General features: G+C 33.5%; 7 protein-coding genes and 2 long non-coding RNA genes across 12 annotated transcripts; 2 read left to right on the top strand and 7 right to left on the bottom strand.

The window, feature by feature from the left end:
• Positions 1 to 1,046: 1,046 nt before the first annotated feature.
• Positions 1,047 to 16,139, top strand: LOC148622870 (uncharacterized). Its single transcript, XM_088573150.1, has 9 exons — positions 1,047 to 1,419; positions 3,479 to 3,608; positions 6,534 to 6,634; positions 6,910 to 7,067; positions 7,728 to 7,854; positions 9,250 to 9,425; positions 10,163 to 10,355; positions 13,145 to 13,258; positions 13,603 to 16,139. Exons 1-9 carry the CDS (start codon positions 1,263 to 1,265, stop codon positions 15,378 to 15,380), a joined length of 2,934 nt encoding a protein of 977 aa, XP_088429276.1. The 5' UTR covers positions 1,047 to 1,262; the 3' UTR covers positions 15,381 to 16,139.
• Positions 16,140 to 21,755: 5,616 nt separating this feature from the next.
• On the bottom strand, positions 21,756 to 26,830 carry LOC148622871 (uncharacterized). Its single transcript, XM_088573151.1, has 2 exons — positions 26,782 to 26,830; positions 21,756 to 25,204 (listed from the first exon to the last, which is right to left on the bottom strand). Exon 2 carries the CDS (start codon positions 25,184 to 25,186, stop codon positions 23,135 to 23,137), a length of 2,052 nt encoding a protein of 683 aa, XP_088429277.1. The 5' UTR covers positions 25,187 to 25,204; positions 26,782 to 26,830; the 3' UTR covers positions 21,756 to 23,134.
• Positions 26,831 to 32,274: 5,444 nt separating this feature from the next.
• On the bottom strand, positions 32,275 to 36,825 carry LOC148622872 (small ribosomal subunit protein bS16m-like). 3 transcript variants are annotated; one of them, XM_088573154.1, is made up of 3 exons: positions 36,770 to 36,825; positions 34,449 to 34,704; positions 32,275 to 32,455 (listed from the first exon to the last, which is right to left on the bottom strand). In XM_088573154.1, the coding sequence occupies exons 2-3, from the start codon at positions 34,702 to 34,704 to the stop codon at positions 32,277 to 32,279; spliced, it is 435 nt and encodes a 144-aa protein (XP_088429280.1). In that variant the 5' UTR covers positions 36,770 to 36,825; the 3' UTR covers positions 32,275 to 32,276. The 3 variants fall into 3 exon arrangements, with proteins under 3 accessions (XP_088429280.1, XP_088429281.1, XP_088429282.1); XM_088573155.1 differs by having other exon boundaries at positions 36,726 to 36,812; XM_088573156.1 differs by lacking the exon at positions 36,770 to 36,825 and adding an exon at positions 35,941 to 35,994.
• Positions 36,826 to 37,588: 763 nt separating this feature from the next.
• Positions 37,589 to 39,782, top strand: LOC148622873 (uncharacterized). 2 transcript variants are annotated; one of them, XM_088573153.1, is made up of 2 exons: positions 37,589 to 37,863; positions 39,421 to 39,782. In XM_088573153.1, the coding sequence occupies exons 1-2, from the start codon at positions 37,819 to 37,821 to the stop codon at positions 39,763 to 39,765; spliced, it is 390 nt and encodes a 129-aa protein (XP_088429279.1). In that variant the 5' UTR covers positions 37,589 to 37,818; the 3' UTR covers positions 39,766 to 39,782. The 2 variants fall into 2 exon arrangements, with proteins under 2 accessions (XP_088429279.1, XP_088429278.1); XM_088573152.1 differs by lacking the exon at positions 37,589 to 37,863 and adding an exon at positions 38,715 to 39,004.
• A 328-nt stretch (positions 39,783 to 40,110) lies between these two features.
• Positions 40,111 to 41,746, bottom strand: LOC148622874 (uncharacterized). Its single transcript, XR_015920716.1, has 2 exons — positions 40,989 to 41,746; positions 40,111 to 40,212 (listed from the first exon to the last, which is right to left on the bottom strand). It is a non-coding gene; the product is annotated as an uncharacterized LOC148622874 (long non-coding RNA).
• Positions 41,747 to 46,660: 4,914 nt separating this feature from the next.
• LOC148622875 (uncharacterized) lies at positions 46,661 to 48,583 on the bottom strand. Its single transcript, XR_015920883.1, has 2 exons — positions 48,475 to 48,583; positions 46,661 to 47,421 (listed from the first exon to the last, which is right to left on the bottom strand). It is a non-coding gene; the product is annotated as an uncharacterized LOC148622875 (long non-coding RNA).
• A 14,341-nt stretch (positions 48,584 to 62,924) lies between these two features.
• LOC148622876 (uncharacterized) lies at positions 62,925 to 68,618 on the bottom strand. The gene has a single exon (XM_088573157.1). It carries the CDS (start codon positions 68,517 to 68,519, stop codon positions 66,048 to 66,050), a length of 2,472 nt encoding a protein of 823 aa, XP_088429283.1. The 5' UTR covers positions 68,520 to 68,618; the 3' UTR covers positions 62,925 to 66,047.
• A 27,244-nt stretch (positions 68,619 to 95,862) lies between these two features.
• On the bottom strand, positions 95,863 to 98,701 carry LOC148622877 (uncharacterized). The gene is made up of 2 exons (XM_088573158.1): positions 97,524 to 98,701; positions 95,863 to 96,950 (listed from the first exon to the last, which is right to left on the bottom strand). The coding sequence occupies exons 1-2, from the start codon at positions 98,582 to 98,584 to the stop codon at positions 96,569 to 96,571; spliced, it is 1,443 nt and encodes a 480-aa protein (XP_088429284.1). The 5' UTR covers positions 98,585 to 98,701; the 3' UTR covers positions 95,863 to 96,568.
• Positions 98,702 to 132,736: 34,035 nt separating this feature from the next.
• On the bottom strand, positions 132,737 to 134,016 carry LOC148622878 (forkhead box protein B1-like). Its single transcript, XM_088573159.1, has one exon. It carries the CDS (start codon positions 133,769 to 133,771, stop codon positions 132,872 to 132,874), a length of 900 nt encoding a protein of 299 aa, XP_088429285.1. The 5' UTR covers positions 133,772 to 134,016; the 3' UTR covers positions 132,737 to 132,871.
• Positions 134,017 to 135,400: the final 1,384 nt, after the last annotated feature.

Here is a 135,400-nt window from a genome sequence, read left to right on the forward strand (position 1 = left end):
CAGGTGATTATTCAAATTGCAAACTTTATTACGAAGTTGACAGTGTATAATATTCAACTTACGAGAACCAACCGAATACTGACTGGGGGGTTTCGTCAAATCACTTTTTAGTTTATTTTTGAAAGAAGACAGGGACGTCATATTTTGTGTGCCCCGATCCAAGTTGTTCCACAGCTCAAAGGCAGTAGGAAAGAAGCTATGCTTATATGCCTGAGTATTACATTTAGGAATATTAAAGAATCTCGGGTTCCTGAGAGGATAGTTCACATCAGTATTGACGAAAGATGTAACATAATCTGATAAGTAACCCGAAAGGTACCCATCAGTGGATTGGTACAAAAAAAACTAGACAAAGGGATGCCCCCGCACTCCATTTTAACACAGCTACCGCATAATGTTTGGTTGTCAGAACTGAATTCATTTATGAGAAGATTTTTGTGTCTGAGAGACAGATTTGATGCCCCCGCATGTATTTTCTGACATATATAAAAGTCAATTTATACTTACAAACTTTAATTCTTTAGAATGGCAAATTCCATGAAAATGTCAAATATTGAAAGAAATCAAAACCCTGATAATATGCACATCTTCAATTCATTTATAATCATTCTATTGGTGACATGTTTCTAGTTTTACTTGAAGCAGTTCAATATATGGTTACCATGTTGGTTTGCTTTTAAAAGAACATTTATTTTGGATAAAGAACGAAAAGTATTAAAGCCAGGTTCAATTTTGTTATTTTCATTAATTAAAGTTGTCTTTCTTGTTCATAATGATTGCGTAAAATGAAGCAAGAAATGTTCTTCATTTTCAATTCGCCCTGAGTGTACTTCCAGTTGACAGCAAGAAGAAGCAAGTTGCCCCCATAATTTACTTTTCGGGATTCTCCAGACTATTCCTTGGGTTTCTTTATGTTGCCTTTTTTTTGGTCTAAATATAAAAATAAAAATAATAAACCCATGCCATGAGAGTTTTGTGTGTCTAGAGTTCATGTTCTTCATTTTTTTTACTTATATACAAAACGATATTAATAACCATGTGAACTCACGGAAAGACGTGACCTCCCAAAATGGCCGACAAACACTGAAATGTGGTCGCCGAATTAGTTTTCAAAATGAGACATGTTTTGCACTTTTAATTGCATTGTGAATTGACAAAAACTGTTTAAATTTGTTTGATGTTTGGAAAAAACTCTTATTGGGTAGCTTGTTTTTGAACAATTTGGTCTATCAAAGCGTATATTGCATTCTGAAGAAGCGAACATGGCGTCTCCGAACATCAACGTCGAAAATATCGAAAGGAAAATGCGAGGAGTTTCTAACACCCAGGACAGCATTCAAAGCCTTTCGCTGTGGGCAATACATCACAAATCAGATGCAAAGCAAATAGTTGATATCTGGTTGAAAATCTTGAAGAAAGGTAATACTGGCTGTACTTGTATTCCTCGGCAGTGGCAGTGCACAGCCAAAAAACAAATATATTATGCCTACGAAAATAATAACAGGCATCTTATGTACATAGTTTAATTAATCAATAAGCGAGAAAAGTGTTTAAATGTATAGAAATTCATCTTTTTTTTTCTTATTGACTACTTGAGAAACTTTTGTCAATGCAAAATGCAACATCTCTATCTGTAGTCCAAATATCCTCTTATCCAGCAATTTTCCTCTTTTTTATTTGGATATTGTTGTGTCAGAATGTTGTGCCATACTTTTTTTTAATGTGAAGTCGCATGAGAGGAGAGTAAGCGGGGTTTGTTACTTCTAGTAAGGAACGGTAGCAGACACAATTTTGAAAATAGAAATCTAATAGAATATTTCATAATTCGAGTGGAAAATTACCATTTTGAAAACCCACAGAGAAAGGTACACATCGGAATCAGTTGTGGGTTTCGGACAATAGTTGGTACCAATTTTTGTGGTTTTCATGGGTAAACCAAACCTAGAATTCTGGTTTGCAACGAAAAAAAAGGAGATTCCTGTTGATGTGTTCATAGAAAATCTCAAAACCACAAATTCATGAATCAACAAACTTGTGCTTCTTCCCTACTCTATGAAAATTGGTATCCACTAATTAAAGAAATTTTACAGTATATAATTAATAGAAAAAAACAGTTGTTAATGATGCACTTACACATGTATACTTTGTACATGTTATAAACTTACTCTTCACCTCTCTCTGACCATTCCCACTTCTCCCAGATGTCTCCCTGAAAGAGAAGTCCTATCTAGCTAGTTAGCTGAAGTTGCTTGAGTTCGGTGTTCCACCAAATTTTTAAGGGAAGTTTTCCTCCAGGAAGTAATTTTCAAAATAAAAGTGTCCAATAGGATTTACTTTGGCACATTAAAACTGCTAAACATGTACATAGTGTGAGTAACTCCATGAAATGATTATCTGCATTTATTTTTTTCTTCCACTGAGACAATACGGAATTGCAAGGTAATTTTTGTCTACCACAAGAGTACATGCACTTCATGTACAAAATGTACATGCAACTTATAAATTGCTAATGCATTTGTCATATTCACATGTGCCCTGTGCAGGTCTGTATGTCAAAAGAAAAGGCCTTCAGCAGCACTAAGCTTGTGGTAAAAGGCATCTAAAATAGTGCTCGGAACCCTGGCCAGGGGCTAGGGCACTCTGCCAACAAAGCCATTGGGTTGTGTGCCTCAGGTTGTGGAATAAGGTACCCCTGGCATGCTACATGCTGGGGTCGTCAGGCCATAATACAGAAAATCTGGCCGCAAACCATGTGGTGCAACATGTTGGGAAAGATGCCACGTTCCTTGCACATTAAAGAACCCTTCTGTGGTATGCTATCCGAGTAGGAACCACTGGGCTCCACCAGTCAGACCCTACCCACCTCTCCCTATTTCCAGTGGCAATCAAAATTTGCAGACCCCATTATCCTTGTGTACTATCCCATTTTTCATTTCATCATCATTTCATGCTCTTTTTATCATCCATTTCATGGTCAGTGCCTGAATATAGCTGAAATATTGCTGCTCAGGTATTAATCCCACAACAATCAATCAATCATATTCACATGTTCATTGTATAATGTATATAGAAATTTCACAGTGCAGGGATTGAATGTAAGAAAATTTCAAATTGCTAATTTTACCAAGTATCAAAATATTCCACTTGCTATAATCTAAATTCCTTCAATATGTCCAGTTATTTCTTTCTTATACTTGTAAATTTTGCATTGGCATTTAGCAAGTATTTCCCCTTAAATTTGATAACTGCAGTAAAATTTGTATGTATAAATAACACCTAAAAGTACATGTACAATGTGTTTCAAATCCAGCAGATCAGGGGTTAAAATTTTTCAGACTTACAGAATAGGACATACAAAATGTACATATTAGTCTGTGGTCACTGATGTTATAAAGTGTTTAAATCAAATAATAACTGACTAATATACCTGGAAGTTCATGCTGACAGACAACATCTAATTTTTTTTATTTCTTTGTAGCTCAAACCAAACAGAGGCTTGCTTTATTCAATCTTTGTAATGACATAGTACAAAATGGAAAGAGAAAGAAAGCTACAATTTATATGGAAGTATTTAAAGGTGTCTTAAGGGAAGCTATAATTCTAGTTAGGTAAGTGCTTTTTCCACTCATTACATGTTACATTTAATTCACACCAATTTGAAGTAGTGAAGCTTTTTGTCACATAGGTCCAAACCATCTGTAGAGATATTCATTGTAGAAATTACAGGGATGGGATTTTTTTGTAGATTTGCTGGCTTGTAAATAATTTTTATTGGCCCACCACAGTGTGGGAAATCATTTTTTTTCACAACTTGCCATACTGGCTAGTGGAATATTGATCTTGCTAGCCAAATAGAAATTCAACTAGCCAATTTTTTTTTTTGTTTTTTGTCTGTACTATTATCTGTTTTCTACCTTTCTTTTTCTTTCTTCAACTATCTTTTCATTTGTTTCTAAATTTATCAAAAACTTTTCCATTTCCGAATATATTCCCTTCCGTTGAAGTTTTTCAAGTACTTAAAGTACTCCATTCCTGAACTCATATTTTAAAAATGAAATTACATTTCAACAGATTCATCATTATGAAACAAGAAAATGTTTATCATTTGCTTCTTGTTCAATTTTATTTTGACAATAAACAACTAATTTGCAAGGTAACATTTCATAAATTACCAAGATAATTTCATTTGACTACTAATAAGAGATCTGGACAGTCGCGTAGGTTTTGGCGCATCCGGTTTACCGGAAATTAAAATGGCAGATCGTAAACAATGCTTTACAAGTCAACAAAATTGTGCAAAATTCACTTGACATTTTCAAATTAAACTTCTTAATATGTAGGGAACATATTTTTAGCTCACCTAGCCAAAGGCCATGTGAGCTTATGCCATCACTTGGCGTCCGTCGTCATTGTGGACAAATTGTTAAAAATTATCTTCTCTGAAACTACAGGACTGACAGGGTTTAAACTTAGCATGATTGTTCCTTAGGGTGTTCTGCACAAAATGGCCGTTGGGATTTTTGACCCATGAAAAAACATGGCCACTGTTACTAAAAATAGAACATAGGGGTCAGATTGCAGTATTTTGCGAATAACTCAAAAACTGTTGCCTTTAGCAAATTGGCATGGGGTAATATTGTTCAGCATCATGAGATGGACCTAGGCCAAAATTTTCAAAATGATTGGTCAACTGATGTAGGAGTTGCGACCCCTGAAACAGTTTTTTGGCAATTTTCGCATGTGCAACTTTGAAAATCTTCTCAAAATCCATTGCACAGAATTCAATGAATGTTGGCATATATGTTCTGTTCCGCTAAGGTCTTAGCAGAAAGTTAACCACAATGAGATGTCATATAGTGTGTTGTAAAATAAAGTCAATCTCTTGTAACATGGTTTATTAGCATAATATATGTTGGTGAGACTTGACAGGTTTACATGGTCATAACGATCTAACTATAGTACCTCTCATCTTGTTGGTAAAAAGCTACAATAAATAACAAAATATTGTTTTACTTTTACTGACTGATAACCTTTAAGAATCATATATATATGCACATAATATCAATAATAATAATACGGTTGTCTCCAGTACATACTCCTGTATGTCAAAATATAGGACGTTTCAAAAATATGTAAACAATGGATATAAACAAAAAAGGCAATATGTAAGACGTACCTCGTAACCAACAGTAATACCCAATGACATATTTAACACAATTACACACAATAACGGTAAGTAAATGCTATGAAGATCTTCAAAAATAGCGATGTTCATGTGAAAATCACGTGTGTGAGATTGTTGTCTCAAAGACTACTAAAATACGCTTTGGTCACAAAAATATTAATGCATCATGAAAATATAAATATCATACATCAAAAATCTACTCACACTTTGGTTTACCAACGATCGATGCATGTAGAAAAGGTGGATATAATCTAATCTAGCAATCAAAACAAACTGACAGTTTTGACCGGAAACTCAAAAGTGAAACTGAAAGTAGGTTCAGTAGGTATAAAAGATAAATTTATCAGTGAAACGAATTTGGCACTGGTAAGTATGAAAACGTTACCAAAATATTTAAAATATATCAAAACATTAAGAAAAAATGATAAATCAGATACACAAAAATGAGAGCCGACATAAGGTTCCTTAGGGTATCCCACACAAATTGACCGTTGGGATTGTTGATTCATGAAAAAACATGGCCGCCATTACTAAAAATGGAACATAGGGGTCAGATGGCAGTTTTTTGCAAATAACTCAAAAACCGTTGCCTTTACCAAATTTGTGGCATGGGTAAAATTGTTAAGCATCATGAGAAGGACCTATGTTGAAATTTTCAAAACCATTCATTGACTAATGTAGGAGTTACGACCTCTGAAACAGTCTTTTTGTTGTTTTCTTTCACATGTACAACTTTGAAAATCTTCTCTAAAACCATTTAAGATCATTGAATGAAAGTAAGCATAATAGTTCTTTAGTGCATTGTGCTCAAAATGACTGTTGTGATTTTTAATCCATGAATAGATATGGCTGCCTATACTAAAAATGGAACTTAGGGGTCATAAGACAGGTTTAAAAAAAAATCGGAAATTGTTGCCTTTAGCAAAACTCTGGTTCAGGTCGTGAAAATGCTATGAAAAGCATTTCCTGCATTTGAAAATTTAGTTGATTTTAACTTAGCATGTCTCATTCCTCAAGTTTTTCAAATAAGCTAATGGTTAACCAGGTGAGCGATTCAGGCTCTCTTGAGCCTCTAGTTAATGTATAATGTTAAAGGATGTTTTAACTAAATAAGCTGTTGACTGGTGAACTGGTGACGGTTGCCAAATTGATGAGTGTAAGCTAATGAGAATGTGCCAAATTACACATCTACTCGTATTTGGCGAGCGGTGGTTTCCTACACTGCCACCAGCATTTTTACCAGCCTAGGGTTTCAGACTACTGGTTCATCATGGTTTACTGATATTAACTTGTTTAGGAATGTTAATGTGTTTTAATGAAGCTAATGCATTGCTATTTTTTCTTGCAGGGATGATACAATATCAAAGAATATAAGTAGGATTCTAAAGATTTGGAAAGAAAGACATGTTTTTCCCAAAGATTTTATTGCAGAAATAACAGATTTGTATGGTTTGTTTCAACTGCTAAGCATTAATCTAACTTTGTTTTAATAATTGAAATTTACAGTTATATTCAGATATTCAAAGCAGTATTCATGTATTGGTAAGAGGTTAAACCAGAAAACCATAAAACTCTTTGTGTACAATGTATATGTCAAAAGAAAAGAAGAAAGAATTTTGTGTTTTTATCAACATCTTATGTGTGGTACAAAAATGTATATATTGTTGGTGCAGTTTTGTAAGTTATTTTTAAGTTTTATGTAATTCAAGAGGCTTTTTTTTCAGAGAGTAAGGACACTTCTACACACAGTACACCAACATCAGTTGCCAACAACAGTTCATCTAGCACTCCTACAACCACTGCCACTTCTCAGTTAACCCCTAAAGCAGCCATTGTACAGTATCCTGTTAATATTGATCCAGAACTAATAGAAAACTTTAAGGTATAACAATTCAGGCTGATATGCAATTTAAAAGAAAACTTAAAGGTATAACAATCCAGGTAGGTAGGCAAACAAATAGAAAACTTTTAAGGTATTATGATCTAGCCAAATAGTAAATCTTGTACAAAACAATATGTAATAACTAATCAAAGAGCTTGTCATACTTTCCATGAAATATTTAAATGGTAAAAAAAATGGAGACAATGAACCATTACAAAAAGCATAACAAAATAAAGCTATCCACCTTTCAATGCAGAACAAAACTAGCATTGGAACTTTTACCGCTACTGGCCCTATTTGTAAAAAAGAAACAAAACTGTACAAGACTTCCAATCAGTCGTCTAAATAAAATGAAGGTAAAACTAAATACAAAATACATGTATATCACTGAAATGAGCAGTTACAACAGATGCATTTTGATTCACAATCCTCCGAAGAATGAATTAAATAAACCGATAAACATAAAAAAGACATTCCAAACAGTTCACTATTTCTAGTAACTATACACTAAAATTATCCCAAGGTAAGAAAACACTTTCTATGGTATTTTTTTTTTAAAGACAATCTACATGTACTTCTTGAAAAAACTTCAAGATCAAACAACTGTTCTGTATTTTAAGGTATAAAGGTATAATTGGTTTGAATATTTTCTTTTTACAGCCACAAACACTGATAGATAAAATCAACAACTACAAAAGATATGAAGCTGAAGTTGAATTGAAAAGAAAGCAGTTATCAAATATGAAGCTTGATGCATCAAGTACAGAGGCAATTAAACAGTTAAAAGGTGAGATGATTTCACGGTGGACCAACAATGAATAAAATATACAATACCTTTTTCAATGCAATTTGATAACATGTATGATAAGGTATTGTTTGTAAATTGCATGCAATAGCTAATATATTAGACAAATTAAACTGGCACTTTTGACTTACTTCACAGTAGTTAATTGAAAAGATTTTTTATCTCAAATTATTTACTAAAAATCTTACTTTACACATTACCAGGTAAGTAATTGGTAATTGAATAAAGAAAGTTTGTTATACTATGGTTTCATTTTAATTTGTGTGATACCAATGTTCATAGCTTTTGTGGGTAGTGTGGAACCACAAGGTCTAGAATCCAAGGAACAATAATCTTCATAGATGGATGTTTAAGTTCAGATTGACTTAGATATTCAATTTTATTGTCATTCAAGTGACACAGAGTTTAACAGCCATCTCGAGCAGTTGATATCCCTTCCCCTCATAATTGTTTAAATAGACACCAAGTTAATCGTTTATTAGCCCTAAATAGCCTTGGGACGTATGTCACTGTTGTTAAACCATATGTGTAGCAATGTGTATTTTCAGTCTTTTATGTCTTCAGTATCATGTTACTTCCATTCATAATTGTAGTTACTTATGTATGAAGGAATTGCAGTTTAAAGGCCTGTTGAGAAACACATATCCGTGCACAAAAAAATTCAATGCTTATAAAATTTCATTTTAATTCTTCAACGCATAAATTTCAGACAAAAACTGTCAAAAGTGTTTCAATATTTTAATGAGCCATGAACCATGAATTTTAGTACCCAATCTTTTTTTTTCCTCTGACCATGAAAACTGGTACCCAGGAAAGTAAACCAATCCACAGTAAATGTACATAACTGAAGTTCATATGAGTGGGATTAAAGTCTTATTATAAATTTTTAATTACAACTATTATTTGTGTCCCCCTCCCCTACAAAGTGGTCAGGGCATGTAGTCCAGTCATTTTGTCATTCCACGACAACCAGTTTCTGACATTTTTTTAAACACTTCGAGATATTGAACTGATTTTTTTGTATGTATATTGATGAAATACAGATCAAGTTTTGGTCCAGTTAGTTGATTTTTTGATGGAGTTGAACATAGAAAACTTCCTGTTTATGTTTGTTTTCCAAACTTTTTCTAAATGCTTTGAAATAATGAACTGATATTTAGTATGCGGGTTTACATTGATGAGTTGCACACAAACATTGAGTCCTGTTCAGGATTTTTGATGAAGTAATGCCCTTGAACTTTTTTGAAAATTTGAACTGCATGTATGTCATGCCAACACATCTTGTTTTATTAAGTATCACATTTCTGATGCATCAAATTAAAATCATTTTCAGACAAGGACAGTATAATGTTAGGTTTTTATTATTTTTACTTTCAGATAAAGCTCATGGTAACCAGTTCTCCAAACAATTTGAAGAGTCTTGTAGTAAATTGGAGGACTATGTGTCCAGTGCAAATAAAGACATCATAGAAAAGATGGCACTGATTGAAATGTTAGAAACTAGTCAATTATTCTATGAAGAACAATACAAAGAAGCTAAAATTGTAGCAAATGTAAGTACACAAATTGAGGTGTGAAAAAGAGGACATTTATTTCCATATTGATACTTCTGGCAAATCCAATTAAAGAAAAGTCAATGGTGTGAAGAAATTTTTACCTCTTTGAATAAAGAATATCAAAAAAGATAAAGTTTTCTTAAAAAATCTCAAATTGAGATATTCCTCAAATCTCCTGAGTTTTTTCCTCAAATGTCATCTAATTAATATGCTTGATATTAAAGATTTGAAGAATATCTGAATTGGAGGTTTTTATTATGAAATCGATGCAGAATTTGCAAGAACCATTTTATTGTAAGGAAATTTCATGTTAAAAGATATGCTTTAATACTACACACAAAGATGCAGGTGTAATGTATTTTGCACCTATCCATCATTGTCATAGCATGTTGCTTCATGGATAGCGCCAAATTTTTTGATAGATTTCCATCAAACTTGAATGGTTTAGTAGCAATAAAAGCTGGGATGGGATTTATTTGCACGTAATTTTACAAGGGGGGAGACTTGGTAAATCTGTTTTTCAACTCACGAATTTCCTCTAAATATTTAACATTATTTTTTGCATACTAATAATGATTAGAAAGAATGGTGGTTAGTAGTAGGCAGCTGGGTGTCATGTAGATATTTAAAACTAATTGGAGGCATTTCATGACTTTTTAACCAGTGTCATATATAGACATTTGGTTTCTCCATCTCATAGAGTGTTTTATTTATTAATTGTGAATACTTCACAGGCATATAAAAACTTTGGCACAAGAATCAACAATCTTCGGAAAAGACTGGAAGATTTAGTGAAGTCATTACCTAGTCCAGTTCCCTCTCCTTCCAGGGATGCCCCTTCTCCTGGAAATACCCCCCCTGAAGAGACATTAGATAACATAGAGTCTGTAGATATGGACATTGATGATGAATCATCCAGCATAGTTCGTAAGTTGACAAAGTTTTCAAAATACTGTTATTGATATAATAAAGCAGGTACATGTATGACCTTAAAGAGAACCAAACTAAATATTGCAGTCCATAATACAGTGAAACTTGTGTGAACCAAACTGAAGAATTTAGATGGCTTAGACGTATGTTTAATTCATTTAGCATATTCAAAATACATTACAACTAATTTAAAGTAAATGGAGACACTTCAAAAAGTGTTTGGTTTAGCCAGGATTAGACCGGTTTCACTGTACTTTTTTTGGTCATTTATCAAGGTTTATTTATATCCTACCTAGTAGTTACAATAAAACAATTTTTGAAGAGGCTGAATGCTGAAAAACAGTGGCTATACATCTTCATACTATGTGTACTAGTTTTCATAGCGGAGATTCTCTCCTTTTTTTTTGTGGAAATTTAGTGCTCATCATTTTGGCCAGTGACAGATAATGTTCATAAATGATACTAAATTGCCTATTTTATTTTTCAAAAAAAGTAAACTACTAAGCCTCACTAATTAACATTTGCCACATATCGAAGGTAGTTTTGACATTGACTGCAGAGAGGGATTTATTCGATTTTATTACTAATTAAACACCCCTTCAAAAATTTCAGTGAGAATGTCAATTAATCTATTATCAGATGTAAATATTTATCGAGTGAATTGAAATTGACAGGGGTCATCAGTAACTCTACCCTGCCATATGCATGTGGCTGAATGCAATGTTTAACACTTGACATATTATCCGGGATGATGATTTTTCCATTTTTTAGTAGAATTCTGCTATTTCAAATCCAGATTTTACTGTTACGATTTACCTTATAAAAAATTTTTTTTCCTATTCCCCAAACAATTTTATTTCCATCAGATACTGTTGATTTGTTGATACCAATTTTCGTGGATCAGGGAAGAAACAAAAGTTCATGGATTCTTGAATTCATGGTTTTGAAGTTTTCAGTATACACATCAATGGGAACCTACTTTTCTTTGGGAACCAGATTCCATGGTTTGGCTACTCACAAAAACCACAAAAATTGGTACCCCACGACCAATAGGACTTTCACAGTAGTGTCTAAAACACCTTGAAGTGCTTGAATTGACACCATAAAGGGTTTTTGTTAACACTTATCTAATTGCCATGTGACTCCAGGTGGAAAAATTTGTAAATAAATAGGAAATTTCTCTAGTCTAAAAATAGCACACATGGTAAGGAAATAAACTTGATGGAAAAAAAAAATTATAATTACTGATTGGCTCTCGTGATACATGCTTGATCTAAATAAATCCTTTTTCCTGATATCAAGCAGGGAGTTCGAAATAGAAATCTTAATTTTCCTCTCAAGGAACCTCACAGGCTGCACTTTTCAACAATTATTACAATTTTATGAATTATAGTGAATTGATGGAGAACAATGAGAAGCAATACTACACAATATATTTAATTTGGCTTTTAATTCCTTCAATGAATTTTTATCATAATAAAAAAAGTTTTTCAACATTAAATATTTTAGTTTTAGGCTCTTTTTTCTTCAGATTTTGTCAGTTTCTGCTTTGTTTGATTGGTCTCATCAAAGATTAAAGGAACATTATTTTTATTTATGGTGCAATCCTTGAGCTAATATGATTTTTGTGCCCCTACACTACACAGATAGGGACATGGAAATATTGGTGTCAGTGTGTCTGGTTGTGCCATACCCCAAAGGAAGGTTGGGATTTATTCTGACAAATGTCTAATTGCTGTATTATTTGAATGGTGCATCCATACTTGACCCAACTATTTATGGAAAGACCTCTGTGGACATATCAAACTTTGTACTGTGAAGTACTATTTATACACCTGTAAAAAATGGGACGTATTATGGCATAGCATTGTCCGTCTGTCCGTCGTCAACACTTTCGACAATAACTCGAAAACACTTTCACCAACTTTTATGAAACTTTGGTAATTGTTCATATCTATTGATGTAAGCTCCCTTTCGATTTTGATAAATTAAAGATTTTTCCTTTCCGTGTTATGAATTTTTATACTTAAAAAGGGGGATTTTCAAGTTTTTGGACAATAACTCGAAAGCACTTTCACCAACTTTTATGGAACTTTGGTGAATTGTTCATATCTATTTATGTAAGCTTCCTTTTGATTTTTATTAATTTCAGATGTAACATTTCTGTGTCATGAATTTTTATACTTAAAAAGGAGGGATTTTTAAGTTTTCGAACAATACCTTAAAAACACTTTCACTAATTTTTATAAAACTTGTTCATATCTATTGAAGTAATCTCCCTTCTGATTTGTATAAATGTCAAATTTTACATTTCTGTAATGTAAAGTTTTACTCTTTTAAAAAAGTCGGAAACGGCCAAGGAAATTCGTTGAAAAATTTTTGAAAACAGACCATTTGTTACAATAGTGCCAAATTTTTTTGTACATTAATTTACCCTTTATTTGGGGGGAATGGGGGGGGAGGGGGTGACAGGGCTCACAGCATTTCTATTTTCATTTTCATATTAATACATTGAAAGCATAAGGACAAGTTAAAAGGGCAACTACTGTATCATGTGCTTAATGCACAGCTCTTTATTCTGTAAAATGGTTTTGTGTGACTTTTATTATTCATAAATTTGTAACTGGAAATGAAACATTTAAAAAAATAATTGAGTAGAAGAAATTTTGTTTTCTTCTTTAAGTCAAGATAGAATTAAAGAAATTTTTAAAAATTGAAAACATGACATTTTAATAATTGTGTCTGATAGACCTTAATAATGTCCTTGTTTTTTACATTACTTTCAGCCAAATCAGCTGTTGAAACTTCAGCAGTAGTTATGGATGGAGCTGAAGACAGCTATGAACCTGGGTCAGATCCATTCCTACCTTCGCAGACACAGTTTTCACAACCCTTTAATGGTTTGTTCTTGTATTTTTGTATGATTTTATGTTAAGTTTTTGGGGATACAAGTTGTAAATTTTTGGAATAACCACAGTATGAAGTAATGCAGATAATTTTCATGTATTTTGACTTGGAATTGATGTGAGGATAATGAGTCAAAGACTATATATAACATATTACAGTCACCTACAAAATATAGAGGTGTTTAGATACCCCATTAGCCACATAGATGGCTGCCATTTAAATCTTATGAACTGACATCTACTGTTGGAAAGTAATTTGATAGTTCTGATATTATATATGGTTTCAAACATGAAAGTAGTGATTTTATACTTAAACGATATCTTTCTGTTTACACTAGATGGAAATGCTCTGCAGAATATATCAACGCTGATGTCAGGTCAACAGAATATGACTTCTGTCAATCAAGGCAACTCATACAATGGTCAAGATCCACGGAAACCTGTCAGTGGTGAAATTCCAGTGTATAATCCTCCCCCAAAGATTAATGCTCTTAAAGTTTTATCCAAATCAGAGGAAGGGGGAAGCACCCCTGTGAAAGATGAAGGCAGCTCAACACCCGTCATGGATGAGAAACAAGACTCGCCACCACCTTCTAAGCATCAAAATCCCATTGACTTTCTTACACAGATATTGGCAAATACAGCAAAAACTACTGCTTCTGGTTCTAATTTTTTGGCGAGTCTGTCTTTGTTAACAAACACTGTGAAAACACAATTTCAACAGAAAAAAGAAGACACAACTATGACAAACAGTCAACCAATTATGTCAGAGCAAGCTGCTGGATCCTGGGCAGAATGGAAATCACAGAATCAACCAACACCAGTGGCACCTCCCACTCCAGTAGGGCCACCACCTGGTCCTGTTCCTCCCGTTATACCACCTCCAATGTTCCAACAAATGCCGCCACTATCACAGCCACCACCTATTGGGACACAACCATCAATGTCTGCTACTCATATAACAGCTTCTTCATCTCAGAACCATTTACCGACATCTCCCCCTATCTTGTCTACATCTGTAAATCAGCATCCTTATGCACCAGTATCAGCACCACCATTTAGGCCTATGAACCCGCCACCACGCCCGGCAGAACCTTGGAGACCTCCAACACTACCCCCTGTACAAAGACCCCCAACATTCCCTGGGTATGGGGGAATTGGAGTAGGAGACCATCTCTCGTCACCACCATGGCGACAGCCACCCCCAATATCTCAGACTCCTCCATCACAGCAACATGAGGAACAACTGCCATGGGATGATTATCAAGGACAGGATAGTAATCTTCCTTCACCTACTGCACCAATAGCTCCCCCAGTTCAACCTAAAGGCATTTTGAGAAACAGAAGTTCCAGCTTACGGGAAGTTCCTTTAATAAATGACAATATGGCAATAAACCCAGAGCCTCCTGCTGAACCCCCAAGTCCTGTTGAAGGACGTAACAAATTTATGAGACAATTTTCAGACTCTGCTGGAGGAGGACAAGTTCAGGATGATCACAGGGAGTTTTTAGAAAAACTGAAGCGTAAAACAACAGGGGGTCCAAACTTAGTTTCTCCTCCGGTTGTTGAGGATTCACATAACAATAAAGCAAGAATGTTTGCTACTAACAGATCTCGACCAAATCTGACCACAATAACACCTGTAGATTTTGGTGATCAACAAATGAATAATAATATGATTCCAGAAAATGAAACTGAAAATGGTGCACTAGAGGAAATAAACAATGACTCATTGAATGCTTTGTCAGCATACACAGAGCAGGAAGGTGAGGGAGTACCAGAAGAGGGAATGGAAGGGGTTGGTGAGGAGCAGGAGGAATATCAGGAAGAGGTGCAGGATTATGAACACACTGTTGAAGAGGAAGAACAATATGATGAGAGACCTTTCAATCATCGATTGACTCCTAGGGACTATAGACCCCCATTCCATCGTCATCCTCGACCTCCTCCACCTCATGATCCTTACTTTAGACCAAGATTTCCTCCCCGTTTTGAGCCCCCATTCAGAAGAGAACCATATCCTGATCCCTACAGGGAACCTTACGGTCCTCCTAAAAGACCTTATAATGATTATCCTCCACATTTTAGGAGACCACCTCCTTTTCATCGGTACTAATGATAGATATTTTGTTGTTATGACAAGAGGATAAATATGCAGAGAAATATATCTAGGGTATTACTATCAAACTTTAATGTATGTAAGTATTATTTTTCTTTTTTTCTTAATTTTCCATAATGATAAATTTCAACTTTTTAAAATCATGATTTATAGTTTGTTTCATACTCTTACTCCTTGATTGTAGCTTGTGATGATGTTTGTAAATTTCTCTGCATAATTACCTTCTGATCAATTGTTATGACATTATATGTCATTGGTTTGTTGGTAGTATGAAACTGTTGTTAATGATGTTGGTGAGATTTATTGTCATTTCACGAATTGTGTTCATAGGGCATGCATGGTTTAGATAAACATTGATCAAAGGGAGACAATTGTGTCCTGTTACTGTACAGAATTTGAAACATGTTAAAATTATGAATTAGGAACATTTGAAAAGATTCATAGAGTAAAATATTCTTTGAAAGGAAGTTTGTTAAGTAAACATTTTAGGTTCAATGCCCTAGCCATTTTTTGGCTTGGTTTCTTCTTTTAAGTTACCTAACCTTATTTTCTTAATTGCAGTAAATGCAGTTCAGAATTTTTTATTATCTGTTATGCAGCTTATGTATGCAAGAGGTATTTTGTGGTGATTGTTTGATAGTGCTTATAAAATCCAGGTCTGAGAATGATAATATGTCTTATGTGTAATTGGTAATGTTAATGTGAGTTCTTTTAATGTGCAACATGATAGAGGTTGAACATAAAATTTTTACAGAATTTTATTTTCTTTATGACTACACCTCTTATTATGTCAGTACCTGGGCCTGTGTTCAGAAATATCTATGTGAATAAATTTCCCTTAAATCTTTTATTTCCAGTAATTAAACTGGATTTACAGATTTCATTATGAATTGATGATGCCAGGGGAAATGCTTGATTTGAGAGTTTTAAGATAAAAATGGGCCCACAAACTGGAAGTATGGTGACTCATTAGCATTCTTGTTCATGTGTTTGTGGAATTGTACTAGTATCCACTTCGATGCTCTAAGTGTATTTTTTTTTTAAATGATCCCAACACACACACAGACACATAATTCTTTATAAGATATTAAGGTTATTGCATGAAAATCGACCTTAGACATTTGGTTTTTGTGCAAAAAACTTTAATATTAGGCAGCAACCATTTTATTTTCTGGAAAGGTGGGATGAGATGACAAAGAAAGATAGTTTTCATTAGAAAAATTTTGTTTTTGGTTGACCCTATAAAAATTACCAGTTAGTTTAGCTCAAGGTAAGAAAAAGTTTGTCTCCATAAAAAAAATTCATAGCCCCCCCCACCTGAAAAATGAAATGATTGCTGTGTTAGTTGATTGATCTGTATAAAATGTTATAGCAAGGTTCCAACCCACAAATGGAATGGTGGTATTGAGGATATTGAGTTGGGGTATTGCCCCAACCGTTTTGGAATTGGGGGCCTGAAAGGGGTAGAAACATGCATTTCCTAGAGGTAAACTGTACGACTTTAGTAAATCTTTTCGAATGTCTTATTTTTGTGTATTTTATGTCACAAAGGTCTGACTGGGATTTATCATAGAGCAAAGATTTAAATGGTTCACTAATGAAACCAAAAAAAAAAAAGAATTAGCATTTTCCTGATGTCTGGACAATAAATTGACAATCTAAAAAACGGATTTCTTTGAAATTATACCACAAGGTGGCATATCATCAAGAAGACCAAGACGAATTCTTGGTATAATTACGGACCACAACTAAGCATTTTCCTGATTATTCTTATGGACAATATTTTGTGTACAAGTAAATGAATCATTTTTAAATATTGTACCCACGAAAGGAAGACTGGGATTTATTTTGGTGGTTGTGACATAAGACATCTAAGAATGAATGAGGGCAACAAGTGACCAGAAACAACAACTTTCATGATTTCTAGATTGTAAATTAATCTCTTTAAAATTGTACCACTTAGTGCCATACCCCAAAATGTAGGCATGGGTGAATCGGTAGGTCGTTACTGGAACCATTTAAAATTAGTAACCCCAAAGGACCAACTTGGATTCTTACCCTGTGCTAAATGTCTAATCAGAATCAAAATTCAAAGCTGTATCAAATTATAATGGTGTGTCCATACTTGACCTAACTCAGTCGACCTCTGATCGTTCATAGTTGCGCTCTGCGAAGCATTTTATTTTACTTACCGTAAGATTTAGATAGAATTATAAAATTTTGTAAGCAAAAAATGAATGTAGATCAATGACAACTGCCCCAAAATACAAAAAAAAAAAAAGAATTCATTCCTATTGGAGTGCCAATCTTGAATTGGTGCCATGGTAGTCTCAACAAAGCTCATCCTATGGAAACTACTGAACCAAAATGTGCATTAGACTTGGACCAACTTTCCCCAGTATTTTGTTTACTGAAAATAACTCACGAGTTGATGCTGTAATTAGGCCAATTAAATCAAATTTTTGTTCAAAGATTAATTCCTGACAATATGCACATCCCGATATGGAAATTTAAAATCCCATTAAATCCATTAAGTTTCATAACAATCCTACAAGTCGTTGAGGAAGAGTTGCGAACTACGCATTAGACCAAGTTTTGCTGAAAAAACGCTCGAGTTTAACAGCCGTCGTTTATACCATTTTTGTCCAAACATAAATCCATGCCAGTATGCACATCTCCATCTGGTTTTGTTACATCCTACAAAGTTTCGTAACAATGCTACAAATTGCTTAGAAAATAGTTTGGATAGTGTAATTATCAGGAATAAGTCATATTCTGTTGTGTTGTCAACAAAAGAATAGATGTGTTTGGTGTTTTAGAAATGGCAGCAAATTGTTTCAAAAATGCATAGTCTGTCCACCATAAAAGTTGCGTCCAGTACGAATCATATGTCTACATTGGTCCCTGAACAGGCTGCGGGGTTATTGGATCCGTTAGGGGCAACAGTCTAATAAATCTTGTTGTCGGGGCCTTTCAGACCTTACTTCAAGGTGTGTGTACACTTGCTGAAGACCTTTTGGTGATCTCGAAGTATTTACTATTTTTATTAAGGTTATATAATGATGCATTTGTTCGTTTTGTTCTTTTCTCCTGTTTCAATAGCTTTGGGATGAGCACTCATTCTAAGTTTTGATCAATTCGGACGTAATTTTTATGTCCCCGCAAAAGATTTTTTTGGGGTGGGGGTAAATAGGTTTCGCCTTGTCCGAACTGTTTTCTAAGCAACTTGCAGCATTGTTATGAAACTTTGTGGGATGTAATATAACCACTTGGAGATATGAGATATGCATACTGTCAGGAATTTATGTTTGGACAAAAACTGTAGAAATGATGGGTGCTTAACTTGGGCGTTTTTCAGCAGACCTTGGTATCCTGCGTTGTCCGGCACTCCTCAACGACTTGCAAGATCGTTATGAAATTTGATGGGGTGTTAACATATCCTTTTAGGATGTGCATATTGTCAGGAATTAACGTTTGAACACACATTGTAGTAATGACGACCGTTGGTACATCTACATAGGCATTTTTCAGCATAAGTTGGTCTGCGTTGTCTGCTCCTTAATGACATGCAGGATTGTTGTGATACTTCATGGGATGTTAAATTACAATATTGAGATGTGCATATTGTCAGGAATTTGTGTTTGAATAAAACCTGGAGAAATGATGACCGTCGGAACTCAGGCATTTTCCAGCAAAACTTGGTCTGATGCGTTGTCCACAACCCCCTTACGATTTTCAGGATTGTTATGAAACTCAATAGAGTGTCTGTGTCGCATATGACCATGAATTTGTCATATTCTGTTATTGTGTTGTCAACAAAAAGTGGTACAGATTGCTGTTTGAAGTTGGGTGTTTTAGAAAGGGCAGCAAATTGTGTGTTGAACGTGCTTAGTCTATCCACTATAAAATTGTGTTCAAAATGTCCACATTGGTCCCCAAATGTACAGGCTTCAATAGGGTGTGGGGTATTAGTCTTGTTAGGGGCAATGTCTGGTTTATCTAAGTCGAACACGAGGTATACTTTTGTAATTCAAATCCGAGATAATCGGAGTTTTCCAGGTGCAGTTTCCCTTACATGAGATAACTGTGTAATAATTTTATTCGAATAGAAAGACTGAATTTTGTCTATAAATTCTGGGGATGTAATATCAAGTGGTTGATTTCAATATTTCCATTGATCAACCATTTTGATCCATGAAGGGAGATTTGAATTAAATACGTCAGGATCAATTAAATTTGGGAAACACCGATATAAAAGGTGTTATAGCATATAATCTCAAACAATACGAACTGTCTTTTGACAAAATAAGACCAACTAAACAAAACAAATAAAAAAACAAAAACACGCACACGAAAGATGAAAATAAGTCAAGGTAAAGCTCGAACTAAAAACCTTTCTTTTATAATGAAAAACTACATATCAACGGTGTCTTAAAAAGCTACATAAGATTAAATTTTTCTTTGTTTTATTTTTAACCAAGAAGTTACATGTTCACCTAAAAGCTCCTTGCCAACCATTTTATTCTTTTAGGTGATGAGGTGTTTTTTTTTTCAAATCACTACGTAAAGGTTACAGACCACCAATTCAACCAATGAGCATTTGGAACGTACGCAAAAATAGTCATACGCAGAAATTACCCCTGTTCCTCATAGTGCTGTGAAAAAAGTTCTCATCTTATTTAAAAAATTTAAACAGTTTCTGAAAGGAAAAACATTTCTGTACATTTTATAGGTGCATTTTGCTTCTTGTGATGTGAAGCCTAATCTCCATAATGATTTCTAAATATACCCCTATCTTGTGAAAAGACTGGGATTTCCCATGCTATTTATAGACCCTTCACTTCCGGTGACCAGTACTGCACTGCAAGTCTGCTAACCCCACATGCCATTCTAAGGATTGTGAGCTGACATATGTAGAATCATGCTGATGTATAGTCCTCTGCAGGTTAAAGTTAAGGTAAAGTCCAGAGAAGCCATTGAATATTGTGAAATTAGCATAGAAGCCTATGGGAAGTAGAATTAGTGGTTTCTAGCCTAAAAAAACCCAACATTCTGTATAAAAATCATACATTAGAACATTTTTTTAAATGGCCCAATTTATGGTCAGAATCCTGTGGGGGAATGGTCCAGGCCCTTTCCAACTTACAATGCACATATTATTTAGGTAGTCTTGTGAGCTAATTGCAACCATCCAACATAATGGAAAATACTACCGCAGCCACTCACTTTCTGTACTAAATACAGAATGAGTGAATATTTTTAAGTTAAGACAATGTATCTTTAAAATCTTGCGGACGTATTATGGTATGCTGTCGTCGTTCGTAGAAATTAACTGCCCGGACGATACCTTGATTTCAAGTGTTAACACAAATGTCATTTCAGGACTAGTGTATGGTCGTGGATAATAAAATGTAAAAAAATAGTTTAAAGAACATTTCAGGACATTTAATGGATTTAACTTATGACCTCAAGTCTCTGTGATTTAGATATAGATTTGAAAAAACAAAAAACAAAAAACAAAAAAAAAGATGCACTTGTTAAGAAATTTATAGGAAGCCTATATTTCACAGCCAATAAGTCTTATACTGGATCACTTCAAAACGTAAAATTTTATCTCACAAACAAGGTGTCTAATGTGGTTCAGATCGTTCTGTCGTTTTTGATTTTATACGACCGCCTAAAAAAATTACAGTCGTATAATGGTATGGCTCTGTCGTCTGCATCATCGTCATCCGTAGACGTTTTGTTTTCGTGCGATGACTTAAAGCTGCATTAGCTGCCAAATTTGTTCCGTTTGATTCTACTGAATTTTGCTGATTCAATGAAATAAGTTAGTAGTAATACAATTAAAGCAATAAATATTGATAATACTTACAGAATATTGTGAAAACAACTTTTTTTTTAAATCAGAGAAGATCGATAATTCTGATCTAATTATTTTTTGCCATTACTTCCGAAGATCGCCGACAGGACATTCACCTAGGTCAAAAATACTTTAACCTTTGTAAAAAAAAAATAACAATTATAAGGAATACACAGGTAAGCACGTGTCTTGTTTTCATTTCATTTCATCTACTTCTTGATTAGTTTTCAAATAAATAATGACCATATTTGAGCAACATTTTGTCGAAATAGGTAAATTTCAAAAGGATCCTTGCGTTATATTCGAATTTTTTTCTTTTATTGTTTGAGGCCGTCGGTCTTCCTTACCGTTGAATAACCACTTTCGCTTTGCAATCAGATTTGTTATTAAAGACGCGACCCTTACAGCACATGTGCGGATTAAGGTCACAAGAAGTCACATGCATACGGATTTATCTAGGTCGATTTTTTTGTCTTGCAAGACACTAAATATATAGACACCTATTTCATGTATTTAATGCATTTTATTTGTGGATATCAAATGAAGTTATACAGGAAAAGTACAATTCAAAGTTAAGGTATATTTCAACAGAAACCAAAATTTGCGAAAATGACAGCTAATGCAGCTTTAAATATTAGTTGTTTGATTAAGGTTCCAAACCACAAAAGGAAGGTTGGTATTGATTTTCGGGGTTATGACCCCAACCGTTTTTACAGAGCCAATTAAAAGCTTCGCCTAGTGCAGCATGATACGACCGCAACCAGTTGACCACTGTAATAGTTTTTGACACACTTTAATAGGGACTTGACAGTTCATTATGGACACAACTGGTTTGGATACAATATTGCACAATATATTGAAATTCAGTTCTGCTTTCATGGATCATTTTGCATCCCATTATCTCAAAAACAATAAATGATAGAGTAATTTTGCAATCAAACTTCTTAAAGCCCTTATAATGAGAAATAACTTACATAAAGTCAAACAAATAAGATGAAACATTTTTAAAAATTATGTTTTTTTGTGTCTTGTTACTTCAAAACGGCGAAAAATATAAAAATACTGATTGAAACATGCAGAAAAGGACTTCCAAAAGGAATCAAAGGAAATAGTAATCAAGGGAACCAAGGTTATAGCGGTAATCAAAAGAACGTAATCCAGGGACAAGGACCAGACATGGAAAACAGACATACACAACAAAGAACATAAAGTAACTAAAATTATACATACAAAGTAACAAAAGTAAAATCGGACCAGACATTAAACAGTTGAAATGTGGCCCTTTGACCCATTATAACTCGAAAAACGTAATAGATATCAGAAATGCAAGCAAGAATTTTCGTAAAGAATCCAATAGAAAAGAGTTTTTCAAAATCGAATCTTTAGGTTGTGACCCTATAGACTAAATTTACAAAATGCTATGCAATATCTGTTAAATATTCGTAACACAGAATTTCAAAAGAATTGTTTAAACTGAATGAGAAATATAGCTCCTACGTAAATTTTGAATAAACATAATTTATTTTATCTCTTTTTGTAGGGGCCATTAACCCCATTTTAAATAGCAGGCTTCCTCTAACAGCAAGTAACACTTTATCAGTTTACAGTTTTTACAGTTGTGGCACGGAAAACGAAAAAATATCGACGACAGAATCATAACATGCAAAGAAATAACTCGAGACTTCTTTTGAAGGACAGTCATGTTTATCATTAGTTAATCGGAACATATCGTTTTTTAAGATGTTAAATGGTTTTTAAAACATGATTAAGATTCACGTAAAAGAAAAATATCAGTTTTTAGGCCACTATTTAGTTTGTGTACTAGTATTATATTCATGTGTTCCCGATTTTTTTCTTAACTTTAGACTGTAAAGATAGTGATATATATTTAGTTATCACATGCAGCTATTATTTTGTCGAAGTTTTCAAGTGATGATAGAGTTATAAGTTCATTATATTCTTCTATATAACCATATTCACTAACAACACGCATTGTCCTTCCATGTTTCGCCAAATCACGTATACATAAGCCATCGATCGTTCTCTGTTGCATATCTGCTCCATTCTTCTTAAGGAATTCAAAAATATTCCACCTACCACAAATTGCAGCGCAACTTACTAGACTCCAACCATTAACATTTGATGCTGATATCATAGATGGCATTTTATTCAACAACTCTTGAAACTTTTTCAAAACTCCACTCAAAGCTGAGAAATGTAGAGTTGTGTTTTTATTTCTGTCAACAAAGTCATCCTTAAACCCATGAGTTTTGGCAAATTCAATTACCTCCGTCACTCCACTGATGTATGCCTTGTGTAGAATGTTACAGCCTTGGTTGTCTACGTCATTTGCGTCACTTCCTACGTACATCAGTCTCTCTGCTAATCGGTACATTCCTTTAGCGCATGCACGAATAAGTGCAGTTGCTCCTCTGTAATCCCGCTCATTTGGGTCAGCTCCTCTCCTTAGAAAATTTTCGGCAAGATCTTCATGATAATAATCTATAGCCAGGTACATTGGTATTTCGTTTCGATTTGATCTAGTTCCTAAATCTACGCCTCTCTGAAGCAACATGTCCACCATGTCAGAGTTACCAACTTCAGCTGCTGCATGAATTGCCTTCCTACCGTCATAAACGTCAGCTTCAATATCCAAGCCATCCCGTAGAATGTCTTCAAATAAGCTTATGTTTTTGCCCATTATACTTTCGTATACAGTGACACTATCTGCGACAGCCCCAACTTGTTTAAGGTGGAGGTAATCTTCAAATTTTCCCGACATTGCAACCCATTGCATAGCTTTATTGAGTTGTTCTTGATCCCAAGTCTGATGACACAAGACTCGATCGAGGAGAATTGAGTCGCCACCCATGATGGCAGACCGGATAAATGAAAATGATAATGTTTTCACTTTGGGTGCCAACAGTAAGTATATGTCGATGAGAGCATTTCTACAGCAATACTCCATGGTTATTAAATATTGAATGTGCATGAATTCGGCCGTACAGTGCTTCATCATTGCAGTCAAAAAAGGCTCTAAAATATGTACCCTCGGAGGATTTTGAGCGACTAGACAGTATAAAAGCGATTTTGGTCGGTCGCCGGTGGATTTAGTATCAATAGCTGTGAACATTTTCTCAATTTTATTTTCATCATTTAACTCCAGTTCATCGTCTTTTAGATGCTTCATAAAAGTCCTACAAAACCTGTCTTCGGTCCACATGCGGCTAGCTAGGGTATCGTAGACTTTCCCTTTGCATAATTCATTAATAAACATTCTGAACACTAAAATTTCGTCTGAATTGTGGATAGACACAATTGTCCGCTGGAAATCGTAAGATTCATTATTTAGCTCCATATACTGGAGACTAGTATAGCAGTATCGATAAACAAAAACAGGCGTAGAAAGAGACAGTCCACGATACTGTTTCCGGTTACAGTAAGATATGTTAGCTGCTATATGAACCACTTCGTTACTGAAGCTGTATTTATCACCTTCAGCCTTGGTGAAAAATGGCCCTCGGCCTTCTTTGTCAACTTCGGAAAGAGAATTTGCAGTTTCCTTTATTTTATCATGTTTCAGAAAGGCCAGATCTAAGTCCAGTGTTTCAGCAATATACTGGTATGATTTGACCCAATCATCTTCCTCTAGTTTTGGTAAATCCCTATAACGAAATGATTTGGGAACCATATCCATGGAAAACGTTCCACCATTAGATAATGCATACATTATAGTACAATAGAGCGGTCTGTCCTCCCTAGCAAAGTATACAGAATCAATTTGTTTGATCCAATCAGCAAGAGTTGATCCATTATATGATGTTGGCGCTGGGGGGATATCTGAGAACGGCATATCATCTTGAGGATCATTAATGATTCTTTGAAGTACTGATGGTGGTCGAGGGTCTTTCAAGAAATCAATGTCCTTTACGTCTTCCATTCTCAAAATCAAGTCGTTCTACAAAAGACACATTTATACTATAGGGAGTCTGGTCATTTTGTTTAATCATTATCCAAACACCAGCTGTTGAACAAAATCAATTAACAATAAATATAAACAGCCAAAATCATTTCTCAATCAAGTCCTAAAACCAATATTAGTTAAAATCTATAGGTCTTGAATACAGTGCCGTGATCCCATTTATTTTTTTTCCATTCATAAAATAACAGAAACAAAGAATCAAGTAACACTTTTATGAATACGAGTGATAACAAACGGTTCTGTCTGAAGTATTTAAACTACTAGCACATAGGGATAAAATATGGTTTATTTGTATATGAATCATATTTTCCCTATAAATTGCTTCAAACAGTAGGGCTAGTTACCATTAGCCATAAACCAAATATTATATGACTCTATTAATTTGCCGGCGGTACACACAAGGGAGTACAATTATCCTTGGATAAGAAAACACCGGGAATATATATAAAAAAAATAACACCTGAAAATTTTCCCCGAGTTAATTTTCCTCGGTAAAGAGTATGACAGACGTGCAACAGTTCACAAATTTTGTATGTTAGTGACTTTACCATGCATGGCTTTTTTTCCAAGAAAATGTTAGTGGTTAAACTTATTTACATAGAAAGTTTTGCAGATTTCAGTAGTAGTCATTTACGATTAAAACTATGTACAGGGGCTAGGGCAACATCACGTGAAAGCTGTTTTCTACCAAGATTGGATGGGCAACTGCAAAAAGTTAAAGGTTCCATTGAGTGATAGTGTATGGGGAAAATGAAAACCTGTAAGGACGTTTGTCAGTGTAGATAGGTCTAAAAGTAAGAGAGTGATCTTTTCTGGTTTTTGAGTCTGATGGAAAGAAAATTGTGCTGAATGGTATAGCAACAGTTGATGTGTGCTTCTACATCATGACATTACGAGTGTGCAATGTATGTTCTTGTAATATTCGGACAGTTTAGTGTGTTCAGCATTGCAGATACACTGATCTAAGTATTTTTTTTTATTTCACCAAGTATGGACCCACATTGTATTGCATTGCCATCCAGGACAGTCACTACCGTTTGAGTGCATCAGATAAGAATGATGAGATCCAGTTTAACGTATTGCAAGAGATTCCATAATAATTTTGTAGATGAGATGCTGGTGAGAAACTTGTCGGAAACTTTGGCAAAATCCATGATGATTAAATCTTTTTGTGTATTTGTGGTGTTTGAGTTTTGGGAGTTCTTGGACAAATTAAAGAAATTGAGTTTTGCATGAACAAGAGTAACGAAAACCATGTTCAAAGTCAAAAAGAATATTATTTGACTCTAGATTTTTAATGATGTGTGACGTGACAATGTGTTCCAATAACTTGTAGCAGATGCGATTTAATGAACTTGGCCTGTAATTTCATTATTTATTTGTTTACATTTTTCTTGTAGACAGGCGCGACATTTGCATGTTTCCAGTCGCTAGTCGGGTGTATGTGATTTTGACAGAGAATATGTGCGATTTTTTCTTGCATTTAAAGCGATAGAGAATCGAAGAAAGTAGCTATGTCTATAGTATTGTGGGCTTCACATCATAAAATTTACCTTTCTCCGGCGTTTGAAGCTAAAATTAAAAATAGAACAAAAAATTCCAAAATTATAAATATCACCGAAGACGGTTTAAACATGAGCATATTCCGAACGTTCTTGTGTAGCAAATAAAATAAAACTTCTTTTTTTAATTTAAATTTACTCTACGAAGAACGTTACTTATCACTGCAAATAAAAAATTAATTTGTAGTCATTATGAAAATCCGTCACTTTTAATCTGGTCGTAAGAAATAGAATATTTTTCAATAAGATACATGGAAATCTGAAATAAAGCTTTTTTATGCAGCGTAGGAGATTTGTTTTCTTATCATAGTCTTGCATGGTCCAAAAGCCAAGATTTTGAAGGAACTATGGTTCATATCCGATAAGGGAAACAGATCGGCTTGGAGAGTAGCACAATTAGCACCCATTTTAATATCCCTCCAAGAGTGACAAATATGTTGTTGAGGAGAAACTCCATCATACTGATAACCTGTTGCTCGGTGTAGCAAGGCATGGCATCTTTTTGTTTTGTAGTGGTAAATATGTAGAATCATAGCATAAAACAACAAATTTGTGAGAATTACCATTTTTGCAATTAAATGCATTGTGGGTGATTTCTTTTAGACGGGATTTCAGTTTATCGTGGGGCAAGGTTATATACATTATTGAAAAGTCAAAAGTTTTAATAGAGTTAACTGTAGCGAAGGAGGGAGATTTACGATTATCAAATGACTTTAAGAGTTTTTTTTTTAGAATCCATATATGACGCGAGTAAACAGTTTCGCAGCATTGTTGTCCTTCCTTCCCTCCATGTCGACAAAATCTTGGTGAACAGTACAGACAGCTCTTTTGTTTAACAAGTAGATGATCCTGCTATGTACATTTGCTTGCAAGCATGTCTATATAATTTTGGAATCCAATACAAATAAGGTAAGTCCACAGTCTTCTCACGTGAAGGAATATTCAATGAGATATAACGGACTTGTCGATCATTCATGTAGCGTTTATTACCAAAACCTACCTGACTGCTTTCATCCAAACTGACGGCGAGTAGAGTAAATTCTGGTTCTTGTTCCTTCTCTTTCCATGTTCCTGCATTATCTTCAACTGCGTCCATTATCATTTTAAAATTATGGTACCAGTTTACTTGTTGCGGTTCTCTTAACTTCTGGGCGTAACACACAACTTTTCAACTTTTCCGAGATTCTCACATTGAATTATGTTCAGATCCTATAAATTCGATCCTGCAAGTTGTTGCTCAACGAAAGCGTTTGGTACCAAGCATTCGATAAATAATTTTATTACAATTTCGTATTTTATAGTTTTATTGTTTAAACAATTTGTTTCTGACACACCCATATATAGTGATATTACATATGGTGTAACAGTCTTCTTTGTTTATTGGTTATTGTGATCACGTGGTGCAAAGGATATTCCACGTACATGAAGCCTTATTTCTATCCTATATACATGTATATTCCGATTGGTAATTTCTACGATCTCGCACGACCGCCCATATTACGTGGATTGTGTTAGCAAATATCTGTTAGTAGTTGGAGGTAGCGGAGCCCAGCCTTCGGGACACCCGACCGAAGAACTCAGTCAGAGTAGGTCCTACTTGAGGTATCACCCCCCCTTTTTCCGACCTGGGATTTTGGTCATTTTTAGAGTGTACTTTAGACTTAGGCACACAAGTCCATGGACTTAACATTTCAAAACAGCCATATTTTGTACTTCAAATTTCATGGAATTTGGACTTAACCAAAATGTAAAATTTGGGACTTCACCCAAAACATGGAGTGTACTTTGGACTTAATGGGGAGGGGTGATACCCCCTACTAGCGACTGGGCTGCTCTGTTGACGCTCTAGTCTACTCCCAGACCCCACGTGGCTCTGAGAGCGTTTCCGCACTCTAACTGTTTGGGAGTATGTCAGCGTGTAAACTTCTACATTTAAATCCGGATATAAACCGTTCCGTTCCGCAGACAAGTCCATATCCAAAATACAAATATTTATTCGTTCAAACACATTTACGATAAATGGTTATGAAACAATACACAAATCTTAACATACAAAAATAACAGTTCTAATGATAACCGTATTGAAAATCTGGAGCGGACGTGCCTTAAACTAATACTTTTTTTAACTGAAAAGGCTAAACATTTATTTATGTATTCAATTATGGCTTTTAGAATAATCAAACAGTTACTGTTTAATATTGAAGATGTATTATCTTCTTTTATTGAAAAGAAAAACTTTTGTCTTTGTTTTTTATCTTGTTGATGAGAACTATAGGCTGGACAGTGTATGGAAAAATACACTTCATCTTCAATTTGTGAAGTACGGCATAAAGTGCAGATACGGTTACTTTTGGGAATATTTTGGTAGCGCCCCTTCTCAATTGCAAGAGAGTAAGCACTAATTCTAAATATAGAAATTGTGAATCTGTCAGATTCAAATTTGCATACATTGATGTAAGCAGGTCTGCAATTTGATTTGTATAAACTTGATCAAAGTTTAGTTTATTATTTTCTCCTAAGCAGCTATATTGATTTTGAATAGCTTGATCAAGTATTAGTATTCTTTGTTTTGTATTTGATGTATTTCGTTTGATATCATGGGTATTTAACAAAAGGAAGCTAAATCCGATATATATATATATATATGTCAGTTTATTTCATTTTGTTGAAAGAAGATTTACGAAAAATAAAAAAAACGTTAACATTGGATTTTTGCCTCAACGAAATATAAAAAGTAGCGAAAAAAATACAAAATTGCTTCAGTTTACTTTTAGCCGACAAAAGATTCATTAATGAGAGGTATAATGGTATCCGAAAATCATATTTAGGTTGATGAGTAGGGGTGCTTGGGCATTATCTCAGCCCACGTACTACAGTTAAATATTGCAATTGTAGATTTCATTCATATACTTAAGATTTGCGAATCTATCCCCTAAAAAGTCCCTTGGGCATATTTCAGGTCGAGGAATGCAACCTGTCGGATATAGAAGACTATGCATCGTATTATAGAAAATGAACTTCGTATAATAATGTCTTTAATAATGAACAGAAATAGTAACACATGCTTATAGAACCCAAACCACATATTCACATTTAAATTGTCATAGAAAAAAATTAAGACACTTTTATGAGTAGTGAAAATAAACAATATAGCCAAGGTTATGATGAAAATAAATAATCTAACTTTCACCAGGCTGGAAATAAAATTACTGACCTGAAAATATTTGCCAGAACCCCCTAAAAATCTAATGGTCGTCCCCTTATGTGATACAGTTTCTTTAGCTTTCATTTGAGCCAAAGAAATAAATATTTGAACTATTCCAAGTCATTGCTACCCTACCCCTGAAAAAATTACCTCAACATGAACTAAAATTCTTATTTTTAGCATATAAACGTTGTAAAAAAGAAAAGTTGAACACTATAGTTTTAGATATCGATGTATCCAACATGTCCCTTCATTTCAGGCACTTAGTTCTCAGTTTTAGGTGACAATAGTGACCTAATATCTTAAAACAGGAATTTTCGGAATTTCAGATTTTCTTCCATTTCACCCGTAACTGGCATAAGGAGTATCAATTGAAATAGTTCTAAACAGAAAATACCAAAGAAGCCATTTTTACTGAAGCATAAATAGCAGTTTTGATATGGGAGAATATGTCAATTTAAGCGATTTGTCGGTGGGGTAGGGGTACATATATTGCATATAACTATATAACCGTAAGGGTTACCGCAACTTTCGTGGTACCATATTGGAAAGCTGAGACATTGAATTGCCCGATGATACCTATATGTGTGTATTTACTTTTTTCTGCAGGAAGAAAGTTGAAGAATGAAAAAAAAATGGATTTCTGCTTCATCGAGGTATAGAAAGTGGCAAAAAATACAAAAATGTTTCATATTTTTTTTGCTACAAATCATATTGGAATTGATGAGTGGGGTGCATGGGGTAATCTCAGCTCACCAACTACTGGGTCAAGTGAAGAAACAGTATTAGTTCTTGGCAGTTTTAAACATAAGGACTTGCAGTCCATTGTGGACACAACTGGTTTGGATACAATATTGCACAATATTTTGAAATTCATTTTAAGTACACAGATTTGCATTCAGGGTGCTTTCATATAACACTTTGTACACCATTATCTCAAAAAGGATTAATGGTAGAGAAAATTTTGTTAGCACATTCATTTCTTAAAGCCCCCCCCCCCCCAAAAAAAAAAAAAACAAAACAAAACAAAACAAAACCAAAAAAAAAAAAAAGAAGCCCTGCTTGCCACAGGACCCTCGTCATTATTTAGTACCAATAGTGCTTTTTTTTTAGTAAATCAAATCTGTCTATAAGACACTAATGATGGCCCCGCTCGCTAGATTTTCCAAATTACGAACATCTTTATTTTTGTATGAAGACATGGTTTGCACATTCAGAAATCCTTCCAAGACCACAGGCACTTGGGACCAGGATTTTTTTTTTAATTTTTAATTCTCAAAACAAGGTTAGAGAAGTATATAGATGAAAACTAGGCATAGTATGAACAGCAATAAATAGCAAGCGGACATGTCAGAGAACGCGCATAATAACTCAAATATGGAAACAAAATGATTTAATGATATTTTTGAGGAAAATTAAAAATAATCCTGGTCCCTAGTGCCTGCGGAAAATCAAAATCCTTTGGTCCTGCACATCTTCATCATGTATAGAAATATCCTGTCAAAAATTTTAGAAGTAGTTCAAAAACTGTACTAGGATATAGGACAAGCCATGATCCATATATTTCTAAGTAAAATGACAAAGTGTAACTATCACCAATTTCTGTAATATTTCATGAAACTCAAAATCATTTGGCCCTGCACACCATGATCTTGTGTAATCCGGACGGTTAGTGGTAAATTAATATACCCCTGACAGTTTGTCGCGGGGCATAAAAAAGAAAAGAAAAAGAAAAAAGGATAGTATTAAAATCAGTAGGAAATAATTTAAAATAACGGTACATTACTTCAGTATTTCAAAAATGACGTGTTTTTTTTTGCCCTTGTGAACCCTTGTTTCTCAAAAACAATGACTAATATTCCAATACTGATTGAGAAATACAGGTAGTGATTTCCATGAGCCATTGAGGAATCTAATGAAAAACAAATTTCAAAATCGAACCAGAAATAAAAATAAACCACTTTAAGGGTTTTCCTGACTAGTAAGTTGTTTACTGCTTGATGTTTTCTGAGTATCATTTTCAAGTTGCTGTGATGGAATGTATTTTTAAAAACTGAAACTATTTCTTTTATTGAACAAAGCAAATTACTGACACTATTACTTTACTTGGTCAAGAAATGTTGATTATCTTCTAAGAGCAGGCAGATTTGAGTGAGTAATTACACATATCATATCATATTTGATTCACAATATTTTTTACTTTTTTCACCACCCAGGGCACAAACAAGTAAATCATTACCAAAAATGTCATGCATAACTAAGGAAAATCAACATGCAAATATTATGCATCATTTTTATTAGCATCTATCATGGAAGATTGGAGTTTCTGTTCATCAAAATATTCAAAAACATTTGCTTTCCATTTCCTGGTAATAGTCTCATGAGTATCCTCCAGACCTTTCCGGATATTAGCAGCATCAACATAGATTGATGGGTGGATTGGAAGTAGACCACTAAATCCTGAAGTTAAAAATGAAAAAAAATTGATCATGTTGTGGTTTAAAATAAATCATTGCTCATTTTACTTTTGTGTGGATATTTGTTGAGTATTTTTTTCTCTAAATTACTAGTATCATGTATTTCAAAGATTAATAACATACTATTACATTGAATTGTTGAAGTAATCACACACCCCAAAAATATAGTGTAATAAAGTAACATTTGTATACTGATAAATATCATTACACTGTCACCAATGCTTTGTTAATGCATTAAGAAATCATGCCTGATATATGACGACAAGGTTTGAAAAAAACAATGATAGCAATATCATATCAAAGGACTTTTAATCAGCTCTTAATAAGTAGTCTAATCATGGTCATTGATGACAGTATGATGACCTGTAGACGTTTAGTTGTTAGGTTTTAATAAGTAGTCTAATCATGGTCAGTGAAGACCGTGTGGCGACCTGTAAGGGTTAAGTTGTTAGTTACTTGGTGGATGACTGTCTCATTGGCAATCACATCACTTCTCTTATTTTTAAACTTATAAGTAGTTCTATGATATTTTAGAAACTTATTAGTGCTATCAATTTGAAACAACCTAACTATAAAGTGTATACATATATATATTTTTAATAAATAATGCTTTTGGTCCCTTACCAGTCTGAATTTATAAATATGGAAGCAGAATGTTACCAAGCTGGATATATAATAAGGACCAACATGTATGTAGTATAGTAATATTACAATATTGGAATGTATTTAGTTTTTGTTGAATAATGACAAGTCAAATATAGTTTAAACCTCAAAACTTTTGCAAAAAAAGCTAAAAATTGGAATTTGCAATGTCTGTGCCAACATAAAATGTTTTGCAGGGTGCAACATTATAAGACCACAGAGGTCAAGTATGGACACACCATTCAAATTTGACACAGCTTTGAATTTTGATTACGATTAGACATTTGACAAAAGATAAAAAAATTTCCACAGCCAAAAAAAAAAGGTCACTTATTGGCCCTTATTCCTAAATGATTCCAGTCAAAACCTGCAAATTCAATCACAAACTTCCTGTGTGGATGTGGCACCTTGTGGTAGTTTCAATATGATTCATTTGCCTTCACTCAAGATATCATAAAAAAAGACAGAAAAAAAACTTGTTTCTGGCCCCTTTGTGGCCCTTTATCCTTACTTGGCTCAAGTCACAACCCCCTAAAAACATCCTAATCCTACTTTTATGTATGGCACCTTGTAGTAAAACATATATGAGATCCATTCAGTTTTACTCAAGTTATTACAGACATAAGGGAAATGTTTGTTACAGGTCCCTTTTCAGCCCCTAATTCCTACAAGATTCAGGTCTTAACCCTCAAAATCAATCCAAGTCTTTCTTTGGAAAAATGGCATCTTGTTATACAACAAAGACACATATGGTGACAGTGCCATGACCTTTGTACAACCACATTTTTTTTGCAATCCTATAAAAAGCCCATTAAATCTTCATGACTTCATGAATTATGATAAAATAAATAAAATTCCTCGCCTTGTTTTGTTTCCACTTTTAGTTTACCTATATGTTGTTGGAGTCTACAGGGGCATTTTTTTTGCTGTACCAACATATGTTGTTTTTGGCCCATCTGCACCCTACCATGTGGTGTGAGGGTTTCCTCGTCATTTATTGAGGACCTAGGGGTGGCCTTCATCCCGGTGGGGTTGCCTCTTTTTTTACATATTCACAATATCCATTCTCTTTGTATTAGAATACAAGATATCACATAGAGTTACATTGGCCCAAATACTTGTGGTCGCATTTCGTGCTAAATGATTTTCTAAAATTTATTAATACAACTTCCACCCATTACCAAAATTATTATTACTCAACTGTTCAGTATAGATAATTTGTAAATTTACAGTACAGAAAGAGACATACTGTATATGATCACTGACATTTTAGCACGCTGCTCTGTAAAAGCAAAGAAGTATAATCTACATTTTGTAGTTTTTATTCAATTTACCTATTAGCTTTTCAAATGATTTTGTCATCTGTGCACCTTTGGCTAAGTGATAGTTGAACCTGTCAAAATCTAATGCTACATGTTTCTCTCCATATTTGTTAGCTATAGGATCAAAAACTCCTAATTTTTCTATGACTGGACCATTTCTGGGATGTCTATTCCGACAAACAATTATGTGGTAAAATGGTCTATTTGTACATCCATGTAATGCAAATCTTATTATGTTGTACTTGCTTCTGTCTGGTATACGAGGCATCTGTAAAAATGAGAAAACACAACTAACTTGTCAGATGCTAAGCTACAATCCTGCATATTCAAAATAGTTCACCAAATTCATTTGAAGACTTTAATTTGAGAAAACAACATTGCATGTCAATCGGTGGGTCATATAGTATAAGAAAGCAAAACTGGCTCCTAAATGAATACAAATTTGTCCAAAATGTATTGCATTGACCACTTGAGAAAGTTTCGTCAAAGCAGAATGCTACATCTCTATCAATTGAAGCTTTGAAAAGCTGTCAAAAACTGTAGACAAAAGATTTCAAAGACATATATGTTATATGATCGGAACTTCTCAGACTTTCCCAATTAACCAACTTCCGGTTGTGGTAAAACAAGACATTCTTGACCAATCCTGGACCTGTTTTACCAGTAAAATAGCAAATATTTTGCCAGTCCCACAGATGAAAATATCCTAAATCCAACTAAGCAAAAGTGGTAAATGATGTGAAATCAACTTTGTTTAAAAGGTAACCTACTAAATAGTTCGCTCACATTTAAGACTAATGCCTTCCTAAATGGCAGTGGTTCCTTGTCCATGCATTCATGGACAGGGAGCCTCTTCAGGCTAATTGTCCACACATCCAGTTTGCATCAACAGCATACAGGATCGTGACAGAAACCTTATTCATTACAGAAGTATTGTCTAACTTATCCGCAAATGTATGACTATTAATGACTTCCCCAGTTTTTAGTGGAGTCCGAGTTGCTCATTTGTTTTTGTTACTTCGTATGTATGATTTAAGTTACTTTATGTTCTTTTTTTTGTGAATGTATGTTTTCTATGTCTGGTCTTTGTCCCTGGATTACATTCTTTTGATTTTTGCTATAACCTTGATTCCCTTGATTACTCTTTTGTGAACTTCATTCACATTTAACAAGTCGCAGAAGTTATGATGACTGGTGCCCAAGTCAAAATTTTAATTTCTGCAAAGAAGGACCAGTGTGAAGGACATGTTTCACATGTAAGGAGAAACTGTCTGACCAAGACTCACTACATGTAGCTTGCAATTGCTGTCTGGAATTGCAGCATGTAAAATGTGTCGGGCTGAATCATGTGCCAAAACAATCTTTCTGGATGCAGAAGCTTTACTTTTAAAATAATCTTTCAAGTTTGTTACATCAGAGACCTATAATTAACAAGATAAGAAACTTGTTTATTAGCCAGTTTATCAATAAAATTATTGCGTGAAAGAGAATGACATTTCCTTACCTTTCCACTTATTTATTAAACTCCTTTTTCCCCTTTTGGTGAAATGATCTGAAATAAGTTGTAGCAGATGCCCAGAAGACATAAAAAATGGGAAACTGAAGGTTTTATTTAATTATCTTTATAAACTAAAAAGTTGTAATAGATTAATGTGAAAATAATGAATTTAATTTTGAATTATTTTCATTTTCATAAATATCCGGGTGCAGGTAACTTGTTTTCAATACTTTTTTTTGTTTTTGTTTTGGTAGAAAGAAAAATTTGGTATAAATAAATATTGTGAAATAGGAAACTGAAGGTTTTATCTCAATATTTACAATACATTTTTAGTTATGATCATTTAAAGTCAATTTGTTATTGTTGATTAAGTAAGTACCAGACCTCGTTCCCTACTGCATATTAACATGAAATATCAGTTCGTTGCAAATCTTTTTAATTACAGGTCTATGGTTAAATGTGAATTTTTTTCTTGATTCAGAATGATTTATAATCCATATTTGTTACATCAATGATCAAGATATGATTTTATACCTTTAATTGTATTTATATCATATGTATTTTCACAATAAAGAAATGAATTTCTAACAATTCCACAATATAAACCGTTTCCGTCACGATTCGTTATGTTATTGACTCAGACCGAACGTGTGGCGATTAGCCGCATTCGTGGACGAGCAGACACTGCCTTCCTAAATACTGCAGTATGTACTAAATATAGTCCCCGTTTTATTTCATTTAGGAAAAATGTCATTTAAGATATCATCCACCGATTGGTGGTTATCCTTGACCTGAATGAATATATCAAAAGCGCATGGATAATGTGGTTACGCACAGTGGTCAGGCAATGGGTCAAATCATGTGCAGGGGTATTATAGTATAGGGGAGAGAAACCCATCACGAAAGATGTGAAATATTTTTTGGTATTTAGTTATACCATTTCTGAAACGGACCTTTTTACTTTACTTTGTTTTAAGTACTTTATCATTAGTATCTGACGGGGTAGTATAAACAAAATTTGATGTTCTAACAGCCCGTGACAGAGACTCGTTATAAATATAGATTTCATGCTTTTTTACCCGAATTAAGATTTTAATCAATACATATGACAAATGTTTCTAAAAGATAGCTGTCAATATTCCTATTTTTCATGCCTGGTTGTTCAAATATTTGATTTTTTTCATTTACTTTGCAAAGTTGTTTTGTTCTTTCAGTTGTTACAGTCTGGTATTGAATTAAAAATTGGATGTATGTATGCGTAAACTACAGGAATGGAATGTATTTGGATGCAGGTGTTCTGAAACGCCCCTGCCACACAACACATTTCATTCATTTATTTTGTGCATATAAACATTCAATTATACTCGGCGTCACATAAATAACATCCTGTTAAAATTTGAATAAAAATATTTTCTACGACTTTATTGACACCTAGCGTCGTTTAAATTGTCTTAAATGACTTGCTCATTCGTTTAGCCAAACGGCTTCTCCCTAAACATTGAATCGTTAAATTCCCGTCAGATTTTAATTCTCGATGCCGATATTTACAATGTAAAAAGCCGGTCATGTTTACAGTGATCGGGTTGTTAGGAGATGTTGTTTACGTTTAAATGGTTTGTCCAAAAACCGAAGAACTCAGAATGCAGTTCGGCGTTATTTCGGATATCTCGGATTTATTTTACGCGAACAACGTACAATACCAAGAAGTTGATCAAGCAGACGATTGTCACCGGAGTTCGACGGGAACTTACGAACTTCGTTTGTAAACAAATCGTCCCGTAGAAACCAACATGGCGGATATTAGTATGGGATTTTCCCGTAAGGATTTGTTACGCATGATTTAAGCTAATAAGCGACTCGTTGGTACTAACACGTCATGCATATATGCGAACTATCTTCATATTAAATAAAAGAGAGACAACTCTAGCGGTAAGTCCCGACGGTTTAAAAAGAAGAGCTTCAATTCGAAAATGTGTTGTATGTGACGTCGAGTATAATTCAGATTCAGTTTTTTTTTTAAATTAAATTAATTTGAACATGTAACTTTTACACTTATTTTGCAACTTGTTTAGCCCAATAAGACACGGACTTCATATTTCTAATAGTATTATACAGTCTCTGAATAAAGCTATATCCAACCTCTGAATTCCACTGAGTCCACGATAGAGGTATATTTCGGCTTTATGCATCAATACGGGTAAAAATCAATGACATCTTTATTGAGAAGTTGTGTAGGATATGATAACAGTTTTAGGTGTACATCTTGAAGACTACTTTTCAATTCTTGTGTGAGCACACTGACATTTTGTTTTGTTTCGGTTTATGTAGTATGACTGGCTCTTTTCCTTTGTTATTCGATCGTGTCTTTATTTCCTCTTTAAGAGATATAATGACAATACCTCAAACAATTAAATACGAACTAAAGATGCAATGTGATCAAGAAGTCAACATGAAAAAAAAATCATTAAAGAGTACACGTTAAATGATGCATATATATACACATATGCATGCGTATACCTAGTATATATAAGTTGAATTAGGTGTTTTCTGCATTTATCTTCCTCCACATATGACCGGAACTCAGTTGTAAATTACTTTCCAAGGCATTGCATAACATGAACGTGCTATTGTCTTATGAAATTGTATGTATCGACTTCGATTGATGTTAATGGTTTTCCTAAAAGTACTTCAAGACCTGAAGATTTAAAAAATAAAACATAAAGTCGGCCTTTTTATTTTCCTTTTAAAATAAACTCTTGTAGTTTTTAAAAAGAATGATTTTTTAGGTTTGCTTTAAAATAAGTTATATTTATAGCATAGTATTCCGAGTTAGACAAATAAACTTTCGAACGCTCAGCGTGAGAAGTTTATTTGGCTAACGAGGAAGGCGTTGCTATAAATGATTTGTAACATGAATGACACGCCCATGACAGTCCGTGCACAAAAAAAAAATAACGTTTGGCGGGAAAATCTAATAACCCGCACAGTAGGCAGTATGGCAGACGCATTCTCTCTACCAGATTGGCTTGACATTGAAAATGTAGAAAGCGATGATTTGGTTCTCTCTCAGGTGTGTATTTTTTAATTGAATTAGACTGATTCACGCTAATTGTCTTTTTGAAGGCTTTTAAACACAACTATTCGGGGCATGGACCCCCTTTTTTGGCCCAAATGTAAAAAAAATCTATTTTTCCTTATTTACAATTTTCTACAATATGTAGGCATATAACAAGTCTCAAAACTCCATAACCAGTCGATTACAATACCTTTTCTACTATCCACACGATCCTCAAGTGAAAAGATTTTATTGTTTTACCTTGGGACCCAAAAAGGGGGGTGGTCCATGCCCACAATACCTGTGCTTTTGATCGGAAATCGGTAAAATTTTTCTCCGATGTGATGTCATTTATATGCCCTATATTGGCCCTTAATTTTTGGAAATATAGATTTTTCATTTTTTTAAAACGATTGTTTACTGTTTTGCAGGTTCTTCAAGATGTCGAGGAAGATATATCATTAGCAGATGCGTCGCCAACAATAGAGGAGAATATTAGATTGTCGCAAATTCATCAAAATATTGAACCATTTTATGACATGAGTGTTTCGCAAGCTGTGGATTATTACCACTTGGGCACGTTTGGGCTTGGAGATTTCTTACTAACCGACTTCAAAGATGAGAATGTCGAACCGGAGCGTTTCATCGCACCCGTTTCAGATGAGGATATAGAAAAGCTATCGTCTCAAACGAACGCAAACACCAAAAAGAACACAAAGTGGTCTATAGGTGTTTTTAAAGATTTAAAGATTTGTATTTTATTATATGAAACCTAATAAAATTGACATTTGTATGTGTGCTTTTTTGTAGGCGTAATCTTTTCCCAAAGAGGCGGAGCTTACCCATGCAATATTGGTTTTAGTGTTTTGGTTATTTCATGGCTGTTTCCTCATTGCATTATATAGGCCCATGTGACCTTTCATGCAATATTATTTGGTTGCTTCAATTTAGAGCATACATTTGGGTACATGCTTGTCGTCTCTATGTTATTCCATAAAAAGATCAAAGGAAAAAAGAAGATTCATGTTACAAGTCTCATGATTACATAAAGATTCATCTCACAGGGTCTGTCATTTCTAATATAGTCACTGACCGGGCTAACATTCATTCATAAAAATATATTTAACTTCTATATTTATTCAGATCTAAAACTTTATCACAAATACATGTATGTCCACAGGATGGCGAATATAGTCCACAATTTATCTTCCTCCACATATGACCTGAAACAGAGGAAATAGGTTTAATCAATAAAATTCAGAAACACATTTAATTTAGGAAAATAATTTAACGACCAGACACAAAAGAAGCATTTATCAGCATCAAGAGTATCAATCAACACGAGTGTTCATTATAGCAGAAATTCATAATGTATCGGTCGGCCATTTGAATTTATTCATTATACCTTTAAATTCAATATGAACACATCCAATGGTATTATGCAATATTTTGATATGCAAAATTATTAGTAGTACTACATGAATTGACACTTAAAACATTTTATTAAAAATGAAAAATTTATATTATCCATCTAAATGTAAAAAATATAATTATAACGTCATGATTTTTACAATAGTTGTTCAAAGTTTTTCATTAACGACCACTAAGACAGACAACTCTGTCTGAGCTGTCACATAAACAAGGGGTGGGGGGCAATTTGTAAAAAACACAAAATATATTTATCTTTACTGATGGTTTTAAATCGACCAAATTTAGTACTAACACATTTCTATACAGTTAAAAAGCCATACATATTGCCACGAAAGGGAAATTATACGAAGATATTCAATGTTATTCCGAAATTTCTTTTCCGACAAAATATGTCGTTGGAACTCTCCGTTACTCCCCACTATAACCAAAATTTCAACTGTTGATTTCGGTAATATATATCATTATACAGCCATAAAAAATAAATGGTCAAAATTTGTAAGCACATATAAATTTCTTTCCCAAAACAAGCCTGATATATGCAAAGAGTTTAGAGAAATCACACTTTTACCTCGCAATTCTACACCCACATGATGGATCCGCCATCTTGGTATCCTGGGTTGCACATCGCCAGCACTCCACAGTTTAGTTTAGTTTCCCACTTTTGGCTAGGGATGAAAAATGACATAAATGGAAACCGGTGGTTGCTATAGTGATTAAAAATGAAGAATCTATTGTTGATCAAACATTTTCTGAAAAAAGGGGACTTTTGGAAGTATTTTGCAATGTTTTATATATTTTCAATGTTGAAGGGGCTTTTTTTCAATGACAATTTGACTTCATTGTGAAAGTGAAAGTAAGTCAATTTTTCACCATGCTAAATTTAATAAGTGGATTACAAGGTGAAATAGCTCAAAATCTAACCGGTGATGCCCATATGAGGAAGGGGTTTTCGAAGGAAAAAGTTTGAACAGTTTCAGGGGATGAAATAAAAATTGCAGATATTTTGCGGGAAATTTGATATTTTAAACCTGATTTTATGAACTTTTTTGCAAATTTTCGCATATTTTTGCATGGTTTCTATGGTAACCCTATATGCTGTGGGTAATTTTTTTCCAGAACATTTTTACTGCATCCTGAAGGCCTTGGCTAGAGCTATTTCTAGATATATAGATTTACAGATGCTTGACATTTTTTTAAAGTGATAAATGTTACAAAGCATCAGATTACAAGACCAAAATTAGGCAGTTCTACAATACTGTGGAGTGCTGGCATCCCTGTCAGGTGAAAATGTTCTTCAATGTTGTTTCATTTGTCCATTTCCCAACAATTGAGACCAATTTTTAAAGAGTTAAAGCGATGCAGATGACTGGCTAGAATATATAGTTGTCAAAGTAATTTCCGGAACGCCTAACATCTCCGGATGAACAGTTTTAAATTAAGTAACTAGAAAACATTAAAACATTCGTATATGTTTCTGATATTTTATTCCCATGGGCGCAAGAACCGGTACGGTTGGTAATGCTCTGACCATATCAATAATTTTGACAGGTACGGTATGTCGTACCAATAATTTTCACATTTTGGCGGTAAGGCCTCGTGTCAAAAAAAAAAAGAAGCAATAATTAAATATTTGCTTCCTACGCATAGTTTCGATATATCATATCATTAAATAATTTTGTTTCCATATTTGAGTTATTATGTATGCTCTCTGACATGCCCTCTTGCAATTTAATGCTGTTTATGCTGTGCCCAATTTTTATGATCTCCATCCATAGACGAAAGACCGGGCATAAGATAAACAGCATTAAAAAGCAAGCGGAAATGTCGGAGAACACACATAATAACTCAAATATGGAAACAAAATGATTTAATGATATTTTTTGTGATAAAAAAAAATCCTGCATGGTCCGAATAGCCTGCGGTCGGGTTGCATATTTGATAGTGATTAAAACAAATTACCATGGATAAATAAAAAAAATAGGAAAATGTTCAAGAAAAAAATCAATACTCTACAAACAAACAGAACGAACCAACAGAGGGCAAATCTATAGACATTTTCAAAAAGAAGTCAAGAAACGGCTAAGGCCAGCAGAATTGACCTACGAAAACATCATCCAGGGACTAGAAGCTAACAACTCAAAACCGTTCTGAAAGTACATCAAGTCGAGGAAATCTGACAACATTGGAATCTCCCCACTCAAAAGCAAAGGCAAGCTAATCAGCTATAGGAAGATGAAAACCGAGACACGATTTAAAACTGTATTTGCAATTGACAACAACCAAACTACGCCAACACCATGCAGGAAAAACCAAGAAAATAAATGAATCCATCAAAACGTTAAAAAATAACAACAAACGGGCCAGAAAAGCTCCTCATAGCAGTCCATCAATCTAAAGCGTCTGGACCCGATGGTATACCAAATTGCATATTCAAGAATGTGCCACACACATTGCACCCGGGTTAAAAGTCATATTTCAATGCTCTGTAGATACAGATTCACTCCTTAAGGACTGACTGGCTGCAAAAATCTCTTGAGTATTTAAGAAGGAAAACAAGCATACAGCTGAAAACTACAGACCTGTTTCACTAACGTCAGTATCAAGCAAATTATTGGAGCATATCATCAGTAGACATATTTTGAAACACCTAGAAAAACACAGAGTATTGACATCACTAAACCATGGATTCCGATCAGGTCACTTGTGCGAAACACAACTGTTGGTTACCATCAATGACTTTATGAAAACATACGACGCTGGAACGCAAACCGACATTGCCATACTCGACTTCCCGAAAGCAGTACCACACAATAGGCTCCTTCACAAAATTAACACCTACAGAATCAGAAGAATCACCAATAAATGGTTGCGCATGTCTCTCACACAAGGAGCAATGAAGGTAAAAGTTGGAGGAGAACATTCCGAAGAAATTAAAGTCGACTCTCTGGAGTCCCTCAAGGACCAGTCCTAGGACCTATCCTGTTCCTTTGCCATATCTATCGATCTACCAGACTCGGTAAAGTCGTCTGGAACGTACTACCAGTCTTATTCTATTTTCCGGTTTATCCTTGATTTTCACTTCATCAAGTTGTGGCGTAGCTCAATTAACCTAATTAACGGCCCGTAAATGGTAAATAAGTGATAGTAGTCACATTTGAAAATTGAAAAGAAACTAATACTAATAAAAGCCGAGCATTTAAGGTGGTAAAACGAAGAGGTAGACCAAAAAAATTGGCCTTATGGCCATCGTCAGAGCGAATACACTGGTCGAGAGGAAAAGACATATATTTCATTTTTATAAGTTCTTTTATTTTTATGAATGTTTCAACGTTTTACGCACCATAATCTATCTCCATTAGGCGGATATATGAATGCAATATTAATCACATATTAGTATTTACAGCATAAATTACGATAATTGGGGACTTGAAATTACTTGGTTTTGAATAAAAATATCTTATTTCAATTCTAGCAACTTTGATGGAAGGAGTGAACATTGTCATCGCTGAATCCATTATAAAAATTGTATTATTAGCAATATTGTTTATCAGCCAAACAGCCATTTATTGATTATCACGTTCCAGCAAAGTCGCCTTTTCGCTTTAATTTTCAACCAAACATGTTTCACTCTCGCTCTTATTTCTCAGTCAAACAGATTTCCCTCATTTCCAAACTCTTATTTGTCAGTCAAACAGATTTCCCTTATTTGCAAACTTTTATTTCTCCGGCAAACATATTCCCCTTTTTTATTTCCCTGCATGCCAATTAGTTTTTTTCTTTCATATTTCCCAACGGCTTATTTCTCAACCAAGCAGCGCTTTCTCTCTTATTTCTCAGCCAAACATATTTCTCTCTTATTTTCCAGCCGAGTCATCTTTATACGGAATGTATTGCACATTCATGATTTGCCCTTTAGAAATAAATGACAATTAAATACAATTGAATGTAATACTATGTGAAAAAAAGAATGTACACCACTTAAGTTATCTCGAGAGACTGTTGCTAAAACATTTCGTCTAATTTCGACCTAAACCATAGTGTAAAAGTTATAATCGAGATGCAAAAATGTTAAGCATTACATGTATATTGACTGTAGTCTTTGTGGTGATGTTTTGAGACTCTTGGTAGTCGCTCAGACGTAGTTGGTTAAACTACAGTATATTTGCAATTGACATACAATTAACATTTGTAAGCAATGGTTTGTCAAACAGACACGGATTACAGAGTCAAGATGCCAGTTATAAAAGTCGAAACTGGTCAAAGTTGTACCTTTGAAAGGCTGTATTCCCTGTTTTACAATCAGAAAAAAATCTTGAAGGCATGTTAATGTAGTCTATAAACCAATAAACGATAAGAATTTTTCGTTGTCACCAGTTAGTCCATGGGCCAACATAACCCCTCACCCTAGAGGGGTTTTTATAGACATATATAGCGTTCCTCGAATTCGGAGATCACCACGGGACACTTTTTTTTCTTGCTCAAAAACAAAATGGATTGGACAAAAGTAAACCATACTTATTTAGTCCTTCCCTAAATACAATATCTACATATAGAATAAGAGAGCATGCTTTAATAATATATGAACTATATATTACTGTAATAAGTGTAACTAAAAGTCAATTGGAGAGAAAACAGTTTTGGAAAGGGGATGTAGTGGTGACAATCTATAATACAGCAAAGAAAAACACACAAAAATATCAGATTGATTTACAAATCATACAACAAGAAATCCTTTTGACCCTTTTATATACTGAAAAACCTGCTGAAAAACATATTCCTTCAGGTACGAGGACACACTTAATTTCGTAGTGCATTTCAACAGACCCATCTTGACATATAAAAAAAATTCCACCGCTTTAAACTCCACCAATATGGAAACATATATAATAGCAGATTTCTATAAGAGTGCCAGTAAAATTCACCATCATTTTTTTATTTTTAGCAACTTTGCTTCGGAGACCTCGTAGACATGAAAAGTGACCACTGCCAAATGTCCTAAATTTGGAAACTTCTTTCATAGGACCAAATCACAACTTCTACATAAAATTACAGAATAAAAAAAATCCCTTGTAAATTTGACCCTTGTCCTACATTTCTGCAGTTAATACTAAGCAATAAAGTTTATGACAGCAAAGAAAAAAAATCAGGAAGAAACACACTAAAAAAAGGAATTATATTAATATATTAATATATTAATTGTGATCTCGTACCTTCATATGTTAATTCAGGGCTTCCAGAAAATGTTTGCATTAAATGGATAGGTATCACCCATGTTAGTACCTCATCTACGAAGCGAATATGTGATGATATTTACTCGGTGCAGGTCATAATTCCGATGTACGTTTGAATCCTGATTGGTTTTCATACAGATCGTAATTTATCATATGATTACACACAAATATATTCATTACTCGCTCCCTTGCCTTCCCTACCTGTATCAATCATATTTCAAGACAAAGCACTATAAATTAACTTTTATGAGATTGGCTTTTGAGACACAGTATCACATACCATGGATGTTGACCCTCAAGGAAAAAAATTGAAATTTTATTGGAAAATTTAGTTTCTCTCTTTGATTATCCAAAACGGTGTGTGTCATATGAATTGACTATCCACATTTATATCGCTCATTCTCAATAAAACGGGACAATTGACCCTTGAGAAATCATTAAATTGAAATTCGTCCTTTCTTTTCAAGATTTTACAGTGTCAAAGCTCAATATTTCGGATTGTTTTTCCCAAAACGATTTCAGGTTAACTTTTGTACTTTTAGAGATATAGTATAAACTATAAGGCTTAGTTTAGACGTATTTTTTGCTATGTAACATACGTGAAAATCTTAGTTGCCTTGCCTCCACAAATGTCACATACGTTCAACGCAAGTATGGATGATTTATCTGCATATTATTTTCAGAACATCATGACAATAAATCATTATCAAGCAATTCAAAAGAGATATTTGATACAATGTGTTGATTTTCAAATGTTTTTAAACCACTTTGTTGGTGTTATCACATTTTAAAAAAAATTTAACATGAATATATGTTATTTTGAAGTTTTCATAAACTACAAAATGTCGACAAGAAGTCACCATTTGTTGCTCGATATCATCAAGTATTGTTATACAACTGATTGTGATGTATCGCCATCCTTTCTTGGCATAGATTTTCCACAGAACTATGGTATTTGAATTAGTGGTAAAAAGTAAAGAATGTTACTGATATCATTGATTTTTTATTAAAATGCTAAATGAGTACAACCCTTGAATTTTGATTGATTTATTGACGAGATTATCTTCCTAGAATACACAATGAAAATATTTCACATATTTGTTCTTATTTTTTCAACCAGAAACATTATTTTTAATTGGGTAAATAGTTCTTCATTTGCTGGAAAGGTTTTTTCTAAAATCAAATTGTCCCTGTTAATGTCAATAGGGACTAATTAAACCTATTGTTTCTTGCATCAGATGAATACTAAGCAAATGTGTAGAACAACCATTTTTAAAACGCACAAACCACACACATATCTCACAATTCATTTGATGTAACTTATGTTTCCATTTTTAATGAAATTCAAATGGTCGAGATACAAGTGTCATGGAGTGTGTTTTCACTTTAATTATTCTCAAATCTGATAATGTAAATTAAAGACTTTCGTAATTTGCAAGTCACTTATCGTCATTTTGAGAGAAAGAACACTAAACTGGATCAAGAAAAAATGTATATAATGTATGTTACGAAGTCAGACATAAAGTTATCGCGAGGAAAATATGGATTCTATAGTTTCCATTTCCCAACTGACAAGTTTGAAAAGACGTTTAGATCTGCCATTTGCAATTGGCTGTCCAATTCTACGGAATTTGTGAGCATATCCACTTGCACATAGCTTCTCTTCTGTCGTGCTCGTTCACGAGCGAGATATGCATCTCCTTCAGTTACTTTTTTCTTCTCTCTATATCTCTTTTGTATCTCCGCTCGAGACATAGGCATTTTGATGTCCTGAAATGCAAAAACACATTTTTATTGTCAAAGAAACGTACGTTACCGCTAAAGAAACATACGTTACCACAAAAGTACTTTTGATCCTTTATTTAATATATTTTAAGTAATTAAAATATCCATAATTAATTTTTCATACTTAATTAAAAAAAAAACAGACAACAAAAACATCAGCATTTAATTTCATTAAGAAAGGTATTCGTAGTGTAGAACTTTCCTACTGACTTGCATATATCACTTAACATTTTACTGTTACAATTTTCCGCACAGGTATACAGGCTAGAAACCACTAATTCCACTTCCCATAGGCTTCTATGCAAATTTCACAATATTCAATGGCTTCTCTGGACTTTACCTTAACTTTAACCCCCAGAGGACTATGTATCAGCATGATTCTACACATGTCAGCTCACAATCCTCAGAATGGCATGTGGGGTTAGCAGACTTGCAGTGCAGTACTGGTCACCGGAAGTGAAGTGTCTATAAATAGCATGGGAAATCCCAGTGTTTTCACAAGATAAGGGTATATTTAGAAATCATTATGGAGATTAGGCTTCACATCATAAGAAGCAAAATGCGTCTATACAATGTACAGAAATGTTTTTCCTTTCAGAAACTGTTTGAATTTTTTAAATAAGATGAGAACTTTTTTCACAGCACTATGAGGAACAGGGGTAATTTCTGCGTAGGACTATTTTTGCGTACGTTCCAAATGCTCATTGGTTGAATTGGTGGTCTGTAATCTATACAGTTTAATTTATACTAATAGTATACTACACAAAATGTTTCACTGCATATTCCGAATTTAAGTTTTTTTTTTATATTTTCAACTAAGTTATCATAGCTTTTAGGGGTTATGAAAAGTAGAAACATACGTTACCATTGGTAACGTTTGTTTCTATTTTAAAATCAAGTATTGTTTACATCTAATACTGTATAGGCATCACACAGTGACATGTTATTGTAATATTTCAACCCTTTTCAATATAAAATTGACACATTTGTCAATAAATAAGGGAAGATATATATTATAGTTATGCTACACATACATACCTCTTTCATCGAAGATTACAAACTATAATATAAGGAATAATTTTCGTAGCAGACAGCATCTAGCAGATGATGCAGACAACGTGTCGTGTGTGTCATGTGATCAAATGAATAAAAGCTATATAAATAGCGAGTAAGCCTTAGTTCCGTAACACTTGATAACGTATGTTACAGTAACATATGTTACAAATGAATCGTTGGACATTTATCTTTTTTTTTTTTTTTTTGTGTTTTTGGAATAATGAACCCATTCATTCAACATTTGAAATAACATGTTAATTGCAGTATATTAACGCTATGCTGATGTTGACTGAGTGTACTCTTCCATCCTAGATACACACACGGATGTTACAGTTTTGACTTGACTAAACGTTTTATAGTAAAATCATCGCCTGAAAAATGCTGAAATTTATGAAAAACTGTCAGTTAATGAGTCTAAATAACAAATATACATATAAAGCGACCTAAAAATACAGTTGATTTATAGGTTACAGACCACCAATTCAACCAATGAGCATTTGGAACGTACGCAAAAATAGTCCTACGCAGAAATTACCCCTGTTCCTCTTAGTGCTGTGAAAAAAGTTCTCATCTTATTTTAAAAATTTAAAGAGTTTCTGAAAGGAAAAACATTTCTGTACATTTTATAGGTGCATTTTGCTTCTTGTGATGTGAAGCCTAATCTCCATAATGATTTTTAAATATACCCCTATCTTGTGAAAACACTGGGATTTCCCATGCTATTTATAGACCCTTCACTTCCGGTGACCAGTACTGCACTGCAAGTCTGCTAACCCCACATGCCATTCTGAGGATTGTGAGCTGACATATGTAGAATCATGCTGATATATAGTCATCTGCAGGTTAAAGTTAAGGTAAAGTCCAGAGAAGCCATTGAATATTGTGAAATTAGCATAGAAGCCTATGGGAAGTGGAATTAGTGGTTTTTAGCCTTAAGCTGAAGCCATGGCAAAATGAAAAGTTTCTTGAAATAGCTTTAAACTACTTGAAGATCTTGTTAACTTTGCCATGAGAGGAATACACTACAAAAATCCTTCAAAATATGCATTTTTTTAAGTTATAGGTCCAAATTATGGAAAATTGGTCTTTTTGGCTGATTTTTATGTCCTATCTTGTAAAAAGTGTAGAAAATTTAGTAAAAATATCAAATATTAAACTTTGAGGGCTATATTTACCTAAATATGGTAGTAATAAGCACTTGAAATCAAGTTTTGTGTAGATCTGAGCAAAAATTAGGTTAGAAATGAGGAAAAACTCACTTTCATTACTGCGGTTAAGGCCATATAAGCATTCCCCTATGGCAACATGGAAAATCCATTATTGAGCACTTTTTTTGCTTTAGGTGCCCTTTACTGGTCATGTTTTAATGTGAAAACACTGTATTTACAAATTTAATGCCAAATATATCACCTTTTGTGAAAATTTAAAGATTTAGGATTTTTGACATGTGATCAAGAAAAAGGGGGAGGCATGTCAGAAATAAATTTTTAAAAATAGACCAATTTCTCAGAAAATGATTACTTTTAAAACTATTTCTTCATTAATATTGTTAAAAAACAAGTTGTGATTGATATTTTTTATTTGAAAAGTCAGAAAAAGTTCTTTGCAAATATTTAATGCATTTCAGTATGGTAGAATATTTTCACTTTTTTGCTCGCACAACTTGGTTACCCTATATTTAAAAATCAAATATTTAAAAAAGTGCTTGTCACATTTCACTGAAACTTTGCAAATGCATTCAGTATGTGTGTAGGAAGATACCTGTATAGTTATTTATTTTTTCTAAGACAAAAAGTGACTCTTTAGGTTACAGACCACCAATTCAACCAATGAGCATTTGGAACGTACGCAAAAATAGTCCTACGCAGAAATTACCCCTGTTCCTCTTAGTGCTGTGAAAAAAGTTCTCATCTTATTTTAAAAATTTAAAGAGTTTCTGAAAGGAAAAACATTTCTGTACATTTTATAGGTGCATTTTGCTTCTTGTGATGTGAAGCCTAATCTCCATAATGATTTTTAAATATACCCCTATCTTGTGAAAACACTGGGATTTCCCATGCTATTTATAGACCCTTCACTTCCGGTGACCAGTACTGCACTGCAAGTCTGCTAACCCCACATGCCATTCTGAGGATTGTGAGCTGACATATGTAGAATCATGCTGATATATAGTCATCTGCAGGTTAAAGTTAAGGTAAAGTCCAGAGAAGCCATTGAATATTGTGAAATTAGCATAGAAGCCTATGGGAAGTGGAATTAGTGGTTTTTAGCCTTAAGCTGAAGCCATGGCAAAATGAAAAGTTTCTTGAAATAGCTTTAAACTACTTGAAGATCTTGTTAACTTTGCCATGAGAGGAATACACTACAAAAATCCTTCAAAATATGCATTTTTTTAAGTTATAGGTCCAAATTATGGAAAATTGGTCTTTTTGGCTGATTTTTATGTCCTATCTTGTAAAAAGTGTAGAAAATTTAGTAAAAATATCAAATATTAAACTTTGAGGGCTATATTTACCTAAATATGGTAGTAATAAGCACTTGAAATCAAGTTTTGTGTAGATCTGAGCAAAAATTAGGTTAGAAATGAGGAAAAACTCACTTTCATTACTGCGGTTAAGGCCATATAAGCATTCCCCTATGGCAACATGGAAAATCCATTATTGAGCACTTTTTTTGCTTTAGGTGCCCTTTACTGGTCATGTTTTAATGTGAAAACACTGTATTTACAAATTTAATGCCAAATATATCACCTTTTGTGAAAATTTAAAGATTTAGGATTTTTGACATGTGATCAAGAAAAAGGGGGAGGCATGTCAGAAATAAATTTTTAAAAATAGACCAATTTCTCAGAAAATGATTACTTTTAAAACTATTTCTTCATTAATATTGTTAAAAAACAAGTTGTGATTGATATTTTTTATTTGAAAAGTCAGAAAAAGTTCTTTGCAAATATTTAATGCATTTCAGTATGGTAGAATATTTTCACTTTTTTGCTCGCACAACTTGGTTACCCTATATTTAAAAATCAAATATTTAAAAAAGTGCTTGTCACATTTCACTGAAACTTTGCAAATGCATTCAGTATGTGTGTAGGAAGATACCTGTATAGTTATTTATTTTTTCTAAGACAAAAAGTGACTCTTTAGGTTACAGACCACCAATTCAACCAATGAGCATTTGGAACGTACGCAAAAATAGTCCTACGCAGAAATTACCCCTGTTCCTCTTAGTGCTGTGAAAAAAGTTCTCATCTTATTTTAAAAATTTAAAGAGTTTCTGAAAGGAAAAACATTTCTGTACATTTTATAGGTGCATTTTGCTTCTTGTGATGTGAAGCCTAATCTCCATAATGATTTTTAAATATACCCCTATCTTGTGAAAACACTGGGATTTCCCATGCTATTTATAGACCCTTCACTTCCGGTGACCAGTACTGCACTGCAAGTCTGCTAACCCCACATGCCATTCTGAGGATTGTGAGCTGACATATGTAGAATCATGCTGATATATAGTCATCTGCAGGTTAAAGTTAAGGTAAAGTCCAGAGAAGCCATTGAATATTGTGAAATTAGCATAGAAGCCTATGGGAAGTGGAATTAGTGGTTTTTAGCCTTAAGCTGAAGCCATGGCAAAATGAAAAGTTTCTTGAAATAGCTTTAAACTACTTGAAGATCTTGTTAACTTTGCCATGAGAGGAATACACTACAAAAATCCTTCAAAATATGCATTTTTTTAAGTTATAGGTCCAAATTATGGAAAATTGGTCTTTTTGGCTGATTTTTATGTCCTATCTTGTAAAAAGTGTAGAAAATTTAGTAAAAATATCAAATATTAAACTTTGAGGGCTATATTTACCTAAATATGGTAGTAATAAGCACTTGAAATCAAGTTTTGTGTAGATCTGAGCAAAAATTAGGTTAGAAATGAGGAAAAACTCACTTTCATTACTGCGGTTAAGGCCATATAAGCATTCCCCTATGGCAACATGGAAAATCCATTATTGAGCACTTTTTTTGCTTTAGGTGCCCTTTACTGGTCATGTTTTAATGTGAAAACACTGTATTTACAAATTTAATGCCAAATATATCACCTTTTGTGAAAATTTAAAGATTTAGGATTTTTGACATGTGATCAAGAAAAAGGGGGAGGCATGTCAGAAATAAATTTTTAAAAATAGACCAATTTCTCAGAAAATGATTACTTTTAAAACTATTTCTTCATTAATATTGTTAAAAAACAAGTTGTGATTGATATTTTTTATTTGAAAAGTCAGAAAAAGTTCTTTGCAAATATTTAATGCATTTCAGTATGGTAGAATATTTTCACTTTTTTGCTCGCACAACTTGGTTACCCTATATTTAAAAATCAAATATTTAAAAAAGTGCTTGTCACATTTCACTGAAACTTTGCAAATGCATTCAGTATGTGTGTAGGAAGATACCTGTATAGTTATTTATTTTTTCTAAGACAAAAAGTGACTCTTTAGGTTACAGACCACCAATTCAACCAATGAGCATTTGGAACGTACGCAAAAATAGTCCTACGCAGAAATTACCCCTGTTCCTCTTAGTGCTGTGAAAAAAGTTCTCATCTTATTTTAAAAATTTAAAGAGTTTCTGAAAGGAAAAACATTTCTGTACATTTTATAGGTGCATTTTGCTTCTTGTGATGTGAAGCCTAATCTCCATAATGATTTTTAAATATACCCCTATCTTGTGAAAACACTGGGATTTCCCATGCTATTTATAGACCCTTCACTTCCGGTGACCAGTACTGCACTGCAAGTCTGCTAACCCCACATGCCATTCTGAGGATTGTGAGCTGACATATGTAGAATCATGCTGATATATAGTCATCTGCAGGTTAAAGTTAAGGTAAAGTCCAGAGAAGCCATTGAATATTGTGAAATTAGCATAGAAGCCTATGGGAAGTGGAATTAGTGGTTTTTAGCCTTAAGCTGAAGCCATGGCAAAATGAAAAGTTTCTTGAAATAGCTTTAAACTACTTGAAGATCTTGTTAACTTTGCCATGAGAGGAATACACTACAAAAATCCTTCAAAATATGCATTTTTTTAAGTTATAGGTCCAAATTATGGAAAATTGGTCTTTTTGGCTGATTTTTATGTCCTATCTTGTAAAAAGTGTAGAAAATTTAGTAAAAATATCAAATATTAAACTTTGAGGGCTATATTTACCTAAATATGGTAGTAATAAGCACTTGAAATCAAGTTTTGTGTAGATCTGAGCAAAAATTAGGTTAGAAATGAGGAAAAACTCACTTTCATTACTGCGGTTAAGGCCATATAAGCATTCCCCTATGGCAACATGGAAAATCCATTATTGAGCACTTTTTTTGCTTTAGGTGCCCTTTACTGGTCATGTTTTAATGTGAAAACACTGTATTTACAAATTTAATGCCAAATATATCACCTTTTGTGAAAATTTAAAGATTTAGGATTTTTGACATGTGATCAAGAAAAAGGGGGAGGCATGTCAGAAATAAATTTTTAAAAATAGACCAATTTCTCAGAAAATGATTACTTTTAAAACTATTTCTTCATTAATATTGTTAAAAAACAAGTTGTGATTGATATTTTTTATTTGAAAAGTCAGAAAAAGTTCTTTGCAAATATTTAATGCATTTCAGTATGGTAGAATATTTTCACTTTTTTGCTCGCACAACTTGGTTACCCTATATTTAAAAATCAAATATTTAAAAAAGTGCTTGTCACATTTCACTGAAACTTTGCAAATGCATTCAGTATGTGTGTAGGAAGATACCTGTATAGTTATTTATTTTTTCTAAGACAAAAAGTGACTCTTTAGGTTACAGACCACCAATTCAACCAATGAGCATTTGGAACGTACGCAAAAATAGTCCTACGCAGAAATTACCCCTGTTCCTCTTAGTGCTGTGAAAAAAGTTCTCATCTTATTTTAAAAATTTAAAGAGTTTCTGAAAGGAAAAACATTTCTGTACATTTTATAGGTGCATTTTGCTTCTTGTGATGTGAAGCCTAATCTCCATAATGATTTTTAAATATACCCCTATCTTGTGAAAACACTGGGATTTCCCATGCTATTTATAGACCCTTCACTTCCGGTGACCAGTACTGCACTGCAAGTCTGCTAACCCCACATGCCATTCTGAGGATTGTGAGCTGACATATGTAGAATCATGCTGATATATAGTCATCTGCAGGTTAAAGTTAAGGTAAAGTCCAGAGAAGCCATTGAATATTGTGAAATTAGCATAGAAGCCTATGGGAAGTGGAATTAGTGGTTTTTAGCCTTAAGCTGAAGCCATGGCAAAATGAAAAGTTTCTTGAAATAGCTTTAAACTACTTGAAGATCTTGTTAACTTTGCCATGAGAGGAATACACTACAAAAATCCTTCAAAATATGCATTTTTTTAAGTTATAGGTCCAAATTATGGAAAATTGGTCTTTTTGGCTGATTTTTATGTCCTATCTTGTAAAAAGTGTAGAAAATTTAGTAAAAATATCAAATATTAAACTTTGAGGGCTATATTTACCTAAATATGGTAGTAATAAGCACTTGAAATCAAGTTTTGTGTAGATCTGAGCAAAAATTAGGTTAGAAATGAGGAAAAACTCACTTTCATTACTGCGGTTAAGGCCATATAAGCATTCCCCTATGGCAACATGGAAAATCCATTATTGAGCACTTTTTTTGCTTTAGGTGCCCTTTACTGGTCATGTTTTAATGTGAAAACACTGTATTTACAAATTTAATGCCAAATATATCACCTTTTGTGAAAATTTAAAGATTTAGGATTTTTGACATGTGATCAAGAAAAAGGGGGAGGCATGTCAGAAATAAATTTTTAAAAATAGACCAATTTCTCAGAAAATGATTACTTTTAAAACTATTTCTTCATTAATATTGTTAAAAAACAAGTTGTGATTGATATTTTTTATTTGAAAAGTCAGAAAAAGTTCTTTGCAAATATTTAATGCATTTCAGTATGGTAGAATATTTTCACTTTTTTGCTCGCACAACTTGGTTACCCTATATTTAAAAATCAAATATTTAAAAAAGTGCTTGTCACATTTCACTGAAACTTTGCAAATGCATTCAGTATGTGTGTAGGAAGATACCTGTATAGTTATTTATTTTTTCTAAGACAAAAAGTGACTCTTTAGGTTACAGACCACCAATTCAACCAATGAGCATTTGGAACGTACGCAAAAATAGTCCTACGCAGAAATTACCCCTGTTCCTCTTAGTGCTGTGAAAAAAGTTCTCATCTTATTTTAAAAATTTAAAGAGTTTCTGAAAGGAAAAACATTTCTGTACATTTTATAGGTGCATTTTGCTTCTTGTGATGTGAAGCCTAATCTCCATAATGATTTTTAAATATACCCCTATCTTGTGAAAACACTGGGATTTCCCATGCTATTTATAGACCCTTCACTTCCGGTGACCAGTACTGCACTGCAAGTCTGCTAACCCCACATGCCATTCTGAGGATTGTGAGCTGACATATGTAGAATCATGCTGATATATAGTCATCTGCAGGTTAAAGTTAAGGTAAAGTCCAGAGAAGCCATTGAATATTGTGAAATTAGCATAGAAGCCTATGGGAAGTGGAATTAGTGGTTTTTAGCCTTAAGCTGAAGCCATGGCAAAATGAAAAGTTTCTTGAAATAGCTTTAAACTACTTGAAGATCTTGTTAACTTTGCCATGAGAGGAATACACTACAAAAATCCTTCAAAATATGCATTTTTTTAAGTTATAGGTCCAAATTATGGAAAATTGGTCTTTTTGGCTGATTTTTATGTCCTATCTTGTAAAAAGTGTAGAAAATTTAGTAAAAATATCAAATATTAAACTTTGAGGGCTATATTTACCTAAATATGGTAGTAATAAGCACTTGAAATCAAGTTTTGTGTAGATCTGAGCAAAAATTAGGTTAGAAATGAGGAAAAACTCACTTTCATTACTGCGGTTAAGGCCATATAAGCATTCCCCTATGGCAACATGGAAAATCCATTATTGAGCACTTTTTTTGCTTTAGGTGCCCTTTACTGGTCATGTTTTAATGTGAAAACACTGTATTTACAAATTTAATGCCAAATATATCACCTTTTGTGAAAATTTAAAGATTTAGGATTTTTGACATGTGATCAAGAAAAAGGGGGAGGCATGTCAGAAATAAATTTTTAAAAATAGACCAATTTCTCAGAAAATGATTACTTTTAAAACTATTTCTTCATTAATATTGTTAAAAAACAAGTTGTGATTGATATTTTTTATTTGAAAAGTCAGAAAAAGTTCTTTGCAAATATTTAATGCATTTCAGTATGGTAGAATATTTTCACTTTTTTGCTCGCACAACTTGGTTACCCTATATTTAAAAATCAAATATTTAAAAAAGTGCTTGTCACATTTCACTGAAACTTTGCAAATGCATTCAGTATGTGTGTAGGAAGATACCTGTATAGTTATTTATTTTTTCTAAGACAAAAAGTGACTCTTTAGGTTACAGACCACCAATTCAACCAATGAGCATTTGGAACGTACGCAAAAATAGTCCTACGCAGAAATTACCCCTGTTCCTCTTAGTGCTGTGAAAAAAGTTCTCATCTTATTTTAAAAATTTAAAGAGTTTCTGAAAGGAAAAACATTTCTGTACATTTTATAGGTGCATTTTGCTTCTTGTGATGTGAAGCCTAATCTCCATAATGATTTTTAAATATACCCCTATCTTGTGAAAACACTGGGATTTCCCATGCTATTTATAGACCCTTCACTTCCGGTGACCAGTACTGCACTGCAAGTCTGCTAACCCCACATGCCATTCTGAGGATTGTGAGCTGACATATGTAGAATCATGCTGATATATAGTCATCTGCAGGTTAAAGTTAAGGTAAAGTCCAGAGAAGCCATTGAATATTGTGAAATTAGCATAGAAGCCTATGGGAAGTGGAATTAGTGGTTTTTAGCCTTAAGCTGAAGCCATGGCAAAATGAAAAGTTTCTTGAAATAGCTTTAAACTACTTGAAGATCTTGTTAACTTTGCCATGAGAGGAATACACTACAAAAATCCTTCAAAATATGCATTTTTTTAAGTTATAGGTCCAAATTATGGAAAATTGGTCTTTTTGGCTGATTTTTATGTCCTATCTTGTAAAAAGTGTAGAAAATTTAGTAAAAATATCAAATATTAAACTTTGAGGGCTATATTTACCTAAATATGGTAGTAATAAGCACTTGAAATCAAGTTTTGTGTAGATCTGAGCAAAAATTAGGTTAGAAATGAGGAAAAACTCACTTTCATTACTGCGGTTAAGGCCATATAAGCATTCCCCTATGGCAACATGGAAAATCCATTATTGAGCACTTTTTTTGCTTTAGGTGCCCTTTACTGGTCATGTTTTAATGTGAAAACACTGTATTTACAAATTTAATGCCAAATATATCACCTTTTGTGAAAATTTAAAGATTTAGGATTTTTGACATGTGATCAAGAAAAAGGGGGAGGCATGTCAGAAATAAATTTTTAAAAATAGACCAATTTCTCAGAAAATGATTACTTTTAAAACTATTTCTTCATTAATATTGTTAAAAAACAAGTTGTGATTGATATTTTTTATTTGAAAAGTCAGAAAAAGTTCTTTGCAAATATTTAATGCATTTCAGTATGGTAGAATATTTTCACTTTTTTGCTCGCACAACTTGGTTACCCTATATTTAAAAATCAAATATTTAAAAAAGTGCTTGTCACATTTCACTGAAACTTTGCAAATGCATTCAGTATGTGTGTAGGAAGATACCTGTATAGTTATTTATTTTTTCTAAGACAAAAAGTGACTCTTTAGGTTACAGACCACCAATTCAACCAATGAGCATTTGGAACGTACGCAAAAATAGTCCTACGCAGAAATTACCCCTGTTCCTCTTAGTGCTGTGAAAAAAGTTCTCATCTTATTTTAAAAATTTAAAGAGTTTCTGAAAGGAAAAACATTTCTGTACATTTTATAGGTGCATTTTGCTTCTTGTGATGTGAAGCCTAATCTCCATAATGATTTTTAAATATACCCCTATCTTGTGAAAACACTGGGATTTCCCATGCTATTTATAGACCCTTCACTTCCGGTGACCAGTACTGCACTGCAAGTCTGCTAACCCCACATGCCATTCTGAGGATTGTGAGCTGACATATGTAGAATCATGCTGATATATAGTCATCTGCAGGTTAAAGTTAAGGTAAAGTCCAGAGAAGCCATTGAATATTGTGAAATTAGCATAGAAGCCTATGGGAAGTGGAATTAGTGGTTTTTAGCCTATATGTGTGCGAGTGTAGATGATTTTGTGTAGCCTTTTACACGGTTTATTGTTTGTTCTTGTTGAAAATTAGCGACAAGCCTATAATATCGTAAGAAAACGAAAATGCAATCATTTCAGTCGTTTGTAGCAACTCAATTGGCAGAATGTTATGGTTGTCAAAAAATGAAAAAGCAAAATCGACTTTGTTTCCAGGACATTTTATTCTGATTGTAGTTGTATCTTCGAATGTCAGAACGGCGACAGTATCGTATGTTACAAAAACACACCTTTCGGATGTCATTTTTCTTAAAGAAACATATTTGCGCTGTATATGCTTCTCGTTTTCGAAGAACATATCAGTTAGTACTTTTAGAAGTGTCTGGCGATCTCTAAATTGGCATCGGTTGTGCATGAAGTATCGGCGACAAGAATGTCTCGCCTTATTGAGAATGAGGGATATTTATGTGTCAAATATGTATTGCCTATCCACAGTGCATGTGTAAAAGACAAATTGAGTGTCCATATTGGTCTTCAACGTACATGGTTAAACTAGTAAGGTCCTACAGATATGGATACCATCTCAGTGATGTCTAGTTTCTCCATCTAGTCTACTTTTGAAGATATTTTCGCGTTTGGGGAATATTTGCGAAAACTTAGAATTGCGAAGATTTCCATGTTTATAGTATATCATTGTCTAGTATATGCATGTAAAGTCTAGGGATATTTGACTTTGTAAACTAATTGCAACAGAACCTATGCTACAATCAATTAAAATATGATTGATACAGATAGGGAAGGCAATGGAGCGAGTAATTAATATATATGTGTGTAATCATTTGTTAAATTACGATCTTCTGTATGAAAACCAATCAGGGTTCAAACCTACACCAGTTAATCGAAATATATAACAGTTTTAAAATCGTTAGAAAAGAGAGAAACCTGTTGTTTTGTATTTTGTGATTTTTCTAAAGCTTTTAACCGAGTTTGGCATAAAGGTATAATGCACAAATTTAACGCCTATAAAATTGCATGCAATATTCCCAACTGGTTCAAAGATATTTGAGTGACAGGAAACAAAAAGTAATATGCAAATCTTCTTCATCATCAATATTAAATATAAGTGCAAGTGTACCCCAGAGTTCGGTATTAAGTCGTCTTTTATTTCTAATCTATATGAACGATATAGGAGAAAGTCTAGGGCCATTTAACAAGAATGTTTGCAGAGGACACTTCCTTAACCTATTCTAGCGAAAATCCACAAGAAATACATGATAAGGGCCTAGAAGCCTTAAATGAATGTCCACAACAGTGACTTATTATATTTAATCCAGAAAAAAAAACATACATAATGATCTTCACTAACACAGAAAAAGAAGATGAACTATTATTCGCCCTCAACGACAGAATTATACCTATCAAACAAGATCCTAAATATATCGGAATAACGTTAACACAAGATGCAAAGTGGACGTCCCATATAAATGACATAATCAAATTTAAACATGTTACGAAAATTAAAATATAGATAAAGTGGTAATATTATTTTAAAGTTCTATATAAAACGTCTGTATACGACCATTTTAAAGTTTTATATAAAACATCTGTATACGACCATTGTTCGAATAAAGTTATGAAGTCTGGGATAACTGTGGAGTAATTAACTCAACGCGTCTTGAGAAGTTACAACTCCGGAAATGCCCAGATAATCTTCAAAATTTTATTACCGCCATCAATTCAAAGTACTAATAGATACCCATTACGAAATGGATTTGATCTGATTGTACATTTCTGTTGACTGTCAATAACCGCGAATGGAATAAACCTGAGAAATCTACTCGCGAACTACAATCCACCTCTAATGTCCAAATTACTCTGATAAACTCTTATATACGATTTAGCCGGATTAAATCTGCTGGTAGAAATTAATGTTCATTTGCTCACTAGCGGTGACGAGATTCAATATAACTATCTTTGATCAGGTATTACGATGGATAAAAATTCGAAATATTTCCTCGTAATTTAATAAGTCATTTGTCAAAAGGGTGTCTACTGTTGTCGAGTCTCGAATAATTCTACTATTATTGTTGTTGTTTTGTATGTAAATGCCCATTAGAAATTATTGTTCATTGTTGCATGCTTCTGTGTTTATGTTGAAGTTGTTGTAACAAATTGTATTGAAGGGTAAAAGACCACGCCTGTTTGTTCTTTGGGCAAATAAAAAATCCTTATAAACTAAAAATACTTACTATTATATATAATTCATTCTGATAAAACCGATGTATTACAAAGGTATGCAGAAAAACATATTATTACAAATTGCATTGAGTTGTACAGTTGCGGAGGGAAATACAATCATAGTTTTTTAGAGGTCAGAGAGAATCCAGAGTGTCATTTAAAATTCTAATGAATTTGCACAATTTTCTTAGTTTGGATTGCTGTTTTTGATTCATAACAGCAGTAAATTTTAAAACATTACAGTTAGATATGAATTTTTTATCAATGTAAAGCTTTCTATCGTTTCGAAAATTAGGACATTCCATCAGGTAGTGGTATTCATCACCAATGGCCTCTCTGCATACAGGGCATGTTCGTTGATTACGCTCTATATTTTGCCATCTGCCGCTTTCTATTGGTAGTTTGTGGTTCGTTGTCCTAAACTTCGAAAATGTAATAATATATTTGTCATTTAGTATGTTAAAATATTGTTCGAAGTTACGTGATTTCTTGAATAACCGATAGTTAATAGTTTTTGGTGAGGTGTTGATGTTTCCTGCCCATTTCTGCTTATACTGGTCCTCTAGTCTTTGTTTTATTACGTGTTTTATATTAGTTGTATTTTGAAAAGTCCAAAGATACGACAATCCACAATTATCGAGAATATTTTTCATCTTGTCTAGAAGTCGTGATCTAACTGTAGATATTTGCGTTAATCTAAATAGGTATTTAAATAAGATTGAAGCAATTTTGTTTTCTTTTCCTGTTATCAGTTTTGTCCAAAACGATATCATTTTGGTTTGTATGTCTATGTATAACGGAGAACAACCCAATTCTCCATAAATGACATCATTCTGAGTCGATGATTTTAGGAGTAAGAGGATCTTATAAAATTTTAATTGTACTCTTTCCAAAATGTCAATATTTTAAAAAAAAAAATGATAATAATTTGTTATGTCAAAAACCAAAGTTGTTATTTTTAGCAAAATGGGTAAGCTTAAACTCCAAGAAATGTGATATGTTATATTTATAGCATAGTATTCCGAGTTAGACAAATAAACTTTCGAACGCGCAGCGTGAGAAGTTTATTTGGCTAACGAGGAAGGCGTTGCTATAAATGATTTGTAACATGAATGACACGCCCATGACAGTCCGTGCACAAAAAAATAACGTTTGGCGGGAAAATCTAATAACCCGCACAGTAGGCAGTATGGCAGACGCATTCTCTCTACCAGATTGGCTTGACATTGAAAATGTAGAAAGCGATGATTTGGTTCTCTCTCAGGTGTGTATTTTTTAATTGAATTAGACTGATTTACTCTAATTGTCTTTTTGAAGGCTTTTAAACACAACTATTCGGGGCATGGACCCCCTTTTTTGGCCCAAATGTAAAAAAAATCTATTTAAATTAATGAGTAGACATTATATTTTTTGTTCTCTGTCTGGCAAAGAAAACCTGCAGAGATTTAAAGATTTGTATTTTATTATATGAAACCTAATAAAATTGACATTTGTATGTGTGCTTTTTTGTAGGCGTAATCTTTTCCCAAAGAGGCGGAGCTTACCCATGCAATATTGGTTTTAGTGTTTTGGTTATTTCATGGCTGTTTCCTCATTGCATTATATAGGCCCATGTGACCTTTCATGCAATATTATTTGGTTGCTTCAATTTAGAGCATACATTTTGGTACATGCTTGTCGTCTCTATGTTATTCCATAAAAAGATCAAAGGAAAAAAGAAGATTCATGTTACAAATAGATGTTAAAGTGATGAATTTATGTGTTTAAGTGTTTAATTTTATTATATTGGAAATTTTAAAAACACATAAAAGAAATTGTAAAACAAGGACGTGTTTATGTAACAAGTATTTTTAATTACGGATGCAAAGTATGGGAATACCATAAAGCACCAGATGTACAGAAATTTTATTTGTATTTTCTTTGAACGAATTGTAAAGATTCGAAAATGTACAGTTAATAACATGGTATGTATGGAACTTGACCGAGTGCTTATGTCTATAGAGAGGGGATATAAGGTGGTCAAATATTGGTCAAAGTTGTTGAATACAAGTAAAATGTTACGATGAAATGTATGATAATTGCATTAGGAAACCAAATTAATAAATGATCTTCAACTTGTGCTAATTTTATGTGAGAACTTTACAATTTAGGTAAATACTTAAAGTTGGTTGAAAATGACGTCAGTGCTATAGTCATTCCTATATTTGTAAAACAAACTTGATAATTCATTTTGATTATTCATACTATGTAAATTGTCCTTATTTAAGTTATCTACAATCTATGAGGTATCCTACGAAATTTGCTATACATAATGTATACCTAAAAGCTGTATTGTTTTTGGAAAATAAAAGTATTTAATTTACTTTGCCGACAGGGGCCCTATATTAATTCAATTTTCCATGTATTTTGACGGGACGTATTATGGTATACAAATCTCCGTCCGTCCGTAATAGAAATGTCGAGAACAACTTATTGAAATGACTTCAAACTGAATACACTTGTTTCTTATGATGATAACACGGTCTGTTTACTTTTTTGGTGAACATTTGATTTTACCGGTCCGAGTTACTGGACTTTGAAACTAGAAAAACAGGGGGGGGGGGTAATTCAGTTTTTCATGTCAGAGTTATTGACCTTTACCGTCAAAGGTTTTTTAAGGGGGTGCTTTTCACATGTCAAGCATTAACTTGAAAACTACTGATCTGAATCACTTCAAACTTCATTCAGCTAACGACTATGATCTTTATATAATTTTTGAGCAAATAATAATTTTTCTTTTCAAATAATTATACTTTGATACTTTAAAAAGGAAGGGGTCATTTTTATATTTTCGCGACGGACGTATGATGCGCTATAGGTTTATTTGTTTATTTGTTTATGCTTTGTATAATATTTTAGCATGATAATGGAAATTCAAGTATTTTTTTTCTAGGCCTAAAGTAATATACACATTTTTCCTGTGTTATTTGGGACATAAAATTACAGACTATAATAGCTTCTGTTGCAATTAGATTCTTGCATCTCGACTTTTTTTAACTCGCATCTATTTATTATCTCGTACGAACAGCTAAAGGTAATATGTGCAGATGTTGTTGGGGAACATAATCTTCCGAAGCTGTATAGAATGTAGTTATTAGTATGGTACATAATTCTTGCTTAAGCAGCATAATATAAGCGTATTAGGCAAAGATAGTCAAATATAGTTACGAGTTACGTCATGCTGCTCTTGCAAGTTGACGAAACTCTGTATTTCACAGCCCAAATATTGTACATCATTCTGTGTACTCTAACTAAAGCACAAAAAAAAAGAATAGAAATGGTATGGAATGAGATTATGTATATTGAAAAAAGCGACTTTATTTTTCTTTCTTCAAGAAATGTGAAGTAATATTTATTTGTTTTTTTTTTCACCGACCCAGTCCGTACGAAGTTCGACTGACTTTTTCTAAAATTTTTGAGTTTTTCTAAGTCGGAAATTGAAGTTTTAAAAAATTCATAATTTTGAATCAAACAATTTTCAATTTTTCGAAATGCAGAATGTCTGGTTGAGCGAAGTCATAATTTCAGGTCATCGTGATTGGTCTCCAAAAAATTTGAATATTTTTTAAGTCAGAACTTTGAGTTTGTCAATAGTTTGGGAAAATAAAAAAAAAGGTTCAATTTTTAAATGTCAAACGTAGTCCAAAAAGTGGTAAATTTGAATTTTCAAGTTGTGAACTTTGAGTCGAAAATATTGCTCAGTTCATGTTGTAATACTGCATACGTATTATACTTGTACCCTAGAAACTTACTGTATCAGAATAAACTCGAATAAATTATAAGTACCATGGCCATATTAGCGTTTTAACGGAAGGTGAATGAAAACAAGATGTTAAATATTTATCACAAATTAAAATCGTCCATTTTAACTAACATTCTTTTAAGTGGAAGGATATACGGCCACAGCACATTTTTTTCAAGAACCAGCAGCCTATGTAAAACAATTCCTGACATGCTGGTGTCCCTCTGGTAATCAGATATGACGTGCCCTCACTGTGCATACAATACCTGTACAGAGTAGGAAAATATTTACTTTTCGCTTTGCCCCGATTAACCTGCTCCTTCGGTGACCAAAAGTGAGCAACACTCCCATTGGTAACAAACGTGAAGCGGGTTCCCCTGGTAAACTTTGAACATTTTAATCCATACATTAATTCATTTTTTTTATATTTGTTAATTTAGCTTCCCATAACCTGCTCTCCTATCGTAGGTAGAATCTAATAACTTGGGTCGGAATAAATAAATATCTTTAGATTTCCCAGCGTCACACCACAAGAGCATTTCTCTAATCAGTTTTATGAAAAATAGGTTTGATTTTTTCCGACGCAGTCGATATAGTTTCGCTTTTTACCCTTTGACATTAAAGACGCTCTTCCATGGAAACGCAAGTCACCTGATCGAAATTCTGTTTCCCGATTGGCCATATACTGATATCTTAGTGGCGTTCGAAAAAACTGCAGCCGATAGGAAATTAAAATTGCGCGTCATGTGTTATTTCCTGAATGAAATGTAGAAAATTATAAATAAACAAATATTACGGAGTCGGCTATCTTTTTTTTAAATATAGTACTTGTTTATATATATAAATGTATTAATAATGGGACAAAGGAATGGTAATACTAAACCATTGTTTAAAAAAAAATTAAAATGAAAGTAAAATTTATGGTTAACTTTTCATGTCTCAATCGTCTATGAATACTTCTGTAAACCAAATATTTTAATGTCATGTTTTCTGTCGTCAATCTTATTTATCCATTATTTTCTTTGTTTATCTACCGTTTTTGGCTGGTTGTTTATGTTTAAGATACGACTTAAGACTTTAATTTGCCCTATTACTATTGGTGTGTTTTAACAGACGTCGGTATTCTGACGAGTAAATCGTGATAAAAATTCTTTGGGAAAAACCATTTTTAATGTATTTAAATGTTAAATGTAATATTAACAAAATAAGGATAACAGCTGACGCACAGCGAGATTCTAGCCCCCATTAACATTGAGGTCTTAGTAGCAACTCGGGGATTGATAAAGGATTTTTCATCCAGTGAATTAATTTTTCAATTGAAACAATATATACATCGTCCATTTCAACAAGTTTGTCCAAGAACATTTCGAACCCCTTAAGATTGTTTCGGTATGATGGGTGCGTGAACCAGTTGTGACGGAAACTTAGGCCAAATGGTGCTTTGTTAGATTTATAATAGCCTTGAAAATTGTTCCATAAAAATTGGAAAGTATCTTCAGCAGTAGTTGGAGAAAATATACATCCATCAACATAGTTACAGGGATACATATTTCTATAGTCCATAACGGGAACGTTAGGAACTTCCCACAGTCCGGGATAATATCTTTTTGGACACTCTGAAATTACACAGTCGCCATGCCAACCAAAGTCTAAAGTAAAAGGCCACGTTTTTTTAAGTCCACTGTTTTGTAAGACCAGTGTTGAATCATAAGTTATTTTTCGAGCTTTTAAAATCGAAAACTGCTCATCGCCCAATGGCTTTAGCTCTGGACTTCTCCACCCATACGTTTTTATTCCTAGTTTTGAAAGTGTTTCATCTTGTTCCTCTAACTGTTTCTTCATTTTGTGTTTGGAACCGTAGTGAGACACTGTTGAACCCCTCAAAGCAATTTCTTGACTGTTGTTATAAAAATATGAAATAAAAGCATCTCTAGATCCTTCCTGTGTGATGAAAAATGTACTAGAGATCGGACAATTATCTGGATTCCTCCTTCGACCGGAGAAAATGTTTTTGTATCTGTAGAATACTTGCGAGTCAATATTGCCATCAAAAGACATATATACAAACTGAGGAGTGGCTTCGTTGTTTAATCCGTCGGAAATTGAACTGCCCTTACAGAAACAATTTGGGAGCTTACAGTTATCACCTTGTACACAAATGTTGTTTGATTCATGACCACCAAATGGAGACAATTTTGACTTCTGTCTTAGGTTAGAGAACAAATTGATGGGAATCCATGACCATCCAAAATTGTTTCTTGAAGCTCCTGAAGAAGCTGGTTGAATGGTGATTGGTTTTGATTGATCGTGAATGGGGTTGACAGTGTTGGTCTTTTTTGTCCTCATATGTACTATATTTGGTTGTTCTGGTGTTGCTTTAAATGTTGTCTTGAGAACAGTAGGATAGTATATATTGGTACCTGCCTGTGGCGAGAGAGAATTCGAACTATTTTCAGTATCCACGCGCGATGTTCTCCGGCGCAGCGTTGTTACACTTTTTTTTGATGTTGTCGTAGCTTTTGTCGTCGTTGTTCGTGTTGTAGTAGTCGTGGTTGGGATTGTGGTTGATGTGGTGGTACTCGTCGTCGTTGGTGTTGTGGTTGATGTGGTAGTACTTGTAGTCGTTGGCACTGTTGTTGTGGTACTCGAAGTCGTTGGTTTAACTGTTGTCGTTTTAGACGTTGCTTTCGTTGACTGAGAAGTCTTTTGTTCGGCTGTTTCTTTTGATTGCCCACACTGCCATGGGGAAAACTGTAAAATATTTCTTAAAGATGTAGGTTGTTGCATCCATTTTAAAACTTTATTGACGGACAGTACATACACTTCCGAATTTTTTGACAATTCACGTAAAAATCTTTTCATTGCATTGAAATTATGAGGTGTTTCTAACCATGCCGCATGGGCATGTATTCCTAAAGGCGCTCTATTACCGTTATACGCACTTTTAAAGTTGTCCATCAAATATTTGAATGCTTCATCCTCACTCGAGGGTCGATTCATACACCCATCTAGATAGTTACATGGATAAAGGCCTTTGAAATCAATCATAGAATTAACTGGAAATTCCCAGAACCCCGGATGTTTACTGCTTAAGCATGGTTTCATCTGGCATCGAAATGGCCAACCATAATCTGCTGTGAAAGGCCATGGGTTAGGATTTTTGAAAGAATTTCTATTATAAGTTAGAGAAATGTCATATTCATATCCGAGACTTTTAAGGACATCAGGTTGGTCATCTCCAGCAGTTTCTAGAAACGGACTCCTCCATCCAGTTATTTCCGAATACGGGACGTGGCTATGTTTGACTAGGTTTTCTTTCTGTTGTTTCGCTTCACGGTATAAAACATCTCTCGTTTGAATATGATTATGATGTACGCTATGTGAGGCTATTTCCATTCCTTCATCGTAGAACTCCTTTACACCAGCATAAGAAGTGTACTGATGAGACACATACAGAGTCATGCCAATACGACATCCGTTAGGGTTCACACTATTTGACTGGAACAGTTGATTATATATTTTAATGATTGGTGGCGTCAGCGCATCGTCAAATCCAAAATAAACCATTTGAGGAATATCTGACACATTTAGTAAAGGGTGATTAAATGTAGGACAGAAACAGTTTGGTAGTTTACAGTTCGTCTCTTGTTCACAACGATCAAATCCGAACGCCAAACAACCCAGAAGGCTAGAGATCACAAATGTTCGTATCCCCATGTTTCAAAGTTCTTACTGTTAAAGGAATTGCGTAATGAGTATCGTTTTATAACCGTTATGCCTTAATTGCACCATGTGACCAGATGAAGGTTGATGTTTCGTTCTCCGGAACTACAAGGTACTTGAATGAAAGGTTTGTCAGAGGGAGGTCAGTATTAACACCACTGTTAAGAACTAATCACTTCATTGTTTTAGTTTTCGGACTATTTGGATGGGTATTTATTTAAACCTTTATAAACAAACATTCCATTAGCAAACTAAGGCTGAAATTTGAGAGGTTACATGATTTTTGACTTTTTTATAAATAGGATGTGAAAACTTATTGAAAAAGTCGTAACGAAAACGTTTTTGCCAATCATATGCATGGTTTATGTAATATCCGGAGACGAAAATCCCACTTGCAAGATATCGTACAAAAAATGAATTCAATTATTTGCTCTGATCATGAGAAATGATATGTTTAGCTGAGCGACAATAAAATGCGGAGCAGGTCGTTTTAATACGATTGGGCACGCCCTTAGTGCAGTTATAGATAATCCGGTATTTTCCGTCTCTTTCGGATGTAATAAGGAATTCTGTGAAAATTTAGATCGAAGGTGTTTACAGTTTCGTCAGAGTTGATAAAAAGTCAACATTGTATCTGACTTTGTCATTTTAGTCAAAACGGAATAAATGAGTCAGTTGATATGGGGATTGGGAATCCTGACCAAAATATCCAAACAAACCATATATACATGAGGCTATATGAACGATTGGTGGGAATGTAATACATGGGTATTTAGATTGACACAAAGGTATTCAAGTGGGCCTAGATAACCCTAATCTTATCTGTTATTGAATTCTTATTTTCTTAACGTATCACTTGTGAACTAACTTATGGCATAAATATATTGATGAAGGCGAAGACAAGCTCTCAAAGGGTTCCTCTTGTTGAATATTTTGTCCAAAATACTCGACCTTAAAACAGTGCAGCGGACGGCTAAGGATTTTTAGAACTTTTCAATGGGCCTAGACTTTATATGGCTATATAATATGTCAATGGAAAGATAAACCAATGTTGTTTTTGATTATCCTTCTTTTTTTAACTAATAAGATAAGGGGTCAAAGATCAATCTACCCCAATACACTTTGATAAGCAATATAAGTAAAACCGTGCGTTGTAGATATCGGAAAACAGGTATCATGTAAAGATCACATATATAGAATTTTAAAAAATGGAAAAAATAACTTTCCCGACAAAACTTGACCTTTTTTAAAATCACTGAGCAAAAGCGCCCCTTAAATTGGTTGTGTTTTAGTGCCTTTTCAATGAATAAGAGATAAAAAGACACCGTAGAATATTACAATGTATAACTAAATATTCTGTACCGAATAATATATGAAATAAACACTACGTTCTTGATTCGATCTGCAACATGAGCTTTGCAAAATGTGTTTGAAGTTGCAAATTTCCACATATTTAAACTATTAATTGTACAAAATAGTATAATACGGAACCGTTTCCGAACAATTTGTCTAGTGTCCGGCCTGTTTCCTGAGCAGAAATATTATAAAATTAATATATTACCAGTGAACCTGGTCCACATCCCCATTTTTTTTAAATCAAGCCTGGGTTGCTAACTAATTCTTTAAACTCAAATATGTTATTCTTATGACTAATTTTGTGGTGTTTTGTCTTTACTATAGATATCCCGTTCTTCTTTCCAATTTCGTCAAAACGAACATTGTTGGGTGCCCCATTATTGAATAACAGAAAAAATATGTATGTCAAACTATTATTTATCTGCCTAAAAACACTTAAAAATGATCATGTAAAAAGTGAGTTATTTTGGATAATATTCATACTTTTCTGTTGTACCAACAGTTCGGAAACAAGACAGGTTGTCCGGAAGTGATTTCGTATTTTACATGCAATTTTATATACTACTATTTCTGGTCTCCATTACTTTCTATGTTAAATTCAGCTTTTTATAAGGCTCATTTTTTTTACATTAGTACTGATGGTGCTTAGAGGGGTATCATTATGATGGTCACCCTTTACCTTAACTCTCGTAAAAATATCAACATACCTTATGTGCCTTCTAAGAAAGAACGGTAAAGTGAAAATGACAGGTGCAGAAATCACTACTTTCGTTTTGAAATTTAGCCATATCAAGGGGCCTACAGTTTTTGTTCAGAATGGTTTAGGTTACAGACCACCAATTCAACCAATGAGCATTTGGAACGTATGCAAAAATAGTCCTACGCAGAAATTACCCCTGTTCCTCATAGTGCTGTGAAAAAAGGTCTCATCTTATTTAAAATATTTAAACAGTTTCTGAAAGGAAAAACATTTCTGTACATTTTATAGGTGCATTTTGCTTCTTGTGATGTGAAGCCTAATCTCCATAATGATTTTTAAATATACCCCTATCTTGTGAAAACACTGGGATTTCCCATGCTATTTATAGACCCTTCACTTCCGGTGACCAGTACTGCACTGCAAGTCTGCTAACCCCACATGCCATTCTGAGGATTGTGAGCTGACATATGTAGAATCATGCTGATATATAGTCCTCTGCAGGTTAAAGTTAAGGTAAAGTCCAGAGAAGCCATTGAATATTGTGAAATTAGCATAGAAGCATATGGAAAGTGGAATTAGTGGTTTTTAGCCTTTACCCTACACTTAATAACGAAAATGACGTTTTTAGAGTATTGCTGATTTATTCAGCTTTCAGATGACACCAAGTTTGTATACCTCTACTAAACAAGGAGAATGATAGGGTGCACTATTGGGACTACTTCGTGTCATTACGAACTACTTTGTTGTATGTTCAGGTGACTGGTTTCCGAAATATTGGTATTACATCTATAATGATAGTTGAATTTGTCCTCATTTGGACCTACGTATGCCATTCCTGCTTTAAATTAAAAAAAATTGTTTAAAATGTTTTTTACATCTTGATTGTATAAGAAATTGGCCCATTCTCAAATATGTAATCTCTGTCATTGTAGACGACCTCTGATTTAAAAAGACTAAAAGTTTGTTGTTTGGTTAAGGCATGCAGGGGCGGATCGGGACAAGTAGTATACATGATGCGTTTGGGTCGTATTTTTCTGGGGGAATCAGGGAAGCGACACAATGCGCATGCGCATGACGTCATATCCGGTTGTCACGGACCTGAACTGACCATTTGGGTGTGACCGGTAGGGGGAGGGGGTCGGAAATGGACTGTGGATGACCGAAAGTGGCCTCAGATGGGGGACCAAAAATGGAAACAGGGGAACCCTTTGATCTAGGAAAGGGGGAGGGGGCTTTAAGGTTGGGAGGAAAACGACCTCCATAGGTATCCTCTTTAAGTGTCCTAATTGGTGTCATTATATAGTATGGTGTAAACAGGTAAGTATAAAAAAGGGGGAGGTGATTACAACTAGAGTTATCTTTCTTTGTTTATATTGCTTTTTTTATTTTCAGATTTTCAATAACGTTAATTGCTTTTTAATTATTTTTGTAAATTGATTGTTTGTAATTTCATTGTCATTGTGTAATAATTGAATGGGAACTTTGAATAGATGTTTTTCGCGGTGTACAACAGATGTCTTTCTATCGTATTTTTTAATGTATTGATTCAAGTGGCTTTATATTGTAATGTATGAATACATTTAAGGTATAGGTGCAACTCAGATGTTTGATTTTTCCATTGTTTTAATTATTTTTGTGTAGTTTAATCATTTTTGTGTAATTTATTTATTTGTTTGTGATTTAATTTTCTCTTTGCGATATTCAATTGATTGTGTAATTCATTTGAATAGATGTTTCACGGATTAGACAGATGTTTTAAACTTTCCATTTTACTGGTGATTTCAATAGCCCATCTGTCCCGTGCCCTGGCGTGTTACATGCTGGGGTTGTCAGGCTATAATACGGAAAACCTGATTGCAAACCATAGTGGTGCACCGTGTCGGGAAAGATGCCACGTTCCTTGCAAGTTACGGAACCCTGCTGTGGTATTCGATAGTAGTAGGAACCTTTGCACTCCGCCACAGGAAGCTAAATTGCCCGACCTTACCCATCCCTCTCTTTTTTTTGTGGCAATCTAAATTTGTCCACCGTATTATCCTTGTGTCTTCATTTCATCATCATTCATGTTCATTTTATCATCCATTTCATGTTCATTGTCTGAATATAGCTGAAATAAAGCTGCTCGGACGTTAAAACCCAACGATCAATCAATCAATCAATCAATCAATAGTCCATGTATTGATTTTTAAACGCTTTTTATTGTGCTTTAGGAATGTATTACAGTTGTAAGAAGACTACAACATGTTCTGCAATGTTTACAACAGGGAAATCAATTTTATCATTGTTTTAATTATTTTTGTTTAATGATGTTTAATAGTTTTTTGTATTCAGTTTGAACAATTAATGTTTCTATTTTATCCTTTCTAACGTCTAAAGATTATACTGACCATTGTAAGGTTTACACGTTGTACAATCAGAACGTTAAGAGCTTTTAAATGGTGTATTGCCTTTCATTTCAGATGTTTATTGTCGACCATAGCATCACCTATACTACAAACGCACTCAATCTTATCATCGATTTTGTCCGTAGTATGGGCTCTAGAGGGTAAATTCCTTTTTTCATATTTTCAATGTTTACATGTCGCGTGTACTAGATTTGGCCTGTTATGGGGGTAAACCATTGAACTAAGGAATTTCATTTTTTTTCTCCATATTTTCATTCGTGGTTTGTTTCCCTCGCCCCCTTTTTTGTTTAAGTATTGTATGATAAGGAAATTGAACTTTTTATTGCTATAGTGCTTTCATTTTTGGTAACATCCCTTCAGCATGTGCATATGGAGTGTTCATATCACAACTCATACGTTATGCCAGATGTTGCCGAGACTACGCAGACTTTTTGTATCGCGCTAGAATTCTAACAAATAGGCTTCTGCAGCAGGGTTATGTTGCTACAAGATTGAAGTCATCACTACAAAAGTTCTATGGCCGTCATCATGAACTCGTGAATCGTTACGGTGTATCCATCTGCGCCATGAAAACTGATTTGTTCAACGTGAAGTAGTTTTCCTTCCCTCTTTCATCTACCCCGGACTTGACTTTTTATTAGCAACTCGGCGGGTGTTTCTAGAAAAGCAGAGGACGCTTACGCTACCGGTACACCTGGTCCATGCTCCCAGTTTTTAGTGGAGTCCGAGTTGCTCATTTGCTTTTGTTACTTTGTAGGTATGATTTTAGTTACTTTATGTTCTTTGTTGTGTGTGTCTATTTTCCTTGTCTGGTTTTTGTTCCTAGATTACATTCTTTTCATTACCGCTATAACCTTGGTTTCCTTGCTTACTCTTTCAAGTTATGAGGCTCTGATAGTAAATGTGTTTGTTATGCTGTCGCTAACGGTTTTAATATTTGTTATCGGTTTTGAGCTACCCTGTTTTGTAAGGAGGTCTTTCTTTAGTATAGTTTTATTACACAACAAGATTTTTTTTCTTTTATTTACAATTCATATTCATTGTTCCATTCGTCGAGGTGTCGTCTGTATTTTTCGAAACTGGGTCCTGCTCAATGGTCTGTTCCATAAAGTGTTCTTCTTCCCCTTTAAATAACACTTCACGATTCGATCTTCTTATGATTCTGCTTTACTATCAGTAGTCGTGCCTTACGAGTATCATTGGCGTCAACGCTGTTTTTTCCACTCTACTTAATCTTCACTTCCTTTTGTTCCTCGATTTACATGACTTCTGATGGTGTTCATTGTACATACCATATAGCTCCTCCTGTTTTTTATGAAACATCCTTTCATCGTATAAGGTTCTGGTATCGTAGATCAATCTGATTTATCTAGTTGAACTTTTGTAACTTTCTTGATTTATTAAGTTCATCGATTCTTATACAAGGATGCACGATACTCCGCTCTGGTTTCCACTAGTATTTGATGTTCTGACGTTGTACGTTTTACGTTCTTAATACATTAGCACGATCTTTGATCCGAAATCCTCTCTATACAGTTCCTATATATATGTAGGTGTCACATCTGGTCGACTTTTTTCTTTCCTCCAGCTGGTCTACCACGAGGTCTTTTTTGGGCCTCACTTTCTTTTGTAAGTTCATTCCTTGGTTTGCATTGTGCCTTTTCTGTCGACCATTGCACGTGTATGGCATCACGACTGGTGATCTCTTCTAAATAAATCCCTCGACAGGGAACTATCTTGTAAATCTTTATTGCTCCGAGTGCGTCCATCTCCTTTGCGAGTCGGCTAAGAAGTGACCACATATCCTTTTTCATCTCTGTTTATACTTTTCCTCATCCCAGAACACATCCTGAATTTCCCATGGGAAAATGTTGATTCTCAAAGTTGTCGGGAGTGCCCTGTTTCATGTCGATCAATAAATATCTGTGGGTTCGTCGGTGGCATACTCGTACGATTTCATAAAGTAGTTTGTCTTTTTGGGAAACATTTGTTGGGCCATGGTCATGGCCTGTGATACGTCTCTGGGATTTTTAAAAAGAACCAGGTAATGAGCATTCAGACTGATGGTTCTGTGATACTTGTTTTTGTTGAACAGATTCTGAACCAGCAACATGACACTTATATTGTTATGGTGAGAATATTTCGTGAAGAGTTGCGAGATAAATTTAGTGACCGAATTCATCATATTGTCTAGAACAAGCAAGTGTCTCTCTCTGGGATCTAAGGTGTCAAGGTCGAGGAGTCCTTGTACAAAGTCGACATCCTCCATGGTTCCATAAATGGTCTGGTACACATCGTAGCACCACGTATTCGATCGGGTCTAGGCATCATCATGTGTTTCACGCTTTGTACGAATCGGCGTACAAACATCGTTTTTCCACTTCCGGTGGGTCCTGCTTTGACACTGATAAAGGGATGGGCCCACGGCATGAAATGGTCGTCCATGTATTCTTTGGGTACGTCAAGGCAAGGGGGTCGTCTGTCAGGTGTATGAAAAAGTTTTCCACAGCTGTGTCTTTGGGCAAATTTTCTTGAGATTCATCCTGGATCGATTGGCGTAGCCCTTTCATCGAAGTATAAGGGTGTTGGCGTAGTCCATTCATCCAAGTATCTAGGTTTTTTTTCTTTTCTCAAAGCATATTGGTGTAGTTCTGTCATCAAAGTATCGTACTCCGATAAACCAGTTTGCATTGATTCAGTCTTTCTTAGGTTGTCTATTGCTTTTCCCTTCTTGTCAAGATCATCTTCTGGACAGGTCGTGGACATCTTGTAAACAACGACCTTCTTCGAAAACTGAGAACAAAATGATAACAATTCTTTTTCACTTTTACTATTTGTTGCAAGTCTTCTCGCTGATATTCCTTCAATACTCTACCCCCTTTTGGGGCTATGTTTGGCTCTTTACTCTCCCGTTTCTTTCTTTTGACCCTTAATATTGACTCTTGACTCCGACTCTTGACTCTAATGACTCTTTACTCCGGCTTTTGACTCGTACCGCCGAATCTAACGACTCTTGACTCGTACTCACGACTCTAACGATTCTTGACTCCTATCCCCGACTCTAACGACTCTTGTCTCTACTTTACTGATTCTAATCACCTACAATTTCACCTTTACTCCTCCTAACCTTAACTATTTCTATCTTTAACTCTAAACTTTTAACCTGACATGAGATTAACACTAGATGGTTATTTCTTTAACAATAACATTCATAACACTAAGGTCTAACACCAAGCCTTAACCAATAAAAAACCTGCGATAGACACAAGTAACCCTGCGCAATTCTGAAGATTCAACCTTAGCTCTATCCTTAACCATTTTTCTTTCAATTATCTTTATTCGACCTCAAAGCGTATCTCCTTCTCAAACCGTAACTTAATCGAGACACTATTTCCCACATTTATTGGCCATAGCCCTAAACCTAACCCTAGACAAATAACATGGCTTGACCCCACCCTAAACATATGGCCAATAAATGTGGGAAATAGTGTCTCGATTAAGTTACGGTTTGAGAAGGAGATACACTTTGAGGTCGAATAAAGTTAGTTGAAAGAAAATGGTTAAGGATAGAGTTAGGGTTGAATCTTCAGCATTGCGCAGGGTTACTCGTGTCTATCGCAGGTTTTTTATTGGTTAAGGCTTGGTGTTAGACATGTGTGTTATGAATGTTATTGTTAAAGAAATAACCTAACCATTTAGTGTTATTTCTCATGTCTTGGCCGACTCGAAAAGGAGATGGACGCACTCGGAGCGATAAAGATTTACAAGATAGTTCCCTGTCGAGGGATTTATTTAGAAGAGATCACCAGTCGTGATGCCATACACATGCAATGGACGACAGAAAGGCACAATGCAAATCAAGGAATGAACTTACAAAAGAAAGTGAGGCCCCAAAAAGACCTCGTGGTAGACCAATTGGAGGAAAGAAAAAAGTCGACCAGAAAACAGATCTGACACCTATAAATGGAACTGTATAGAGAGGGTTTCGGATCAAAGATCGTGCTAATGTATTAAGAACGTAAAACGTACAACGTCAGAATATCAAATACAAGTGGAACCGAGCGGAGTATCGTGCATCCTTGTGTAAGAATCGATGACCTTAATAAATCAAGAAAGTTACAAAAGTTCAACTATACTCGGCGTCACATAAATAACATACTGTTAAAATTTGAATAAAAATATTTTCTACGACTTTATTGACACCTACCGTCGTTTAAATTGTCTTAAATGACTTGCTCATTCGTTTAGCCAAACGGCTTCTCCCTAAACATTGAATCGTTAAATTCCGGTCAGATTTTAATTCTAGGTGCCAATATTTACATTGTAAAAAGTCGGCCATGTTTACAGTGATCGGGTTGCTAGGAGATGTTGTTTACGTTTAAATGGTTTGTCCAAAAACCGAAGAACCCAGAATGCATTTCGGCGTTATTTCGGATATCTCGGATTTATTTTACGCGAACAACGTACAATACCGAGAAGTTAATCAAGCAGACGATTGTCACCGGAGTTCGACGGGAACTTACGAACTTTGTTTGTAAACAAATCGTCCCGTAGAAACCAACATGGCGGATATTAGTATGGGATTTTCCCGTAAGGATTTGTTACGCATGATTTAAGCTAAAAGCGACTTGTTCAGGGAGAAGCCGTTTGGCTAAACGAATGAGCAAGTCATTTAAGACAATTTAAACGACGGTAGGTCTCAATAAAGTCGTAGAAAATATTTTTATTCAAATTTTAACAGTATGTTATTTATGTGACGCCGAGTATAGATAAATCATATTGATCTACGATACCAAGACCATATACGATGAGAGGATGTTTCATCATATATGGGGTGTTTTACAATAAACACCACCACACCAGAAGTCTTGTAAACCGAGGAACAAAAGGAAGTGAAGATTAAATATAGTGAAAATCAATGTGCTGAGGCACTCAGTCAAGGGAGACCTTAAAGCTATCAAAATATTCATGTAACTAAATTGTAAGCTCAATAAACCGATCAAAACTTAGTCCTTTTAAAGAATAACCATTTGTTTTGACGCAGTGTATATTTATACAGTCCGTTTATCAATATATATTTGGATCTTCCTTTGTATTATTGCTTTGGGCATTCCTGGCCGTATATGTACGTTGATGTCCTCCAATTTCCTAATACTTAAATCAGCATTTCTTACAAAATATGAATTCCACTGAGAAACACTGACTATCAATATTCGATGAATTTTCAAAGTAAGAATGGACCAACACCTTGAAATTTCGGTTTGGAGATGCATGAAGTAGAAATGAATCCTGCAGACTGGAGGAAAGTGAACTAAGGCCCAATCTCAAGAGAGAAATGAGCAACAAACTTTTCCTTGCGTGTGCTCAATTTTATGTAGAATTTTTATTTTGCAATGAATTAAAACTAAAATTTGTCCTAGTTATTGTTGTCTAGATTAGGCTAAGGTATGTACAATAAATAATTAACTTTCTCTAGGGATTTTTCAGTTCAAACAAGGATAAAAACTCTTGTTGTAAAAATTACTATGCAGTTTAAAGATCATTAAACTAAAAACAACTTTGTAGCTCATAGATTTGAGCAATTTAAGATTCCAATTAGGTGGGCAAGTCAATGGTATGTGGTGAATACAGGGAATATGATGCCTTAATCACACATGCACTTTGAGTTTAAATCCATCTTTTTTTTCTCTCCAAAACAAAAAAGTTACTAGTGAACCTATACCTCATGAGTACCACTTTTTTTTTAATGACGAATCACTATTTGCTGAGTGTTTTATACCTGTCTGCCTTCAATAATGTATGTGCATTTCTTTCATTTTTTCTGCATGATTGTTTCACAAATATGTATCAGATTACAATTCAAGTAACTACTATGTTTTGCAAATATACAAGTGCTAAGAAATCAGGCTTCATGTTTTTATAGTCTTTTATTAAGAGATGTTGACATACATTTACAGCTGCTTCATGCTACACATGCATGTACCAGCACTTGAGAATCATGAACTTTGTTTCATGCTTAAATAGTGTCCCAGCACAGAAATGGTCTGTTTTACTTTTGCTTTCTTCTCACTTCATCTAGTGAAACTTCAAAATAATAGGGCCAATATGAAATTACATATTTATTGACAATTTTATTAACCAACTCAACTAGATGATTTGTATAGCAGTTGTTTTCGTGTTTTACCAAGAACATGTAGGTTTATTTCCACTAATATATCTTAAATATCCTTTTTGTATAAAATAGAAGATTTTTTTTTGTGTTTCTGCAGCTTTTAGTCTTGGTGATCAAAGTTCATGAAATCCAATTTTAACTCAAAATGTCGGTGTCAAACGACCGGAAGTTATGATGCCGTATTGGCCCTGGTTTTATCCATATTGGCCCCGTATAGATGCCCGGTTTGAATTCATATCTATTGGTCAGTTTTTGACATATTTTAACGTATTTTGGGTAGTTGGTTAAAAACGTATGCAATATAGGTCTAGGTGTGTGATATACAGTATGAGAAATATCTAGGAGTGTAATATACGGTATGTGATACAGGTCTAGGGGGGTGATATAGGGTATGCGATATAGGTCTATGGTCATGATATAGGGTATGCGATAAAGGCCTATGGTCGGGGTGCAAGTTTGGATTTCAGGAACATGTACATGTACAAGTGTATGTGTAATGTCATGGCTCATGTGTCCACTCGCGTCCCAAGGACATTACTTTATTTCACTGGATATCCCTCGTTTTTGATATTTCAAGATTACCTACTGAATGTAATGATTATGCCATATGACCACCTTTCATCCTTACCGTTGAAACAGAGACATTGTTTATGTCTCTGCTTTGAAATCATAATAATTTAACAATTCAGTTTATTTTCTATTTTAAATACTTCTTTGTTTGATACATGTATGTACATGAGTGTTTACCATTTTATATTATTTATGTACATGTACATGTAGTAATTAACATATATGTGCACAGTGCTTGAATTTTATGTACAGAAGTTAAATTAGGGATCAAAATTGGGATCAAATTAATCATACATGAAAATTTACCTTTAAGCCCCCTTTCCTAGATCAAAGGGTCCCCCTGTTCCCATTATTGGTCCCCCATCTAAGGCCACTTCCGGTTATACCTAAGGTCCACTTCCGATCCCCTCCCCCTATCGGTCACACCTAATGGCCAGGTCCGGTCCGTGACCACCGGATGTGACGTCATGCGCATGCGCATCGGGTCGCTCCCGGCCCCCTGAAAAATACGACCCGAACGCATCATGTATACTACTCAGACATCTTTAAAAGCAGGGGTGCCAGCCTAGATTCCTCGGAAAATGGGGTTGCTAGGAAATTATTTACCATTTTTTGTCAATTTTACACATGGAAATGACCAATTTTCCAAGATAAAGGAGACGTGCCGGCCCCATGCACCCCCTTGGATCCACTACTGGCATGGACTTTAAATTATGCAATACATTTTTGTCAGTCCATACATGCATTAATTACATGTACATAATTTATTCTTGTATATGTTACTGAAACTCAAACTACTGTTAATTTCAGTTGACCAGTATTGACCATTGTGGTCATTGTGTCCGATTTTGCATGAAAATATATGTACATGTAACTAAATTTGCCAACGAAAAGGGGTTTCTGTACTTCTATATTATGTGGTTAGAATACATGTACATTTGCACGAATTTACAGTTACAGTTACATGTATGTCTTAAACTTTGTAACACATTGCATTTATCAAAGACACTGTTACGAGTTTTTTCCTTTATGTATGTATACACTGGTTCTTCTTTTCAGTGAAGACACTTAGAAGATGCTGTGAGAAGAAAGCAAAAGTGTGAACAGACCATTTTTGTGTGCCGAGACACACTTTTAAGCATGAAACAAAGTGATGTTCAAGTGCCGGTACATGTACATGTATGTGTAGTATGAAGCAGCTGTACATTAATCTCAACATCTTTTAATAAAAACTATACAAATATGAAGCCTAATTTCTTAGCATTTCATATATTTCCAAAACCAAATTATACCCTCTAAAATTGGAAAAAGTTGTATTTATTATTCCAGAAAATAACATAATGTCATGACAAATATTGAATATGCTTTTTAGCATTTTTCTAGATATTCAAAACAAAAGCTCCGCATAAAGACATAATGAATAGATATACATGTACCAAGACAATACACTTAAGAAAAATAGGATAAGCTGTAGGTACCTGTTTTGAATGTCTCACAGATCTTTTTTTTTAAATTCAAAAAAAAAGTTGAGAAAAATGTCAACTGCTTGACAGTATCCATGGCCTTAGATATAATACTGTATTGTTTGTCGAAAATTAAATGAACATACATGTGTGTGAAAGAGTTACTTATTTTTGTAATATTATACATTCATGTATTTGTGAAACAAACATGCAGAAAATAATGAAAGCAATGCACATGCATTATTGAAGGATTGATTTGTACTCAAAGTGCATGTGTGATAAAGACACCATATTTCCTGTATTCACCATATCCCGATATCCTTGATCTTTCCAATTTAATTAGAATCTTAAACTCCTCAAATCTATGAGAAAATTGATGAGTTAATAAAGAACATATACAAAGTTGTTTTAGTTGTTTGATATTTAAGTTGTATTAAAGTTTTTACGGCAAGAATTTTGTATCCTCGTTTAAAATTCCTAAAAAGGAAGTAATTAATTGTAAAAATGTTTGAGAGAACAGTTTCGACAAGTTCAATCCAGGGCCTTTTCTAGACCTCAATGACAAGGATAAATTTGAGTAAATTATGTTTAAAAAATAGCAATATTGACATTTTTGTCATTTAATTTATTTTGTATTACGAACATTTTCCCCCAGTCAATGAAAAATTGTATAATTGAGCACAAAAAAGAAGTTTTTGCTTAATTCTTCCTTAAGATGAGGTCATTCTTCAACCGCCTCCAGTCTGCGGGATTCATTTCTTCATCATGCATCTCCTACCCCAAAATTCAAAGTGTGGGTCCATTCCTATTAGCATTCAGTATGTCGTGTTTAACCAGGGGATTTTGCCCAAATAGTTCTGTTTTGATGTGCAATAAATATATTTAATCTTGATAATCAGTGATTCCCAGTTCATATAAAGTGTAAAATGTGGAGAAGTTCTAGGACATAAAAGTACACGGTTAGGAATACCAGAAGTGATCGTACAAAAGAAGATCCAAAATACACATTAACAGTATGAACATGCATTGCATAAAAACAGCAGGTTATTCTTAAAAATGACCGGCTGATCGGTTTATTTAACTTAAAATTTTGGGTTGCATATATATTCGTGTTATATTTGAGGTCTTCCTTGACTCAGTGCCTCAGCACTTTGATTAAAATACCTGTCCGCAGCACTAATAGTAGTTATTCTAACTTTCTGACAACGTATCTTTCTCGCTGTTACTAGTTGGTTATCATCGCAAAATTCATTTTATTGATTTTAAGTATTTGTATTTTTGTCGTTAATGCATTGTCTGCGAACTGTAGTCGACAGTAGAAATGAAATGCAATATAAACCGTCTGTGGCAGTGCTACACCATCCAATCCGTAATAAAAACCCGTCTGTTGCAATGTAATAACTCGTCTGTGGCAGTGTTACACCATCCGTAATATAAACCCGTCTGTAGCAATGTAATACCGTCCATACTAGACACCCGTTTGTGGCAGCGTAAACCGTCCGTACTATAAACCCGTCTGTGGCATTGCAACAAGAAAGCTTAGTTGGCTTCCCAAACTTCACATATCACCTTATAAATATAGATTTATTTCTTCTTTGAGTCATTGCTCAACAAACAGACTTTCTATTTTACTTACTAGTGCGCTCGATACCATAAAAATACTATTACAACTGCTTATGAATGTTAAAAAACTTGTTTGAACTGCTTGATAAACATGCCCATATAAGATCTTTTGAGTTCATGCAAATTTTTGATTTTTCTATCCCACACTATACCCTACACTTCCACATAATCTAAAAAAAAAACAAAAATTCGCATTACTAATCAAACGGTAAGTCGGGATGTGAATATATTAGTTTTTATTCTTTAAGATCATTTCTTAGTAACGAAAAATATAAAAAAAAAAGCTACGTTAATTGGATAAGCATATTTGATAAGGTATGCGAGTTTTGCACGATTGGTCCCTCGGGAATTCCAATAACTTGACGATAAACGGTATCGCAAAAGCACTCCAATACCTGTTACAAAATTTTCTTTTTCAATCGCTTTTGCGATACTGTTTATCGTCAAGTTAATGGAATACACCACTTATTACGGACCTCTCTTTGATAGTTAAGAACCACAATTTATGGTTAGAATAGAAAAAAAACTTTCTTTATATATAGCAAATATTGATAACAAAGATTGCTCGTACATTGATCTTATTATGCATATCAATAATGGTATTCTAAACTTAATACTAAAAGGGATGATATTTCATTCCCTATCTTTAACTATCCGTTAGATGATGACGTCCGCTCATCACAATCTTATGGCGTTTGCATATCACAATTGGTTCGATTTGCTCCAATTTGTAACTATTTTTCGGAGGCTTTATATATGACCGAGAAATAACATCGAAGTTTTAGATCTCACAAGGTCGTAAAAACATTCACAAAATTTGTCAACCGATACAAGGAACTCATGAATTCTCAAATACAGATGTACTTGTAAACAATTAATGTATGCGGGTATCTTTACATAGTAATTAGCACACTACTTTTTTATCTTGATATTTTCTCGAAGACCTTGTTTCACTTAGACTTTCACTAAATCCTGTTGCATGGACATGTTTATATTGGTATTTTTGTTGAGTAAACAAGCTGTGCTTATCAGTTGCTTTTGGGTTTTGAACTCCCTTACAGAAACAGCGAGTACGAGGTAGATACAGCTTGTTGTCTTTTGTCATATTTGTTAAAATGTTTGTATTCTGTATTGATATCAAGAGCTAAATCTGAATTCAACAAATTTTTATCATCACTGTCACGACTTAGGGGAGGGTTGAGCGCTCACAAACATGTTCAATCCCGCCTAATAATTAATATGCCTGTCCCAAGCCAGGAATCTATAGTCCACTGGCAGTTGTTGTAGTTTTATGTTCATTGTTATTCATTTTGCGTTTTTTCTTCAATACATTAGGTCGATTTTTTTCTTTAATGAATAGTTTCACTTCAAATATTACGGGACCATTTAAAGCTTACGTTATATTATGGGTTTGCCTAACATAGAAGACTGAGTGGTGCATGACCTGTAGAAGTTTAATTGTTCGTTGCTTGGCTTTTGGTGGATGACTGTCCCATTGGAAGTTATAATATATCTCATATTTTTACACACTATGTTAAAAGGCAGGTTTCGGTATGACATGACTTGTGTCCTTATTGCATGACTCAAGATGTACTGTGGTTCTCAACCCTGCATAAGAAGATTTCATATTATGAGGACATTACCTTTTGTGGTTTAAACTTGTCTGGGGCTGGCATGTCAGTTAACTGCTAGTAGTCCATTGTTTGTGCATCTGTGTAACGTATAATCAGTTTCGTTCTTTATGATTTAACAAGGGACTCCGACCTTTTTGAACAGAATTTTAGGCGTGTTTAATTGTGCAATATTTTTTCACAGTAGCCAGATTTAAAAGGGGAAGGGTTGTGATCACGCCAAAGTAGTTTAACCCCGCCGCATTTTTGCGCCTGTACCAAGTGAGGGATTTCTGGCCTCTGTATGTCTTCTTTTTCGTTTTCACTTTCAGTTTACTTTAGGGGCAACTATTTCCCCGTACCTGTGTATAATGTTGTTTTGGAGCCAGTTGCAGTCTGCCCTTTGGTGTGAGGGTTTTCTCTTTGTCCATTGAAGATCCATCGGTGACTTTGAGTTGACATTTGCTTCCCGGGTTGGCTGTTGTCTATTTGACATATTCACCATATCCATTCTTGCTATATTTTCTTCAAAGAAAATACTTGAAGAGACCATGATTTCACAAAAAATCTTACGTTAACGTGAAGAAAATTTTATTAACAACGCTTAAAGTGTGTATCAGTCTTTATGATGTGATTTTAATTCATAGGCCAATGTATTAATACAGTGTGCCGTTAGAAGCCACAAGCACACGGTATATGATACTTATTTGAAGAAGTTCTACAAACAGGCGTAAATTCAAGAAATGATAACTGAATATTGTAACAAGAAGTATACTTAGATTGCTCACCGATATCATTTCTATTTTTTGAAGTTCAGGATTTGTTTCTGCTAGAAGTTTGTGTAGTAAGTCCTTTGGATTTACAAAATCATAAATAACACTGTTGTAAGATTTAACTCTTTGAATTCGACTTTTCCAACTTGTGCCAGGAAACATTTTTCATTAACAATATGTACTAAACTAACATTTGCAAGTAATACCAAATGATTGTAAATTATGTCATTTCCTTATCAAACAAGGAGGTTCTGATAATCATATTGGTAATATTCTATAATGTTCTTGTGATGTCGTGGAAAAATAATTCGTCCTATATGAAGAGAGGAAATGTGTCCCGTATGAAAAATGAAAACGTCAAACTGATTGTAGAAGCAAACATTTAAAAAATAGAAGGATTAAAATTTTGATACAAAGTCATTGCTATTTTGCTAAAATCAACAATTGCTTAGCAAAATCAAAGTACTGAAGTACTGGGTCAATGAAGCCTTCATATGTTGTTCTGTTTCTTACTGCACAATCACATTTCTAATAATAAAATAGGACTGTAATATTTTAAACTAGAGAAAGTAATAGTTTTACCATCCTTCCTTTTAGAAGAATTTTTTTTCAAAGACCGTTTATTAGCTGAGCAGCCATGGCATGAGTTGACAAGACGAATGGGGGGAAATGACTCAACCTCTTACTTTTCACACACACAGATTTGACGATACACAATTAAAAATATACATGTTAATTCACTCTTTCATGTTTTGTTTTGTTTTTTGTTTTGCTTTTTTATATCACTTCACTACATACATGTTGTACATTTGCTTTTACTTATCATAGAATTGAAGCAAATATTTATACAGCTCCAAGTTCTCCTTTAGTCATACATGGACAGAGACTCTTTAGTTAAACCCCTGTTGAATCCTGTGTCCCTGTGTCAAAGCATGTAAATTTGTCATTTTTGGTGTCTAATTACTTTCAAAATGATTTACGACCATACAATCAGACAAAAGCATCAACATAGTAGTTCACCCAAAACCAAGATTCTTTCACCTCTGCTAAATAGAATTACTAACAGTTATAAAATGGAGCAGTCCTGAGAGACGCAAAAAGGGTATTCAAGGTTACAGACCACCAATTCAACCAATGAGCATTTGGAACGTACGCAAAAATAGTCCTACGCAGAAATTACCCCTGTTCCTCATAGTGCTGTGAAAAAAGTTCTCATCTTATTTAAAAAAAATTAAACAGTTTCTGAAAAGAAAAAACATTTCTGTACATTTTATAGGTGCATTTTGCTTCTTGTGATGTGAAGCCTAATCTCCATAATGGTTTCTAAATATACCCCTATCTTGTGAAATCACTGGGATTTCCCATGCTTTTTATAGACCCTTCACTTCTGGTGACCAGTACTGCACTGCAAGTCTGCTAACCCCCACATGCCATTCTGAGGATTGTGAGCTGACATATGTAGAATCGTGCTGATATATAGTGCTCTGGAGGTTAAAGTTAAGGTAAAGTCCAGAGAAGCCAATGAATATTGTGAAATTAGCATAGAAGCCTATGGAAAGTAGAATTAGTGGTTTCTAGCCTCAAGCTGTGATAGGAACAATCTATATTTTCATGTCATTAAAACGACTTGCATCTTTCAGTACTAATGGACCCCATATATTTGTTAAATAGCTAGATCAGATAACTAGCAAGTCCCATCTCTATTAAATGCAATGCTGTCAAAATATTTTAAATCAACAAAAACTGATAACTTTTGGTAAATAACATTTTACTATCTATTCTGAACTTAGACACAAAAACAAGTACGTTACACAGTTTTCAACATGTGTTGTTAATTGTAAATATGTGAATATGTATTAAGATGACAAACAATGATATGAATACATCAACTGAAACTAGGTTTTTGTACTGTTTACAAGTAACGCATTGTAAACAAGTCTTGTCTTTCAAATAAAAAAAAAGCCAAAGCAGTAAATTTTTTTTCTTTTTACTTATAATTTTCTACATTTCATTCTGGTAATACATGTAACTGCGTCGGAAAAAGAATACATGTTTCAAGTATTTGTTAGTACAGTACTTTCGCGTCACCCCATCTTAACAGACGAGCATCATGTCAAATCTTCTGTATAAATCCTGTTTTTTTTTTTTATAACATTGATGTACAATATTTGTAAAATATTCTTTGTACTCTGTAAGTTTACGATATATTGGGATGAATCTATCATGAGCTCATAGTCCTGATTATTTACCCTTTTTTGGTGTGAAATGTATGATAATATTCATGTTACCAACTTCAGAATGTTTGAACTTTTTGAATCAATTTATAATTATGCAACAACAGGTAAAGTATAGGTATTGCATGTTATACATACATTGTATGTACCAACAGGTTGACTGGCAGAAAAAAAAGGATTCATTTTCCCTTCAATATTAAATCATATAAAACTTTGTCACTCAAATACTATTTTCAGCTATTTTAAGTCTACATCTAAATATTGTCAGGCAAATTAAAGAATATAATTAGATTTGTCATGATGCTCAACTGGAGAAATCCAAGATGGCGGGAAGACGCGATGGTACTAGCGGGGCTACAGATACAGAAAAAAATATCCATTCTTTCCCTCAATATAATCAAAACTTGTTCGCAGATTGTATCTGTAATGAAAGAATTGTGTCTACATTAGGGAGTGCTTTCGAGCAGTAACCTACCTTATTTAATCAAACTATTTCCCGTTTGGCGTCCCCTTCTGCTTAAGAAACTTTTCTTCTAAAGTCACGTGAGATATTCATACGCATGAGATGGCCGGTGACTGTAACAATTTTTTCACCACGTGATCAACAGTCCGAAGAAACAAGTCATTAAATAGTGCGTAAATATTATGCGGATTTCTAAATAAAATGGAAGATGCGAAATTTCCCTTGCATGCTGTTTGATTATTTATCAATTTCATGGTTATTTTTACTCCTTTCCATTTCACGTTTCACTCTTTTCCATTCACAATGGTATTGATCGCGGATGCATGTGAGTGCTACCGCAAATTATGATATTTAGCAAGATTTTCTTGTGATGCCTAGATCAATTTAAGCCACTATCATGGCTTTATTGACAATTACCCGCAAGACGTAAAGTTTTGAAATATGAGCTATTTTACCGAGGCTTACAGAATTGATGCACTTCCAATTTTGGTCCGAAATACGAGACTGACTGTTGTTAGCAGCTACGGTTTGTTTTTTTACGGGTTTAGTTTCATGAATTTTCAGAATGTTATTTTTCTCAATTTTAATAAAACAAATATGTTATCCGTTTCGTTGAACAAGATTACAGCATAGTCATTTTTTCGGAGCTAGTCTCACATAATTGTCCCTCTGACTAAAAATTACGTTTCCCCTAATGCATGTAGTTTGCATTGCTGATAACTTTGGCGTTACGTTTTCATGTGCGAATATCGCGCGTAACAACTCGCAATTTTTAGCACATAATGCCATAACGCACCTCTTATTTGGTCTCTTTGAAGCGGAGTGGGTGCATCAAGAAAACATAAGTTGTTTACAGTTTACAAATATAATTACATGTAGTTTTTTACTCGGACGTCACGTCAGTGGATTCGAGTATTGTAAGTATACGAATGACAAAAGGCTTCCGGCAGATAACTTCACGGACGGAAAAGCTTTCTTCAAATTAATGCGTGATTCTCTTTTAAACTTTAAATATTTCACCGATATCCCAAATGAATGATATTTCAAACACTTCTGCTAAATAATGTCGAACTGGTAAATCGAGACGCCAAACTATTTTTTGCGCTTGGCCGCGTAGTAATTTCAAAGATATATAAATAATAGCCAATACAATTTAATTGGAATTATCTCTCTTTGGGTGGAGTTGGATTTTAACTATGCCCTGAGAATGGTATTGTAATGAAAATCATTTTATTAAGAAGCGTCACAATCAATATCATCAGCTGCCTTTTTTCAAGTTTAAGGTCTCAAGAACGAACGTAAACAAATGCAATAACCATTTTCACGATATTTGTGTACATCTTTGTTTTGTTTTGCTGCAGGTTGCAAGGGAAATGTGGGTTCAACACCAAAACATTCTCAAACCTTGGTCCATGTCATGACCGGCACTCTGGCACATTGTTTAAAAAATAAACATCGGGAACCTATCTTGCAGGTTGCAAGCCAAGCGACTTTCGAGCTTCAGCACCTTTCGGTGCTTTGATTTTATTAGATGGCAAATATTTCATGCACTGAGTTCAGGACAAGAACTATTGACTCAAAGTGAGAACGCTACCCTGAGACCATCTAGGCGTTTCTTATTACAGAGTGATAGCAAGTGATCTGATATAAGTTATAGAGGAAAAGGCTTTTTATCGTTACTTCGCATTAAGAAAATAATTTAAAGACAGGAAAAACAAGAACAGCACAAGAAAAATCAAATATTGTGACGTTGCGTACGTTGTTGGTGTCACATTCGATTGCACCGGGACTGGTTACGAAAACCGAAATATTGTTATTAGAATGCGGAGTTATCAAAGACAATATAGATATTAAAATGTTCGAAAATGTTTGCTGTTCTAGGATTACAATCATAAATCTTTGAAAGATGCCGCTAATTGTGAAGGAGTAATCAAGGGAACCAAGGTTAGAGCGGTCAAGCAGTATTCGATCACAAGAACGTCCATTTTCATATGTGAACAGGTAACATTAAGAAATGCTTGCTTCCCATTTTACCAATATATCTAAGTTGTTTCTTGGCGTATTTTGATTAAACCAACTTTTTTGGAATGAGTATATTTTCAAAAGCAGAGGACGCTTACCCTACCGGTGCACCTGGTCCATGCTCCCAGTTTTTAGTGGAGTCCGAGTTGCTCATTTGCTTTTGTTACTTTGTATGTATGATTTTAGTTACTTTATGTTCTTTGATGTGTATGTCGGTTTTCCATGTCTGGTCTTTGTCCCTGGATTAATTCATTTGATTACCGCTATAACCTTGGTTTCCTTGATTACTCTTTCATGACGTAATGATAAGATCAAAGCGTATTACAATACCACAAATACCTCTCCTTTGATGTGATCATTGTAAAAATTGAAAGAAACCGATTTGAAGACAAATGTTAGACATTTTTTTAAAGTTAGGCGAACAGCTTTTTTTAAATTGGAACTTTCATTAACTATATTGACAATTCATTACATAACCCCAATGAAAAAATATATAAAATGTTCAATCAGTCTTTTTGTTAAAAACCTCTTTTTTGGCTTTTTTCTTGCTTACGGTTGTAAAATATAACAACGAATAGTACCTTTACCAAAGTATATCCACGCTGAAAGGACTGTATAAATATTCAGAATATCTTGTTTATTCTGAAAAATAATGAGTTTTATTGTTTAATAGTAGATAAATACGCACGTATGTTGTGATGTCACGTTGTCTTTTTCCCGACGTTTTCTACACGTTGCGTGCTATCCAGTCTTTATCAAAAACTTTTTTCGTTAGCTTTGAGTGAACTAATAACTATGAAATTTTGAATTTTACATGTATATATATGCTGGAGATAGTATATTCTAAAAATAATGGTTCTTGGTCGAACATGTATCTAAGCGCAACATTTTGTCTGTGTCTAACCAAAATGTCACAACATCTAAAATTTGTAGATTTTATTTATTCACGCGTACACCATGCAAAATTCGAACGAATTGTTCAAAAAGGCAAATGGTGTAGAGTCGATTTCTTCATATACTTAAAAATGTATTTATCCTCCTCTATGGTTTAATCATTGCATTTTTCTTTGGCTTAACAAATGGGTTATATATATATGTGTGTGTAAAACCGTGCCTAACATAACTTTTTGACGTTTCCAAAGTAACGTTCTGTTTTGCGACGTAAAAACTCTTTAACGTCAATTTTAAAAACAATAAAAAGTATTGAAAAGTTACGATACTAGATTAAATTACAACGACTGTGGACGTAATGATTAAAAAAAATACGATTTAAGAGAATCTGATAAAATAACGAAAGAAATGTTGAAAAGAAAACAGGAAAAGAAAGCCCCCCACCCCCTTGCGCGCATTCCTGTCTGTTCATTCTGTTCATATGCAATGATGTCCTGGTGAAATCGATCGTGCCTGCATCAAAGTATTTTGAAATGTGTAGACACGCGTTTGCATATTCGCCAGTGAAATATTGTAAAATCAACGCATTTCATGATCGTCTAATTACCTCTTGATAATTATTTTAGCTATAAGATATAATAAGCTGTACAAATATTGCAAAAATATTTTTTGGAATTTTTTTCAAATCGGACGAAAAAAACAAAACAAAAAAATGATTTATTCTAGTGTGGCCTTTTTGACCCCTTATAACTCGAAAACCGTAAGAGATATCCGATATCTGATTGAAAAATGCAGGCAGAATTATTAATTCGTCGTATAATAAAAACGGGAGATTTCGCTCTCAAATTTTCTCAGAGGGAGATTTGCTAAGGTTTTGTTTTCTCGAAATGTTTCGCAATAGACCTTATAAAATTCCGAAACGAGTACATGTATTCGGAAATACCAACATACATCTACATTAGAGATATAAAATAAAATAGTAACGATTCACTTTATACGCTTTCACAATATGATTTCCGGGGGGGGGGGGGGTGCTACTGACTTTATTTCTTGTAGGTTTGTTGGCTTTCTGAATTAGTGAGGGTGTTTTACTTATTTTAGCGCATCACGAAATTTGTTTTCATAATTCCTAACATTTTCTCATAGGTTAAAATTTCCTTCAAATCATTTTTAGATGTTTGATGCCAAACCATTTACCATATCAGGATGTAATCTGATCATTTCAATTGACCAAAACGTACGAAAAATTAATATCGAATCGGATATAAACATGTCGTGTGTGTTATTTTATGTAAAAAATTAAATAAGCACACTTCTTTTTACATGTGACAATTAAAGACAGGAGAACGATGTACGTCGGAATACAAAAAAGACGTCAAATTTTGCCGATTTCGACGTTACCAAAAATGATACCAACAACGTACGCTACGTCTTTACACTTTTATCAGACGCCTATGTCAATGAAATCCACATTGAATTCGTTGTCAGGACAGTATAGGACCATCCCATCACTGATTGACGTGACAATATAGTTGATGGACAATAACCGCATTTATGATAGGTGGAATATTACATCAAGTCATTACGTTTACTTATTGACTGGTTCTGGTAATGAACAAAATAAGATACCGGGTTCTCTGTATATATGGTATAGGGAACCAGTGCATGCTTTTTGATAGCTCACCGATCTTGTTTGGTGAGGAATAATATGTTTCAGCAGGTCTAAAGAGAATATTAGGATAAAAAAAACATGCCGCGTTCCAAATATCCCCCTCCGCGTTCTCTATAATTCATAGCTATAGTGGATGTGAAGGCGTGAGACCACTAACAATGATATTAACAAGTTTGAAGGTACTAACTCCTACAAACATTATCAATGAGCATAGATTCTTTTTCGGACTTATCTGAGCTACTGGTGGTAGTAACCTAAATTTGATATAAATATTTTAGAAATTCGGAATATATGTGTGAGAGCGCTTATAATTTTTCGGACTAACGGACGGACGCCCGACACTTCTACGGTACCATCATTGTAATGTGACACAAAAAATATTAATAAAAAGTTGGTTAGAAGTAGATATATAAAGCTAAATATTACTTTTTTCTCTCGTTGATTTTTTTTTTTATTTTAAGATAGAATTCTTCGTCATAAAACCATTAGTGCAACTTAGTAAGCCTTTTGGCCCATTTTATTGAAGAGGGATGATTTTTTTATTAATTTAGATCGAAGATCAGAATTGATATAGCAGTCGCCAGTGCCTTTAGATTTGTAAAGCCTGATAGCATCTGTACTAATCTTACACTACCGCAGGAAAGTTAGTCCTATAGGTATACCCAATTAAAGTTAACATGCAGATGGTAAGGTCCACTTCGTAGCCAGGTATTTCTAATATATAAATTTTAATTAGATGTTATTGAAAACAATTGACAAACCCAATTAACAACTTTCTTTTCGGATTAGATATGCTGATTAATTCGGTTTGTAACTAAAAATAGACGACCTCTTATCAGTACCTGTTTATTTCTATGCATTTACCGAATAAACAAGTCATTCAGTGTCGATGTATTAAAGTTGCCTATATATTTCTAAACGCATAATAAACTATTTGATGTATAGCTAGAAATGAAAACCCTACAAGATTATAAATAGTTTTAATCATAGAATTGGAATATAAAGAGGAATGCTGAGTTTTAATTGGAAGAACTAGTACTATCTTCAGATATCTCAAGCAGACCCTGACGGATAAAAAGGGCAGTGGTTCCGATCAAGAAACTTGTGTAAAGAGAGATGTTTCAGGCTTCTATTTACCGCTCATCTTTTGACCATTTTTCTCACAAAAAGGTAGCATTACCCCCGAAACCATCCTGGCGTATCATCCACTGTATCGTGTATTTTTATAACGATTAACACCTCGTGACATCCGAAACCCGGAGATGGCAAATAAAAATAAAACTGCATAGACGATGGCATAGGCATTTTGATAATGCATTTCTGGGGAAGAATTGTGTCATTTTTTGGTTTGGTGTTATTGCTTTACGCAATAATCATTATACTTGGCGATTTTGTCCATGAGTATGTAATTGTAATAGAACAGTAGGTGCTCCAGACCCTAAAAGTGCATGGCTAATGTTTTCTGCAGCTGGCATGATTGGTGAAATTATATCACAGGGGCTTGCTCCCACTATCAAATGCGCCCTTTCACATGACACATAGGTGTCAATGAAATAACTTGAGATATGAAGCTTATCAACTGAGAAATGCAGATAGTTGAGAGGAACATGTGATTTATTTCAATGATTTATGGCTTAAGTTTGATTGATTTATCAGACAGTTTCTACCTGGAGGTCGATAAATTGAATTTCATCTGAAAATTTAAAAACTGGGAATGGCTAACCAGTAGTATGAAGTTCAATTATGCACTATGTCGGAAAGTTTCGTGTTCATTCATCTAGATATTCCATGAAAACCGATATCGAACCTGAGTATCACGCGAACTGGCGCACTGCTACAATGCATTATGAATTTTGGTGTGTGTGTGTTTTTTTTTAATGTCCTTCGTAATCAGAATGTTGAAAACAAATATAAAACAAAGAGTTTAATATAACCATTTATAACAATAAGCTAGTGTTAAGATATGTTTGAATTCGATTCCCGTACTTTCCTTTTATTCCATATTTTTCAATATGACGAATAATTGAGGCATAAAAACTCAACCGATCGATGTAAATTAATTCAGTACATGAGTACTTTGATTATATATATTTCAGGAATACATACAGGAGAATCAAGAATGAAGTTAAGAATGGTAAAAAAAAGATCATCTGATCACTCGGTGTATGTACAAAGCACTAGATATTCTATGAACGAAACATAAATAACATGTAAAACAATAAGCACTAGAAATACAAAGTAGTTATCGATTGGGAACATTTTCCAATTTCATTTCAAAGTCGCTAATCGTCAAATATTCACTGTCACCGATTTTGGCATACTTTAAACATCCGAAATGGTACAAATGCGAATGGGTATCGTCGAGTCATGACGATGCAGCACAAACAAACAAAATTATATAAGTCCGAAGGATTGTACAACGATACCGATAAAGATGTTAATACACTGTAATAAAATATGATATGAGCAAAATTTTCAGTCAACAAATGACCTTCTTCAGTGCCTTAAATAAACCGAGTGTGTATGAAAGTAAATGTTCTGTGAACACTGAACTATAAAACTAAAATTATTTACAAACACTGTAATAAGAAACTACAAAATAGGAAGAAATTAATGTTTTTTTTTAAATTCTGTATGGGTGTAAAACACGGAGTTCTTTTATCCAAAATCCCTCCCGCTTCATTATTGCTTTCAGACAGCCAGACAGTCTACGTAGTCTGCTTGTGAGGACTGAAATATCTAAGCCCAACTTGACTCCAGGCGAGAGTCGCTCCTGTGGTGACAATAGGTACAAATGTTGCAACCAAATGCACCACTCGTCATCATTCATCAGCACAATCACGGGGAAACGCTACAAAATATTTTGTAACGTGCACTGCAAGAGTGCTAATGTAATATATTTGCTCTACTGTCCCATCTGTGGCCTTCAATAAGTTGGTGAATCTAAACAGCCATTTCACAAGCGCTTGAACGGACAAAGAAGCGACCTAACAAAAAAGCCTTTACTCCCAGTGAGTCAACACTTCAGATTATCATACCACTGCCTCGATGATTTCAACAAAATGAAAATCTTCATCGTGGAACAAAACACGGTCTGGAGCGATCTACAGAGAATGAAGCGGGAGGGATTTTGGATAAAAGAACTTTTACACCAACACTTACTTAACAAAAAGCATGAAGTTCTCCTGTTTTGTAGTTTCTTATCACAGTGTTTGTAAATATTTTTAGTTTTATAGTTCAGTGTTCAAGATCAACACACAACATGTGTCTATAACACAATGTTCAAGATCTGCGTTAACTGTCAATCGGTGCACTGATAAAATACTTTATATTGAACGCCTGTGTTTGAATCGGAAACTGGGTAATATTACATCAATTCAATGATCGTTTTATCCTTTAATGTAAACTTCCCATTCTAATACAAGCAAAAAAAGCGCGCATAGACATGTGTATTATGTTTTATAATAGGTACGTTGTAGCGATCTTTTGGTTGCGTTCCTTAAATCTAAGTGCATCAAATGAACAACTATAATTTTCTCGTCTGTGCTTAGAAAAACTGAATAAATAAACATAGTCACTTATCTAGTGTCAACATTTTCTTAATCATTACAAAAACGAATCTATAGTTCTCCTTAAGGAACACATAAGCTCTCGATTACTGGACTTCGCTTGTTGGCAAACACCGTAACATGTTGTTGTAATATCCATAGTGTTTCACCAGGGGGAGTTTTGCCCCACATGAAAATGAGAATATATAAGTTCCTAAGATCGTATTTCTGGAAAGCGTAAAGCAGTCAGGCTTAAAGCATAACGAAGTAATGTCTTCACTACTTAGATATTTGTAAAATCTGTAAAAAACAACTCCTCAATGAAAAAAAGAACGAACGTATCATCCGAATTCGAAGACAACAAATATTGAGAAAAAAATGGAACTAGAATAAGTCACTTAGGTAAACTTTCTTTATTGACAGTCTGGTTTGTATCAATTTTAATATTAGTATTCGAATGTTTTTGCCATTTTGCAATTGATTTATTTATTTCTTATAACAAAACATGCCATTCAAATTTAAAATGTAACGGGTTTGCAGCTTAGTTAGTTGCTAGAATGTTATCAAACGCAGTTTTGACCATCCATGTTAAAATGGTCCCAATTAAATTATCTGAAAATAAACAGAACAGTTGGCAGATACTGAAGAACTGTAGTGCTGTATTAGCAATATTAACCACTCCGCCAAGATACTTATGAAGAACAAATGCATCGTACGAATCACTTACAGACCCTGCTCTACAACAAGTATTCTCTATACGACAACAACAAAACCCGACTCCATTAGTTTGATCCTTCAGTGGGCAACATATCATATTGAAGCAACATACACCGCAGTTCCAAGAATAAGGTTCGAGGGACGGACTACACTTGTCACAAACACACTTCTTTCCGCAGCAACAGAACGGGAACGTTCTTTCACATCTGAAAGAGACATTTACTCTATTTATAAAAGGGTGATACGAAGTGTCTATACTTCAAAAGGAGTTAATACTTGAACAACATGAGCATGATAGCTACATGTCTAGCCAAAACCTTACAGTGTTTTTAATCGCGAAAATAGACAAATTAATGTAGTATTGACTTTCAATTTATTCCAGTATTATTTCAATGGTATTGAATGCTTTAGAAACTATGGCAATGAATCAAAACATATTTATGAATGTCAGGGAACGAAAGATCGGGACTCATTGGTGTCATTACCTCCATTTTCATATATTGTATGTGCGATATATACGACTTTATATAATTTCAATGCATGGATGATAAATAAATGAAAAACAACCGCATTTAAAAGGTAAAAAATTAACTACATGTATATATAACTAAAATTTAAAACAAAATGCGTGTTAAAACAAAAAAGGAAGACCCACATTGTCGGGGCAAATGACATTTGATGAGAATAGAGAACACCAAACGAGAGAAAAGTAAAAAAATATATAAAAGAACATAGATCACGTAACAGTAGGTGTTTAATATATACCATATGTTACCTACTTCATGCAACAACAGAAACAACAGTCAATACAACTCTTGACGCTCTTAAAACAGGCATAGCAGCAGCAACAACAATACTTGCAACAGCATTTACAACATGCACCGCAGCACGACCCTCCGCCAGATTTCTTAGAAGGTTTCTGGTCGTCGTCACAACATCGTAAACTCGTAAAATAACGCCAACAGTTACTAACGACAGCAACGGAACCACTGCCAGCAGCAAATAACCTTTTCTTGAGACTTTTTTTATTCTGTGAAAAATCAATGTCGCAAATGGAAAAGCAAGCGTTCTGGTAAAGGAGAAGAAGAACTGCTTGTGGAAATTCAATCAATAAAACATTATAGAAAGATTCGGTTTTACCATCCAAGAACTTCGCCCCCATTCTTGTGTTAGGTTCCTTTGACTTGTTTTTCCTATGAAGAACCTCGCATCGAATTTGATAAATAATGTTGATGACTTGAATTAGCGCAATAACCGACCCAGCGATGCTGAAATACATGTATTTGCTAGTTATATCTTCTGTATCTGTACAGTTAGAAATCCTAACAATTTTCGAATTCGTTATGTTTTTGTAACCAGACATGTTATAATGATCAGGAGCGTCCGATTGATTATTATGCATTTGGAAATACTGATACCAGTCCGACCCACAGTCAAAGAGAATGAAAATTGCTGCCACGATCCTGGTTAGAATAACCCGCGTAGCGGATCTAGGAATCTTTCTAGGTTTGTCGTCAGATGTGTCCTTGTCATAGCCACCATCTTGTAGGTCAAACCTTTCATGAGGATTACGATATCTGAGATCATGGTTTCCATTGTATCCTTGGGTTTGATAAGGCTGTTCTGTTATTGGTAGCGGAGATTGAGCATAATACCCTGGCCTATCTTCAATGTATCCATGGTTATTATATGCCAACTGAGGCTGCTGAGTTACTGGCGGATCGTTGTGTGTGAAGGAAGTTTCACTAGTTGCAACTCTTTCTGTAATTTGGTAACTAGCGAGTCCACTTTGAGGAAGGCCGTGAAAAGCACCAGCATATTCCATACTTCTTTCCATCATACTGAATCGTCGAGAATTGCGATAAACATCCACTGAATTCTTTTGTGCATACGATTTGAATTATAACTCGCCCTCTACTTTAGTCTTGAATTATCTTTGGTTTGTTTGATTTGTGCACATAAATCAATTCTTGGTAGAACATTATATAATCTTACTGATAAACAATGCTCACTCTATATAAACAAGTTTGCTATGTCCTACATTGATATACAAGTGATTGTGGGATGTTTAGTATTAAGCGGAGTTTGGAGTAAAGCGAGAAATTCAGCCACTTTCCCTATGTGATCGATTCTGAGTAATCGAGTATCATTTAGGTATTTCACAGTAAACGAACCAAAACAGCAATATGGTGGTATTGCGACCCAAAGTTTATTAGAAACAAGCTTATTAACGTCAATCCAACGTATGACGAAAGAGCTGACCCAAAAAAAATAAATAAAAAAAACTGTTGAGCCAAAAAATGGATAGTAAAGGAAAATAACACAAAAAGATGATCAAGATAAAAGATCGCATCAAAGTACCTCTTTTTCTCTTCATTTTAATCATTTCTTTTTTTTTTATTTTATTTTCGTGTTGTTGTTCATTTTTACATTGTATCTTTAATATCGTTGTCGTCGTTGGTGTCCATGAAATTACTTTATTCACGATAAATTGAGTAAAACATATTCGATCTTTTTTTTTAAATTTCAACACATTTTTCCTAGGGATATGGCAGAGGGTCTTATGTTTCGTTTTTAGGTTTTCGCCCCATCGCATTTGGAAATAAGGGAGGGACATGTTCTGTATTGGAAGTGTCCACTGAAGTAGAGATTGTTGCTTTGCTCTTCTTCGGAAAACCGTATTGCTGGTAAAATGGTGGAAATTCAATTACCATTTAATATCGCGTTTTTAACAACTATGATTTCCAATATGTTTGTCAGGAACAGTCAAACAGTTGAACTCTGCGTTCAAATGCACGATTAAAATATCTGTTATACCGTGTAAGAGTAAACGTACCTATACTTTAACTAAGAACTATGTAAACATTTTGAGCATATCGATAAAGTGCAAATTTAATAAAAAGTGTTTATTTTTCATTTGTAATGCATCTCCACAGAGATTTTGATAGAACATACATTATTTTATTTTTAAGTTCCAGTCTGTAAGAATCAGGCAGTGGATGAAACATGCTATGAAAAAACGACACCATTTTGAAAATTAAATTTGACTCTCTGCACCATGAGAATCAAGAAAAAAAGACTTTCTGTACCACTTGAGCAATAATTTCATTCAAATGCACTGAAAATTAAAATTTCAAGGGCAGACAACTCTGTCAAAAACCTCATTTTTCTAACATTCTATTGAAAAATTTCTGAGCAAATCCAGTGATGCAGAGATCAAATAATGGACTTCTCAAATGGAGAAAGCATTCTTGAGTGAAATTATATTTTCAGATCAGTGGGTCTTTGACATACATGTTTCTGATTTTTCCCATTTTGCATGATTCTTACAAAAACTTATACTTAAATTGTCAAATCACCTTGATATTTATGCACGTTTTAAATAACACCAACGCATGAGTCATACTTAAGTATCAGTCTTTATGAAACAAAAACAGGCAGAATATGATTCATGCATGTAAAAAAACCCCACCAAATTTACTTCTTTTCTTATTCTGAATCAGCTACAGACCACGCAACCAGTTTCGAATTTTCTTTTGGGTGTTGCGCTTCTGAGATACAATTTTTTACAGATTTTACATGAAATCAGCACTTTACAAGAGTCGTCGCTCTTGATTTGCTTTGACTTAGTTGATTTTAGTGTAAGATGAATGTATGGTTTTCTCAGAAGTACAGATTTGAATACAGAAAAAACTATAGTAGCAAAAAAAAAAAAAATATATATAGCATCTGAAGACCGAAAAAACAGCGTTTATTCTGTTGGATGAATCACATGTACCATAGCCAGTGTCTGAATTTTATATGGACTGACAATTAATACTGGGAATACAATGGAAAAGATAAGTTTGACAAAAACTATCATCCTAGTTTAGAGAAAATTGAAGATAAATTGTTTGAGAAAAATTGTTTTACACTTTTACCCAATGGTGAAGAAAAATAGTCGAAAGTATTAATAAATTTGATGACAAAAAGGCTACAGGTGTTGATAAAATGTCTGTAAAATTAAATGCCTTAATTTATCAATTCTAAACAGATATGATATTTTTTTAAAATTACAACTTGTTCTTTTTAAGACAGGCTAAAGGAGGCACAGATAACACCAATCTACAAAAAAAAAAAAAAAAAGCGATCCTTTCCTGAAAAAAAAACCAATTATAGGCCTCTCAGTATTCCATTTTTAAGTCGCTTATATTGTTAGCTACTTCTTGCACTCGTAATTTCAGTCCTGTATATTCGCATATGATTTGCATACTGGCGCCCCGTGCAGGTCCGGGTGTTAAAAGAATATGCCTGCAGCAGCGCTAAGCTTGTCGTAAAAGGTGACTAAATAGTGCTCAGAACCCTAGCTGGGGGCTAGGGCGCTCTGCCCACAGAGCAACCGGGATGTGTGCCCCAGGTGGTGGAATGGGGTACCCCTGGCGTGTTACATGCTGGGGTTGTCGGGTTATAATACGGAAAACCTGACCGCAAACCATAGTGGTGCACCGTGTTGGGAAAGATGCCACGTTCCTCGCACGTTAAAGAACCCTACTGTGGTATTCTCCCGGAGTAGGAACCATAGGGCTCCTCCACAGGAGGCTAAATTGCCCGACCCTACCCACCTCTCCCTATTTCCAGTTGCAATCAAAATTTGTCGACCCCATTGTCCTTGTGTCCCATCTCTTTTTCATTTCATCATTTCATTTTCATTTTATCATTTCATTTTCATTTTATCATCAATTTCATGTTCATCGTCTGAATATAGCTGAAATATTGCTGCTCGGACGTTAAACCCCAACAAACAACAAAACAAACTTCATACTGGCCCCGATGTCTATGAATATTGAATATCAATTGTTTAATCTGGTTCCCTGGTCAATATCATAAACGACCCAAAGTTTGCTACAACGTACCTCTTTAGAAAGTATATCATGCATGTGTCTATGTGTGGTTTTTTTGCATGTATGAGAACTTGAAGTTTACATTGAAAGATGAAATGATCGGTTAGCATTAAATTTATGTAATATAACCCAACATGAACCAAAATGTCAATTTTTAGCATTTAAACGATGCTAAAAATCACGTTGTGTACTATTGTTATAATTAGTTTTAATAAGCTGACAATAATGGTCTTTTTATAAATTATTTTAAGAATTTCATATTTTCTAAAAGGTATTTTTTTCGAATACCGTACTTCAAACAAGTTTTTTTTTATATATATTCAAATATATCTATCTTAGCTTTCTAGAGAGCTAAAGTAATGTATATTTAAGCTTATTTAAAGGATGGAACCCCTAACCCACTAAAATCTCCTCCATTATGAAAAATAATGATCATTTATAGTACGTATGACCTGTACACAATGTCTTTTTGGCATAATATTATTATAATATAATTAAGGTCTTTATGTATTAATCATATTGTCTAGCATAGTTGCTTAATTTCTCTGCTTAAATAACACAAAGACGACAAAATATCAAAAAAGAGAGGATTATCACTCAATTTACCATTAAATTGTATTTTGTTTTGTTTTGTTTTAAACATCACAGTTTAACAGGATTTTGTTTGCTACCATTATTTTGACAGCCTATAATTTTTCAAAGAAGCAACTACGATGAATGATGGACACACCTATAGACTATCACAATAATGGTAATCTCTATTAGTTGATGGACAATTTTCAGGTGTCTTTGAAACTACCCGTAGAAACTGATGTGGTTTTGAATCAAAGAATATGTAATATTTGTAAAGAAGGGATGAGAGTTGAATTTCACATATTGTTGAGTAAAAATTGTTGCGCTACATCTAGTTAAATCTATTGTCCTTGAAAGGCAAAACTTAACCAGGTGAGCGATTCAGGCTCCTGGGAGCCTCTTCTTATTGTATTGTAGTCATATTTTTCAGAAAGCGGAGATTTCGGCGCCTGTTCTGAAGGAAAATTTATAGATATATCTTCATAAATGCACAAGGGGTTCATTTGAATTAGATATATGTACAGTTTGTGCATGCTTTTGAACGATCATTTTTAATCATTTTGGGGTATATTTTAGTCGGATAAGGGGTACCATTCTTTCGCCTAAATGACCTTGAATAAGTTAAATTTTGCAATTTACTTTGGTTCATTAGAGAGCTAAGATGCTATATGAATATATTTGAATGTATGAAAGCTTGTTTGAAGAACGGTATTTAAAAAATAAAATGCCATTTACAGGTGAAATGGAAGAAAATGAAATTCCGAAAATCCACTTTTTAAAAAAGGTAATTACTGTCACGTTGATACTGAGAAAAAAAGCACCTGAAATGAGCAGATATATTAAATACATCGATAAATAAAGTAATAGTACTCGACATATTTTTTTTGCATCTTTATGTGCTAAAAAATAACATTGTGGTTCATGTTGAAGTTTTTTTCACCTAATTAGACTTAAAAAAAAAAACCTCAAATTTTTATCACTTAATGGGCTAATTTGAAAGCTGCAGTACTATGTAAATCTACTGTGTCGTGAAAAGCTTGTTTGAACTAAGAAGTTAAGAAAAAAATGACCATTACGGGTGATAAATAGGAAAATATAAAATTCTGTAAATTCCTCTTTATAATAATTGTAAACCTAAAAGAAAAACCTTATGTCCTGAATATTGATCTGATATGTTGAATACATCATTATCTTAATTATGAATGCCTAAAATATAAGTTTTACAGTGTCGTTATACAGTGAATTTGTTTTGATACTGAGACCAGTTTTCTAGGGGTAGGGGTAATATTTTATATTAATATTTTGGAAAATTCTTTCGCGAAAATTAGTTTTTCGTGGTTTAATTATGTAAAAAAAATTGAATTATTTATCGAATTTTATCATATGAGACGTTTTGGTTGAGCAATAACTTGTAGAGTAGAATTTATGCGACTCTTTTGGGGAAAATTCTGAGTGCCAGACAATGAAATCGCCACAAGTCATCAGAAAGAACACAAGAAGTTTTAATTGCGATATTACTAAACAGAAAATATTCTGGGAGTTTTGAATTTATACAAATATGTCAATTTATGCGACTTTTCTGTGGGGTAGAGGTATATGTTTTTCACTTTACTCCAAAACCCTAATAATTATCGCTACATTTTTGACACTATTGAAAAGCTGAGATGTTTGGCTATCTAATGATACCTATATATGTCAATTTACTTCGTCTTTAATAAACAAAACCAAGAAATTGGATTATGGCCTCAACGAGTTCTAAAAAGTTTCCAAAAAATTTAAAAATGCTTCAGATTAATATTTTGCGACAAATTGATTAGTGGATGGAATTAAGGTATGAAGTTACCTGAAAATCATATTTTCGTTGATGAGTGTGGGGTGTTATGGGGGTTATCTGTGACCACGTACAAATATAAGACGCATTAGCATAATAGCGTTAGAAACATTTATAATATTACACGAGCAAGCTCCATCTGTACTGTCTGATTTAATCTGTGCTACATCATGTAAAAGCGGTTGGGTGGTAGAAGATGCAATTCATTATTTTTTATTATCAAGCTCGACTAAATTTGTATTATACATATTTCTATGACGGCGAAATAAATATTGAACATTCTTTTTGACACTTACTCCTAATCAAAACACTGCTAACTCCCTTAAGGTGCAACGCTTTATCAAGCAAACTAAAAGTTTTTAGATTTAACATTGTATTTTTACATTTTCAAACACAATGCTTTTTCATTTATTTGCAAGTGATTTTTAGTATGATATAGTATTGTTACGTAAGGTTTTCCATATTGGCTTAGTTATTGGTCCGAGGCTAGCCATAATGGACTGAGGCGTGCCCGAAGTCTAATATTTCTAGCCGAGGACCAATAACTAAGCCAATATGGAAAATTTTACCCAATTATACCTTTATTAACTAACTAGTCTAATATGCTAGGCCAATATGGATTTTAACCAGTTCAATATGACGTATTGGACGGTTAAAAGTCGTATTGGACGGCTAAATCCCGTATTAGACGGCTTATTCCCGTATTGGCTCATTTTTGTATTTTGTATGGTATTGGCAGTTTTGATCATATTTGGGCTAATATTCAAACATTAGTCAATAAAGTACTTTATTAACCAATTACCCAAAATACGTTAAAATATGTCAAAAACTGACCAATTGATATGAATTCAAACCGGGCATCTATACGGGGCCAATATGAAAAAAAAGAGGACCAATATGGATCAAACCAGGGCCAATACGGCATCATAACTTCTGGTCGTTTGACTCCGCCATTTTGAGCTAGAATCGGATTTCATGAACTTTGATCACCAGATCTAAAAGGTGCAGACACACAAAAAAAATCTTCCATGGTATACAAAAAGGATATTTTAGACTGATTGATGCAAATAAACCTACATGTTTTTGGTAAAACACGAAAACAACTGTTCTACATATCATCTAGTTGAGTTGGTTAATTAAATTGTCAATAAATATGTAATTTCATATTGGCCCTGTTATAGGTTTCGGTCAATCATATTGGCCTCGATAGCCGTATTGGGCCTTGGCGATGCCTCGGGGCCAATACGACCGCCTCGACCAATATGACAGACCTCAAACCTATAACAGGGCCAATATGAAATTACATATTTATTAACACATAGTTATGTAAGATCTTTGAATGATTTGTTTATATTTAATTTTATATGTGTATATTTTTGTTTATGCGTGTTCGTTGTATTTATGCAATGATTATTATGTTTATAATGGAGAAGACAACGTTTATAACTTTTGTCTAATTCATTGGCTAATATTGCAATAAAATATCTTAAACTATGTAAATGCAACAAGGTATTGGAAACAACCATTTAGGGACCCTGTTCCACTTCCCTGGATGATTCGGTCAATGCTCATGATTTCAAGCTGGGAGGGAAAAATTTGTTAATTTGTTGCCTGCAAAAATTGTATTTATTAATTTCATAACTGGAATAGCGCGGTCTAAAACCATATTATTTGTTGGCTTGTCATTTTGGTTTTGTTTTTGCTTCTTATACTCTGCTTTTATACTTTTACTTAATAAATTTTACGTAAGTTGCTACTCACCATCTCATAATTTCTGCTATGTATGTATAGCTAAATCTTTGCCATAATTAGAACTATATAATTATGTTTAATTTTATTTATTGTTATCATATGTTTGTATGCACTGTATATAATATTCGCTTAACGTCGGTTATAAAAGCTCTTTAAGAGCTTATGTTGTATTGTTTTTTATTTAACTTGCAAACTTTAAAGTAAAGATTTGGAAATTGGTGGTCTTTGCTTCTCCATGCTACAAGAAGAAAGAGTGGCGATTGCTCGGGATAAAAATAATGTGTGCGAGCGGGCTGATATGCTGTCGTTTGGCAGCTTTTGTGAGCTACCATGGGTGTAGTACATTTGTCAAAGATCTACAGGGTCAGTGAGTCCTGAAAATGCACATAATGTTTGCCAATGAACGTTGAATTACAATCATTAGAATTCTGTCAGCTTGAAGTTTATTTGTTTGTATAGTCATGTAATATTATCTAATCATTCCACATTCATTTAAAATCCATTTTTCAGATAAATGATTATCAACTATACCTTTTTAAGTAGATTTAAAGGGACAAAGAACAAATTACATTTGCACTTAAATATACAATTTTAATGTCAAAGCGGGTCATTCTATTCAGTGGCTAACTTGCAAAGAAAAAAGTGTATTCCAACAAAACCATCGAAAATGAAAGGCGGAAATCTTCAAAATCGCTTATAGACAAGAACGTATTTAGAAATTAGAATTATATATCCAATCTCCTGCGCAGAAGGTAGATGTTACTTGCTAATTCAAAGCTTTCTACCACTACCGCACTCAGCGCTAAGTCCAACTCCATCATGCAAATAAGTACAGGAAATAGCTTTGCGGATTTGCAGTGGCAGATACAGGGGATGGTCACATGGCGAACCGGATCACCCCCTTACCGAACCTCATTTTATTAAAGTGGCCCTTATTATATATAGCAACTACAATTAACCAGTTCAATGTAATAATTGATTAAGAGGAATCAAGCGAACCAAGATTCAAGCAGAAATCATACGAGCATATTCTAATGATAAAGACCAGATTGGGAAACAGAAACACAAACAAAAAATTAGTGCTAATGAGCAACTCAGACTCCATCAAAAACAAGAAAGTCTGGGTGGACAAGAGAGGAAAGGAAAACTGGAAAACTATGATACGGTTAACAAATCGGTTCCCATGGTGCAGATGGATACTGAGTCCATGATGACGACCATAAAACTTCTGTAGTAATAGCAACATAACCCTCTTCCAGGAGCCTAATTGTAAGAAGTGAGCACGGTACAAAATGTTCGCGTAGTTGTGGCAAGCTCTTGCATAACTTCGCATGAGTTGTGATATAAAAACTCCATACGCAGGTGCTGAAAGATATTGCCACATATGAAAGGAAAGTGCGTTTGTCGTATAGTTTCGTCATGAGTTTTCCTTTACCACTGATCTCTTATTGTAGGTCAAGATATGCGGCTGACTTCATAGTGTCTGTAGTCTCCTTAATCTCAAGTTTTTCGGAGTAGATGCTGCGTATAAAATCCTAGAAACTAGAATTCTTCACCTATATAGCGGAAACTGAGATAAAAGGATCTGGCTAAACGATTGTTTCATCTTTTGGTTGAGATCAGCTATAAAGTCAGTCTCATAAAAGTGAAAGAATAGGTCAGTGAGTAGCTGGTGGAAATTTACTTCCATTGCAATGCCGACCGTTTTGTTGAAAAATGCGTCCACCACACTGTACAAATACATTGTCAATCATAAACTCGAGCATTTTGATAACATCTTTTTCGGTATATATGGAAGATGATTTTGGAATCTTTTTTTAAAGAACGAGGAATCTCTACCAAGTATTAGGTATCTGTATCTAGGTGTACCTTCTTTTCTGGTGTATCAACGATGTATAATATTTTTTTAGTTGGTATTTTAACTAAGTATGAGGAATAGTAATATAAAATATAAAGGGTTTTAAAATCATAGGTCTTGATGTTATTGTATTCTGATAATAATCTGTCATTGAGGCTTTCTAGAAGATCTTTCGATTTGTTTGGGATCCACCTTTATACCATTACGGTAAGTGCCGTGGTAAGACTGAATACTCCTTTTTACAGCTGTTAGTATGGAAGGGAAAAGTTTCGAAACGGAGGAAGTTTGATAGAATATTTTTCTGATCCAGCAATGAAGTGTTTTTGTATGGATTCTTATGGACTATATGGGAATCCATTACATGGACGGTAGATAACAAAAAGTATGACACAGGTAAGTTAAAGATAGAAGAATTTCAAGCGAGTTCAACATATAACTAGAAACAGATATGCGCTGTTAGAAAATAGAAATGGGGACGACTTAGACTCGACGGAGAAACAGAAAGATAGACTAACTTTTAGAGGACATGGCTAAAGAAGCTGAGAAGGTCACTTCAGACTAGAGAATGGGGTATGTAATCCAAATAACACAGAAATTATGTAGAAAGAAAACTAATATCAATATTTCAGTAAGAAACAAACAGTGGTTACTATTGACACCAGAAAAAGAACAAGGACAAGAAACATGAAGGATGGATCATTTCAAAGAGGTCCTTAACAGACCTGATCCTGAAATAACACCTGATATAAGAGAAGCTGAGGCAGACTTGGCTAAAAACACCAACCAAGGAAAAACTAGGCATGGTATAAACAGCGTTAAATAACAAGAAGACATGTCTAAGAACACATATAATAACTTAAATATGGAAACAAAATGATTTAATGATACTTTTTTGTGATTAAAAAAATCCTTATCTCAAGGGCCCGTGATCAGATTAACACCGTACGGGCCCTTTTCACTGAAACTCATTGCTTTTATCGCAGAAGGAAAAATACATACACCCTACACTGTTTATTGCGTATACAAATTATATTTTTAAGAGAAATTTTGAACAGTAAAAAGTGCTTGCTCTATACACAATTTGTTAAATACTTTATCACATCCATGCTTATTCAAATTGAACTGTGCGAGTACAAGAAGTTTTTCTCGAAATACATTTTTCGAGCTAACCATTTTAACGGAGTAGTTGAGCAATTTCTTTTTCACTCGCAGGTCACAGTAATGACGTAGGATCGTATACCACCCCTTTACTATAAACCTCAAAAAATCTTTTATATCGTTATATGACCTATCTTTTCCCATATTATTTGACGACATTAGTATAGTCAGAGTTATCGCTCTTCTTGTATAATTCAGAGAATTTGTATTAGGGATTGGTAGGATTTTTCCAGGTTTTGTTGCTCTGTTAGTTTGATTCATTATACAGTTGCCATTTGTCTGTTTGTATTTAGATACTAAAAGTATACTCAAGTATTTGTTTTGCCGGTCTGTCCTTTTTTATGTTGTTAGCAATATTTTGTCTGGTATTGGCATGTTCCTGTGTATTTTGCGGTACACAGTTGCTAGTTGTGTCTCTGTGTTCCGTATGGTACACGGTTACTACATGTAGGTATGTCTGTCTTTTTTGTGGTACACAGTTGCTAGTTGTGTCTCTGTGTTCCGTATGGTACACGGTTAATACATGTAGGTATGTCTGTCTTTCTTGTGGTACACAGTTGCTAGATATTTCTCTGTGTATCGTGTGGTACAATATCGTTGTATGTCTCTGTGTTTCGTGTGGTTCACGGCTGCTAGTAGCTTAGTTATGTCTCTGTTTCGTGTGATACACGGTTGTTAAGTATGTCTATGTTTCGTGTGGTTCACGGTTGTCTTAATGTCTCTGTGTTTCGTGTGGTACACGGTTGCTAGGTATGATTTGCGTTTCGTATGGTTCAAGGTTGCTTGGTGTGTTTATGTTTCGTATAGTTCACAGTTGTAAGGTATTCTGTTTTTCGTCATGTCCAGTCGCTATGTGTGTCTCTGTATTGCAGTAGGTTTAGTTGCTTTATTTTTGTTTGCAAAGTGTATCACAGCATATATGCCGGAGAGTTACTATTTTCAAACCTCAGTTCAGGAGAGTGGAGTACATCAGGTCCAGATTTTCTCGTTACACGTATCTTTTTCTCTGCACCATGAGAACCGACTTGTTCATCGTGTCATAGTTTTCCTTTCTTCTTTCGTCTACCCCGGACGTGACAACTCGGCATGTGTATCTAGATAAGCGGAAGGTGAGGACGCCACCCTTCCAATGCACCTGTTCCATGCTCCCATTTTTTTAGTGAGTCCGGGTTGCTCATTTACATTTGTATCTATGCGTGTGTCATTTCATGTTCTTTGTTGTTTGATATGTGTGTCTATGTTCTTTTTAAGTTACCGTTCGAATCCTTCTTCCCGTAATATCCCTTTCATTGGATGTAAAGACAGCATTGGTAGACCAACTGCTCATTTATTGTTTCATCTTTTGTTAGAGACCAACATTCCTTAACTCAAGTATCAAATATTTGTCTGAAACAGACAACTTTTTTTAAGGAATCAATGGGGTCCGTTTCGGTCAAGATTGCTCTGAATGAAAATGTATTTACAATCTTTATGTCGTATGTTCTTATCTGATTGACCCAAGTGGGCGTAACTTTGCAAATAAAGTTATTGTTATCGTCATTTTAAACATACCCACATACTCTTGAAGTTTTTAAAAATCTGGAAAAGTAGTATTAGTTAGTCTCATTGATTTTTTTAGCAATAGAATTCGCGTTTAGGTTAGGAAACGCAAACACATGTGAGAAAAATTGTGATCTGGCAGACATTTTCATCTTTTGATATTTGTATGGAAGACTTTAGAAAGGTTAAACGATTTTTTTAAGCAATTTTCTATTTGTTGATATTTGGAATGAAATATGAATGTATGTTTAGATGGTAATACTCAAATAACGGAAATTTTACTTTGATAAAAAAATGAACGATACATTTATTTGCCTATGCTTTAAATTACTTGAAATATTTGAAGGTTAACACAGTTCCTTCCCGTTATTTTCTTTTCTCGAAACCGAATCCACCCCTTATTGCATTTTTATATAGATTTCTTCTATTACTATAAGAACATTCTTTTGCAATATGGGTCCAACGGAAATAATCCATTTAAACATTAGCTTTTTCGGTGTTTTGTCCCGGAATCACACTTTTCGAAGCTTATATATTGCTATGTCTGTTTTGTTATTACTATATAGCCATCAAACGTTGTAATGCAATGAAACTGCTTGGACTGTAAAAAACTATTGAATGTTTAATAAGAAATGTTAGGAGATGTAAGCTGATTTGAAAACGAAAAGTTGCCCCTCCAAAAATAAGCGAGCGTAACCCTCTCTTAAATGTATAGAAATTCGTCTAAACACTCATCATACTGACACTAGAAAAACTTTCGTCCAAGCAAAACACTACATCTGGACATTAATAAAACCCTGCAATCTACGCCAAACCCGGAACAGTTCTTCCGATAATTTTACGAATAAATTTGGTATGGTCTTTGCCGTCTCCCACTTATTACTGATGAAAAATTCCTTAAACAAACCTGGCAAAATGATAAATGGCAGGACATGATGCGGTCTAATTTGTTGGAATCTGATACTTTTGCTTCGGTTTTTGCTCGTACCTACGACCATTGCGTTTCTCATATTAATGACAGTTTTTCATGACTTTTAAGAATCATATAAGCCTTTAAAATACCAAACGCACAAACTACTTGTACATCATTAACAAAAGAAACAATGAAAGTCGGTAGTGCCTTAACTTTAATTTGAATGGTTTTTCATGGTGTTGGAAAATTATGTCAAGTTTTATTTTTCAGTGTGGGAAATTGAAAATAAAACAATCAAGCTTCTATCATACACAGGAAACATATTAAGAAAGAAGTCGTCAATGTCACATTTTATTAAAATATACATCTGAATAAACAAAGTGAGAATAGCAAACAGTCTTCTTATTAGTTAACAATTCAGTTACTTAAGTCTGTGATTGGACTTCCGGTTGATGTCAGCTTACCAATTCACAGTCACGATCCATTGACGATATGCCGTGTAGAACCGGAAATGCTTTAATACACTCACTTCCTGTGCATTACGCCGGTCAATCAACTAGAAATCAAAATGTTTACTTGAGAAAGCCTTTTTGGGTTTAAATTAGACAAACATTAGCGCAGTTTGACAGAAGCTTCCAAAATCATTCTGTCTTAATGGATGTGTCTTCATTTTAGACAGCAATGTATCTTAGAATGACTTCGGCTTCCACCATTGCAATTATAATGCCGAACGATTGTATTATTTATCAGTTTAGTCATATTTTGAATTATTTTCTTATACATTTTTCAAATAGTAAATGTCAGCTTTATAATTTTGCGAATTAAGAAAAGAATCTTTTGCCTAAAAGTAGTTATTCCAATAAATATATGAAGTTTTTCTTTAAAAATGGTCCATCAAACTTTTACATGTTTTCAGGAGTTAAAAGAAAAATGAAAGTATCTCATACTTATGTCAATTACTTCCTTTGCTGATACTATTTTCAAGTTGCGGTCTTTCATATTTACTGGAACATTTAGAGGGTATTATTATTTGATATATAATTTCATAAATCTTTTTTAAATATAGAATTACACAAGTTGTTGCATATTTCCAAAAAAACATTGTATGTGTGTTTTAACTTTTCGCCATGATTATCATGATGACGGCTAAATTAGACATTATTTTACGTCGGAGAGATGATGGAAACAAATTGGATTCGTGTCCTTGTTTGGTCTGCTGGTATTATTCACTGAGAAGATTTAATGGTTTTAAGATAAAATATTGGTATCTTTAGCTAAACTGAAAACACATGTTTTCTAACCACACTTACGATTATCAAACCTTAATTAATTCCTTTTCTTCTATCAGATATATGCATTAAAACGCATTAGTGCCTTAACCACCTTACAGATCTCTTTTCAAAACATTGTGGATTTTTTCAATGCAACCGGCCTTGTTAATTCCTACAAATAACTAAGCGTGCTGCATTTTGAATTAAAAACTGTGATTATAAGAAATAACAGGATTTAACAATGCACTGTAAACAGCGATAAGAGAAAACATTGAAATTGACGCGTGCATGGAATATATGGTTGATTCTTTGTAACTCTTGTGCTGAAATAAATTAATAAGATTAAGCTTTCAGCATTACTTCTTTGCACTGTATTTTCTAAAGTGTCATTAAATCCGTTACCAACAATTAGTTGTATATATTATTTCATAGAGTTCATAAAGCAGATACAGTGTAAACGTCTGTGTGTAAAATTATAAGCGACAGCCCCCCACCCCCCACCAAATTTATAAAAAAAAAAAAAAAATGAAGGCTAACGTTGTATTGAAAAAATCTTTTAACAAAGGGTCACTACAATTTTTCGGGTTATATGACTATATACAATTAATTATAAAGATATTATAAATCAGCGATTCAATGTACCGTGAGGGCAGATTTCATGTTAAGATGCAGCAAAACGAATTTAAAAATGATTTCGTTATCATCGCAATGGAGGACAAATATAAATTCCATTAAGCTAATAAAATTAGAGACAGCGATTCAGACATAAAGACCTAACACAATATTGACACAAAAGCTCAGACATTTGACTTTCTGACTTTATTTATAAAAGTCTCTGATAGATTTGTGGTTGATGGTCATTTTCAGACATTTGTGCGGCTATTCCTATAGTGCCCCTGATGAGAGTTAATAAAGAGATCACTGACCGCATTAAATAGATTTCGAGCTTCAGTTACTGTCAAATTTATTCCATTATAACCATCGTGTGTATTTTGTATTCAAACTTTCTCAGTTAAGTTTTTCAAAGGCCCATATTGTTCCGTTTAAATAAGCAATGTCAAGTACTAATTGATACTGAATTGAGTTGTTGTTGCTTTTATTGTCAAGTTTCGATGAAGGATAGTTAATAGCCTGGTTTTTCTTTATGGAAATATAGTTGTGAAATGTTCTACACATGTCAAGTCTTTGTCTTCTATAACTGGGGACCATGTTGTTCTTGAAATATCATCTAGAATTACTAAAACTATATTAAAATTCAAATGCATTTCCTTAATGACAAATCTTTGTGTATTCTATAACGTTTTATACCATAAAATTGACATAAGTATGAAGCAAAAATCTTTAAAAAAATAATTACGTTCATTACTATGACATTCACATCGAACAACAATAAGACCTGGTAAAACATGTAAAATTTTTAGGAAATATAGGTCTAATCTTGCATGAAAATCATCTCGCGGATATAATTTTTTATCTTTATGCATTAAGTCTTGAGTCTCTTCGTTGAGACATTACGATTATTAGCTTCGCCATCTGTGATGATTGCACGATTACTTCTGTTAACGTGACGCGCAAAATTAATTTACTAATTCACAATCGCTGCATGATTATACCATTCAAACAAACACTATACTATTACTGTACAAACAGGCATCACTATGGCACGCGCGGGAGACTATTTGTAACATCGAATTACAAGGGATCTTATTAACCAATCACAACATTCAATTCTGAAATTTGATTATGAAGGCAAAAGACAACATAGTGATCATTAAGCGTTTCATAGTGTGACACAAACGCTGCGTTTATAGGGACAATAACATGAAGCAGTCCTCGTAAATTTGGTTTTAACAAGACATTTTTCGGTTTGGCCAAACACAGAAGTGAAAGTAATTTCATTGCTCACTATTACCGGTTTACAGATGAAAATATTTATTCATGATTAAATTGACGAATGGCTGAAGAAACCCTGGAGTTGCAAAATAATTGTATTTTAATTCAAATATATTGCAGCAATGTAACGAAAAATATGAAAAACAGAGACAAGAAAATGAAGACAATATCAAATTACCATGGTTACATGTTGCATTTGACATTTTGTTGCAATTGCAATTGTCAGGAATCAATGACAATTAAAGGATGTCGAGTTTCGTATCTGTCAATGACAAAAAAGTTTGTATAAAGCAAGTATATAATCTTTGCCAAATAAAAGACATCCGGGGAAATAAGCCTTCACAATCATCTCATCGTCGGATACCAGGAGGTAGAGAGCAAGAACAATCTCATAAGGGTCTACAAATAATGACATCTAGAAGAATGTTCTGATAATATCAACTGATGTTTACAGTGAATCGACGCCTCGAGAACTGAAATCTGAATGTGATCCATGGACTAAAGTTCGGCATACCTATGAATAAAATACACCCAGATCATTGAAAGATCCTTAAAAGATTCATAAACTATACTTGAAGACCACGAGACAAGCACCGTTAAACAGCGTTTCACATTTAACTACAAAAGACACTTTAGACACGTAATGGTAGAGACATTACGTAGAGATTGGGAACATCTGAAAAATAAATGACACCCATACTGATAATAAAGTGAATACACGTCAAAATATCCATCTTGTACATGCTCTCAAACCATATTACAAACTAGGTCACCATGCACGCCTTTCTTCCATGTGCTGATGAAAAAAATTTCAAACATTGTCCTGGATAGAGTATCCTCAGAAACATTACCCTTACTGTCGATACCAAGACACTCTTGGATGAGGAAGGGTCTTGAAAATCTTTTCCACCGGCTTCAGTAATAGAGTGATAGAATCAGGAGGTATGTAAGCATGATAAAAAGCTCACAATACTTTACACGAAAATCATTACCTCTTCTATTTGTACAAATGATAAACTACTAGTTCATTATAAAGCATTGTATACATACCCTTACAGGACTATACTACGATATCACGACGCCGATTTTAGACAAAACCGTTAGTCTACAGTGAGAGATACAGTGACCATTGGCATGATCCTAGATATATGATATCCAGACCATAATGCAAAATTCTTTGAAGTTATTTTCTATTGTTTGAAGGTTTATCATTCAAACCAAGTAATTGTACATAGGTACGATATATAAACTGTGCAATAAGCACACACTGTAGTCGCTTTTACAAGCAACACAAAACAAATACAAAACTATGGCTACATGTAAATGTACAGCATTTAAAGTAAGCTGTCAGGAATTATTCGACAAAAAGTTCGGCGATATGTTTATCAAAAAGGTTTCTTTAAACAGTACGTGTAGTTGGTTGTACTTGCAATGGAGACAGACGAGAGCGTTATAGTGTTGTTTGATCCATACCGTGACATTATCTATGTAGGACATTCATTGACCTACTCAGTGGTTATTTGAAATTGATATGGAATGAAAAATATTTATCTGAACCTAGAAATTTAATTGAAGTTTAAAATCTTTTAACTGTTACCTTTTGGTATTGTGATTTCAAAATGCATCAATTAAAACAAACTGAAAGCAATTATAATTGTCCAAAGGCCACTGGGTGTGAAGTAATTCGAGATGTTTGAAAAACACCGAAAGTTTTCACCTTAACAGCATCGCTAAACCTCTTTTATATTATTTATCTTAATCCAATAGAAAATGTAGTTGTCACGTTTGAAAAACACACCTGGTCGGTGAATGTTCTTGTTTTTAAATTCTTTTCTGATTTTAGATGAAGCAGGTAAAGCGGGGAGTAAATAAACATATTATATTACCCTACTGCCCGCTGATACACAACTGCTTGGAATGTAAACATCCATGGACTTTAAAAGTAAAACAGGACGGTGTTTCAAATTAAATATTGATTCAATCACTGATGTGATTTCGTAGATACTGGTTTATCATCATAATCTGGCAGGTATCTACGAAATGTTTAGGTCGGTTGTAAATGAACGACGATTGAAACTTATTTTTAATTTTATTATCATACGTCACTAATTGTGACTTAATTTATTCTTCCATTGGTTATTAACGTGTTATCAAGTCAAGCTTCTCTCAACAATTAAGCCTATTACTTATAGATACCTGTATCTCCTTTCCAAAAAAAGTAAGAATTTAATGAAGCGAACACCTGCATTATAAGTATTAATTTTGTTTAAATTCATGGATCCACAGGATTCACAGCGCTGATCGTTAAATAGATCCCCATCACCACAGAGCAATTTGATTGGGTTTCTCAATTGATAAATGTAAAATAAACTTGTCTATTTATTTTGGCAGTGAAATATAAAGTTTTCATAGGAAAATGAATTATTCATTTTGTTCACAATTTATGTTTACTCTAGCGGGTCATCAGACAAAATACCAACTATACCATATTTAAAAGTTAATCTCAATCCACTGTAGATTCCGTTGCTGTAATTTGATGCCCGAGTTTCTGGCTACAGAAATATTAAAATGTGTCTATTACCAACAGCTGAACAAATCAATCATTTTATCTCTGCATGGTATTGTACATTTGTATATAGAATGTAATCCTCACCTGCGTCTTAGTATAAAAAAAGGATTCAATTTCTCCGAAAACAACCTTGCTTACCCATTATTAATAAAGAATATACATTATCATAAATAAAATAATGAATGAAAATTTGATCAAATAATGTACTATGACTTAATTGTTTTCTAACTAATAACAACAACAATTTAATTTTATACAATTTAAAAAATCAGTCAATACTATGACAAAAAGCACGAATTCAAGAACAGCATACAAAACGAGGATAAACACCGACAGAAGTAAAAAAAAACAAAACAAAACGATACACAAGGCTATTTTATCACATCGTTTTGCTGAGGAAACATATGTGAAACAGTGCCAGTATCACTGAACCATGAAAAGCACTGGGTTAACGTAAGGGAGAATACAACATTTCTGATCAATTGACACAATTTTAGAAATTGTTATGTGCTGATTTTGATTCATGATTGCTTTAAATTTTTAAATTTTAAGAGTTTGATAAGTATTACCGTCAATTGTAAAATGTTTCATTTATTAAATTGTGGTGTTCATCACCGAAATCTTCTCTGAACATATATTTTAATGTTTTCTGCTATAAGTCAGAGTTTATAGTTGTTTTTTTTTATTGTCAAAGGCTAGTTGCGCCATCTCAAAGTTATACTTTGTAAATTTAAAATTGACAATACCAATTTAATACTGAAGATAATACTGAACTAAACGATTCAATATTCATAAACTAAATAAATAAACTAAATGTTCATTATTTAAAAAAAAGAAATAGGGAAAGGGCCATAACGAACAGGAAAAGATATATCAGATTTGTGGTTAAATATGAAGATGATTGGATGGTGACAATATCCTTGTTTCACTCCTCATTATTGGTTGTGGAAGCTACAGAAATATAAACGGATATACACGAGAGGTGCGACATGTTCCTACTGAAACTAAGACACTTGACTTGAAGATTAATCAAAAACACGTTCTAATTGAAACTAGGACACTTTACTTAATGAAAATTGAATATACGTTCTTATTGAAATTGGGACACTTGACTTGATGATAATTAAATACTTGTTCTTATTGAAACTGGGACACTTGATTTGATGATAATTAAATACTCGTTCTTATTGAAACTGGGACACTTTACTTGATGATAGTTAAATACTCGTTCTTATTTAAACTGGGACACTTTACTTGATGATAATTAAATACTCGTTCTTATTTAAACTGGGACATTTAACTTGATGATAATTAAATACTCGTTCTAATTGAAACTGGGACATTTAACTTGATGATAATTAAATACACGTTCCAATTGAAACTGGGACACTTCACTTGATGAAAATCAAATACACTTTCTTATTGAAACTGAGACACTTGGATTGATGATAATTAAATACACGTTCTTACTGAAAGTAGAACACTTGATTTGATGATAATCAAAATACACGTTCTTATTGAAAACAGGACACTTCACTTGATGAAAATCAAATACACGTTCTAATTGAAACTGGGATATTTAACTTGATGATAATCAATCACAGCAAATCTGGTCATATTGCAGTTGATCAAGAAAGTCAGAAAAAATATAATTCTTTTGATAATGTTAATTTTACAAGGACTCCGATACTCTTGGAAAAATAAGTACCCATTTCATCATCAAATCCCACACCTAATCTTCATATGTTATTACAAGGGTTTAAACCAAGCCATATTTGTTCCGAAGTAAATTAGAAATAAACATGAACTGTTTGAATATGAAGAAGAATAAAAGGCTCAGGACAGTCGAAACTAGAATACAAATATCAAATTTTGTATTTATTTTAGGTACTATCTTACAATTTTAAATCGTTTTTCATGGGTTAACACAATGTAGTTGACATTTTTATTGAATAACAACTGCATTTCTCATCAACTTAAGCCGAAAAAGACTCAACTTATAAGAGCAATATTTCATTTGAATTAACCAGGCATGTTGGAAATCAATTTATCTTGATATCTTTTGAGGGTATATATATTTATTTTCAAATCTGTGTATATAAGTTATTGTAACATGTATTAAATGTATTCATCGAGGTAAAAGATACCAAAAATATGAGATTTAAATGTTCGAATTTTTTACAAATTTCAGATGTAAAAGCTTCCTATAACTGCAAGAAAATATGGCACCCCAGGATTCAAGGTTCACGTTTGATTTAACAGAATTGATTTGCTTTGCTTATGTAAAATATATTTTACGGTATATTTAGTTTTAATTGCTGTTCTTCAAACATCTGTCATTATACGATTATGAAATTGAGGTACTGACATTGGTCATGAATCATATAAATTGTAGGCTTACTAGTACATCATAGTTCTCTTTTGATCTGTGTTTGGATACTAGAAACTTGCTGACCGATGTCAGATAACTACTAAAATGGTGATGTTTTTATTGATCTCAAACATTCAAATTTTGTAATTTTCTAGGTATGAGAGTCAATCATAAAGATGTGTCAAATCAAATGTATCCTTATGTTTATTTATAAGGTTTTCATGAGAAAAGAGATAAATTCATTCCATATCGAAACGACTCCCACATTAATCAGTAGAAATATTTCTGTATGTATAGTACTTAGTATTCAGATCATTATAGTATTTGGCAATAATTTCAATTCTCAGACATAGTTAATCATAAGCAATGTCAACGAGTGCCTGAACCGACAATTTTTATTTCACAACAATTAGAACCTGACAATATAAGTGATTTCCGCATTTAAAAGATTAAATTTTAAATATTGCACTAGTTTTATAATTATTCTAAATAAGTACAGACGAAATGCAGATTTTTGTTCCCATTAACGCCAAACCATTCAACGGCATTAAAAATTAAAATGACGAGAGTAAATGAAGGTATTGTATTGGCAGTAATCCCCTTTTAATTCACTAACAGACTTTCAATTTTGTTACTGCATTAAAACATCTTTAGAAACGATATTGCAAATATCCCCAATGTGTAATATCACTTTAAATATTTAATTTTTCATTTTCTATATGAATATTGACATTAAGTTGTTTATTCAGGCACAGAGGGACATTTTTGAGAAATAAAAGGAGACCCCAGTGCGAAATTTCAACTTGATAGAGTGAAACGTATTACCAAATCAAATGGAAACAGTTCCGAAACACTATTCGTAAAGAAAATATTAACTTTGATACAAAATACAAAATACACGTTATGGAGTTTTTGTTTCCCGAACACAGTTACGAAGGTTTAATTTCAGAGCTCAGCGCGCTAACATAAAGATGTTGAGAAACACTAATCATTAATATCGTCTTAATACACAGATTGTCATAATATACTGTTATATTTTTCTTTTTCTGTTTAACTTCAAAAGCATGTTGATAAAACTATACTGAACTAACACAATATATTTCAGACAAGATCTGTTCCCACAGAGTAATAATGTTGCGGATTCATACGATTTTCCCCAAGTTATATTTAGTTACATTTTGGGTTTAAAAAATATATAGATACTAACATATTACTTTTGACAATTTCATAAGTATGAAATATGTGAAGGGCGGGGTGGCATATCAGTTTGGAAGGTAAATAAAATTTCGAAATTAAAACAACAAGTTTTTGTAAAGTATAACTATAAAACCGCAAAAATAACAGTTTTTTTCATTAAAAAAGTGATTACATTGCAAGATGTAAAATACGTTAAATAGAACAATATATGGCTTTACTGAAAAAAAAATCTTAATGTGTTTCGTGTCAAACGTTTCTTTTCAAGATAATTTGCGAAAATATTCCACGCAATAATTTTATCACATAAATTCAAATCACGGACAGAGATCATTTTTTAAAAAGAAATTGTCATTTATTTATCATAACAATTTTGACAGATTGACTTTTCCCGAATAGAGAATTTGACAAATGTCTTTTATCCCTGTAATGACTAAGTACCGAAGTACGGTAGATAATCTCTTATGAGAGTAACAAAGAAAACAGTCTCTATTAGTTAAAGATTACCCGTTAATTGACATATTTGAATGCAGAGCAATTTATCTCAGCACTCGCTATGGTTTTATTATGTCATGAAATTTACTTTTTCGAAGTTTTATAACTATTTAATCACCTTGCACAGCCATAGTAGCATTAAGACGAATATTTATACACTGCTACAGAAACGAGGGGATTTACGCAATACTAAGAGATTAAGAAAGCTAATAAAATTTGGCATTGCTTTCTCTCTCTTTGTGTTTTATAACCTCTATGATGTATTGTGTATTTTACTGTAATTCATGATCAAACAAACTGTCAGCTTTGATACATACTTGATGTGCGTTCATAACTCTCAGTAATTCGTTTTTCGAGGGTAATGTGAATTAAAGCATAAATGTAAATGTAAAGACCACTGTAGTCTCTATAGCAGGTAGAAATCCTACGTTCACATGATCTGTAAGGGATCTACTAACTGATAGGTAGTATACCAAAGTTATGTAAAGTAAATCATCTTTAGATATCACAATTGAGGAATACCTTCTTTAAATCCTGGTGAAACTGTCATGCTTCGGGCATCCAGTATGTTTTTAAAAACGTTGTGATTTGACAATTAACACACATTGAATTGTATCGAATCGTCATGAATACGTCAATCAAATTTTTATCGCTCACATTTGTATCGTCCGAAAATTATACGTAGTAGATACGAAGGGAGCAAAATGTTCAAAAAATGTAGAAAAGCGTAAAAGAAACAAAACTGATACATAGGAAAACGTATGAAATTTTAATCGTAAGGTGTTTTAGGAGTACGTTGTTATATTTATTTACACATTGGTCGGGTTTTTATATTCAATTATTTTACACCGAGCGCTAGCGTATAAAACCCAACCCATGTGATAACAGTGCTTGAGTATACATGTGTAGGTCCGAATTTACTACGTTTAAACATCTCAATCACCATACGATCGAGGTAATGATGATACAATTTCTTACAACTTTGTTATGATTGGGTCAGTCAGTAGCTTTAAGGTAGTAGTCTATCGGAGTTGACCTTAATGTGCTATCTCACCTTTGGTTATTTTTCTTCCTTAGGAGATGTTATAACTATATAGAGTAATATAAGTCAATTATAAATGATACCATGTTTACCTTAGTCTTTTTTTCTTATTATCACATTTTTTTTTATCTTGTTACGTGCTTTTTTGGAAAACCTGATACTACTGGAAGTAAAACTAAGTTATCAGTCCAGGACAATAATTATTTTTTTTTATCAATTATTTAGTTCGGGCCATGAATGAGTCGGCAGTATTCAATACAAATAATGAAAGTTAGAAAAAAAATATTTCGGATAACTGATATCCTTCTTCAGCATAAAACTAAATGAGCATAAAACTCATAAAACTAAATGAGCATAAAACTCACAAAGTTCAAGATCAAAACAGATTCAGAAGGCTCACATAAGCAACTGATAAGGAGCCTGAAAGAAATTAACAAAGGGGGTCTTTTTATCAAAATTAAAAGTAAAAATTAACCGTAGAAAACAATTTTAAAAAAAGTTCAAATGTAGTAGTACGGCCTATTGATGTATAGCATGTAGTGCTGTACCAGCCTTAGACCAAGACCTAAAAATAAATTATTTTTTCTCGTTTATTCCATCTGGAGAAGTTGTTTGTAATTTCTTCATCCAAAAGCTTTCCGAGATACTCTTTTACATTTTGACCAGTTTTTATTATGTTCTATGATCGTAACAACAATGTTGTGGAGATCCTCCTGGGTGTGTCTAAATATTTATATATGTTTAAAAGGGTCTTGGATTCCAATAATCAATTCTTCCAAATGTTTCTAGGATAAGTTTGGGACCATATATGACAAAAACTTCATTTTAAAATATAAAAAAAGTCTTTTCATTCACTTGAGCTACTTGAGCAAAGCTTCTGTTCTCTCCTGTTTTGTAGATATTAACATTTGTTTTTTTTTTTGGATTAAATTGTGAATTGTGACCCATACTTAGTCTCGAGATTGAAGTCATCACTACAGAAGTTTTATGGTCGTCATCATGAACTCATGGATCGTTATGGTGTATCCATCTGCACCATGAAAACTGATTTATTCAACGGGTCATAGTTTTCCTTTCCTTTTTCGACTACCCCGGACGTGATTCTTTATGAACAACTCGGCGGGTGTTTCTAGAAGGCAAAGGACGCTTACCCTACCGGAGCACCTGGTCCATGCTCCCAGTTTTTAGTGGAGTCCGTGTTGCTCATTTGCTTTTGTTACTTTCAATGTATTATTTTAGTTACTTTATGTTCTTTGTTGTGTATGTCTATTTTCCATGTCTGGTCTTTGTCCCTGGACTTCATTCTTTTGATTACTACTAGGACCTTGGTTCCCTTGATTATTCTTACATTGTAGCTTTAATGTAACGTGCAGCAGGAGTTCATACAAGCTTTAGTAAGCATAACAAACAATCGAATTAATCTATATTACCAAAAGAAGTGATGCATTTTCGTTTTTTATTGAACTTGGAAGACTTCAGTAGATGAATCTTTGGCATTTTGTACATGTTTTGCTAAAAACCACCATACTGTAACAATATCTGCCTTGTGTTTGTACGGAGACACCTGTGCCGAAAACTAATATGCCTCGGACATGTCATAGGAATGTTGCTATGTTGTAAAACCTCATGTACTGTAACCAAAGAAATTAGTTCAGGCTTTTATCCATTTTGTGTGAACTGTCATCTTATATGCTTGATGTTGCAACGTATAACGTCCACCACATTACACGACAGTTTTAATATTTTAATTGAATAATACTGTGATTATAAATAAAAAAACAATATCATAATAAAATAGGTTATGAAGTAGCTCAGTTAATAATAGTTGAATAATAAATTAGTAAACATTAGTCAAGTTTAAATGGTAAAAACAATGCTTTTTGATTACTTTTCAATTTAATTTTTCTTCCTGCTCCTTGTTTGCTAAGTCACTGTTCTCTTGATTTTAAAATTCCTGTTTCATTGTTACCATGGCTACCATAATTATTACTCTATAATATACCACTATTTTCTTTAGTACACGTTGTAACAGTTCATTTTGCGGTGTTTATTTTCTGTTCAAACGTGATCTACTGATAAACAAATTGACAGATTTGTCAATTGTCATGGTGAAGTTTTAATGTGAATTACTTTAAACTACGCCATATTTGATAATTTATATAAAGGGTATATTTTACCCCCTATTTATTGATAAACTTTAAGTATGAAATATAAAAGAGTTCAACATATTCTAACCTACCCATAGTTTAAAACTGGTTGATTGACCGATAACGAATGTCATGACTAATATATTTCATATATGAGCGGCAGTAATGGTTTTTCATCTTTAACATAAAAAATAAAAATTTAATTTGTTGGACAAAATTTAAATATAATTATTTAAAAGTGTTAAAATAAACTGTTTAATTTAGCTGTAATTGAATATAACATAATGCCAATTACATGCCTTAATACCTTCTAGAAATTATTTGGAATCAACCAAAATGTCAGTCTTTCATCTGATAAAATTACCAGTACTTAATATCTAATTTTGTAACATTAAAAGCCAAAATTAACATATAAAACACATAACAATTCTCTTATTGATTCAAGCTCTCTATATCATGCGACAATAATGCGAACGCCCTTAGTTAACTCCTGCTCAGAAAACAAACTATACACCATAGACGAAGCAAATCCTTCACTTCATCCTTAATTGGTGCCTATGGCGACATTTGTAGAACAATTTAACATAAGAAACTTAAAACTAAATGGTAATCATATCAAAGAATACAGGATTCTATTATTACAAAGTTTATTAGTACAAATGAAAATGAATACTTCTAAATCTAAATCCTATGTTGAAAAATATCTAATTTATATTTGCAAAATGAGACAAGTGAATATGAAAATTGAAAAAAAAAAATATATGCGTCATGTTTAGAGTGTAGTGAAGTTAAATTTTACTTAAAGCGCAACTACCTTATCTGATTCAAATGATTTTGATATCTCTAAAACAGAAAATTATTTCTTTTCTTTATTTTGTCAGAAAATGCTGTTTGTTTTAAGTATTGTCAATTACATGTATATACTTAGTGAAATGCACAGCACATGTCTTATTGAAAAAAAAAGTAAATATATAAAAAACAACACATCAATATCTGCGATGAGGACTGTAATCCTGTTGGTAATATCGCTACACACAGCAGCTGAAACTTAACAGAAGAAAGCTGTTGATAGATGAGCAACTCAGAATTCACCGAAGAAGTGGACAGAAAATAAACACTTGAAACAGAGAAGTGAAATATGTACATTATTCTATTCACATGAAACGATTTATGAATTCAATCTTCGCATGAAATACATACGAAAAACTAAATCATGTAGATTTTCAAGCCGGGTGTGATATTAAAAACAAGGAAACTGCACGACTTCGTTCTAATCCGAAAAAGCTTTAAAGTACATGAGAAAAGTCGACTTTTTGAATAATTGTCAAAGAAAACAGAATAAAATCTACAAATCTAATTTTCTTGTCAACTTTATTAATACGTGTCAATACCACTAATTCGAGGAATATTTAGAATTAATTTCCTAAAGTTATATCACCCGTATCAATTACAAGACGGGCATTCGCCTGAGACGGTTTAATTTGTTTTTATCCTTTTTCTTCATCACAAATACAAGATTAATCATTACTACCTGCCGTTTCTTTTAATCAATTTATTTAATAAAGAAACAAGTCCTAATAAAATAAAATCTTTAAAAAGTGTAAATATTTGCAAGAAATAATTGCAATTATTTGATATACTCGGGCGTTATCGAAGAGACCTATGGACACAGATTATTCCACTCGAATGACGATAATAGGAATCGATAACACCCGGGAGAATTAAGTTTCGTTTTATTTGATGAATATTTTTTTTCAGGGAAGTGTCATGAAGTGTAATATTGAATAATTGTCCAGCGGATCAAAGCGTAGAGGCTATTGTTGTGTTATAAACACTCCCTCGGTGAGGGGATTATGCTCAGTCAATTTACCAAATGAGAACAAACCATCGCTTTTGTTGGTAAATGAAGGTTTTAGACATGCATAAGCCGATGATGATGTTGATCAATTAGTCTTTTGATGGATTACAGTAATGATACATATTTTACTTAGTAAAGATGATTATGGATGGGTATTGTTATACATCTTAGACAAAAGTTATTATTACTGTTTTCTGCAGAACAAATATTAGTTCTACCTGAAATGATACACTTACAGAATTATGAGAGAATTTTAATGTAGTCAACAAGAGGCATATCAAATTATTCTAGAAGTCTTCATTTTTTTTAGAAAAAAAGTTTAATAAAGGTAGAACGTAAAGACGAAATGAAACAAAACTATATTCAATCGTAGTGAGATAGAACCGAAAAAAAAAACATGAAGAGGAACTCCTACATTAAGTATGTTATAGATATAAAATTAGCCATATCCAAATTAAGTTAGCATACTATTTTATATATTTGGCTTGGGGTTATATTACTAGTATCACTTGCATTCATAAATGAATACAAATAATTCCAGATTGTTATTTTTTTTCAAAATAAAAGCCTATCTATAATAATTGAATTGAAATATTTTTCCTAAAAACAATAAAGATATTACATGATATCACACGGTGAAAATGAAGTGTAGAAAGGATGTCGATTGTCTTGAACAACAAGTATAATCCAATGAGAACTCGTGCACATTATGTTTTGACACAGAAAGGAACAATATTATTTTATATGAATATATCTGAATATATGTTTATTACATTGTACAGCAATTACCCCTCCCCCCAAAATAAATCCTTTTTCAAAAGGAATCACCAAAATATGATGCGAAGAAGGAGTAATGTATCAAAGTTTCTCGTTAAAAAAGCTTTTGTTAATGCGTGAAATATATTTTTCACTCTCAGATTTCATCGACAAAACACATTGACAGTTTTTAATTTAGTCAGGTCTTTAGTTTCTGTATTTTAGTTTATTTGTGTTATTAATGGTATTTAATTTTCTTTGTCTTGTGTCTCCGGGAAAAGGTTCGTTCTATTGATCTCTTTGCATATTTTACATACATGGCTTGACTGCTTAATCTGAAAGCACTTAATTAATCTAAATGAAAAAAGAATGACGATTAGGAATATCATATCTTACATATGAGCATTTATCCATTATAAAATAAGGTCATATTGAGTTTTGCCAAGCAATCTAAGTTTGAAATAGCAAAATGCAAACGTATTATCATACAACGTCGACACAAAGTTCCTTAAAACCGAAAACAGGCACTTGATGGTGCCTTTCATTGGATAATGAAGAATCCTAGTTTATTACAGTGGAGGAACGCATCAGTTTTTCCACAGCCTTGTGTGTTATTTATCCCTCTGTTAAGATGAAATTGGTATTTGAAAATGAACATTTTATTTGCTACACTCATGAAGCCGAAAAATTCGGAGATCAAACTTTTGGTATCTCGATCATTTTTACTGTAGAAATGGTATTTAAATTGAAACCTAACTGAAAAAGACCTTTAAATATCCTGACTTTCCCATTACTAGTTTACAAAGCGAATTCTGTATACCAATTTCTAAAAAAAACTTGTTTCAGACACATAAGGGTTAAACATAGTAGAAAGTTTTGTACATTACATTCTCTTTTGCAAGAAAAATCAAATATTTATTCGAGCGTAAGTCAACAATTCATTTTAAAATGGTGAAATGATGCAAACTTCATAGCATATCAGTTTCTGAGGATATGCCCACATTCATGAGTTATTGTTGTATTCAGCAAATGGCCTATTAGAGAATCTTTGATGTGTGGTGTTAGCAAATTTAGTTGTTAAATGTTTGTCCGCCAATTGTTATGTATTGAAATGCTTATGAGGCTCGGTGCTGTTGCCCAGGATAAATGGATGAATAAAGTGTAATAGGTTCGTTATTTACAAACTTCAATCCTTTTAAGAGGGTTAATAAATTGTAATATATACAGGTGCTTCGACGAGAAGTGTTGATTTTTACCTTTGTAGATTTATGCTCATAATGTTGTTGAAAAACGTACTTCTGTTTGCCCCCTCACTTGGAAGTTATTGGACAATAACTCCAGCAAAACTCACATCAAATAACATCTAATGGTATTGGAATGGAATATGAAATTAGTTTAAATATTTGTGGTTCATACCGGTACAGTTTTAGAAAACTTAAAATAAAACATTATCTCCAAACTGCTATAAAACTCTATGATGAAGGAAATACATTTTATTACGTATTAATATTTATGTCAAGTTTCATGTCGGCTTAATGTTGAGAATAATCTCGAAAAGAGATAGTTATGCCATCTGAATATCAAACTCATATTGTAATCTAAAAGTAAAGTTTATCTATATCATTAAAAAAACAATACAAAAAAAAAACAAAAAAAAAAAAAAAAACAGTACTGGTACAATTTAAAACCCATAATTCAATGACATCATGTCAACAAATTTTTAACTTACAATCTGGAAGTTCCCATTTCATTGCAAAGAATTTTTTGTTTTTTTCAACGATGCTAACTATATCGCTTATGATTGAAACTGTCCTACGAGTCGCATACCGAAATAACTTATAGTGATTTATTTTATTCATGATATTACTATTTTTGTTTCCGAGTAAACTTCTTTTGATTTATATACATGTATATTTATATGTAAGTGTCCGCTTTCTCCTTATAAGTTATCAAATACACGGTATACATTGAATCATTTCCTAAACAAATGATTGAAGCAGTTTCAAAACTACAAAACAACGTATTGCCTTATCAATTTTCGTAGATTACACAATATGTATGTGGCCGCTAAAGCATGTTCTTCTTTCTTTTTGTGAGTTCCTGATAGGAAATAAAAGATTTTGTTATGTTACGATATTCATGCTATTCATGCTTTTCGATTGTTCTTATAGTCGAGAAGTCGGTTATTGTATTTATAAAATTCAAGTTACATTAAAATATGAACATTTAGTAACAGGTCATACTGTACTCTTTTGTGAAGTTAAAGAAGAAAAGAAAAAAAACAATGACTTGTTATACTGAAATAATAGGCAGAGATAAAATACTAGTAAATAAAAATATACATAAAGAATTAATACATAATGATATCATATAACGACACAGATTGAAACTTTTTAAAAGTTTATATATTAGAGTCCGCGTCTTTTATACCACCTCGATGTCTCTGGGTAGGATGCTCGCCACGAGTGCGGAAATTCGTCGGTTCGATACCTGACTGAGTCAATTGAATCAATCAATCAATAACTTTTAAATTCTTATAAGGGAATTTGCTTCAGAGCGTGGATTTTTGTCCGTTGTATGTTAATGAAAGTTATCAACAAATCAGTTTTAAAGGTTTTGGCACAACATGAGGACAACGAAATTGCAATTATCATGACTAATTCAGTGTCACTGCTCTGAAATAATATATGCTATGCATTCATTTACTATTTTATCAGTCTCAAAGCACTTTCACTTTAAAAAGTTCGTTCAGATATATATGTACAAAAGTAGATGATTGGATTTATTTATTTTGTAGAATGTTATATTGACTCTTACGCAGATAACTCATAATCATAAATGAGAGGACATGTTAAATAATGTACGAACTAGCAAAGTCAATGATATACCGGATAAATGAAAATAGTTACTATGTTTCTGACTTGCTTAAGGTTAACAATATCAACAACCGCATTATCGTCTTAAAAGAATTGTTTCATGCAATCAAATAATGCGAAAATTCAGTAAAAATGCTCACAATTCCTCAGAGTGACGAGATTTAAAACCGAAATAAGCGAAATAAGAAACCAATAATATTCAGACCGAAAACAAAGTCGTGAAAAGATGGACGAAATTAGACTTGAAGTCCAAAGAACTACATTGTTTAATGAGAAAATAAACAGTATAAGCCTGATTTGGTAATGTCATTCACCGAGTGGCGATATGGCGTCATGTTGATTGCAAAATGATGGACAGAAACGTTATGTTTTCGTGAGGTGAACATATCGTTCCTATTGACGAAACAATGCTGTCGATCATTTTAAAAATAAAAAAAAACTACAAATCTAATGTTTATCACTTTGGAATCTCGAATTTTTAAAAATATATGCATGAAGAAGTGAAAACTTTTTACAAGTCATATGAAGCTTTTTATTTGAGTTTGCTATTTTTGTTCGATTTATTTTCTTGATTGTATGTACATTGTAACGTTTATGCGTCTTCAATTTCAAATTATCTCATTAACATTGTAAACTATTTTTGCAAATGTAAACCTGAACTTTATCTGACAACTAGTATTGATGTTTTTGTGACTGAAATAATCAAAAGATCAGGTTAGGTTTACCCTGTCGACGTACTCAAATAGTCTCGTAATGAAGAAGAAATTATAAGATATTGTTTCTGTGCATAATAACTGTTGTGTTGATGTATAAAACATCACAGACGAACATTTTGAGTAGAATGCAAGCAAAATTAAACAAAGTCACAAATCATTGAAAAACAAGCTGTATTTTAATAACTTAAAGTGATAAAAGAAAACCCAATTTGATATTTATCAGAAAAAAAGGATCAGATGTGTTGGTGTCATGAATATGATGCTATTTAATTTTACTGTCCATTTGTACGTTTATAGATGTACCTAGCAAGAACATGCGGGTAACTTTCAGCTATATATTTAATGTTTTCACATGCTTTTCAGCTTTTTAACGCGGGTAACTTTCATCTATCTTACTGTTTTCACATGTCTTTCAGCTTTTTAACCCAGATGTTGATTATCAAGCTTAGTCGGTGATTTGTGTTGCAGATCAGGCGTTTTAAGTAGTTAATGTATCGTGGACAGATTAGTGGTTTGAAGCGTGAGTTTGTATTTCCGATTATTTGATGTTTAATAAATCCTGTTTTCTATTTGTTAAGATTCTGCATATTTAAATATCTATAGCAAAAACTACCCGCATAGGAAATAAAACTAATAATAGATGAGGAATTATAAATATGATGGCAATATTTAGATCAATGGGGTAATTTATCTACTCTGACATAAATCCGTCTACAATGTGGTAGGCAGACTTACTGCTTAGACTTATTGTCCCTTTCTTACATAAAAATATGGTTAATTATCTAACGTCATACTGATTTAATACGAAAACGTCTCTGTCTCAATGGCGTTTTAAATTTTAAAAACAGGTAACTAAAAAAAAACAAAAACAAGCAAACAAACAAATAAAAAAAAAAAAAACACACACAACCGGCTGTAACACTATATGAACCTACTGCTTTCGTAAGGATTAACTTTTAGTTTAATAGGTTTAAATATTAAAAAAAAATGCTATGTTCATTTTTTTATATATAACTTTTTTAAATAGGAGGTGACTTACAATCAAACTCTATAATTGTTCAGCAAGTATCGCCTCACATGGATTACCTAACTGTTTATTGAAGATCTGGTACAAATTAATTTTTTCACGTTTTGATATTTTCCACTACAACACATTGACTTTGTTGGGACAAAACAATTATCATTTATTAAACAAAACGAAAACATCATGTTTGGTGGACATCTAAAATTCAGCAATGTAACTTTTTTCCATTTGTCTAAAAGAAAATGCTATATACCACAATCCAAAAGTTTACATTTATTTTCATTGCTACTGTACTTGTACTTTTTTTTACAGTTAAGATAAATGCTTATATTTTTTATTTTAATTAATAGTCCATTAATACGTAGTAACGTTGCCATCTGAGATAGTAAATAAAATTTAAAAGAAAGCACATTCATATCCATAGAGTTTGACTTTATCATCAAGTTGAATAGAAGCTACTTAATTTTTGAAATAACAACTGTTCCATTTTCTGGTATTATACCTGTATATAGTTTGAGCATAAAATATTTTCCAACAAATTAGTAAATATTCATTGTTGTGTGATGAGTACTAGAGTTGTTGCTCGAGATTTATTTTCCTTTATAAGAATGCATAAATCACAAATCAATGTGGTTTAAAATATGTATAATGTGAAATGCAGACTTAAGACTCTCTCTTTAGATTTCCATTTAACCATATTTCGTATGATTAAAATCCACCACAACACTGTAATTTATGTACACATGAATTATTCCCCTATTGGTTCGTACAGTTGTTAACGAAATTGTACAAAATGTTAAATAAAGAGTAAACATTTGTTACAATATCGTGGTAATAAATGAAGTTCTAAGTTTTGCATTTTAAACATACTTTGTTTTATAACTAAAATAATATTGATGAAATGAAATAATGTTTTATTGAAACGTTTGTTTTATAATTCTAATATCAATATATATGGAATATATAATGTTTTAATACCGTGCTTCGCGTTGTAATATATATATTATTTTGATTTACTCTCATTCAAATAAAATTAATTACCAATCTGTAAAAAAGGCATCAACTTAAATAATAATCGAAATAAATCATTCAAAATATAAAAGGGCATATGACAGTGTAAAACATATTTCTATTTCATCATATATTGTATGTATAACAGCTTTTCCAGATAAATTAAGTTTTGATATATTAACAGTATTAACAAATGAAACAAATATGTAGATCTGAGTAGACAAAACTGAAAGTGAAAGTAGCGACAGTTTTAAAAATAAATAAATATTATTCTCAAATTTATTTGTCATTGCACAACATTTTCATCAAAAGTTAACATTTATTTATTATAAGTTTGATTTTTATCACTTACTGCAGATATTCTGAGACAGAAAGTAACGCAGATATAGTCTTGTTTGATTCAATGCGATTCTATAGACAATGTTGGACTAATGTTAGAAGTCTCCTTGTCTGATTCCATAACTGTTCGACATAGTTTTCTTGGATCTGAATGTCTTAGTCCTGGCAATCCAACAACACTCTGTGGAAGGGAATTAAGAAGGGTCACTGGAGATGGCTTTATAGGTAGCATTGAAACTGCTCTCTGATTGCACCTTATAATGTTTTGATACTCAGCTGAAAGGTTGTACGAAGATGCTAACGACGACAATAATTCCCCTGAAGGGTATGGTGAGAGTAAATTTGAACAAGAAAGTGATCCTGCAAACTGTGTAGCAAATGCTGGTAATGGTGTAGGTATGACCGGCTGAGTCAGTTGTGAGCTGGTCTTATTATCTGGAGCAATGATATTATCAATAGTAAATGGCTGTTTACATGTGTTATTATTGCCATGTCCTGTAAGGAGCCCATATGGATGGAGCCTAGGACTAGCCCCTCCAGACTGGTAGTACCTCATTAAAGCCTGATCATGCATATACTGAGACTCCATTTCCGACTTCATGACATCACTATGTCCAGTGCGACCGGGAAACTTGAATCTTTTTCTTCTTCTAAGAAAACTCCCGTTTTCGAACATATCCCCACACATAGGATGAAGTGCCCAGTAACTTCCTTTTCCTGGTCGATCTGGACGTCTGGGTATTTTCAGGAAACAGTCATTGAAAGATAAATTATGACGGAGAGAGTTCTGCCATCTTTGAGTATTTTGTCTGTAAAATGGAAATCTGTCCATGATAAACTTGTAAATTTCACTTAGTGGCAACATTTTCTCTTGAGAACTCTGTATCGCCATTGCGGTCAAGGCAATGTATGAATACGGTGGTTTTTGGTCATTATATGTATTTCTCCCTGGTCTCGGCATTTTGAACACAGTTCATTGAATGAAGTCACTTGCTTTTATCTTAAAACTGTTCTTTAAAATGGTCTTCAAGTCTTTTCAATAATTTCCACTCTCTATATAAATCAAATGCTCAGAACAAATTTGTCACATTCAGCAGAAACTTCAAATAAAGTATCTTCTTCAGAAAAACAAATTTAATTTGGCATACAAATACCTGACATATGAAGAATTAACACCCTCTGTGTGAAGCCTATTACTGTAAGATAGCAGCCGCCTCTTTCACGTCAGTCAACATATAAGAGGCTGGTATTGCCCTTATTTGGTTATGCGGTACTAAATTTATAGCCAATACAGTTCGAATTAAGAAATCATACAGCTTTTAAAAATAACTTTCTGTTGAGGCGCATCGCGAATACTAATATGTCAAATGAAAAGGAAAATGATAAATGGATTTCAAATGGACCAGATTTAATCCTCATTATTCCCAAACTTCTAGTGGTGTGGAAATAGAAAAGCTATAACAAGTTACCTTCAATAGATACGGTAGTAGGAGCTGGAGTGGCGACTTTGTTGAATATGTGATAAAATGCATGATTTAAGTCCATAAACATAAACATGTTGGAAAGCAAAAGGGCTACAGAAGCCCAAAGTAATTGATTAAATAGCGAAATAAATTTAAATCATTCTTCTTTTGTTGTAAAATTCTAAATGTGAGGTACTCATAAAATATTACAAATCCATTACCCTTAAGGAATAAATTGTAAGTATCTTTGGAAGAAAAATGTCTTTTTATAACTTAATCAAAATTGTAGGTCCTTCTTTCAAAACTGAGGCCTTTTAATTCACAGTTGGTTTTATTTCCACCTAAACATACCCAACACTATGGTTAACTACGTTTTTCATTATGTTATTGGTGTCATTTCCCAATTTGTTTTCATTCATCAAATCTTCTTTTTTTCAATTACACATATCAATAAATATATGTATCATATTGTCTTAAGTGCGAAGTATTACGCGTAAACATTTTTACAGTTAAATATATCTGAAATTGAAATGAAAATAAAATATAAATATTGCAAAGATGAAATGAAGTACAAAAGAACAATGGTAATAAAAACGTTAAAAATACACTATATATATAATAGTGATCAAATATCCGGCACATTTTGTTGTTCTTCTTTGTATGTGTGTCTCTATTCCTCAAACTAAAAAAAGGCCCATCAGGATATATCATCATCGACTTAAATAAAACAGTTTGATAAAACTTAGGGCAAAAATATTTTATTTTAGTTATATATTTCGTACTATTGTAACTTAATCAAAGTTATCAAAAAAAAAAAGAAAAAAAAAGATAAATAAATAAATAAAACAAAACAAAATAAATAGATAAATAAATAAAATTTTAAAAAATGCCGAACTCACGGTCATAAATCAGGAAGGGAGCAATAAATAATAAATAAATTAGTAAAATCAAGGATAACCCGGAAATCAATGATAAACCAGAAAAAAAATTATTCACTACGTTCCTCACGTGGTACAAGCATTTCAAAGAAAATCAAATTAGCTTAATTGTCTTATTCCTTTTTATATAATTCAATAAAACTAACTATTTAAACTTTTCCGAAAACCTTGTTTTGTACTTAAGAATAA

This window comes from Perna viridis, chromosome 3 (genome assembly GCF_037379345.1).
Source record: "Perna viridis isolate PV_CMFRI_1.1 ecotype Kerala chromosome 3, ASM3737934v1, whole genome shotgun sequence".
Classification (NCBI taxonomy): domain Eukaryota; kingdom Metazoa; phylum Mollusca; class Bivalvia; order Mytilida; family Mytilidae; genus Perna; species Perna viridis.

What these genes read in the sequence shown, in the direction of transcription:
- LOC148622870 (XM_088573150.1), top strand. Translation starts at nt 1,263, where the DNA reads ATGGCGTCTCCGAACATCAACGTCGAAAATATCGAAAGGAAAATGCGA. An exon ending in AGAAATAACAGATTTGTATG is followed by an intron (nt 6,635 to 6,909) that starts GTTTGTTTCAAC and finishes CTTTTTTTTCAG; the next exon opens with AGAGTAAGGACACTTCTACA. An exon ending in TGAATCATCCAGCATAGTTC is followed by an intron (nt 10,356 to 13,144) that starts GTAAGTTGACAA and finishes CATTACTTTCAG; the next exon opens with CCAAATCAGCTGTTGAAACT.
- LOC148622871 (XM_088573151.1), bottom strand. Translation starts at nt 25,186, where the DNA reads ATGGAAGACGTAAAGGACATTGATTTCTTGAAAGACCCTCGACCACCA.
- LOC148622872 (XM_088573154.1), bottom strand. Translation starts at nt 34,704, where the DNA reads ATGCCTCGTATACCAGACAGAAGCAAGTACAACATAATAAGATTTGCA. An exon ending in ATCATTTGAAAAGCTAATAG is followed by an intron (nt 32,456 to 34,448) that starts GTAAATTGAATA and finishes TTTTAACTTCAG; the next exon opens with GATTTAGTGGTCTACTTCCA.
- LOC148622873 (XM_088573152.1), top strand. Translation starts at nt 38,834, where the DNA reads ATGATTTGTAACATGAATGACACGCCCATGACAGTCCGTGCACAAAAA. An exon ending in ATGATTTGGTTCTCTCTCAG is followed by an intron (nt 39,005 to 39,420) that starts GTGTGTATTTTT and finishes ACTGTTTTGCAG; the next exon opens with GTTCTTCAAGATGTCGAGGA.
- LOC148622876 (XM_088573157.1), bottom strand. Translation starts at nt 68,519, where the DNA reads ATGGGGATACGAACATTTGTGATCTCTAGCCTTCTGGGTTGTTTGGCG.
- LOC148622877 (XM_088573158.1), bottom strand. Translation starts at nt 98,584, where the DNA reads ATGATGGAAAGAAGTATGGAATATGCTGGTGCTTTTCACGGCCTTCCT. An exon ending in TGTTTCTGTTGTTGCATGAA is followed by an intron (nt 96,951 to 97,523) that starts GTAGGTAACATA and finishes TGTCTCTTTCAG; the next exon opens with ATGTGAAAGAACGTTCCCGT.
- LOC148622878 (XM_088573159.1), bottom strand. Translation starts at nt 133,771, where the DNA reads ATGCCGAGACCAGGGAGAAATACATATAATGACCAAAAACCACCGTAT.